Source organism: Vipera ursinii, assembly GCF_947247035.1.
Source record: "Vipera ursinii genome assembly, chromosome: 2".
Taxonomy (NCBI): domain Eukaryota; kingdom Metazoa; phylum Chordata; class Lepidosauria; order Squamata; family Viperidae; genus Vipera; species Vipera ursinii.
The window spans coordinates 33300114-33444292 of NC_139513.1; the positions used below are offsets into that span (position 1 = coordinate 33300114).

The 144179-nt window shown below is 40.0% G+C and overlaps 2 protein-coding genes and 2 long non-coding RNA genes across 5 annotated transcripts; 1 reads left to right on the forward strand and 3 right to left on the reverse strand.

Annotated features, from left to right (window-relative positions):
* Positions 1-19021: 19021 nt before the first annotated feature.
* On the forward strand, positions 19022-94135 carry ATXN7 (ataxin 7). 2 transcript variants are annotated; one of them, XM_083355979.1, is made up of 12 exons: positions 19022-19541; positions 19752-20054; positions 24390-24458; positions 52625-52729; positions 77687-77945; positions 79129-79388; positions 80890-80972; positions 83037-83302; positions 84996-85194; positions 85762-85883; positions 87261-88230; positions 89195-94135. In XM_083355979.1, the coding sequence occupies exons 2-12, from the start codon at positions 19763-19765 to the stop codon at positions 89210-89212; spliced, it is 2643 nt and encodes an 880-aa protein (XP_083212105.1). In that variant the 5' UTR covers positions 19022-19541; positions 19752-19762; the 3' UTR covers positions 89213-94135. The 2 variants fall into 2 exon arrangements, with proteins under 2 accessions (XP_083212105.1, XP_083212104.1); XM_083355978.1 differs by having other exon boundaries at positions 19022-20054.
* Positions 73093-79613, reverse strand: LOC310636365. The gene is made up of 3 exons (XR_014491697.1): positions 79589-79613; positions 74572-74658; positions 73093-73195 (listed from the first exon to the last, which is right to left on the reverse strand). It is a non-coding gene; the product is annotated as an uncharacterized lncRNA (long non-coding RNA).
* LOC310636367 lies at positions 83556-87367 on the reverse strand. Its single transcript, XR_014491699.1, has 3 exons — positions 87072-87367; positions 84967-85141; positions 83556-83654 (listed from the first exon to the last, which is right to left on the reverse strand). It is a non-coding gene; the product is annotated as an uncharacterized lncRNA (long non-coding RNA).
* Positions 94136-97196: 3061 nt separating the features above from the next.
* Positions 97197-110341, reverse strand: PSMD6 (proteasome 26S subunit, non-ATPase 6). The gene is made up of 8 exons (XM_083352041.1): positions 110086-110341; positions 107229-107434; positions 105331-105476; positions 103235-103454; positions 103021-103129; positions 101051-101219; positions 97882-97959; positions 97197-97518 (listed from the first exon to the last, which is right to left on the reverse strand). The coding sequence occupies exons 1-8, from the start codon at positions 110228-110230 to the stop codon at positions 97422-97424; spliced, it is 1170 nt and encodes a 389-aa protein (XP_083208167.1). The 5' UTR covers positions 110231-110341; the 3' UTR covers positions 97197-97421.
* Positions 110342-144179: the final 33838 nt, after the last annotated feature.

Below are 144179 nucleotides of genomic sequence, written 5' to 3' on the forward strand. Positions count from 1 at the left end.
GTTTTCTCTCCATATTCCATATCTTATCTGTTAATATGCCTTAAAGCCTCATTGTTCAGTTCTGGTCAACAAAATTCATTAAGAGTTACCAGAGATAACAATATACCTATTTTAACCTGGATCGAATAAATCAACTTTATATTCCTTTCTTTTATTTTTAATAATCTTAACTTTTAAACCCTTCAAATAATGTCCTAGTATTTTTTCCCCCTTCCTTTTGTCCCTTCATACAATTTTCTTCAAATCTTTAACAAATCTCTTCTGTAACCCCAAAATAGGTAAGTTATCTAGGTCATTTTTGTTAATATGAAAAAGATTGCTATTTGTGCATCTCTTTTAATTATGAAGACAGTTGGTTTCATTTGTACATTCAGTGTAGCATTATTTCCATATCATTCTTGTAGCCTGTCATTTTTAAAACCACTTTCAAATCAGTCTCAACATTGTCCAGTAAAATTTGTTACTTTTTTGTTAGATTCATTTCTCTGGAGTCAGTCTACAACATACAATGTTGTATGCTCGAAAGAGGCAACTTTTGTTTTCCGAAGAAGGAAACAAAAAAACTAAGACACATCCCCTTCAGCAGTCAACAGTCAAGTAGGATTAACACCAGACAAACAATTAAACATAAAACAATACTCTAATCAAGGAGAGTGAAACCCATACTAAGTAGCACTGATGATGTTATCTAGTTGGGTAATGAAACATCTACAAGCAACCAATTAAGCTCAGAGAGCACCAAAACCTCTACAGTTCAACTCTGAGCCATATATATTCTCTTCTGTTAGGTTCATTTCTTAATAGACACAATGGAGAGTGGACATAAAGATATGGAAGCTATTAGGAAAAGAGTGAAAAAATGTATGGAATGTATGCTAGAGGAATGTATGAAAAATTATGTTGGGTGGAATGATGAAGTGAACAGTTCTAGGATAGGAAATCAGTTCTTAGTGTACTGGTGCTAGAAGAGTGAGAAAGATACAGCATAGAATGGATAATGAGAAATAGATAATTGCAAAGAATATAGTGAAGGAAGCAAGGAATTGTTAATATGAAAAGAGGCAAAGAAAATGCAGAGCTGTTGGAATGTATTGGTAAATGAGGATAGAAAGATATGAAGAGATGCAATGAATGAAATAGCTTTAGTTATATTTTCTTTTTCTTAATTCATCTTGATTTCTTTCTTACTGTTTCTTATTCCTTTTTTGCTCTTTATATAATATGTTGAGTGTGATGAGTACAGTATTTGTGTATGTGTGAAGAAAAATATATTTAGAAACTGTGACTCAGAAGACTATCCTCCTGTTTTTGTTTTATAATAAAGTTATGATAATTTCCCAAGCGTTAAGCAGAAACTGTATAATAAATTAAAAATCTAGTATTAGGTGTACATTTACATACAAAGTAAATTTTACCACTCTTGCATTTTAGTGAACACATTATTTTATTGATTCCATATTGTTTCTCTAGGAAGGGAGTTCATTAGTAGATTTTGTATTATTCAACCGCAGTGCATAATTAGTATTTTAAAATAATGAAGGTTTTTATAATGACTCAACTACATCTTTAGTTGGGCAGTTGACTAGGCAAATGGGAGAAAAATGAACATCTCTGTCCACTAACAGAAATGGGTTAGGTCTTTCATAGGTCTCCGTTTATTCCATTGTAGCTAACGCTCTTTCATATTTGCACCATTACATCACATGCAGATGTTTAGCGATGAGAGTTTGTAGTGTCATACAAAATTTGTCACTGTCCCTCCTTATTCCCTACCTTCCAGACACCTATCCTTTACAGTACAGTGTTGAAAATGATAGCACCAATTATTCACATGTAATTAACACAGCACAGCAAGTAATTATTCTTGGGCCTGAATACAAGGGGAAGCAAAAATATGGGCCTCTATTTGTACTTGGGATGGAAGATTTTCAAGGGCAAAAAATATGCCTTAAGCCTTGCAGATGCATAATTTATCTCAGTCTTGTCTACTGTTAAGAGTGCAGTCCTTAGCATTTATTATAAGCCTTAGGGGTGATCTTTCAGCCAAGATAGATTTTAAATTCCTGATTTAACAGATAAATACCAGTAGTATGGATATTATTTTTATATTTTCAGGAACATTTAAAATAAGAGAAGGTAATTTAAATATAGTTTTATATGACAGCTGAAATTAAATCCTTGACATAATGAAATGACATGTTTTCTGTAACGATTAAATATTTTTTATTTTATTCTGGAGGGTAAATTACTTATTATGTTTCAGGTATGCAAAAAATGGTTAAATTGGATAAAGGGTGAAATAAATAAATAGTGAACATTTCAGCAAATCTCTTACTACAGAGTGCACCTTGACTGTAGCTGTTAAAAGTCAGGTTAGATAAGATCAAATAAATCTTTCTGGAATCTGCTCAAGTAGATTTTCAGTAATAAAGATTCTTAAGTAATTGTGTGGGAAAGGAAATAGTGGTTTTCTCTCTTTTTCTCTCTCTGTGTGTGTGTGAGAGTGTGTACTTCTTTATTTTACTATTGTTTATTTTTCTATCAACTATGAAGTGAAATGTAGATTTAAAGTTAAGATTGAATATGCATGCTGTTCTGGCCAGCTAAAGATGGACTACGTTTAGAAACAGAAGTACATCAGGCACTGTTTTGGTCTATATGTTGGGAATGATGAAAATATATTTAAAATATATTTATACAAGAAAGATAGAATTAAGTGGGGTTTTTTCATCATGCCTCTGTGATTCACATTTATGGGTTTTGTATTGATTGTGTTCCACAATCTTTCAGAGCTTTGGGAAGCTTTGGCAGGAATTGTGTGCAATATGTAAAGGTAGGGCTCCAGCAAATTCCTCTCTTTTTTTTTATCTCACTTAGCAGCTTATTAGAGTTTTCTTTTCTGTAAGTGTATCAATATTTGTTTTTGTAAATTATTCAATTACTATCCAGCTCTTAAGAATGATCTATGACCATTCATTCAGTGATTGTTTTAAGTTACAAAAGCATTGAATGAATGGCGGTTCTAATTGTTCCTCGGAGTTCTGGCCATCCCAGCACTCTCACTGACCCACATTGTGCCTCTTGTGCCTCCCCTCACACACTTGTGCACCCTCCCTGACTCTTGCCACACTCTCATACAACCTCCCCAACTTGCCCTGCACCCTTGTACACCCTCCCCAATCCTTTTGGTGCCGCCTCCTGCACATTCGTGCTCTCCCCGATCAGTAGCAGCCACTTACCTGCCTACCAGCCTGGAACTGACTTTGGTTATGGGAAGTTGTCAGGAAGTTGCCTCGACCTTATGATAGTAAGATTAGGTTAATGATTGCACCCAGCACTACAGGGATTGCTGTTGCTAATCAGTGCAGCCATACCACTTAATTATGGAAAATCTGGTCCCAATTACATTGTAAGTCAAAGACTACCGCTATGGTTAGTGTAGACCCATTGCTACTGCATAATCTGGGAAAGTTTTGTCCATTTTATCAAGGCTCTCCACTTTTATCAGCTCTGAGAAGATTTTGTTCTTTATTAAGCTTTCACTCTTAAAGCAGACCTAACACATCAATTCTTGGGTGCCACACCACATGCACAGATAAAATGTTCTCTATTTCTGAAGGCCAGAAACCAACACCCCCCCAGAGAGAGAGAGAGAGAGAGAGAGAGAGAGAGAGAGAAGAAACTGAAGACAGGACTTCTAGTTCCATCTCTCTGGTATTAGTTCCAGTGCATCTGCAGCTACTTTAATTACTGGTAACTCTCTCCCATTTACCTGTTCCATCCCTGTGACAGCAAAGCACCAATAACACAAAGTTACGTTGCGTTGACTCCATTTTAAAGGTTTTGGGACCATTGGCCACTTGACCAGTGTTCTTATCCAGGATCTCCTTCCTGACTTCAGCTGAGCTGTAGTAGGTCTTCACCAAATGAATTTATTTGTTAGATTTTTATTTTTTTTAACCTGCCGCCATTCCATGTCTTTCTGCATGTCCTGGGCAAAGTGCTATTATGGAGTGCAGTGATCTTATAAAAGTATAGATACCGCTGTCCCTGACACAACGTCTCAACTACAGTATCACAACAAACATACAGTTGCAAGAAAAAGTATGTGAACCCTTTGGGATTATGTTTTTTTTTTTGCATGAATTGGCCATAAAATGCGCTCTAAACGTCATGTAAGTCACAACAATAGAAAAACACAGTCTGCTTAAAATAATACTACATAAACATTAGCTGTTGTCATGTTTTAATTGAAGATAAGATGGAACCATTCACAGTTCAGGGTGGAAAAAGTATGTGAACCTTTGGACTTAATACTGGTTGACCCTCCTTTGGCAGCAATAACCTCAACCAAACGTTTCCTGTAGTTGCAGATCAGACCTCCACAACAATCTGGAGTAATTTTGGACCACTCCTCTGCACAAAACTGTTTCAATGTAGCAATATTCCTGGGATGTCTGGTGTGAATCGCTCTCTTAAGGTCATGCCACAGCATTTCAATCGGGTTGAGGTCAGAACTCTGATTGGGCCACTCCAGAAGGCGTATTCTGTTCTGTTGAAGCCATTGTTTTGTTGAATTACTTGTATGCTTTGGGTCATTTTTGGTTTCATCTGTCCACGTTTGAAGTTTGCAAAAGAGCACCTGGATGTTCCACAGCACTATTGGCAAAATATACTGTGGACAGATGAAACCAAAATTGAGTTGTTTGGGAAAAACACACAACACTATGTATGGAGGAAAAAAAGGCACAGCACACCAACATCAAAACCTCATCCCCACTGTAAAACATGGCGGAGGGAGCATCATGGTTTCGGGCTGCTTTGCTGCCTCAGGGCCTGGACGGATTGTTGTCATTGATGGGAAAATGAATTCCAGAGTTTATCAGGACATTTTGCAGGAAAACGTACGACCATCTGTCCGCCAACTGAAGCTCCGCAGAGGATGGGTGATGCAACAGGACAATGACCCAAAGCATACAATTAATTCAACAAAACAATGGCTTCAACAGAACAGAATACGCCTTCTGGAGTGGCCCAGTCAGAGTCCTGACCTCAACCCGATTGAAATGCTGTGGCATGACCTTAAGAGAGCGATTCACACCAGACATCCCAAGAATATTGCTACAGTGAAACAGTTTTGTGCAGAGGAGTGATCCAAAATTACTCCAGATCGTTGTGCAGGTCTGATCTGCAACTACAGGAAACGTTTGGTTGAGGTTATTGCTGCCAAAGGAGGGTCAACCAGTTATTAAGTCCAAAGGTTCACATACTTTTTCCACCCTGCACTGTGAATGTTTCCATCTTATCTTCAATTAAAACATGACAACAGCTATTGTTTGTGTAGTATTATTTTAAGCAGACTGTGTTTTTCTATTGTTGTGACTTACATGACGTTTAGAGTGCATTTTATGGCCAATTCATGCAAAAAACCACATAATCCCAAAGGGTTCACATACTTTTTCTTGTAACTGTAACTAGCATCCCCATCAAGTGTCTGCAGTGAATTCTTGTCTATCTGATATTCCATTTGATTTGCAGGAAGCTACTACAGATTACTCAGATAAGTCTGTGGCCTCAGTTATGTTTCATGTTGGTTTGTCTGGCTGTTACAAGTATCGTTGCCTGAAGTTCCCTAGTTGCCTTAGAGATAGCTGTGGTTCTATTGAGGAGCAACCATTTTTAGGATATATATGATTATGAGTTGACCTTCTTGTTGTTGCTGTTTCCTTTCTATCTGTCATCCAGATGCCAAGGTTGGGAAAGATTCTAATAATATTTGGGCATACATGGAGCAAATTATGACCTGGTTCTTTGGGCTTGTATCTTTGCATACAGCACCTAACTAATACCGGATTCGGCAGCTATTACTGTTCCTGCCTTACTTAAAATGGTCAAAGAGTTACAATTTCTCTAATGCTTAATATGTTAATTTTAATCTGTTGCAAAGCATGTTTTAATGATTATACAGATAATGAAATCACTTTAAAATTTGAGTGACTCATGGGCATAGTGAGTTGATGCTCTGCAATTTTAACCACTGATGGTATTCCAATCTGCTGGGATACCGATTGATTCATGAAATGTAGAAGAGTACTGTAGTCATGGCCAGCCTAATGTAAAATGTAAATTGGCAGGGGATAAAAACTAACAGGTATTAAGTTTTTAAAATCATTTTGATTTAACAGTCCCCCTCCCCCATCATCTAATTGAAGAGAGAGATATTTTTGTAGAATGTGGAATTTTGGACAGTTTTAATTGGTTAAAAAAAGGATTGAACATAATACATATAAATTGAAAAGAAGGAAGTGACAGAGGAATCACGCTATATGAACATGTTGTTATATTCCTATCAAATAGCTATTTAAGTTTTGTGAGCCTTTATATAAGCTGCCCAATACTATTTAATGTACTGTATAGTTCTATAGATGCATATGGTACTTAAAACTAAATGTCATTGGATTTAGTGGGACCTTCTCCTTATTGAGGAGATAAGAAGGAACCAGAAATTTGAAAGTATTTGAGTAGTTTCTTCTGTTAAATACAGCTGTGATTAAATAGATGTCAGATATGTTTTTCAGTTGGCGTATTTAAATAGGACCTTGGCTGATTTACTCTGAACTTTTTAATTGCTATGCTTTTGATTATATGTTTTAATTTCCTATAACATAACATTTTATTATAGATCAAAAAGTGTGCTTTTCTTTTTAAAAATACACTGATGTGATCAAGCATAAGTTATTTTCATTTCATATTGTGATAATTAATGCAGTTTTTTTTCTTTCCTTTGCTCTCTTGATGCTTGTTTTCTCTTGTATTATGCATACTCTGCTTTCTCAGTAGAGGACATGATCTTATTATGGCTCAAGAGGGCTTGAAAAATCCTTCTTAGGAAATATTCATTGACAAACACTGTTAAGCACTAACACTACATCAAAACTCAATTTCTCACATTTGCTTTCCACTAAAATGCACAATGATCATTTAGTTGCATTTCTACAAGCCCCACATAAAGACAAGTTGTTACTAATGACTGTATAATAATAATAATAAAAGAGAGAGCAGGCTATTTACATTCTAATAATAAAGAGTTAACATAGCATTTCCTCAAGAATGAGCCTGTGACTGATTGACAGATTCTAAAAACGTGTCCTTCTGTATCTGATACTATCGTTGAGAATTTTTTTTCTTCTGTTCACTGATGTCCAATTCTTAGAGACTGCCAGGACAAGTCCCTGCAGTAATTGATGAGATGCATTTATTACATGCCTATTCTAAGAGCAGGGCAAAGAGGATCTGCCCTCAGCCTTTCTGCTATCTTGATTGATTTTATTTTTCTTAATGTTCATAGTCTATTCCATTCCAAAGACTCAAAATGTGTACTTTAGTTTTAAAATTTTCACTGCAGGACTTCCTTCCTAATTAAAGTTGCAAATTTCGGGTTGAAGTTGTAGCTAGCTACACTGGTTTGATACAATCCACCCACAAGACTTATCCTGGATATCTGCCATATTGTACTCTGCCTTGATGTAGAGAGAGAATCACCAAAGCCTTGTGAAAAATAAGACTGATTTCATGTATGAATGACCCTGTAAAATAATTTAAAGAAGGTAAAAAGTCTGGCTTGAGGAGGAGGAGGAGGAGGAGGAGGAGGAGGAGGAGGAGACCTTGTCCTCCTACAAGGAGAAGACCTTGTAGGGGATGACCAGGCTGAACCCAAGGGAGTCATCAGTCATGAGTCCCTGCATGCCCACAAGAGATTTAAGTCCAGCCCATCTTCAATTTCTTCTATTCTTTACTCCCGTTAATTTCCCTTGACTGTTAGTAGTTCAGATTCTTTTAGAGAGCTTAAGCTTGCTCTCTTTATACTCATTTGGACTGCCTGAATCTCCTGATTCCTCGGCACTTGACAAACTTTTCACCCAGTTCAGGTTTTTTGTAATGTGAGAAGCTTAGAAGCATTCTCTCATCTTACATTAGACACTGGCAGTTGGTCCCCACAAATTTATTGTTTCCACTGTCAAGTGGTGACCATTTTTATGGATCATTTAATATAGATCTATAAGATAACTTTTTCCCTTCTTTTCAAACACACACATTCTTGCACAATACAACTTTTAATAAAAGGTTTAGCTTAATTTAGTCCAAAGGTTCCTAGGCCAACATAAAATCTGGACTTTTAATATCTACTTTTTATTTGCATATGTATTTGGGGGCAAGAAGCTAAAATAACTCACTCAGCAACAGATATAGCTATGTGTTGGTTTAATTTAATTTAATTTAATAATTTGATTTCTATACCGCCCTTCTCCCGAAGGACTCAGGGCGGTGAACAGGGCAATACACAATAAAAATCAAATACAAAAATTAAAAAACCATTAAAAAACCATTAAACATCATGCCCATAAAATCAATACATATTAAGTTAAAAACTAATTTTAAAAACCCAACCCCATCCCGTCAGACCAGGCCAGCTTGTTCGAAAAAGAATGTTTTAAGATCGCGCCGGAAGGAGCGAAGGTCGGGGGCCGTCCGGAGCTCAATCGGTAAGCGGTTCCAGAGGTCTGGCGCGCCCACAGAGAACGCTCTCCCCCTGGGGGTCACCAATCGGCATTCTTTGATCGGCGGCACCCTGAGGAGGCCCTCTCTGTGGGAGCGCACTGGACGGAGGGAAGTTGACGCCGGTCGCAGGTGTTGCCGTAGGTAATCCGGACCCATGCCATGAAGGGCTTTGTACGTCATAACTAACACCTTGAACCTCACCCGGAGAGCAACCGGTAGCCAATGCAGCTCGCGGAGCAGAGGTGTAAAATGGGAGTATCGGGAAACTCCCAAGACGACTCGCGTGGCTGCATTCTGCACCAGCTGGAGTCTCCGGGTGGACCTCAAGGGCAGCCCCATGTAGAGGGCATTACAGTAGTCTAGACGAGAGGTCACGAGCGCATGAGTGACTGTGCGCAAGGCATCCCGGTCTAGATAGGGCCGCAACTGGCGCACCAGGCGAACCTGGGCAAAGGCCCCCCTAGTCACAGCTCCAATATGCTCTTCCAAAGAGAGCTGTGAGTCTAGAAGGACCCCCAAGTTGCGGGCCCTATCTACGGGGGGTAATAGCTCACCCCCCATGGCCAATGATGGAATAATCGGAATTTCCCGGGATGCCGGCACGAACAGCCACTCAGTCTTGTCAGGGTTGAGTCGAAGCCTGTTCCTCCCCATCCAGACCCGGACCGCCTCCAGGCAACGGGACATCACATCGAGGGCATCACTGGGGTGGTTTGGGGTCGAAATAAAAAGCTGGGTATCATCAGCATATTGGTGATACCCAACTCCAAAACCACGAATGATCTCACCCAGCGGCTTCATATAGATGTTGAAGAGGAGAGGCGAGAGAACCGATCCCTGAGGAACTCCACAAATGAGAGGTCTCAGGGTCGATCTCTGCCCCCCTGCTAACACCGACTGCGAATGTCCCAGGAGGTAAGAGGAGAACCACTGGAGAACTGTGCCTCCCACTCCTAACCCCCTGAGACGTCGCAGCAGGATACCATGGTCGATGGTATCAAAAGCCGCTGAGAGGTCTAAAAGGACTAGGACAGAGGAACAACCCCTGTCCCGAGCCCGCCAGAGATCATTCACCAGCGCGACCAATGCCGTCTCCGTGCTGTACCCGGGCCTGAAACCCGATTGGTACGGGTCTAGGTAGTCAGCTTCCTCCAAGAACAAAGGGAGCTGATGCGCCACCACGCTCTCAACAACCTTCGCCAAAAAGCCAAGGTTGGAGACCGGACGATAGTTGTTTAAAATTGCTGGGTCCAAGGCAGGCTTCTTGAGGAGGGGTCTCACCACCGCCTCCTTCAAGGCGGCGGGAAAACTACCCTGACTCAAAGAAGCAGTAATCACTGCCTGGAGCCAGCCTCGTGTCCCATCCCGGGCTGCATAAGTCAGCCAGGAGGGGCACGGGTCCAACAAACACGTGGTGGAGCTCAGCTTCCCCATGATCTTGTTCACTTCTTCAGGGGTCACAGGATCGAACTCTTCCCAGATTAAATCGACAAGACCGCCCGTATCCTCTTCGTCAGACTCTGCCCAGTCGGAGTCCAAACCGGTCCGGATCCGAGCGATTTTGTCCGACAGAAATCGACTAAACTCCTCGGCTCGGTTTAGAAGCATTAATGCTTTTTTCTCATTGTTGCAGGATACAACAACTTCTCTTGATTAAAGTTAATTAATGTATTATGTATTTCAGAATTGGAATTGGCCTCATGGAACAATGTAAGGCATGTATCTAGTATTGCACATATGCACAGGTATATATAATAAAGCACAAAACATGTTTTTCTTACTTAGAGAAACTTTATAATGAAAGAATTTGAAAATTTGGCTTCAGTGCATTGAAGCTGTAATAAATTTGTATTCTAATTAACATCAGCCTTATGTAGTCCTTGATTTACAACCATAACTGTTCCCTTAGTTATGCCTGTAAATCATGGTATTTGTTAAGTAGATCATCATGTGGCTGAGCCTTTTCTTGTGGCAGTCTTTAAGTGAACACAGTCATCAAATGATCCCATTGTTCACTAGAGGACTATTTTTTGCCAGGAACCAGAAATAAACACCAGTTGTAAACACAGGTTGTTTGTTGAGTGCCCAAAATGTGGTCACATGACCCACAGGGGTCAAGGCCATCGGAACTTCAAAACCAGAACATAAGTAGCTTTTTTTGTGGTTTCTTGTAACTTTGGACTGTCTCTAAATGGAGACTAGCTATACTTAGTAGCTGTTTTTATTAGACGATGTCTAAATAATTTTATTTTATTTATTTATTTATTTTAATTCCATTTATATCCCGCCCTTCTCCGAAGACTCAGGGCGGCTTACAAGCTTAGCAGTAGCCTTCATTCTATGTATATGCCTGCTTATTAGGGCTTTCACACACACACCCAGCGATCATTATTACAAAGTCAGCTTATTGCCCCCAACAATCTGGGTCCTCATTTTACCTACCTCGGAAGGATGGAAAAATAACTTTATTTAACAACTTAAATAAAGGTAAAAGGTAAAGGTTCCCCTGCACATGCGTGCTAGTCGTTTCCAACTCTAGGGGTCGGTGCTCATCTCCGTTTCAAAGCCAAAGAGGCAGCGCTTTGCCGAGGACGTCTCCGTGGTCATGTGGCCGGCATGACTAGATGCCAAAGGCGCACGGAACGCTGTTACCTTCCCAACGTAGTGGTCCCTATTTTTCTACTTGCATTTTTACGTGCTTTCGAACTGCTAGGTTGGCAGAAGCTGGGACGAGTAACAGGTGCTCACTCTGCTACGCGGGACTCGGGATTCGACCCGCCAAACTGCCGACCTTCTGATCGACAAGCTCAGCGTCCTAACCCACTGAGCCACCGCGTCCCTTATAACAACTTAAATAGTATGCTACTATTTACTATTTTGCTATTAATTTCCCCTGAGGAAATTAATCTGTTTTTCATAGAAGAGCCATGGTGCCGCAGTAGTTAGAATGCAGTGTTGCAGGCTAATTCTGCCAACTGCCAGCAGTTCGATCGTGACTGACTCAAGGTTGACTCAGCCTTCCATCGTTCTGAGGTCAGTAAAATGAGGACCCAAAAGGTTGGGGCGATATGCTGACTCTGTAAATTGTTTGGAGAGGGCTGTAAAGCACTGTGAAGCAGTATATAAAAAGTGCTATTGCTATTGCTAAGTGCTATCTCCTTTTACCAATTTCCCATCCTTATATATTTTACTAGATAAACTATGACCCCCCGTTGGGTCATCTTTTCAGAGAAGTTTCATTACTTAAACAGAGAAACAGAATGATTGCTATTGTTAATTTTAAAATTAAGGATGAAAACATCATTTTATTAAAGAAGTAAGATACCGGTACATATAGAGACAAATATAGATGCTTTTCATTTAACAAAGGATGCTTTTGATGACATTTGTGGTTAATCAGCCTCTTACCTATAGTCTTAGCAGTCATATCAACCACATATTGTTGGACTATATCTTCTCCTCTTAGAAAATTATTAAACTCATTCTCATTTTTTTCTTATTTTTTTCCTGGAATCTCTATTTTTCTTCTCAAGTTATATAGTATACTTTCAAAAATATACTTTTAAATCATATAGCAGAATTAATATGATGTTTTAATGAATCTATCATCTTGTAACTTCAGAATTTACAGATATATGATGAGATTCCCCCATAGCCAAATTACCTTAGTGAAAACATGTTTCAAATAAAACATGACATGTATTTTATATAACAAATAATTTTCTAACCCCCTGTGATAAGAAAGGTAAATAATAATATGCATGAAATTTAAAATGATTGCAAAAGAATTTGTGAGACCACAGATTCTCTATACAATGTAAAATATATTTTTCCTCCTTTCTGGGAATAATAATAATAATAATAATAATAATAATAATAATAATAATAATAATATAGAGAAAGTCATAGAAAATGATAAAGTTAAACTGCTCTGGGACTTCAGAATTCAAACAGACAAACACCTACAACATAACACCCCGGACTTAACAATTGTCGATAAGAAAGACAAAAAAGTATGGATAGTGGATGTGGCAGTGCCTGGAGACAGCAGAATAGACAAGAAAGAACTGGAGAAGATAACAAAATACAAAGACCTACAAATAGAAATAGAATGAATGTGGCAAAGGCAAGCAAGGGTAGTACCAATAGTAATAGGTGCCTTGAGTGCAATTCCAAAACAACTGGAGCACCACTTGAACACCATTGACATTGACAAATTTGCCATTAGTCAATTGCAAAAGGCGGCCTTACTAGAAACTGCTTCCATCCTGCGACAATATCTATAATACCATCAAACATCCACATCTGCCTATCCCAGGTCCTTAGTAAGGACTTGATAGGTAGACAAAAACCCCAAATCCAGTCTGAACATCTGGCTGACTGTGCAATGATCAATAAAATAACAACAACAACAACAACAACAACAATAATAATAATAATAATAATAATAATAATAATAATAATAATAATAATAATTGGAAGCAACCTTGGACGTCATTTAGTCCAACCTCCTGTCCAGTCTCTTCTTAAAAACTTCTACTGTTGGAGCATTCACAACTTCTGGAGGCAGATTGCTCCACTGATTAATTGTTCTAACTGTCCGAAAATTTCTCCTTAGTTCTAGGTTGCTTCTCTCTTTGATTAGTTTCCATCTGTTGCTTCTTGTCCTGCCTTCAGGTGCTTTGGAGAATAGCTTGACTCCCTCTTCTTTGTGGCAGCCTCTGAGATATTGGAGCACTGCTATCATGTCACCCCTCGTCCTTCTCTTCATTAAACTAGACATACCCAGTTGCAGCAACCGTTCCTTATATGTTTTAGCCTTCAGTCCCCCAATCATCTTTGTTGCTCTTCTCTGTGCTCCTTCTAGAGTCTCAACATCTTTTTTACATTTTGGTGACCAAAACTGGATGCAGTATTCCAAGTGTGGCCTTAACAAGGCATTGTAAAGTAGTATTAACACTTCATGTGATTATGATTCTATCCCTCTGTTAATGAACCCTAGCACTGTGTTGGCTTTTTGGCAGCTGCAGCACACTGCTGGCTCATATTTAAGTGATTGTCCAGTAGGACTCCAAGATCACTCTCACAATTGCTACTATTGAGCAAGGTACCACCTATACTATACCTGTTGTTGTTGTTGTTGTTAGCTGCGAAGTCGTGTCCGACCCATCGCGACCCCATGGACAATGTTCCTCCAGGCCTTCCTGTCCTCTACCATCTTCTGGAGTCCATCTAAGCTCACGCCTACTGCTTCAGTGACTCCATCCAGCCACCTCATTCTCTGTCGTCCCCTTCTTCTATTGCCCTCAATCTTTCCCAGCATTAGGCTCTTCTCCAGTGAGTCCTTCCTTTTCATTAGGTGGCCAAAGTATTTGAATACTATACCTGTACATTTGGTTTTTCTTGCCTAAATGTAGAACATTACTTTTTTCATCATTGAATTTCATTTTGTTAGATAGTGCCCAATGTTCAAGTCTGTCAAGATCCTTCTGTATCTCAAGCCTATCTTCTGGCGTGTTGGCTATTCCTGCCAGCTTGGTGTCGTCTGCAAATTTGATGAGTTCCCCATCTATCCCCTCATCCAAATCATTGATGAAGATGGTGGAGCACTGGGCCCAGAACAGAGCCCCGGGGCACCCCACTACACACTTCTCTCCATGTAGATGCAATTCCATTGAGGACCACACGCTGAGTACAGCCGGTCAGCCAGCTACGAATCCATCTGGTGGTGATACTGTCTAACCCACATTTTTCTATCTTATCAAGTAGTAGTTTGTGATCTACTTTATCAAATGCCTTACTGAAGTCCAAGTAAATTATATCCACAGCATTCCTCTGATCCACTAATTTTGTCCCTTGGTCAAAGAATGCAATAAAATTTGTCTGGCATGATCAGTTTTTGAAAAACCCATGTAGGCTTTTGGTAATGACTTTGTTTGCCTCTAGGTGTTTGCTGATTTGTTGCTTGATTATCCTTTCCAAGATCTTCCCAGGTATTGAGGTTAGGCCGACAGGTCTGTAGTTTCCTGGATCCATTTTTTTTCCTTTTTTGAAGGATGTTAGATGTTAAAGAATTTCATCTTGCCACTTTGTTTTGGCACAAGATAATATATAAATATTGGGCAGAGGGGAGGGCAAAGTTATTGTGGAATCTTTAGCCACAGTTACTTAATCATTTCTTTTATCTGGTACCCAAAGTATTGATGTAATGTTATGCCAGAATGTTTTAAGTGATTATAATTTTCAATAGATATAAGAACTATTAGCAAAAAAATATTTTGTCAAATTAGCTCTGCAAGTATTTGAAGTTCTTTTATCAGGCGTGGTAAAACAGACAAGGAACCATATTAAATATTTCAATCTTGAGTAAGCTAACTAATCAGAAAGAGTAAGATAGAAAAAAAGAAAGACACAATCGATATCAAGGAAGCAAATATTTAACACCAATAGTTTATTACTATTTCAATTATTTCCATGAAACTTACAAATAGGAGAAAAATCTTTTTCATAAAGCTTGACATTAGCTTTTTAGTAAACAGCTTCATGTATTAATTAATCAGTAATTGTAAGATATACTCCTTGTGTATTTCTTTTTGCGCTCACTTTTAGTGGCAGATTCTGTGAGTTCTGGAAACTACTGCTATAATAATAGTAAGGCAAATGATGTAGCAATTCCAATGATCAGGAAATTAATTCTTATTTTAATTTCTAGTTCAACTGTTTTGAAAGTCATTAACCAGCAACAGTGTTGGTCAGGTTGTTAATTAGCACACAATCATGACAATTCCTCAAGATTCACAAACTGATTACAAACAGATATTCCTATATTTGTCAAACAGTAATCATACTCCATTTCTTCTTTACTAAGTATTTCAGTAAAATCTAAAAAGAATCAATATGGTTGTATAATATTATATGACAACATTATATAGGATGCAAAATATTTCTTGTAAGACATTTTAGAATATTTAATTAGGTTAAATGGTACAATAAAATAAGATTATGTATACATTATATATAGGTTAAAGAAATACTTTATTAAAAAGTAGATAAAGAACAAAGCTAAAAGTGGAATGTTTGGAATGGAAATAAAACCTTTTTAATGGATGGAAAAAACTTTTTTAAAATAAGTAATAACGTATAATCAGATGTTATACTTGTGGTAGAAATAACTGTAAATGCAAAGGACTTATACCACAAACCGAACTCATTTGAATAAAATGAATATTTTCAGAAGAACTATGCTGCTTACTTCCAGAAACAATTTCCCTAAAATGAGGGGGGGGGGAAATCAGTGTGAATTGCTGTGTCACCTGCATTAGTGTCAGAAATTCCTCTTGATCATTCATAGGCAACTCCTGGTGACTTTATAGAAAAATCTGTAAAATTTAGAATAAATAATACAGTCACTATGTATTTTGAATTAGAAAAAAAATGTTTCTTGAGCCTACCTATACCTCTGGCTTTGAAAATGGATGGCTGTATTTACATTCATTCTAACCCATGGCTTATTTAAACGGTACTTGGATTATCATGATGTGTGAAAGTAGCTGTTAGGTTTGTAAACTGTGATTTATAGTCTAATTCAATACACCTGATTAAAAGTGAGTTGAAATAGAGTCCTGTATATTGTAGTATATGCTGTTCATTTAAATGGTGTGACTAGTAGCTGGCAGAAATGGCATGCTTCAATAGCTTTTGATTCTATTTTTTCATACTGATTCCTTTTCTCATTCTCTTCAGCTGCTCTGCTGGCAGAATAGTGCTATCTAACTATAGCTGGCATCTCACTGCTAATGTATCCCATAAGACTTTAGAGTTTGGTAATGGACCTTGGCATTCAATATTTGTTAAGTTTAAGCCATTACATAATTGCCTGTATGCCATGAGATTTGAATGACATCTTAATAGTTTTAACTCACTGTATAAAAGACAGTGAATTATCTGAAAGGATAATTCTTGTATGCAATAACTTAACTCCAAACGTTTGAATCCACATAAGTGGCAAATTACTGTAAGTTAAATTGGACATGAATATGTTGTGGTCTACATTTTGTAATATGTGAATGCTGCTTTACAGGGTGGCTGGTCACACATCGGTTTTATTGTGTAGAATTGTTTGCCATGTGGATTGTGTCTTATCAGCTAGAATTTCTGAACCTGTGATAGTACATAGAGATTCATAATGTTGTGCAGGGAACATGTAATAAGCTGTCTTATGCAAATGTCATATGAACAATAGTTTATATGCTTACTGCATAAAATCTATTTCAACCTTTATTTGCTGGTTATAATGTATAAATTAGAATTAAACTTTTCTAATTGAGGTAATCTATTTTTAATAATATCTCAATTTTTGCATTTAGGACCTTAGGGTAGCCCTCAAACCTGCTTAAAAGTTTGGATAATGTAAGATCCTTCCTTTGAATTATATTTGAAAACATCAGTTTATTTAAATTGAATCTTATAATGATTGAAATCTCATGATATTTTGATGTATTTTAAGCATATTTTAAACATTTAGGCAAAAATCCCTGTATGTCTATCTCACAATACTTAGGTAGTAACTGTCTGGGTTTCTCTTCAGATTGTATAATCGTTTTTGTTGTTGTAATTGTTCCTTAAACTTTATTTTTAAATTGTTGGACCATTCAATTATACTTCAATGCTTTCAATTTGATTGCTTTGAGTATCATTTAAATGGCAATTTGCTATTTTTCCAGTCTGCCCATTTTATCATCTAATCACTGTTATTAGAAACTACTAACAATTTTTGAGACAAAATTAGATGGAAATATTCCATTTTGATTTTTTCATTTAAAATGCATTCCTGGTACATTTGTTTAACAGTTAAATGCCACAGAAGCTATTTGTCTCTCAGTAACTAATCATGGAAATAAATGATATCTTTCATTGGATTCAATGGATTTATTTTTGAGTAAGTCTGAAATCAGGATCAGCCTGAGCAGCAGATTAGCAACAGGATATTAACATCTGGAAATAGAAATACATTTTAGGGCAGTCCTGTCTGACGTTTTCTGTCAGTTTTTTGGTACAGTATTCCTGATATAAGGAATATCAGGAATAATTAGAGTAAACTAATTATTGAATAATAAACAAGCAGTTGAGTCCCATTCCACTTCTAGAAGGAATATTTGTAGAAACACCAATCAAACTTGTTCTTTGTGGTGCACCATGGATTTCTTATAGCTCCACAGAAGATGTTGAAATTAATTTCTCATAATCTGTCAAGTGAGGGAAATTAATATGCCTTGACTTCTTTTGCAAGCTGCTTAAGGAAAACTTCGTTTAATCTACCGAAACGAAATACAGTTTAAAAAAAGATCAGCGCAGGTATTGTGAAATCTGCCAGTTTAATAAACTGCCATCTTTTAAAAGTATAGAATGTATTTACAAAATTAGTCTAGCCTGAAGCATAAAAACAGCAAAACTTCTTAAATATGACGTATCTGACAAATTATACCAAAAAAACAAGTCACCAGATTTCATTTTCATATTAATAAGAATTTCCCACAGTGAGGGGCAATGAAAGAGTTAAGTGGGTAATAATTCTTCTTAGTCATCTTTAAAGCTTTTATAGGGGGGAGGGATTATATATATATATATATATATATATATATATATATATATATATATATATATATATATATATATATATATGTGTGTGTGTGTGTGTGTGTGTGTGTGTGTGTGTGTGTGTGTGTGTGTATGTATGTATGATGTATGTGTGTGTGTGTGTATATATATATATATATACATACACATACATATGTATATGTATATGTATATGTGTGTGTGTGTGTATCTTTGGTCATTCGGGTTTTTTCCCCACGTAGAATTGGAGGTATCAGGGCAACGTTTCGACGAAATCTCATCCGTCATCCTCAGGCTTCAGCTTCGTTCTTCTGGGAGAAGTGTGTGTATATATATATAAATTTTGCGTTGCTTTTGCCTGCTGCTGCCTTATTAACCAGGCAGCCGGATTTGTCAAGCCTGTTCTTCTTCGCTCCTGGTTTTGACAGATGTAAAAAAAAAACCAAAAAAAAAACCAACAACACCTCGGCGACTTTTGCAAGCAAGCAAGGAGCCTGCTTTTTCTTATTGGCGGATTGAGGCGAAGCGATTTAAATATTAAATGAGACCTTTTAAGGCAAGATCGTAGATGACATTAGTGGAAGGAAGGTGTCCGCGAGAGCGGAGGGGGGCGGGGGGGGGCGGGAGAGGAGTTGCCTAGATGAGGTTAGTTTCCTGCTTGTTTCCTATTCAGCCTCCCGTTCCTGCGCTTGACGTGAAAACTTTTAAGGTGGGAGGGAGGCGTCTCGTCTTAAGGTAGCCCCGAAATAAAGCCGAGACTTAACGCCGCGCGGCGAAGGGCGTGGGTTCAGCCGGAGCGCGACGTGTGTCAAGAGTAGAATTTTATTTATTTATTTATTTATTTGGAGAGCCGCCTTCTTCGAAAAACGAAACCATCGGCCGTCGAGGAGGGGCGACCGGCCGCCCGGACTTCCTGGCTGCGGGGGAAGAAGCGGCGCTTTTTTGCTCCTCTCGTCCCTTTAAGACCCTGCCGAGGCGAAAGGAAAGGAAAGGAAAGAGGAGGCGGGCGCAGTCGGTGTGATGCGCCCGGACTTTGCCAGACGCCTCAAATAAACAACTTCCTTCGGCTGTGGACTTTCGCGACTTCGGGGCTGCGCGAAAGTGCGACGCGGGAGAGGGCGAGAAGAGACGCTTGAGTTGCCGGGGAGGGGGGGGGGAGAAGCCGTTTGCTTGGATGGCAATCTGGGGACGACTTCGCCTGGGATCCGGACCGCGGGCTCCCGAGAAGCGCTCTTACCGGCTGGCTGCCGCGTCGGGATCCCCGATGACTCCGGCCGCGTTGGTGTCGACCGCCTCGCCTCCCTCGCTTTAGCGGCCGGCGGGAAAAGCAAGGCTGGCGCCCTTCCCCGAGCCGAGACAAGCCGAAGGTTGGCGCCGAGAAGCTCATCCGGCTTCGTCCGAGAGATTAATGGGAAACAAAGGCGATGCCAGGCCTGGCGTTGTTCTCCCCTGCGCGGCGCCCGTAGCGGCAGCCCCGATTCAGCTCGGCCGGCGGCGGGGGATTCTCGGGGAACTTCCTTAAGCGGCGGGGCCACCTTAAAAAAAAGAGCCTGATGACTTTTCTCGTTACATTGTAGCAGCGGAAAGAATGTCGGCGCGGGCCGTGGCTGACGTCAGAGGGGAGCAACGCAGAGCGGTGGCGGCGGCGGCGGCGGCCAGCAGGCAGCAGCAGCAGCAGCAGCAGCGGCGGCCCCGGCACGGAGGAGGCAGCGGCGAGAGCGGCCTCGGCCCCGCCACCGCGATCCCCGCCACTACGGCCACCGCCACCAGCGCAGCAATGGCGACCGTCGGGGAGCGCAGGTCCTTGCCTAGCCCGGAGGCAATGCTGGGGCAGCCCTGGAGCCATTGGGTCGATGCCGCTAAACTTCACGGGAACGATGGTGAGCGAGCGAGCGGGAGTCCCCCTTCTCCCTGGGGGGAGGGGGATGGGGGGGGTCCGGCCGGCAGCGAAAGGGTTAACCCAGCTGGTCGCCTAACGCTCCCCTGCCGGAATTGTCTGATGAATCTGTCCCAGAGTAAGACCGGGGGGGGGGGGGGAGGGGGCAGGGAGGGAGAGTTGGCCCAAAAGGTCCTGTTTATGTCTCTTCTCCGCCTCGCACACACCCCTGTCTGTATGGCAGGTTTTATAGATAGGTAGGTCAACTCTCGGTAAATCTCGCTCAGGCAGGTGGCAGCGCCTAACTGACCTTGGGTTGATTCTAAAAAAAAAAACCGTTCAAGTGTGCTTGACTGATCAGCGCTTGGATGGGAGACCACCAGGAAATGCCAGAGCTATAACTGGAGTAGTTTGGGATTGATTGATTGATTTTTTTTAAAAAATGGTGGGTGGGTGGCTGGGGGGAAAGTCCTAGAAGAAGACAATGGTCATTCATCTCCACAGTCCTGCCAGGGAAACGGCACGGAGCTTTTGTAGGAAAGCAACAGGAGTTCAGCTTCAGTCGAAGATTTTATGTTTTAAATATAAGGGCCTTTCTCTGTTCTCGAGGTGTTCACTTTAAAAAGTAAAAAGAAAAAGAAAAAAAAGCTAGATCTCAGGTAAGTCCTGCAACTTATTTATCAGGACAAACAGGAGAGCAAGTGCCTACTTCTTGGTGTGTTTATTTCTATTATGATGACATCCCATAGTGCAAGTGGTTTCCAATGGATTTTTGAAGTCTACTGTACTCTTCCTTCAGATCACACAACTATTTATAACTATTCTTTGCTCTGTTTAGAAATCAGTGTTATGAGACTCCAGGAGTATTTAATGTAACATTAGCGGACGTGATTTTATTTAATCGTAACATTTACAGCCCATTACCATTCCGCAGGACTCCCAGTGGTTTTATAGAAATATACAAACAAAGACTTCCATGGTCAGTATTAATAACATCTTTAAAACAAAATATCTGAATAACAGACATTTGCAACTGCTTCTGATGGAGTTAAAAGTTGGAGCTGAGCTAAACTAAACTCTAGTGCAGGGGTGTCAAACTGGCAGCCCGCAGGCCGAATATGTCATGCCAAAAGAGCACCCACCCCATTGCCAGCAATGGGGAAAAAGTCGCGATACGTCATAACACGTCACGTGACGTTGCGAGTTTGACACTCCACTGCTCTAGTGGGAGGCCGTTCCAGACCCCTGAGCTTCCCCTCCCCCTACACCTTCTGAAAGTGGGAAACCATTAGTTCCTTCTGGGTGAGATAAAATTGGTCAGCCTGATCCTAATGAATGTAACACATTCCTGAAGATTAGGTGGTATATAATATAAAGAGCTTTATAGGATACCACACCATCCCTTTAAATTTTGTTATTTTTATTTATTCAAATTTGTTATAGCCATTCAACGCCAGAAGACTCTGGGCGGCATACAAAACCCAAAATATCCATAAAAACAGAAATGACATAAAACCACACACAGACAACCCAGACTAAAAGGATCTTCAAAGTAACACAAATCAAGCAGGGCTCCCCAAAATACAGCAATATATTAAACCAAGGCCAGGTTTCAAGTGATTTCCAGACATTTTTAAGAAGAGACTGGACAGCCAGTTTCCTGCCTGAGCAGGGTGTTGGACTAGATGACCTCCAAGGTCCCTTCCAACTTTTTTATTATTATTAACCCTGGGAGAGAGGACACTGCCCTTCTTTCTAGGGAAATACTGCTCCAGAGGGTAAAGATCATGACAGAGAGGGCACATATTGATCCCACAATATGACAACACTTAATATTAGTTTAAGGCAACCTAATGTCACTAGGAAGCCAGGACAGGATCCAAAGCTGTTTGTACTTCTACCAGAGAGTGCCAAATAGTACTCAAGCTGCTACATTTTGGAGAAAATGAAATACCTGAGTGGTCTTTAAAGGCAGTCCAAGTAGAGTGCTTTGTGGTAATTTAAGTACAGGCGGTCCCAAATAGAATGTTTTGTAGTAATCTAAGTAAGTGATAATGAGGCCTTATGTCACTGTAGCAGGGTGTCTTGCCTCAGGTAGGGTCCAATTGCCACACAAGTCAAAGCTGAGCAAAAACTGCCTCAGACATGGCCTCCAGCTGCGTTCAACTTGGAGTCTTGAGTCCAGGAGGACCCCAAAATCACAGACCTTCTCTTCCAGGATAGTGCTTCCATATCTAGAAAGACATCACTGGAGTAGCCAGAGAACCACAACGGACAAATAGAAACTTTATTTAGATAGGGTTCAATTTTAGGCCATCCGGATCCAGAGCACCAAAATAAGGCATCAAGAGCAGAGCATGGCCCAGGATGAGTTTCATTAACACGCTGATGGCACTAAGAGCACCAGATGATTCTCCCACTTTCTTGTTATATTTGCTGTCCTTAACATAATGCTAACTGTGGGTTAGTTGGTATCAGCATGCTCCGTCCTTTGGGTTTTGAACAGTCCTCCTGTTTTTAACTTTAATTAACTGCAGTTTGCCATGTTTAGCGAAGCAACAAATTGTTGCTTCACTGTTAAATTTAAAATAAATCAAAGTGATTTCTAGCTAAGCTTATTAATGTTAACTATAGTTCCTGGTTCAGAACTGCAACTGCAGCTAAAGGTTTTGAAGGAACTGCAACTAAAAGTGGAAGCAAAAGTGTCCTACTTGTTCCTTAGCTACAAGGGAGAAGGATATGAGACAAGATAACGTAAATATAACAGGAAGGTTGTTCTGCTCCAATAAATCATTCTTATGATAGAAACGATCATCTGGATATGTTTTATGGCATGCTTGTGAATAAAAGTTAAAATATGGAAAGTATTAATACATCCAAATACTAAATGAGTTATTTTTTTCAAAAATATCAGAGCACCAGGAATAAAGAAAGTTGTGGTGTAATACATAATGTCTATCGCATGCATCTTTGAGCAGCCAAAATAAGAGGCAGAATTATAGTAATTTAAAAATAGGTTACATAAAATTATTATGGAATTCCCGGTAGCTTATACAAAATATACTACCAAGAAGAAATATAAGGCAGTTTGCCATACAACAAAAATGCAACTACTACCTGCAAAACTTTATTTGGAAGAGAAGAGTAGAAACTAAAAGGCCTCTTGCTAGATTCAAAGCACTGCTAAAATAAACTTTATATTTAGGGACTTTTCTTTATGCCTCACATCCCGTGTACGCTACCTGAAGGCATTACCTGAAACATCCAATACCACAATTGCTCTGCAGACCTGTTGGTAAGACAGTAAGCATGTGGGACAACTGATCAAATGCCTATTTTTATTGAAAGCTGGTGAACTTTCAGGAGCCTTATAGAGCTGGTCCTTCCATCTTTAGTTTTTTCCACCCAATAGATTCTAACATCTTCCAGTATTGGCAGTTTTGGAGACAAGCACTCATTGTTCTTGGCTTCGATGAAGAGTAGATTTAGTTTAACCTAGAGAAGTTGGAGAATGCACCTTATAAACCTTTTCCCCCCCTCAAATGTATGTGGCTTATAGGATTTGAGCAACAGTTTGTGATAGAATGTTTGACAGTAGGAATTCTAACTGTCCTTTTCAGGATAAAAACAATGGAGCTATGAGGTGAATCTGGCACTTGTTAAATAAATGGTGGCTGTTAATTTGATTTCATGGTTGTATCAAAGTCCAGAGTCAGCTTTTGAAAGAGATCTTCTCTCCAGACGATGATTATTACCTACTAACATTTTGGGGGCGTTTATGGCCATTCACCAATTCAGTGTATAGAATAGAAGAGCATATAACACTAGATCAGTTTTAAAATACCTGAATGAACGTGTTTGAACCTAGTGATGGAATAGCTAGGGATGTCACTCTAATAATTCATATTCAGAGGAAAGCATTTCAGAGCTAAGGAGACATTGCAGAGAAGTTTCTTTTTTTTGTTCCAAAGCAAAGTTATATGCAGAAAGTTGATTTTTAATTGTTATAAAATAAAATTCTTTTTGTAACATACGTTTCTTTAGTATTTGACTTCTAGGCCATATTAAATCCTTTATATTATCTTAGTACTCACTTGCTTTTAAAGAAGGAAGGAAAGCATCTACTACATGCTTTTTGTATTTTAAGATTTTTTTCCCTATCAAATGAATTTAAACCATTTTACGTAAGATGGGGAGAGAGATATAAGACAAACTCATTTTATAGCATTGTTGCACTGTATGCTTTGGATTTAATCAAAATATAATTGGCCATGTAGCTGACACACTAAAAAGAACACTACAAACTAACATTTTTCTTTTGTTTGTTACTTCCTCAAAGGAGCAGCCTTGGAAGAAAATTTCAAGGAGTATGGTAAAAACCGAGAAGCGATGCGACTTTGTAGGGAAGGTGAGTTTGATGTAGACGGATTTCCTACTTCATAGAACAGTCAGTGAAACATATACATATGCAGAATTTTATATGGTCCTGAATTTGCAACCGTACATTATTACAAATTTGCATTTCCAGAGATTATTGGAAACTTGTATTTGTCTGAAATAACTAACATACATATTTATATTAGTTATTTCAGACAAATTCCATACATTTACATTTTTCAAAATTTCTAAACATTATTGTTATTATTATTTTATTTATGCGTTATTTAATGTAATTTTCTATTACATTAAATACATACAAAAGCTAATAGAATTAATAGAACTCACTGGTGATACTTTTTGACTTTTATATGCTAATTTGGTGGGGGGGTTGTTTGTTCATCTTATAATAGATTTGGCTCTATGTAATTCTTAAAAGGTCATGCCGAATGCTGAAGCTACTTTTCATAGGACAGTTGATTGTTTGCCTAGCTACGTGGTATGCAAGGAACAGATCAAAAAATAACGCAAGAAAAATTTTGCATTTTGATGAAATGATATTTTTTCCAGGATCTAGTTTGTAATTGATAGACCTGTTCACTATAAAAATTGACAAGCAGAAAACCACTGTAACAACTGTCTTGTAGTATAGCTATCTATGGGAAGTATTTAGAGGCATAGTTTTCATGTTTAATAGATATTGACAGCATTGGCTTCTAGGAACTTGTTTAGTTCGTCTTTAAGCAACTTAAAACGACAATCATTACTTCATATTTCAGTTACAGGTTCCACATCTAAGTTTGGTTTATGTACAAATGTTAGATGAATCAGTGCACTAAGAAGGATTACATTTATTCTTAATGCATTGATTCATCTTAATTCATAAAAAGTTAAGAGTGGGGAAATATCTATCAACTTCCGTAAGTCTCTTGTCATTTTCCATTTATCTTTTTCAGCTTTAAAAAGCTCCATGTGTTTCAATCTTTTACTCCATCCTTCTGATCACATTAGTTTCCTTTTTTACACATTTTTGAGCTCTGTATTATTCCTTTTTATATATAAAAATCAAAATGATCAATAGGCTCCAATTGTAATCATAATGTAGCCTTATATAAGGGGATTATGATATATATACTTGTGGTTTCTGAATCATGTAATTTTTACAATTTATCTGAAGTTTTCATTAATCTATAAATTGATGTCTTGATGAAGATGTTTGAGCTCTTCATTCCTATTTGGGGCTTTATCTCTGTATTAGCATTGTATCCCATGTTACGAGCTTAAGATAAACATAGCGCTCCTCTTCCCATTTTCTCCACACAACAACCCTCTGAGGTAGATTGGGTGAGAGTGAAGGTCCCAGAGAGTTACAGTGGTTAAAGGTAGATTTAAATCTGGATCCCTCCAGTGCCACTCACTTTCACCACTATCTAGTCTTTTACTTATGCTTATGTTTTTTTGGGCTGGTTATATGTTGGGAGATACTTTATGGCCAGGTTTAATAAATAGAATTGAGTGGCACTGCGATAGCTAAATTATTTTTATTTCTCTTACAATCTCATCTCATTTACATCAAAAAATGGTCTTGCAATGCTTTGGGATATATCTTTTGCAGTGGTCAGTACTTCTTGAGTCTTACATCTACAATATGCATGCCAGCTTAGCTTAAATTTATGCAGTCATACAAAGTTTTTTTTCGTATGGAATGTTTGTTTATTTTTTAATCTTCGTTTATGATTCCAAGAAATTATGAAATGATTAAAGAATATCTATCTGCCCTGTAAATTCATGAAAATGTTGTTGACCTTAACACCTCTTGAAATATTACCTAAAACCCTTGTTCTATGCTAGAGAGAAATGGAAAGACATTACAAAAAAGATAGATGTGTGATCTGCATAGTAGCTCAGATTTTGAACAGGTAGACATATTTTCCCCTCTTAATTAAGGGCAGGTTGAGACTAGGTACACAGTGGAGATATGAGCCATATGTTCAGTTGTACAGAATGTAGATTACTTGCCCTTTTTAAAGCTTTATACATAACATTTGTTTATATTTTCAGCCTCTTCAAGGGATATAATTATAATTAGATGGTCTCTTGGTATTTTTGATCTGTAACAGTACACTTGTTGCCTTCTTGATATTTGATATTTCTTCTTCATCTTCTGAAAAGCTAAGATGCAAAATAGATCATGGACAAGCCTATTAGCTATCGCATGGTTGCCTTATTATTATCTATCACTTTGGCAATTTGTTACATACTAAAACATTTACATTCTGCATTATGTAGAATAGTTCAACAATAACTATTTTGCTATTATCTGGGCTAAGAATAAAAGCATTTAAATTCTTCCAACTAAAGAGTTCTCTGCAAAACAGTAGTTGTATCTTCCTTTCCCAACAAAAAAATCTTTCCCTTTGCTGTTTTGTGTCTGAAACATGCTGTTCGGTATTTACCAGTATTTAAAGGGAAGGGGTTTTCTTTACAAATCATATATTTTACCCTTACAGAATATTCTAGTTATCACAAATACTATTTTGCTGTCATTTCACAAATGAGTTTCAGAAGTAAGATTAAACTGGCTTTTCAGACAGACAGACTATCAAGCAATGATTTCCATTTAATTGCATTGTTCCTTTTCAGTTTGACAGCAGACAAAATTACTACTTCCAGCTCATTGGACCTGTAAGTGAGGGTCGATTCTGAAGGTTCTTATATAAGACTTCCATGGAAATGTGTGTCTTGCATTCAGTAAAATATTAGAAATGCAGCCTTGTCTATGAGTGGTTAGAGGTCCAAAACAGAGACATCAGTTGCCATCAAGACATGTTTTGAACATAAACCTGAGCTTCACTGTATAAGAGTAACAATTTAATCTGAAGTTCACCAGCTGGATACATTTTCAAACCCATGCTCCTTATCGTAATTCTTAATAACTGCCTTGGATTTCTTTAATATCTAAATAAGTTAAGTAATCCTCTGTGTTCTAAGATCTTCTTCATCCTGTACTTTCCAAATGTATTAGAAAACTATCATAATGCCTGTCTAGTTGTAGATAGCTGCGTCATAAAGATAAGTGGCAATTATGTAAACACAAAACAGTTGTTAGGCCATATCAAATCAAATCTTTATTATAGTCATAAGGAGGGTGGTAAGAGTCTAGAAATACACATTATGAATGAAACTTTAAAAATTAATACATACACATGCATATGTGTATACAGAAAATGCACATGTGTATTCATACAAAAATTTAATATTCACACACATAATACACACATTAAAAGTATCTACAAAAATGAGAATCTAAAAGAAGGGGAAGGAGCATTAGATGGGTGTAAGGGAACATTAAAAACTGCCATTTTTATGGAAGACTATAAAGTTACAAACCACGAATCTAATTTATAAAGTTGAAACTTGCGCACTTATCATCACTGGACAAATTTTGAGTACTGCTGCACAGAACCTGGCAACATTGTATGTTGTGGTAGGGCTGATATCTGAAATCAACAGGACTATATAAAATTGTTTTATGCACCTTGGATACTTATGTATTTAGTGGTGAGATGAGGTATATGAATATTTCTCTAGTGCAGGCACTGGAGAAGTACGTGCTCCGTAGTTTTTGTGTGTACAGAGTCGCAAAGGCGGCGTCTCTCTGAGTAAGGAACTTCCTCTATTGCCCTTCAAAGACAGCTGTGGGGAGGGCATGACACACGTGGAGTAAAGGGCTTTTTGTCTTTTGGTACTTTTGAGTTTATTTAGATATGCCACGTGGGCAGCAGAGGTATCATTAAGCCATATAATTTTCCAGATGATAAAGTTGAAAAAAAATATATGTTTATTTGGGCATATTATATGCTACAGAACTAAAAAAAAATCTTTCTGAACAAAATGTAATTTCATTCTTTCAGAATTCTCTAACTTCGTCAATGCTCTGATTTTGATACTGCAGGGTTTTTTTTAATCTACTGAAGAGAATGGCCATTAGCACTTGATGCTGTGCATGTCAAAGCAGCATCTCTTCTCTCTCCAGTTAGAAGAAACAGGTGTGTATCAGTTTACAAGTCAAGTAGTAGTAGTAGATCATTTGCAGAAGTTTTTGCTCTAAACTACAGGATTCTGAATGACTTTTTTTAAAAAAAACAACAACAATGAGGTGATTTTGATTTTTATTCTGTGCTTTTCATATACCATGACCATTCCTAACTCCAAAAAGTTACTATACGGTAAATATGCATTTATTTATTTATTATTAAACTTTTATGCTGCTTATCTCGCTGAGGCGATTCTAGGTGGCTTACAGTCATACAAAAATCATATTTAGCAGGATGCTGCGTTGTATGTGATATTCCAGCTGTTGGCTATCATGTTTCCCTCTAGCTAAAAACCACTAGTAGCATATTTAAAAACAAAAGGAAAACCATTCTGGCTTTCAGTGGTTAATTGGATGCTAATAAGAAACCCACAAACAGACATGAGAAACATTTTTCTTCCCATTCATGTTTTTCATAATTGATATTAAAAGACTTACTAGAAATAATATATTAGGGTGGTTGAATATAGGGCAAAACTATTATGAGGTACTGCATTATTTCGTGTGTACTAAGGATTCCCATAAGACACATTAAAAATAGTGGTAAGGGAAAAATTAAATGAAGTTATTAGACACATACTCTTTTTTATATACCTTCTTTTGTTGTAGGCCATCTGAATTCAGAATATGCTTTAGAACTACAAGCATATAGTTAAGGGACACTCTCAAAGGATTGTTAAGACTATTTTTAGTTCACATATTGCTGCACAGCGTGGATCAGATATTGTAGAAACTGTCTTAAATAATAACCTAATTTTGACCCAATTAATTTCCCCTTTTTTGTTTTGAAATAATTATATGTACGCCAGCAACAGTATCCTTAATGGATAAAAGGCTTGATGGTGTTTAACGCTTCACACATTAAAGCTACAGTTCAGTGAAAAAATAATTATTACTATACTATATCGCCTGTTGGATTATTTTCTTTATTAAATAAATGAAGCAAACATTAAAGTCAAACTATTTTGTACATCATGGTGGCCCACATGAAGGTCTGATAACCTTCAGTGGCAAAACTTCAAAAAAATTGAAAGAGAGCAGATATTCTTTCACAACCAGTATCTACACATAGATATATTGCTTATGTATTTATACAGACTTTAGAGTTGTGTGTTTAGTTGAACCTTAGCAATATTTTGGTGTTTTGCAGAGTCTAAAACTTTGCTTTAATTTGGTAAATAAATTCATAAAATTACTCCACCCTTCATCTCCAATGATTGAAACAAACAATTACATTGAGGTTAAGTCTAGCAAAAGATAAATATACCACTGATTTTAATACAGGTTGTCTCGACTTACAGCTGTTAATTTAGTGACTAAAGTTATAACAGCACCGAAAAAAGTGATTTATGACCTTTGTACTTACGACCAGTACAGCATTCCCATGGTCACATGATCAAAATTCAGACACTTCGCAACTGATGGTTGCCACGTCATTCTGGGGTCATGGGATCACCTTTTGCAACCTTTTATTTTTCAGACTTCCACTTATTTTTCATTTCATATTTGGAATCTTTATGCTGTAGCTATAAATTCTGAATTTGTCATTAGATTCTCGGTGCAGAGCAGGAGTAAATTCTGACAGTGTTCCAGATCCTGAGTATATATGCCATGAGATTTGTTCACCCAAAGGTGGAGCTCTGTCATTACTCTCTACAAACTTAGCCTTAGCAAGACACATTCTGACTGTTATCCAGCATTGCACAAGCTAACTAGGAAGTTTGAACATTCAAAGCTGGGGCCTTTTAAGGCTGCATTCCAACCCTTCAAATCAATCTGTCTGTGTAGCTATCTAGCTATCATATTTGAGGGAACACCTGCTGCCAGCATCAAGTTCCCTTTGTCCAGTGCGCTTGCAGAGGGAGGGTCTTCTCAGGGTGCCGCCAGTAAAAGATTGCCGGCGGATAACTCCCAGGGAGAGGGCCTTTTCTGTGGGTGCGCCTACCATCTGGAACCAGCTTCCTGTGGAGCTCAGGACTGCCCCTGACCTACGCTCATTCCGCCGGGACCTGAAGACTTGGCTCTTTGAGCTCTCTGACCCAGGCTGAGAATTTTAACTGAGGTTTTATTTTCAGGGATAATTTAATCTTTTAATTCTCTTTTAATTTTGTATTTTATATTGATATGATTTTAAAATGCCCTGTAAACCGCCCTGAGTCCTTCGGGAAAGGGCGGTATATAAATCTAATAAAATCTAATCTAAATCTAAATTTGCATAGCCACCCATCTCACCCATCTGGGTGGCACACAGCACAGAGACCTGCAGACAACTAATTTGTCAAGGCAGAATGGGACTTAGAAAATTATTCCAGCTTCTAAGTTCAAAACATGACACTTGTGAACACAAAGATAGAATACTGGCAGAAGGTGCTGTGAACTTTATTTGGATAAGTTTGCTTTTGGCTTGCTCCAGGTAGGAAATTCTGGTATCCATTCTACTTTGCAGATGCAACCTGTCTCCAGATTGTGCCCCTCCCCCCCAAAAAAAACTTGTTCATCTTTCCCAGTACATCATGATCCACACTTTGAGAAGTTCTGGCTTTTAACATGTTTAAATTGCTTTATAAGTATCAGGTTGCAAGGTAGCGTAATTATACAAGACAGTAAAAAGATCTTTGGACTTGCTTTTGAAGATGGTTTTCACCCATACTTTTTGTAGAATTGATGTGGTTGTAGATCCTTCATGACACTGTAGTGGCTTCCTATAATATGTATGATATACCACTGCTGTGCTTTGCACTTGAAATCTTTAGAAAATAATCTAGTCTAGACACCAACTTCCGGTATTGGAGCAGCCATAACTTCTGGAGGCAGGCTATTCCACTGATTAATTGTTCTGCCAGGAAATTTCCCCTTAGTTCTAGGTTGGTTCTCTCTTTGATTAGTTTCCATCCGTTCCTTCTTGTCTTACCTTCAGATGCTTTGAAGAATAGGTTGACCCCCTCTTTGTGGCATCCCCTTAGATATTGGAACACAATTTAGGGGGTTGCCATCCTATTTTAAAACCCAAACCACAGATAATCAGGCTACATTAAAAAAATCACTTCTTTCCATAAATGTTCATTATATAAGATCTTTTGCATATGTTGTATTTCAGGTCTACAATGAAGTGAGGTGATTAACTAGTTTGAGGAATGCCTTTTTAGAAATGACATCTTGCTTAATGTTGGGCTGGTGATTCCTTTCTTCACTATTTATGCCTTTTAACATCTGAGCCCTCACTTTTAAAATGGCATATTAATTCTGAGATTGCTATAAGTAGACTTTTTAAAATTTTATTTGAGTTCATAAAGGAACTTTATGCATGACAAGGACGTCTCGTTTGTGATCATTGCAGGCAGTCTTGAGGGACCTTTGGTTAGTGCACTATATATGGCCTGTGCAAATTCCTCATCCATTGTTCCAGTTACTTCTTTCACTTTCCAGATCACTCTCTGTTTGCACTAAAGGAAATGTCCCTCTATAACGTTTAGAAACTTTGTGAGCATCCAGTTTTAGATTTTCCTCTTCTACCTGGACAAAGGTGTCTTGTCTGTATTCTGCAAGCAAGGATTCCTGAGAGCTAAGCTGCTGATTGACTCAGCACTTGAAAAAAATGCTTAGTTTTTTTTTAGTTAGATATAAATGTAAAGGTAAAGGTTTCCCCGCACATGAGTGCTAGTCGTTTCTGACTCTAGGGGTCGGTGCTCATCTCCGTTTCAAAGCCGAAGAGCCAGCGTTTGTCCAAGGACGTCTCCGTGGTCATGTGGCCGGCATGACTAGACGCCATAGGTGCACGGAACGCTGTTACCCTCCCACCGTAGTGGTCCCTATTTTTCTACTTGCATTTTTACATGCTTTCGAACTGCTAGGTTGGCAGAAGCTGGGACGAGTAACAGGAGCTCACGCGGCACTCAGGATTCGACCCGCCAAACTGCCGACCTTCTGATCGACAAGCTCAGCATCCTAACCCACTGAGCTAATTCCCTTTCTCTAGTCAAAGAAAACACTGGTGGCATAGAGAAAGACATCCTAGGAATCAGAGAGTGGCTCAAAATCATAAAGCTTTGGACAGAAGAATAGTATGTTCTCATTGTACCCATTCTAAAGGTTCTGCTGGGGACATGGGGGAGCAGGAGAGCTATCCAGATTTAAGCCAGATGTCCTGTTCTTGTTCTGGTGATGCTTCTAAATTGATAATGCTGATAAGCACCTTTGTTAAATAAAGGTAAATTCTTGACTTACAATTCACTTAGCGCAGTGATGGCGAACCTTTTAGAGACCGAGTACCCAGACTGCAACCCAAAACCCACTTATTTATCGCTGGGTGCCAGGTGGGCGTGGTCTACTGGGTGGGTGTGGCCAAGGTGGGTGTGGTCACTTCAATGTCGCTCATGGGGAGGAACACCTGTGGCTGGTTGAAGAGGGACAGTTGCCACCTCTGAGGCATGGCATGGGTGCCCACAGGTAGGGCTCTGAGTGCTGCCTCTGGCACCCGTGCCATAAGTTCGCCACCACTGACTTAGGGTTCTGAAAAAAGTGACTTATGTCCATTTTTTACACTTACTGCAGCATCCCCATGGTCATGTGATTTACATTCAGATGCTTGACAACTTTTGCAATCGTTTGACAAGCAAAGTCAATGGGGAAACCAGATTCATTTAACAACCATGTTGATAATTTAACAACTGCAGTAATTCACTTAACAAATGTGGCAAGAAAAGTCAAAAAATGAGGCAAAACTCACAACAAATTTCTCTTAGCAACATAAATTTTGGACTCAATTGCCGCAAGTTAAGGACCACCTGTTTGCTTCCACACTGATATACTACATTGGCATATTTGTTGGAAGCAAAGTCATAAAAACAGTGCTGATTAAAACAGCACAAAATAGAAGCAATATAATAATACTAAGAAATTGTAAAAAAAAAAAGGGGGGGGAGAGTGTTAGAGCAAAAGAAAATTCTCAATTGTGAAGAAAAATATATGATCTCCTGTGGCTGAAACAAGCATGATATTGACTCCAAGTCAATCTTCCACTCCATAAATGAGGTTTGGTTTAATCTGTTATAAACTGGAATAAACGTTATTACCCTGTATAATGTAATTATAGCAACTTTAAACTTAATAAGCTTCCATGGGAGGCTATAGAGGGTTTATAAGGATCATAACTTATGCTTTCTTGGATTTCTGCTGCCTAAGGTGAACAGTTCTATGAGACTAACAGTCTATGGCAGGGGTGTCAAACTCAATTTCATTGAGGGCAGCATCAGCATTGCGGTTGCCCTCAGGGGGCTGGGTGGGTGTGGCCTGGGTGGGCGTGGCCTACTGGGTGGGCATGGCTAAAGTGCGTATGGCCTACTGGGTGGGCGTGGCCAGCTCTACATGGTTCGCATCAAGGGTGCCTATGGGGGCCTGGGCAGCAGTGGGACAGATCTGGGGGTCTCTGGCAGGAGGAGGGTCTCTGGGCCAGGGCCAAGGCAGTGGGGGCCATTCCCTCACTGTTTCCAGGATGGCTTCGGGGGCCACATGAAACCACTTCGCGGGCCGGATCTGGCCCCCGGGCCTTGTGTTTGACATGTCTGGTCTATGGACTTGGAAGTGTGAGATACCTAAAATGCTTCTTTATGGAACAAAGTCTGACAGGGCCAGCCAAACTGGCAGACATGAATTGAATTATTATTTTAAACAGCATAGCTAATATTTAAAGCTAATATGTACAAGCTTTAAATTCAATGCAAGACTGTTTGCAAATATTATAGTTCAAAGTGCTTGGCATGTGTAGATTGTTAGCCCTCTAAAATAGATTAAGCCTAGTATAACCTTTAAAAAAGCACTTTTAACAGTATTAAAAATTAGATAACTGCTTTAAAATGATGCTGCAGCTACTGAATGGATTACAGTGGTTTAATTAATTTAGAAAATATACTTACGCAGATATGGAGAAGTTCTAAAACTGGGCTCAATTTTTATGTGATACCACGAGTTAATTTAAATTAGGATGTTAAGGTGACAGGCTCTGTACCTATAGATGATAAAGGAATTTATAAAAACAAATCTCTCAGAAAGAGAAAATCTCAGCATATTTGAGAATTAAGAGAGATGGTAGCTGTTTGCTTAGAAGAAGGTAACTACTTGTTAGACGGGTATTTTAAGAAGCCCTCAAACTTTCTTATAGTGTCAAGGATACCCATGATACTGGGAGAGAGAGTTCTTGATATCTGTAACACACATTAAAATATTGGGCATAGTCTAGAAATAGCTGATGCTTAGGTTTAATCAACTGATTTAGAGGATGGGCTCTACAGAAAGCATTTTACTGACAGCAAAAGTAATTGAGTTGAAATCTTTTATTTCAGGCTTCTCTCCTACCCTCAATGTATTTTTTTTATTATTTAAAACTACTTGGTTATTAATCAGATGCAGGATTTCCAGAAAACTGTTTAAATGTTCCTGTTGTTCCATCTAAAAGTGACCCCCCCCCAAAAAAAAATAAAAAATACCAGGAAGAAAGCTAAATGTGGTTGAGGGCTAACTGATGGTGAAAATAATTACATCATTTGGCTCTAGTGCTTTCAGATTTTTTTAAAATCTCAAAAATGCTCTAACCCAGGGGTGTCAAACTCAATTTCATTGAGGGCCGTATCAGCATTGCGGTTGCCCTCAGGGGGCCGGGTGGGTATGGCCAGGGTGGGCGTGGCCTACTGGGTGGGTGTGGCTAGAGTGCGTATGGCCTACTGGGTGGGCGTGGCCAGCTCTACATTGTTTGCATCAAGGGTGCCTATGGGGGCCTGGGCAGGAGTGGGACAGATCTGAGGGTCTCTGGCAGAAGGAGGGTCTCTGGGCCAGGGCCAAGGCAGTGGGGGCCGTTCCCTCACTGTTTCCAGGATGGCTTCGCGGGCCACATGAAACCACTTCGCGGGCCGGATCTGGCCCCCGGGCCTTGTGTTTGACATGTCTGCTCTAACCAGACTTGCTTAAATGTTGTATTTCATTCTGCTGTCATCAGTGCTTTCTTAGCGGACTTGGTTCATTAATTATTTGTAAATACTACACCGCTTCTAAATTAGTTTTTGGAAATAAATCCTGCATAATAACCAACAACAGCTAAGAAAATCTTCTGAAAGATTTGATCCAGGATGAAAAAAAAAATGAGCAAGCTGGGATATGGAAGTCTTGTTCTGGTGTCTGGAAGCTATAGTAAGAGGGCTGAATTTGACTAAACAAGAAAGAGTTAATTGTTAACTCCGTGGGAATCAAGATTGTTTCTCAATGGGGTGCCGCTGCCCCAGAGACAGCAGAGGCCAGGACTGATTAGGCAGGTGGAGGCAGTGGCCAAGCAGGCTTTTGACCAGTTTTAATTGGTGTGCCAGTTGCATTCCTACCTGGAAGACAAAGTTCACACAACAGTGGCTCATGCCCTCATCTAAGTGGGAATACTGCAACACGTTCTACATTCTGTCTTTGAAAACCCACCTGGGTAAGTGTAAAAATGCCAACAGACCAGTTACTGGCTGGTATTAGCCTTCTATGATCACATTGCACCTTATTTTCTTAGGCCCTTATTATCCATGGGTTTCTGGATGCAATTCAAAGTGCTGAAAATAGACTGCCTTAATTCATCTTGTGAAGAGAAATAGTAGCTAGGAAGTACCTTTTCTCGTTGCTGCTCTGACATTGTGGAATTCTTTCTATGGGGGTTTGTTCCATCCCTTCTAACGCTCCATATGCTAACTAAAGATAGACCTTTTCCAAAAAGTTTAGTGTTGAACATTTCCTACCATCATTAATTGATTTTACTTTGAATTCCTAATCATTGATTTATTTGTTGATGATTTTTGCTATGCTCTTTGCTTTATTTCTCATCGTCATCCTTTATTTTTGTGTTGTTTGATTAATTATTGATTGCCTTTATTATTATTATTATTATTATTATTATTATTATTATTATTATTATTATTATTATTATTATTATTATTTATTAAATTTGTATACCGCCCTTCTCCCGAAGGACTCAGGGCGGTTTATGCTGCATTTAACTCACCAATACTTTCTTCAATTGTTTAATAAACCATTGTGAATTGGTATAGAACTAGAATAAATAAAACACTGGGCAATAGCTTTCTTCATGAGATGGAAAGTAAATATCCATTTCAACTTAATTGTTTATTGGTTTTTATCATTGTGCTTCTATTTGACTTCTCACTTAATAGTTCTTTCTGTCCCTCATGAATGATAACATGGACTCTATCCCAGGGCTTTTCAACCTTTTCACCCATTGTACCACTTTTAGGATATGGCAACATCCGAGTACCACCAGTCACCTAGCAAGGTGTCAAAAACATGATGCCCCCCCCAAAAAAGGAAAAAAAGTGATGAAGTACAGGTAGTCCTCCATTTATAACAGTTCGCTTAGTGACTGTTCGAAGTTACAATGGCACTGAAAAAAGTGCCCCCCAAGCCACAGCCGAGCAAGACGCCTGCCTGCCCGCACGCCCAGCAGCGCTCCTCCTGCTGTCCGAGGTTTTCATTGTTGTGAGCATTTCTGTTGAGGATTGGGAGTGGGGGTGGGTTGGTTTTTATTCTCCCCCCCCCCGTCTGCTGGGTGATTGCAGCAGGTTTTGGTCACTTCACATGACCCTGGGACACTGTAACTGTCATAAATATGAATCAGTTGCCAAGCATCTGAATGTAAATCACAAGACCCTGGAGATGCTGCAACATTCCAGCTGATTGGCACTTCTTCTGGGCTCAGAAGCACCAGGATCAGCGCCGAGCTCCAGCTGGAGCCTGGCGCTGATCCTGGCACTCCCGCTGAGCCCTGACAGCCCTGCAACTCCAGCCGTCTCTCCCTCAGGCTTGTGCGGTGCTGCCACCAGTTCAGCTGCCCCTCCCCCGCTACCACTTTTCTAGGATGATCGTGTACCACCTGCCAGGTGCCAATGTACTACAGGTGGTACCTGTACCACTGGTTGAAAAGCCCTGCTCTATCCCATGAAAGCTTATGTCATAAGTAATTTTTATTGCTTTAAATCAGAATACTCTTAACGGACACTTAACTTTAGCTGAAATTTAATTAAAAATATTCTTAATTCACCTCTTTTCTCTCTCTCTCTCTCTTTCTTTTTCTCTATCTACTTCCTCCCTCCATCACAAAAAAAGGAATTCAATATACATGCCAGAGGAGTCAGGGTGAGCATCTTTCAACTGCATCCATGAAATGTACATATTCGTAGGCAATTATATAATTGTCATAATTATACTTGGAACAGTAAGGAAGAAAGTTCTTACAAACCCCTTGCTGCAGCTTTTTAATACTTCTCATTGTCTCCTTTCCTATTATTATATTACTGCTATTTTTCGTTCTGGTTTGCAACTGTGTGTATGTATTTACAAATAAAATTGAGTTGCGTTCAGTGGGGCTTGCTTTTTGGTATATGTGGGTAGGATTACAGACTTAGGTATCTAGGAAATTCAGCTGTATCTATCATCTTAACCTCGTTTAGTAAATCTCATAAGTAGATTATTATTCCATTTCTTAATATTTGAACACACAAGGAGACATCTGTGTTCAAGCTTCCTTCAACTTAGTTGAATACTAGCTTAGAAGGAAAAGTTAAAATTATTTTCAAAATTCATGTGTAAATATTTACCTAATTGAAACTCTTTATTCAGGGCAGAATTCCATCCATGTGAAAACCCTGTTTTGAATCCTAAACCCATTCAAATCAGCCATTTATCATAGGACTCTGTTTACTTATTTCCCACAACAAACCCTATTTCTATATATTTTGGTAGTCAGTGTCTCTTTTAAATGTTGGCCGTACTGCTGCAAATGTCTGTCAAAATAGAGCTGAATAGATATTTCTTGTAATCTTTTTTTTTAAAAAAAAATACAACAGCAGTAGCATTTATGCTTATATATCACTTCACAGTGCTTTACAACTCTCTCTAATGGGTTTACAGACTCAGCCTATTGCCCCCAACAATCTGGATCCTCATTTTACTGACCTCAGAAAGATGGAAGGCTGAGTCAACCTTGACCCAGTGAGAATCGAACTGCTGAACTACTAGCAGTTGGCACTCAAGAGAATTAGCCTGTAGTAGTGCATTCTAACCACTGCGCCACCACGGCTCTAAATACAGCCTGTGCTTTAGTTCATTTTTTATTTGCAACTGCCTTACTTTTATATTATTTGTTTTTAGAACATTTTTTTCAGTGCGGTTTACAACACTAAGAACATTGATTAATTTAAAATAATTAATCAGGGTTTTATTAAAAATAAAGTATATAAACAGAACTTAAAACGGTAGGCATTTATTTAAAAAGCTGTAGCAGCATACAGATTTGGAATATTTTCATATTACTTTCCTAAAAACTTATAGGAGACTAAAGACATCTATACCTAGTGTCAGAAAGATAACAAAGTAAACACTTGATGTGCCTTGTTATAAGGCTTGTGTGGAAGAGCCAGTGAGGATTAAAATATGGCATTTGGATGAATTTACGGAAAGAGCCTTTCTTTCAGATACAGGGAGATTCTTCCTTCATGTTCAGCCAATGAACATAATTCCTAAACTCTTCTCACATTTTATGTCGCCAAATCAGGTCACTTCAAACCTATATTTATGCCTATTTGTTTACAAAAAATCTTAGTGTCTTCTCCTTTATTGATTACACATCTAATTTTATCTTGTTTGGTTTTAGTCCATTGTTCTAACCTTTCCAGATGGTTTTAAATCATTTTTTGTTACGACTCTTGTCTGCACATCACTTGTATATTTAATAAATATACTCTATATACCTTCATCCAGGTTTTTTATTAAGTGATCATTGAAATTTGGCTATTAAATATTAAAAACAATATTCACCAAATATATGGTGTAAGACATTGGTAAGAAGCAGATTCTCTGTTGCTACATAATAGCATAATACCTTTTTTTAATTGACTAAGTGGGGACAGGGTTTGTATTAATCATAAGTATACACCAAATTGGAGAGTGCTCATGGTGATTTGTGTAATTTGTGTAATGATCTTCTTACCTGACTATCACAAATTAAGGTACTTGTGTCCATTTATATAATTTGTGTAATTATATCATTAATTATATCACTTGAATCAGGTAATGATATTCCCATAATGAAGTTGCTACTATTCATATATGTCATTTAGTGAGGTAATGTTCTTTTTATAATGATACTATAGAAATGATACTAATTGCGGTGGAAAATTGATCTGTTCCATATCTAATCTGTTGCATCGGGATCTGGTGAACTGAGGTTTCATTGTAATAATTTTGCAACCACAAAAAATAATTTTAAATATTTGTTAGGGAAAAATATAAAGTAGGTAGTGAACTTTTTTAAAGTGTTGATTTACCTGTAAACATTATTTAAAACCATGATCACTCAATAGCAGTTACTTTAGATTACATTTTTTAAATGTTTAGGGTGACCCGCTCCCTCCTTAATCAAGAGGTGAGGGAGGAACCCTTGCAGGGTCGTGCCAAGGAGTTTAGTCAACATCTGTCGGACAAAATCGCTCGGATTCGGACCGGTCTGGACTCCAACTGGGCAGAGTCTGACGATCAGGACACGGGCGGTCTTGTCGATGTTATCTGGGAAGAGTTTGATTCTGTGACCCCTGAGGAAGTGGACAGGATTATGGGGAGGTTGAGCTCCACCACATGTTTATTGGACCCGTGCCCTTCCTGGCTGGTTTATGCAGCTTGGGAGGGGACACGAGGCTGGTTCCAGGCGCTTATATCTGCCTCTTTGAGTGAGGGTAGTTTCCCCGCCGTCTTGAAGGAGGCGGTGGTGAGACCTCTCCTCAAGAAGCCTGCCTTGGACCCAGCTGTGTTAAATAACTTTCGTCCGGTCTCCAACCTTCGCTTTCTTGCGAAGGTTGTTGAGAGTGTGGTGGCGCATCAGCTCCCTCTGGTCCTGGATGAAGCGGATTATCTAGACCCGTGCCAATCGGGTTTCAGGCCCGGGTACAGCACGGAGACGGCATTGGTCGCTCTGGTGAATGATCTCTGGAGGGCCCGGGACAGGGGATATTCCTCTGTCCTAGTCCTATTAGACCTCTCAGCGGCTTTCAATACCATCGACCATGGTATCCTGCTGCGGCGTCTCAGGGGATTGGGAGTGGGAGGCACAGTTCTTCAGTGGTTCTCCTCCTATCTCCTGGGACGTTCGCAGTCGGTGTTGGCAGGGGGGCGGAGGTCGACCCCGAGGTCTCTAGTTTGTGGAGTTCCTCAGGGGTCGGTCCTCTCGCCTCTCCTGTTCAACATCTACATGAAACCGCTAGGTGAGATCATTCGTGGTTTTGGAGTTGGGTATCATCAGTATGCTGATGATACCCAGCTTTTCATTTCGACCCCAAACCACCCCAGTGATGCCCTCGACGTGATGTCCCGTTGCCTGGAGGCGGTTCGGGTCTGGATGGGGAGGAACAGACTTCAACTCAACCCCGACAAGACTGAGTGGCTGTGCATACCGGCATCCCGGGACATTCAAAATGTTCCATCTCTTTCTATGGGGGGTGAGCTCTTACCCCCCATGGATAGGGCTCGCAACTTGGGAGTCCTCCTAGATTCACGGCTTACTCTGGAAGATCATATAGTGGCCGTGACTAGGGGGGCTTTCGCCCAGGTTCGCCTGGTGCGCCAGTTGTGGCCCTATCTGGACCAGGATGCCCTGTGTACGGTCACTCATGCGCTCGTGACCTCTCGCCTTGACTACTGTAATGCTCTCTACATGGGGCTTCCCTTGAAGACCAGTTGGAGGCCCCAACTGGTACAGAATGCAGCCGCGAGAGTTGTCTTGGGAGTTTCCCGATACTCCCATGTTACACCTTTGCTCCGCGAGCTGCATTGGCTACCAGTTGTCTTCCGGGTGAGATTCAAGGTTTTGGTAATGGTTTTTAAGGCCCTACATGGCATGGGTCCGGAGTACCTTGGGGATCACCTGCTGCTGGCGTCAACTTCCCTCCGCCCCGTGCGTTGCTACAGAGTGGGCCTCCTCAGGGTGCCACCGGTCAGAGAATGTCGGCTGGTGGCCCCCAGGGGGAGGGCCTTCTCTGTGGACGCCCCGGCCTTATGGAATCAGCTGCCGGTTGAGCTCCGGATGGCGCCTGACCTTCACTCCTTCCGACGCGGTCTGAAGACCTATCTATTTGAACATGCCAGCCTGGCCTGATGGGGGATGTGTTGGGGTTTTTATTGCGGATTTTTATACTATTATTTATTGTTTTAGCTTGGGCTCTTATTTAATTCTCTTTTAATTTTTGTACTCTGTATTTTTATATGTGCCCTGTTCACCGCCCTGAGTCCTTCGGGAGAAGGGCAGTATACAAATATAATAAAAATAAATAAATAAATAAAGAAGATACTGAGAAATTCAGATTTGTTCAACATTTTTTCTAAAAACCTGAAGCATAAATACATAGGGGTTTCATAGTAATAGTTATTGGAAGAAAAAACAACCCTCTGATCTAGAGTCATCTTACAATTGTATCTGCTTGTTATCAGTATTTATTTTTTCACTTTATTATAAAATTATTTAAAGCAATTGGTTCATTGTTACTAGCTAGAATTACAAATAGTTCTGAGTTTTAATACTGACTAGAGCAGGGGTGGCAACTCATAACATCACGTGACATGTCACAACGTATTGTGACTTTTTTGCCATTGCTGGCAATAGGGTGGGCGCAGTTTTGCTATGATTCAAACTGCGGGCCAGCAGTTTGACACCCCTAGACTAGAGAATCCATAACCCCCTGGCTCATCCTTTCACAGCATATTTCCTTACCAGATTCCTGAATCCTTCAACAATTATAGAATTTCTAATACATTGCCTTCACTGAAGAAATTGGGATGCATTCAAAGATGTATCTTACTTGAAAATAGCCCATGTTATTAAATATACAAAAAAGTGATCAGTAATTCTGGTGCATAATATAAACAAGCTGTGTTCTGCCAGCAGCTCATGAAATGTGCTATACATATGCTATATAATTGTAGGGACGCGGTGGCTCAGTGGGTTAGGATGCTGAGCTTGTCGATCAGAAGGTCAGCAGTTTGGCAGGTCGAATCCTGAGTGCCGCGTAACAGAGTGAGCGCCTGTTACTCATCCCAGCTTCTGCAAACCTAGCAGTTCGAAAGCACGTAAAAATGCAAGTGGAAAAATAGGGACCACTACGATGGGAAGGTAACAGCGTTCTGTCTACCTTTGGCGTCTAGTCATGCCGGCCACATGACCACGGAGACGTCCTCGGACAAGCGCTGGCTCTTCGGCTTTGAAACGGAGATGAGCACCGGCCCCTAGAGTTGGAAACGATTAGCACGCATGTGCGGGGGAACCTTTACCTTTACCTATGCTATAAATATTTAAAGCAATTGTACATGTAGCTATATTGGCTGTTGGAAAGCTCCTTATAAGCTCTTTTAACCAATTGAGCAAATTTTAGAAATTGCTTGTTGGAGTTCTGGAAATAGATAACCAAATCTAAGGAAAAATTTTAAAGCATCAATTCCAGTTTGCACCTCAGCAGTTTCAGTTTATTTTTCAAAATATCATTAAATCATCTGTTGTAAAAGAACAGATGTTTATATAAAACCAAGCTACACATGGCTGTCATTATTCACAGTACTGTAGTTCCCTTCCAATGTTCAACTTAACCAACTAATGAGATTGTGAATATGTGAATTAGTCTGTTAGATGTGGTGCTTATGTTTGTCTTCTTCCCACCACGAAGACTGTTCTCATTTTCTTCCTTTTCATCTCCTTCTCACTTGGTCCTGATAGACCTTGCTGGGTCAACCTAGTCAAGAGTCACCTGCCTCTTTCGTGAGTCAGGTGAAGCATGTAGTGGCATGATCCAGAGACATCTGCATCATAGAACCAAGAAGTCAGTGTGAATCATGATTCTATCTGTCATGAACAGATAGCAAGGTACTTTGAAAAAGGCAAACTACCACAAGGAAGCCATATGGAGCCTTTCAACAAAGCTAAACTAGTAAGAACTGCTGTGACTAAACAGGAAGGGAGATCAAATAAGTGCTTATCCCAGCCTTAAAAGTTGTACTTTAATGCATGCATAGCGGGTCATCCATCATTTTCTGTAGGTGTGAGAATAAAAATGTGACTGTGCAAAAACCTTTATACATATATATATAAAATTATTCTCTAAATTGCAGATACATGAAATCAGAGATAAAAAGTGAGGATAATAAGAGCCACATGTACTGCATAATCAGAGTGGCGGTTTTTTTTACTTGAAGAGCCTTTTGTAAATAGTGTTACAATGTGAGAAGCAGAGACAAGAATCTTAAGAGTTTGATGTAATATGGAATTGTAAAATAAGATGAGGGTTTTCTTTTTGAGATAATGCGTAGCTTTGTACTCTTCATAAATTGTATAATTATGCAATCTTGTCTAAAGCAGATCAAACTGGTATCACCAAAACACTGGATAATGGAGTCACTTTTGAATGGTGGCAAAACATGTCTCATATTTTCTTTCAGAGTAGTAAAGCTCAGCTGGTAGTTTTACCATTGCATTGCAACACTGAGGCACACCCAAAACTTACTTTTTGACTTTGTAGCAATAAGATGGGGCTGGCCATATGGTCAACTGGTAAAACACGGATTTTGGCACTCCTATTTTCTCCAATTCTGTTTTCACAGTTTGAACTAAATGTAGTTCTCAATTTAACAACTATTCATTTAGTGAATAGTTACAGAGATGCTGAAAAAAGTGACTTATAACTTGTCCTTGTGCTTATCACTGTTGTAGCATTCCTATGGTATTTTGGGTGCTTTGGCAACTGGCATATATTTAAAACAGTTGCAGCATCCCAGGGTCACATCAGATTATTAATATCCCTTGGGATGATGCTGAAGATGCTGTGAATGATCAAAACTGCTAGAAAACACTTAATGCCCCATGTGCTTTGCACAGGACCTAATTATCATGATGAGGGTAACATCACCATTTGTGACCAGCACAGATGGCTTCTGACAAGCAAAGTCAATGGGGGAAGCCAGATTCACTTAACAGCCATGTTATTATTTATTTAACTGCAGTGAATCATGGAAGGACTAGGCAAAAAAGGTAATTAAATTGGGCATTGCTTAGTGAAGTTCCAGTCCAAATTGTAATCGTAAATTGATATCTACTTGCATAGGACAGTGGTTGATGTTATAACTCTAAAATAGTTTGGGGACAGAAAAGGGCATCCTTAGTTTTGCACAAAAGCATAGCACAGAGTCGTGATTTAATAGAAGAATTAATATCTGGGAATTTGTTTTAATTATTTATATTGAACTCTTTGGCCAAAACTTTTCCTTTTCACACTCATATTTATAATCCCCCCCAAAATGCCACAGAAATAAAAGGAAAAAAGGAAGAAGAAAACAGACAAGGCAATTATTTCTAATGTTCCCATTTTCTTATAATGACCAGCTGAAATTATTAGAATCTCACATGTTTCTTGTTGTTCCTTCCAATTGTCAGTTGCCTATGCCTTTTCAAGAAAAACTTGTAGGATCCAGATTATATCCTTATCAGCAAAAAGAAAGAATGGTGTTGCTGTTCTTTGCAATTCAGTTGAAATGGGCAATATCTATGAAGGTGGGGAGAATTAAGCTGATAAAAGCAGTTGTGAGGTGAAAATCAAGTTTTTATCTTGTTACTTAACACTTATGAATGCCTGTGGCTGCCAACAAATACGATCACTTACTTTCTCTATATTGGAAAGTTACTCCTTTTCTCCAGTCCAAATTACCAGTCTTGTGCCAGGAAGCTACAAATGCCTAATTTTAATTGCATCTAATTCTATATGGAACTTTTGATCCTTCTCTTCAAATAAGTGATCCTGCAGACTCTGTTAGCATATGTCCAGAGGGCTAAACAAAAGTTCAGGGATTTCTCAGTTGCTCTGCTCATCAGCAAGATTTTGGATTCGGTGCACAGTAGTAAAATATGTTTGTCAATTACCCAGAATTATAGAATAGGAAGTAATGTAAACACTTTTGGCAAAATCTTAGGGTTGGGAGAGATCTTGGAGGTCTTCTAGTCCTACCTCATTCCCAGTGAAGAAGTCCTTATACCAGGGGTAGGCAACCTTGGCTCTTTTATGACTCGTGGACTTCAACTCCCAGAATGGCTGGCTCAGGAATTCTGGGAGTTGAAGTCCACGAGACATAAAAGAGCCAAGGTTGCCTAACCCTCCCTTATACCATTCTGGACAAACGGCTACCCAGTCTTCCCTTGAACATATACAGCTATAGAATACCCACAGCTTTAGGAGGCAGGCTGTTCCATTGCTTAATAGCTCTGATAGTCAGGAAATTCTTCTTTAATTCAAGTTTGGATCTCTCACTGAACAGCTTCCATCCATTGGTTCTTGTCTTAGTGTCTTTTATGTTTTGGAGTAAGCAGTCATGAAGATAATCAAGCTCCAAGCCATGAAGGATCATCAGGATCTTGAATTGTACCAGGAAACATACAACAACCAGTAATGATATTATATGACAACATTGGATTGTCCTGGTTAATGTGGGCATTTTGTACTAGTTGCAGTTTCCAGGGTTAGGGCTATGCATTCTCAGTAAATTTAGTTTTAGCAGACTTTATTAATATTGTAAAACATATTACTTCTTACAGGAAACTCAGTAATCTATTCTGAGACTTCCACAACGGAAGTCGCAGAAAGAAATGTGGTTTTCATTCATTCAGTTTCCTTTGATTACATATGTTATCAAAGTAAAAAATGATCCCGAGAACAAAAAGTATTAGTATAAATATCTAGGTTGGCATATTAAAATAAATACACATTGAAGAATTTCCTTCAGTAAATTGTCAATCATAGTGGAAGGATTAAAGTTAAAATTCTAAGGAAATATGAAGACATGCAGTATTTTATTTTCCTTACCAACTAAATAAATTGTTTCCAAAGTACTTTACCAGCATTCCCTAGATTTCTTAAAATAACCAAGCATTTAGTAGCTTATTCACTGTGTCATGTTTGTGAAACAAACTAAAATGGTAATCCCTATCCATGTGGGAAATGTTTCAAACTTGAAGTGCTTTTTTTTCTAGCATGAAGAATTTCATACATTCCTGGTTGTAATCTGAACTAAATTTAATGGCGTGTGCTGTATTCATTATTCTTATAATTACAGCTGAGTAAGAAAATACCTGCTAAACAAATAAGTAAAGTACATCTTTCACAACACACCTCTGTGTTCTGGTTGCTTTTGTCTCAACCACAGTGATGTTAGATTCTATGCTATGCCCATGCTAAATTAGTTCCAAACCTACGAATGTTATGTAGGCCGTTTTGTTGAGTAAAGAATTGAAATTATGTAGCTCTTAATTGTGAACAATTTTTAAACTATTTTAATTAATATAGTGTGTTCAGTACATAATAAAAAATTGATCAGCATGATAATGCCGGTGCAGTTATATCTGAAGCATGTAAATTTGGAATAGATGTGGATAGTGAGATAGATGGCAAATTTAATTAATAAATATGGTGGACTGCAAGTACATAAATGAGCTGTCCCAAGTGCATCCATCTCATGTCTCCTTTAATGCACTGGTTAAGAAATTCAAAGTACTGTATTCACTTCCAAACTCATAAATTAAAGTAAACTGAAATTTAGAGAACTGTAAATTCCAAATTACGATTTGTTTAGTTTTGGAACAAACCAGCACTAAATGTTATTTCAGATACTGACTTGTTTATTAATTAATGTTCAAATAATCCTCAAAGCTTTTGGGCAAAGTACATGTGTGTGTGATTGAAACTCAGAAGTGGGCATTTGTTTACATATCAGGATAACATAGTTTCATTGCATCTGAACCAGGTCTTAGAATGTGATTGTCTACAATATCTACAATATTGTCTGCAATATCATAAGAGATAAGCCTCATTGAATTTCTTCAGTACCTGGCTGTTTTGAAAATGAGCCAGGTGTCTACTATAAATTACTGACAAAGCCATCTTGAGTGTGTCTGGCTATAAAGTTGAGGTATAAATTAAACAATAATACTAATAGAACTTAACTATTGAAAATATTTTTGTAGTAATTATTATTTTCTCAGTATTTTAGATGCCAAGAGATACTGTTCCCTCTTTCTGATTATCTAGTTTGACATTATGTATTCACATGGAATATCTATCTATCTGCGATGGAAGCGGCAAAGCATGTTGACTTTTCCGCTCTCATTGCGTCCGCAGATAACCACCCAGCCGCCCTGTTTAGAGTGACCCGCTCACTGCTTAATCAGCGACCGAGGGATGACCCCTTGCAGGGTAGGGCTGAGGAATTTGTACAGTATCTGCAGGACAAAATCACTCAGATCCGAACTGGTTTGGATTCCGACTGGGTGGAATCCGGCGGAGTGGAGAGGACAGGTCTTGGTTATACCATTTGGGGTGAGTTTGACCCTGTTTCCTTGGATGATGTGGACAGGATTATGCGTAGACTGAGTGCTACAACTTGTCTATTGGACCCATGTCCCTCCTGGCTGGTTTCGGCCGCTGGGGAGGTGACATGGCTGGCTCCAGGCAGTTGTCAAGACTTCATTGATGGAGGGTGTCTTCCCCTCTGCCTTAAAAGAGGCGGTGGTGAGGCCCCTTCTCAAGAAGCCTGCCCTGGACCCAGCCTCCTTGAATAACTATCGTCCTGTCTCCAACCTTCGCTTTGTAGGGTGTTGAGAGTGTTGTGGTGTGTCAGCTCCCGCAATTCCTGGATGAAGCGGACTATCTGGACCCGCACCAGTCTGGTTTCAGGCCCGGTTACAGCACGGAAACGGCATTGGTCTTTTTAACTTTTGTATTGTTAGCCACCCTGAGTCCTTCGGGAGATAGGGCGGCATATAAGTCCCAATAATAAATAAATAAATAAATTGGTCACACTGGTAGATGATCTCTGGCGGGCCCAGGACAGGGGTTGTTCCTCTGTCCTGGTCCTACTTAACCTCTCAGCAGCTTTTGATACCATCGACCATGGTATCCTGCTGTGACGGCTCGGGAGGTTAGGAGTGGGAGGCACTGTTCTACGGTGGTTCTCCTACCTCTCGGGCTGCTCGCAGTTTGTATTGGCAGGGGGGCAGAGATCTACCCTGAGGCCCCTCACTTGTGGGGTGCCTCAGGGGTCGGTTCTCTCCCCTGTCCTGTTTAACATCTATATGAAGCCGCTGGGTGAGATCATCTGTGGCTTTGGGGTGAGGTATCACCAATATGCGGATGATACCCAGTTGTTCATCTCCACCCCGAGCCAACCCAGTGATGCCCTTGACGTGATGTCCCGTTGCCTGAAGGCGGTGCGGGTCTGGATGGGAAAGAACAGGCTCAGGCTGGACCCCTCCAAGACTGAGTGGCTGTGGATACCGTCATCTCATATTGTCCAACATGTTCTATCTCTTCTGATGGGGGGGAGGTATTGCCCCCCTCAGAAAGGGCCCGCAACTTGGGTGTCCTCCTGGATTCACGGCTTAACTTGGAGGATCATCTAACTGCTGTGACCAGGGGGGCCTTCGCACAGGTTCACCTGGTGTGCCAGTTGCGCCCCTTTTTGGACCGAGATGCCCTATGCACGGTCACCCACTCCCTTGTCACTTCTCGCCTGGATTACTGCAGTGCTCTCTACATGGGGCTGCCCTTGAAGAGCACCCAGAGGCTTCAGCTGGTGCAGAATGTGGCCGTGCGGGTGCTTATGGGAGTTTCTCGATACTCCCATGTTACACCACTCCTGTGCGAGCTGCATTGGCTTCCGGTTGCCCTCCAGGTGCGATTCAAGGTGCTGGTAATTACCTTTAAAGCCCTACATGGCTTAGGCCCGGGGTACTTCCGAGACCACCTGCTGCCATTGTCAACCTCCCATCACCCAGTTCGTTCCCACAGAGTCGGCCTCCTTAGGGTTCCGTCAGCTAAGCAATGCCGGCTGGCGACCCCCAGGGGGAGAGCCTTCTCTGTGGGCGTGCCAACCCTCTGGAATGAGTTGCCTCCGGAGCTGCGGACGGCCCCTGACCTTTGGTCCTTCTGCCGTGACCTAAAGACATGGCTGTTCCAACAATCGAGCCTGGACTGACTATAGTTTTAAATTAGATTTTATTGGGTTAATTGTTATGTATTTATTACATTTATGATTTAATTCTTTTTTAAATTTTGTATTTTATGTTTTTTAACTTTTTATTGTTGTGAGCCGCCCTGAGTCCTTAGGGAGAAGGGCAGTATATAAATTTAATAAATTCTAATTCTATCTATCTATCTATCTGTCTGTCTGTCTGTCTATCTATCTGTCTATCTATCTATCTATCTATCTATCTATCTATCTATCTATCTATCGTATCTACACACACACACACACACACACACACACACAAACACACACCCCCCAAAAAAAAAACATATTTCAGAAGATGTTCTACTACATTGGTAACAGGAAACCTGTGCTCACTGTATTCCAAAACTTGCTAACATTGAAGTTTAGGCAAAAATGTAAAATTATATTATTTTAGAATATTTGGAGAGAGTATAATGAATTACACTATAGGGTCTAGTAGGGAAAAGTCCCTACATATTATTCTATATGTGAGATTTAAGATTCAGAGGTTTTGAAAAACCTCAAGAAATACTTTGGCTTTACAGTCTGCCAGTTAGGATTATATTCCTGTATAACTGCTTGCTTCTTCTATATAGTAACATGCAACAATATTCCAAATATTTGACTCTTTGCTGAACCACAACGCATATAAAGATATAAAGATACTCTCAGGTTGAACTAATCTGCTGCTGACTGCATCTAGATATTTTTCTTGGCTACAAAATTTAGTAACAAAAATAGCTTGTCATTGCATTCTTCCAAGATTTTTTTTTAATTGACTTCCCAGTCTAGCCTCCAATTGTAGCTTCCGTGGCAGGCCTGCATCCAAATACTAACTGAGGCCGAAGCCATGACAACTTGTTATCACTTATCAACTTGTATTAGTTCTAAGCTTTTTAGGTAGGGGATCTTAACCTCGGTCCATAGACCTCGGCGAGGGGGGGGGAGTGTGGATCAGCAGATAGATGATTGAGTTCATAGACATCTAACTGTAATGTATCTTATCTTGTTAATGAATTATTAAATTAATAAATCATATTTATTACTGTATTACATATTTGTAATTTCTACATATTGTGGTAATTATTTGAGCATAATTGGTTTCCTTTGTAATATTACATTATATGTGTGTGTGTGTGTGTGTGTGTGTGTGTGTGTGTATGTATATATATATATATTTGTGTAAATTACTAACAAAGAATTTAGGGAGGCTGATATGCATTTCGGACTCATTAGTCTTCATCAGTCAGTCATACCCTTCTGAGATTCGAACCTGGGCTGCTTGCACGTTAGGCAGTGTTTTTACTTCTTGAGCCACAGGTTCTCTCTCGCTTTGCCCCATGTTTGGGGCCTAGCAAGGTAATCTAAGAGTTAACATATGACATATATATATATATATATATATATATATATATATATATATATATATATATATATATATATATATATATATATATATATATACTAAAGGTGTAGGGGCGACGTTTCGACGGGATCCCATCCGTCATCATCAGGCTGGTGGCTTCTGCTTTCTTCTTCTGGGAGATATATATATATATATATATATATATATATATATATATATATATATATATATATATATATATATATATATATATATATATATATATATATATATATATATATAATGTATTTTATAAGTATAGTTACATTTCTCTGAGAAGGGGGTCCCTGAGTTTTGCTAAACTCTCAAAGGGTCTGTCTCATGAGAAACCCCTTTCGTAAAATGTAGCTTGGAATCTCTATCCCAAAGATTTTAGATAGCATATTACCTTAGTCATGTGACAAATAAGAAAATCTCTTAAAACACTAAATAGTATTTAATGTTAATAATAATAATAATAATAATAATAATAATAATAATAATAATAATAATAACAACAACAACAATAACAACAACAACAAAAATGCTAAATAGGATGTTAATGAAGTATGGAATTTTTTTATTTTGTTTTTGTTTACATGCATTTTCTTATTCACTTTCTCTCACTTTGTCTAACAAGAAATATACTTCTGAGACATTAGATGGTTTAGTTATAATATGCTGTTCAATCATACTAAAAGCTAATTCCTCTGCTTGTGCTCGGAAGCAAGCCCAGAATATCCATTGTTACAAACAGGTGTTTTATAGATTCATAAATGGATAGTGAAGTGGGCGGCATATAATTTTAATAAATATTCTAATTAATTTCCTACATATCTGCAAGCTGAATCACAAACTAACTGGTCAACCTTCAGTATAGCTTCAGTATGCTATTTTTGTACTAGTTATTAATTACTCTGCCCAGGCTTAACAGAGTTTGGTTTAACATAGTATAAATTTGTTCCTTGTTCAGTTATGTGTGAATTATGGCAAAGTAATAATAAATATCTTATTTATGGTGAAGAAGAAAACATAATACATTTGGTAAAAATATGAGAAAGTCTTATATGAAGCTCATTTGGCTGATAATCGTCTTTGGAGGTCATTCTATATTTCTCACCATTCAGAATACGGGAGTAAAGAGACTTAGGACAGAAACTTTCTGGATCCAACTGGGAGAAAAAACTATGTTATAGTAAATATGTTAATTTGACATATTCATGTTTAGTTCTAGGAAATCGTTTAATGTGTTTTGTGTGGTTCTGCTGAATAATTTTCAAAATATTTTAAACATTTTATCTCCAGTCTTGGTTTTTAAATATTTTTCCCTATTCTTAACTCTCCTGTATGCAGTATCTTATCTTGTTAAAGTATTGTGTTTTAAATTGGAAATCACAGGGAGTTTTTCTGAGGCGCAAGATGACTTAGAAATGCTTCTATAAATATAAATAGTTGAATAACTCCATGCTCACTTTCTCCCTTTGGGCCTTTGCCCCTCTGCTGCCTTTGAAATACGATATCAGGGTTTCAATTATGATAACATCAAATATTACTTTTACATAAATTGTATGCTGATTCTGATTAGCAGTGAGATATATTTTTGTCCTTTTTATTTTAGATATGCCAATATTTGGTCTTTGCCCAGCTCATGATGATTTCTATTTGGTTATGTGTAACCACTGTAATCAGGTCGTAAAACCACAGGCATTTCAATCACATTATGGTAAGTACTGAACCGTTTTTTTAATTGTCAGGGTTTGAAGATTAAGCTTCACAACTTTTAATTATCCTTGTTTATTATCTTAAAAGCTGATGGTGCATTTGCATTATGTAAATATATAAAAATATGAATAATTCATTATATATTAAATTATAAGAACTAACTGGACATTTTTAATGTTTAGGAAAATAATGTTAGCACAATAAGTATAACACTATATTATCCAGCCTTTGCATATTTAAACTAGGAATGTTAATTCTTTTTTATTATTATTATTATAAATCAGGCTTGGATTTTGACCTTATAACTACTATTATGTGCTATCAGGATGGAGGCTGTTTTTGGTAATTTAAACCAGTTGTGCAAATACTACTTGGTTAAAATGTACGTTTGAATGCCTTTTCCACTATACAGTATGTTCAAACCTTGTCTTGGGGGGATTCTATAGAGAACATCCTTGTCTGCAAGGAATTAACACTAAAAAATCCTATATATAGGATTGATATGCACTCAGTTATCAAAAGTAATCATATCTGGATAAGAGGAATACTCAGTTGTCATTTCAACTTTATCTTTTGATTTGTGGTTTATGTTCTGCTGTTTAAAAATGACCTAGTGAGGCTCAGCTAGATGGCAGCACTTAACTGTTCTGGTTGAGCTGAAAAAGTTGAGTGGAATCATTTGGGCTGAAGAAATTCTAAGGCTGTAGGCTGCACTAACCACAGAAATGTTTCTCAAAAAGACAAAAAGAAAACAATAAGAATTGAGTTTTCCTTAAAATATAGTGTATAAAAGCTCTAAACAAAATTCTCAAAATGTGTGTCAGAGTTGTTTACTGCTGCTTAGATTTTGTAATCAGATTGTGAAAACTTCTCATTAGAAAATTGAGAATATGGGAAGAAATTGACATCTACTTTAAAATTCCTTATTTTTTATTAGAATGGGAGTTCCCAACGTTGTGCCATTTAATATGTTTTGAGCACATTGTGAGCTTCTTTATAGAATTGCTGCACTTGAAAAGATTAAACCAGAAAGGTATTTATCAGAAGTAAAAGCTGTGAAGATTTTCCCTGTTAATGGTTTTCAGCCTTCCTTCTACCAACCATGTTTTCTTCTTTCTTTTTCTAGCCTTTCCATTTAAAGTTCCAGTTCCCTTATTTGGTCATCCTTTTTTTCCTCCTCTCCATTGTTTCCCCATTTTTCTTCCTATTTTTTATATCATATCAAATCTAATGCCCCAAGATATTAATTTAGCGTATAATGGGATTTCATGTATGTATGTGTCTTTCTGGCTATTTATATCATTCATTTTCTTTGTTCAAGTATTTATACAAACAGTTCTCCTGTTGTAAGAATTATTCCCAGTAGCAGAATAAATTTTATTGCCCTTCTGCAAACATTATGATTTAATAGTGACACATGACCACGGAGACGTCCTCGGACAAGCGCTGGCTTTTCGGCTTTGAAACGGAGATGAGCACCGGCCCCTAGAGTCGGAAACGACTAGCACGCATGTGCAGGGGAACCTTTACCTTTACCTTTTTAGTCATATCCACTTTGGAGACCCTTCTTTAGGAGCATCTTTAACATTCTTTCAATTTCTAGATCAGGGGTGGGGAACCATGGCCCTTTTATGACCTGTGGACTTCAACTCCCACTAATCATAAAGGGGCCATAATTCCTCCCCCCCCTTCTAGATGAAGCCACTGAAAGATTCAAGTAAAATTTGAGTCCCAGAAACCAGTGTTAAAAGCAAGAAGATAATAAGATGTACCAGCACAAACAGTTGTTCAGCAATACTGTTAATTACAGATTATACAATAAAACCCAATAACCACAGCATTTTATCAGCCACTGCTAAATACTAGTTTATGCACACCAGGAGAAAGATCATGCAGAGGCACCAGTACTTTAAAGGAAGCATTGCTTTTATAATAACCTGTCACAAAAGCAACTCTTTGTAATATATGTTTTACAAACATACATAACTTGACAGCAGGTGAAACCTGAACCAGCCTTACAAATACGGCCTAAGAATTTTTCACTTTGTTTAATATGTAATGGACACAGAGTTCCAGGCCTTGTTTACTTATTTTATTGGAATGGCTACCCAATTGGCAAAACGTCATTAAACGATGTACTATTTCAGTAGCAAAGTAATTGGTTAAAGTGACTTACTGAAACACTTCCTACACTGAAGCTGAAGTGCAAAATGCTCCTGGGGAAATGCCAGGGTACTTTGTGTAGCGGTGATACAATTTCATACAGCTCTGCCAAGAAGAAATTAAATCAGCCATTGCTAGAACTAGAGATTAAATCCCATTGCTGGAATCTGGAGTTGGTGAACTGCTGTTTGAGGGCTGGATAAGCATTTATATGGAACCGACTCAAGTTTTAATGGTAATTTGTTAAACTATACACAGTAATTAACTCAGGCCTTTTGTTAGTAGTCAGCCACAACTTGTGCCTGCCTGGCACAAGACAGATAGGCTGAGATTCCTTGCTGTGAAGAAAAGGAGGAACAACCAATATTATTTTGGCAATTAAATCACAGCTGATGGGGAATCTAGTATTTCAGATACTACTTAAAGCACAAGTTTTAGAAACTATTTTTATACTAATTTCAATATAACTGTATCAAATAAAATTGACTTCTGCTTGACTATATGTTGTCAGTAAGACTTTTAGTGGATACTATTGCACTGTGATATTATGTAGATTAAAATTGCAACTGTGAAACGAATGTAAATGCACCTGCAGTTTTACAGAACCTTGTATTGTTCAAATGTAAAGCAGAAAAGGTCAAAATTTTGTCTCTAGTGAAATGACCAGGACCTCATATTTTCTTCTATATTTTGTCCTTCTTTATTGAAGATGACCCTATCCATCATCACCTATTAATGCCAAGGATTTTTTCTCAGCATTAGTACATCTCATCTCATGAATTCTGTTTCTCCCCAATATTTGTTTCTCGCCATTCAGCAGATAGCTTATATAACACAGTAATTTATAGAATATTTAAATCATGAAGAAATCTAATGTGGGATCAAACCCCATTGAAAGGGAAAAGATACACTTTCTTCAGTATAAGATTGAGACACATGTCTGCATTAAAGAAAAGATATGAATACTCATCTATCTGCACTTTAGCACAAGATCAGAATAAGTATTGTGAAGTTGGGCTGCAGCCCAAATTCACAATATAATCCCCCTTGATCCCTCCATGGCCTTTGATCCCATTTATTACTGCATCTTTTGGGGCCAATTTAGGGGATTAGGAGTGGGGGGAGAATGATATTAAGTTGGTTCTCCTCCTTCCTCTGGGTCTGGTTGACGAGGGGAGATTGAACTGGAGGCCCTGCCTTGTAAGATGCCACCAGATTCTATTCTCCCTGCTGTCATTTAATATCCACATTAAGCTGCTGGGTGAGATTATCTTTTGGCATGGTGTATGCTGATGATATTCAGTTATACATCTCTGCCTGGACCAACAGTTGATGCCATTGAGGTTCTTTCCCCATATCTGGAGGCTGGGGAAGTGGAGGAGGTTAGATGGGAGAGAAGCTTCAGCTCAATCCTATTTTTGGTGTTTCTTGGTAGTCCATATAATACCACTGCTGCGAGCTGCACTGGCTCCCAGTGGGCTTCTAAGCACAATTCAAAGTGCTGGTTGTTACCTTTAAAGCTCTACATCAGGTGTGTCAAACTGCCAGCCTGTGGGCCGGATGCGTCATCAGGAAACCACACCTACTCATTGCCGGCAGTGGAGAAAAAGCTCCGATACGTCGCACGACGTCACATGACGTCGCAAATTTGACATATCTGCTCTACATGGCTTGGGGCCAGGCTATTTGTGAGACCACTTATTTTCTCTGCTCATCCCATCAGATCTAGCAAGTAAGGTATACTCTGGGTTCATTCTATTAAACCAGGGGTCCCCAACCTGTGGACCACGGCCCACTAGTGGGCCATGAGGGGTTTGCAACCGCGCCGTGGAAGCAGCTGGCGAGCATGTACGCACACTCCATTTAAGTGTGCGACAGGTGTGTGTGCACACCACTCAAACAAATGGAGCTGCACACACACTTGCCTTCTCGCGCAAAACCATCTCTGCCCACCACCACCACCAGTCTGCAAAGCTGGAAACGTTGAGGACCTAATATGGGATCAAAAATGTCATTTTGTTGGATTCTCAAATCATGTCTTATCTGTGGCAGCCACCTTCCCTATGCAACAGCATCCTCTGATGTTTATTTTGAACCTCTTAGCCTTCTGTAAGGCATTAAAGAACTTATTGCCCCAAATATTTGGACTGGGTAATTAGGAGAGCTTTGCTGTTGAATATGGTTATATATTCTTTATGAGTTAGATTGTTTTTGTTTTGTCTGGGATTTGGTTTTTCTTAACTGTTATGGTGGTGATTTTAACCCTTATACGTTTCCCACTTTTGGTAGATGGGAAGCCTTATAAATTGTTTAAATAAAGAAATAAGCCTTTCTCTAATTCAAAATTTATTCCTTTTCCAATTAACTAATATTAAAGTCTGTTTAACATATTCTACCAAATAAATCTGGGTAGCACTGTCTCAAAAAGACTATCAGAGTTTTATCACATAGGACTTAACTACATCATATAAAGACTAATGTAAAAGGTTAAACAAAATTCCTTTTTTAAGCGAAAACTGCATTTCCTTTTGAAGTGTTTCTTAATAATCATAAAAATCATTTGAGAAAGACTTAGTATTGTATCAATAATTAAATAACATTCTCCTCTCTATGCCATGCTCCTCATATTCTTTTGAGAATAATGGAAGAGAACATTTAATATTGAAAGGACTATGGGTATGCTTAAGATAAAGGTATAATTTACCATCAAATGTTGCAGAAGGGGAAGAAATATAGCATGTAGCAGTTGAAGTACCGTATTTTTCGGACCATAAGACGCACTTTTTTCCCCCAAAAGTGGGGGGGGGAAACGAGGGTGCGTCTTATGGTCCGAAGGTGATCCGTATGGCCAGCCCCAACCTCTGCAAGTGGAGCACGGATCGGCACGTGCTGAGAAATGCCGATCTCACGCTCCTGCACTCTCCCTCGCTCGGTTTCAGCTTCCCTTGCTACAAGAGAAAGCAGGCTGAAACGGAGTGAGGGAGATTGCCAGGAATGCGAATCGGCTGATCTCGCGCTGCTGCAATCTGCCTTGTTTCAGCCTGCTTTCTCTTGTAGCAAGGGAAGCTGAAACCAAGCGAGGGAGTTTGCAGGAGCGCGAGATCGGCCGATTCGCATTTCTGGCAATCTCCCTCACTCCATTTCAGCTTGCTTTCTGCAAGAGAAAGCCGGGCTGCAGGGCCGCCTCCGCGGGTACTGCTCTAATGCAGAGAGGGAAGGACAAAGAGGGAGGGAGGGAAGGAAGGAAGGAAGGAAGGAAGGAAGGAAGGAAGGAAGGAAGGAAGGAAGGAAGGGACAATGGGAGAGGGAGGGAGAGAGAGAGAGAGAGAGAAAGAGAGGGAGGGAGAGAGAAGGAGAAAGAATTTTTTTTTCTTGTTTTCCTGCTCTAAAAACTGGGTGCGTCTTATGGTCCGAAAAATACGGTAGTTCTCTAATGAGAAAAGATAGAAATATATAAAATTATATTGGTTTGATGGGAATTGATGGGGGAAAATACACTGTCGCCTTGTTTGAAATTTTCATTTCAGGAGTAGGTTATACTGTAATGTCATGAGAGGACTGACATAACGAATTGGCCTCAAGCCCAGAGTTACTAATATGCATAGGATAATGAGTGATTTCTGAATGGATGGAAGGCAAGGGGGAAACATCTTTGAGTTTCCAAAGGTTCAGTTTCAGCAAGGGTTGTTAACCTGTTGCTTGCCTAAAGCTTTACTTTAAGACCACTTTAGGTATCATCTCTTAAAGCAGGGGTGGGGAACAATGGCCCCTTTATGATTTGTGAACTTCAACTCCCAGAATTCCTGAGCCAGCATGGAATTCTGGGAGTTGAAGTCCACAAGTCATAAAGGGGCCATCGTTCCCCACCCCTGTCTTAAAGGTCATAGCAGCTAATCTGCTGCAGTATCTGATAATAGAATTTATACTCTCCTTTTAAGATTACATTGCAGAGTTGCTGGAAAGGGGGCTTGTTTTACTGAATGAGTCTGCTGAAGTTGAGCCTTCTAGTCTAGCCTTTTTCAACCTTTTTAGCCTAGGGAAGCCTTTGAAATAATTTTCAGGACTCAGGAAACACTTGCATAAAAATTGCAATAAATACAAAAACTTCAGTATATAATTCACCTCTAACCCACACACTCCATATTTTAACTGGAAAATTAATAATGGTAGTGGTATTGTTATCACTCGTACTCTCTCAAATTATATTAATTGTCAAAGGAAATTTGCAGAAAGAACAAATAACTTTTTGTACCTCTTAGAATTCTCTTTGTTGCACTGTTGAATGTCAGAAAATTGCTAAAAATCAGCAGCATAGTTTCCACAGTCTCCATAATTTTGACAGAAAAAAATAAAAACTATTATACAAGCTCTGAAATAGGCACAGTTTTAAAATGAGTAATCTTCCAATTCCTTTATAAAATTGAGAACACCTAACAATTTTAGCCCTGACCACTTTTTACAGTATGATTGTATGCTTATTGGCTTGTTTGTTAAAAATTGTATGTTTGATTATTTAAAAAGAACACTCCCAAAGAATTTACAATAACATCAGTATATAAAAATGGTTGTTTGTAAATGCATGCAGTATTGAATGGGTTTTTTTAAAAAAAAACAACTTTATTCTAGTGTATGATCTGTTGAATTATTCTTGTTAACAAACCCAATTTATTTCACATACTTCTTTTCTATAAAGTTTTTCACAAGGCTGTATACACAGTAAATGAAACAAAGCTGCTTCCAAAATAATTACAGTATTTTAATAGAATAGTTGGGGTTAGGATAAAAAAAATATGAGGCACATCATAAAAGGTTCATTTTATGTTATAACACAGATTGTTTTTGCTAACTCCTACATCTAAGTCATCTTTCTTCAAAACTCCACTGGTCTTTATCCATTGCCTGAAGAAGTATCTGTTATTGATATTTGCTCTTGATGCCTACTGGCCCTCTGATCACATGACTGAGATTTGCAATATTTTTTGCCTGTTTCCAGCAAAAAATCTTCACTTTCTGAAAGGAAAAAAGTGATGAAGTACAGGTTGTCCTCCATTTACAACAGTTCGCTTAGTGACTGTTCAAAGTTACAATGGCACTGAAAAAAAGTGCCCCCCAAGCCACAGCCGAGCAAGACACCTGCCTGCCCGCCCGGCAGCGCTCTTCCTCCTGTCCAAGGTTTTCATTGTTGTGAGCATTTCTGTTGAGGATTGGGAGTAGGGTTGGGTTGGTTTTTATTCCCCCCCCCTGTCTGCTGGGTGATTGCAGCAAGTTTTGGTCAGTTCACATGACCCTGGGATACTGTGACCGTCATAAATATGAATCAGTTGCCAAGCATCTGAATGTAAATCACAAGACCCTGGGGATGCTGCAACATTCCAGCTGATCGGCACTTCTTCTGGGCTCAGAAGCGCCAGGATCAGCGCCGAGCTCCAGCTGGAGCCTGGCGCTGATCCTGACACTTCCGCTGAGCCCTGACAGCCCTGCAAGTCCAGCCATCTCTCGCTCAGGCTTGTGCGGTGCTGCCACCGGTTCAGCTCATTCCCCTCCCCCGCTACCACTTTTTGAAGATGGTTGTGTACCACCTACCAGGTGCCAATGTACCACAGGTGGTACCCGTACCACTGGTTGAAAAGCCCTGGTCTATGACAATCACAGAGGTAGTTGGGGGAAAAACATGTCCTTCCATGAAATGAAGTGACTACACAGCCAAACCTAGAAGCTATTTCCCAAATAGCAGGACAAGTCTTTCAAACAATGCAGCCGCCCTAACCATTCAACAAAAGTTGATTTGGGTGATCACCCTAAAATGGATTGCACAGCCCTGCGCAGAACACATTTCTATATTGTTTTATTGTCTCTGCAGCCTCCAGGACTTCATCACCTATTATTTAAGATCTCATCAACAGTACTATATTTCAAAGAAAAGATGCAGCATACATGTTTTGTAGAACAATTAAAAGACATATAATGGATCTAAATTAATTTGTTAATGGTGTCATGATAGGTGTTGTAATATACCGCAAGAAGCTACTCTGTAATATCTCTGTAGCGAAGACATAAAGGAGTTCCCTGAGGATGGGCTCCAGCACGAATCCAAAAGTTTGGAAGACAAAAAAACAACAACCCTGGTCCCAGTGACCGACCCAGATAGGATGCTGCAACTTTATCCTCGGACACAAATATTCGCCTTCATTCGTGACATAATATTTTATACGTAGTAGACCGGTTGCTACCTATTTACGTCTATTAGCAGCTCTAGCTCTTTTTCCAGTTATGGGCAATGTCATCACTGTCGTCCAGGTTTTCACAGTATGATGATATTTGACTGTCAGTTCATTTACAGTGTGCTCATGTGAAGTAGCGTGAAGAATAATGTATGTGATTTGTGTAAGTGCACCTTAGGAAAAGCTGGAAGTATTTAGACTTCACAGTTCCCCCTTCTCAGCATGACAGCTTAAAGTAGGTTGCTGCTAGCATTATTCAGGCAGAGTGATCTTGGAACGGGAACCAGCCTTCTCTTCAGTCATGCGCTTTGAGCTTTCTCTCTTCTCTGCCCTTTGTATCATTTTGGACGTGGTGAGATGGTTGACATGGAAAGAACACAATTGCTGTTATTTGAGCATATTATTTTCTCTAGAACTGAACAGACATGCGGACCACCACGTGCACCTACACACATTGTTAGCCATTTCTTTCATTTCAGTCTTTCCAAACCAGAAATGGTTCGTTCCACTTATTGTCAGTTAAAATTTAGTTCAAATAATATTCAGATTTAAATGTCTTCCATAAGCTGCTAATTGGAAAAGCAAGCAGAATAAAAGAGAAATCTGCACTTCCCAAACTGAGTTTATATACTTACTTTATATTTATACTATCACACATTGAACAGATATCTAGCTGTCTCCCATGAAACGAGTAATAAACAGTAAAAAAAAATGAAAACCCTATTGTAATTTACATAAATTGGGCTCCCCAATTATAATAGTGTAAAATTTTGAAATGTTAAATTTTCACAGTTTTCCTAAATATTAGAGAGGGAGGGTGCCATACAGATCTCCAGAGGCTGTTCCAGTGAGTAGAAGTTTCTTCCCCAAATGTCTTAGAATTTTATGTTCATTTTTGAATTTACCAGTTTTATATGTCAATTGCTTGTTTTAAAGATAGATTATTAATAGGAACATTATAATTCACATGAATTTACTGGGTTCATTTCTTCCAATAATATCTCATGTAGGTAGTCCACAGTTTCCAACTGGTCACTTAACAACCAGTTAAGTCCAATTACTATGAAATTCAAAAATGCTATTTATGACCCATCCTCAATGTTACGACTTGCACACGCACACAAAAACTGTGGTCAAGTGATCACATTTTGAACACCTGGCAGCCGGTATGCATTTACAATCTGTTGCAGCATCCCATGGTCATATGACTGCAGTTTGCAGGATTTTTTGCCATTTTCCAGCATAAAAGTGCAAAAAACACCCATTGGAAATGCTAGAATCATTTAATGACCACTTGATTCCCTTAGTGACCATGGTGATCCCTTTAAATGACCATTATAAAAATAGTTGTAACATCGTGTCCAGTAACATAGTGCACTGATCTACAACCTCAACAACTTAACGACCAAAATTTCTGGGTCCATTGCCATCGTAAGTCAAAAATGTATTTAAAAAAATTAACTGTATAATTTTGAGTGATCCTATATTTATAAAAAAATTGATTTGTCAAAGAAAGTAAAAAACTTATTTGATAAATGTAATCCCAAATATTGGAAACTTATAGATCATATATAAGATAATGTAATTAATTTTAATAAAAAAAAGATCTGTGCAGTCAATTAGATTAGATTTATGGTTTGGTAAAGTCATTGTACCATGGATATTGCTTTTAGAATGTAGTCACAGAACAAATTTATAGTACAGTGCAATTTTAGTTTTTGAATGCAATGCACAAAATTCCATTGTATTTACTTTAAATAATAGATGTAATGACATTATTATACAATTATGTAAATGCCATTTTGTAATGAAATCATCACAGATGAGGTATTTCTCAATTTAATGGAGAATTGGGAAACCTGGACACAACTTCCTTTTTACTGAGCCATTGAAGCAAAGTTTCACTATAACAGAAAGCATAAATACCGGTATCATAAAGATTGACAGTGGGTAAAATGTTTATTATAACTATGTCTTCATCTAATTCTCTTTAGCTATTTATTTTCCTGAAGTATACTCTTCTCCCTATTTTTCTATCCTGCTTTCTATTAATACCAGGACCTCCCTAGTTTAGGTCCTTCTCTTGTACTTTTTTCAAGCTTTTTCCTTATCCCATTATTCTGTCCTCCCATTGTAACCTCTCCTACCAGTAGTAACTAACAATAGATATCCCTGATAGGAAACTCCTGATACGAAGCAGTCAAGAGTTTTGTCATCAGCATATCCAGGTTATTGATGTTTCTTCTTCCAGTTAAAACCACATGAAATTATGGAAAAGTGAACATCTGTCTCCAGCAGATTTCTGCGTTTCCCAGTATGGGTGCCAGCTGGCAGCTAGAATGACTGTCATGCCATGGGGTGACCTTGCTGGGATTTTGTATTCTTGGCATGCACTTCTGCTGTCCTTCATGCATCCCTCCTAAGAACAAACACGCCTGCCACAGTAAGACAGCGTAACAGAATTGGTGGTAGTGATGGTGGAATTATACCTGAGAGCTAATATCAAATCTGATTTATTTTCAGACTGAATATATTATGTACACATACTGAAAAGGAAACTGTGGCTCTCATGTCCCTTTCAGGATTCAGCAGATGTCTTTTATTTTTATGATTTCTTGTTTATCTGAGTCCTGCTTCCTCCATGCCACACTGCCTACATTTGGTTATTGAGTAGTATACCCTTTTCAGAATAAACTAGAATCCTATTTCGAGATTATTCTGTAATTAAGCTTTTTCAATTCTAGTTGTATAAAGATCAGGGCCACACCGTTCAGTTAAGCTGATTTTTTGTTCATGCCCATGCACGGGAATCTAGTGAACTAAGGACCCAAATGTGATTTTCAGAAGGCAACTGGACTTCCTTGGTTTTTCCTTGAAAACGTTTTGCTTCTCATCCAAGAAGCTTCTTTTGGATGATTGAGAATCTCCATAGACACTAGTCAACTAGGAGTTAGCGCTATTTTGGCACTTGATAAGGGTTAACAAAATTCAAGAGAGGTTGAATGTAGAGACTTTAGGCTGATTCCTCTTTTGACTCCAATCCCAGGCTTTGCCACCTCTTCTGCAATAATTTTATTTATTTTATTTTAATTCCATTTATATCCCGCCCTTCTCCGAAGACTCAGGGCGGCTTACAAGCTTAGCAGTATAATGTTCTTAGGCAAGAGATTATCTTGAGCAAAACCAGCCTTAGCTTCAAAATGAGTACATGACGCTGACGTTTGAGCTATTTCAATTGTTTGACAACTGTTGATTCATCTAGTTTGTCAGTTCTATTATTTATTTATTTTATTTATTTATTTTATTTATTTAATTTATATACCGCCCTTCTCTCAAGAGACTCAGGGCGGTTAACAGGGCAATACATAAAAAACAGCTACAAAAGTTAAAATTAATTAAAACGTGATTAAACAATGGCCATAGTACAGATTTAAAATTAACGTCATAATAACAAAACCCACCCCGTCCCATCAGGCCAGGCCCGCTTCCTTAAAAAGATGGGTTTTAAGGTCGCGCCGGAAGGAGCGGAGGTCGGGCGCCATCCGGAGCTCTACCGGAAGATGATTCCATAAGTCCGGTGCGCCCACAGAGAACGCTCTCCCCCTGGGGGCCACCAGTCGGCATTCTTTGACCGGCGGCACCCTGAGGAGGCCCTCTCTGTGGGAGCGTACTGGGCGGAGGGAAGTTGACGCCGGCTGCAGGTGCTCCCCAAGGTATTCTGGACCCATGCCATGGAGGGCTTTGTAGGTCATTACCAACACCTTGAACCTCACCCGGAAGACAACTGGCAACCAATGCAGCTCGCGGAGCAAAGGTGTAACACGGGAGTATCGGGAGACCCCCGACACAACTCTCGCGGCTGCATTCTGTGCCAGCTGGAGCCTCCGAGTGGTCTTCAAGGGTAGCCCCATGTAGAGAGCGTTGCAGTAATCAAGACGAGAGGTCACGAGCGCATGAGTGACCGTGCGCAAGGCATCGCGGTCTAGATAGGGCCGCAACTGGCGCACCAGGCGAACCTGGGCGAACGCCCCCCTAGTTACAGCTACAATATGGTCTTCTAAAGACAGCTGTGAATCTAGGAGGACTCCCAAGTTGCGAGCCCTATCTACAGGAGGTAATGACTCACCCCCCATAATGAGGGGTGGAATATCCTGAATATCCCGGGATGCCGGTACGCACAGCCACTCCGTCTTGTCGGGGTTGAGACGAAGCCTGTTCCTCCCCATCCAGACCCGGACCGCCTCCAGGCACCGGGACATCACGTCGAGGGCATCACTGGGGTGGTTTGGGGTCGAAATGAAAAGTTGGGTATCATCAGCATACTGATGATACCCAACTCCAAAACCACGAATGATCTCACCCAGCGGTTTCATATAGATGTTGAACAGAAGGGGCGAGAGGACCGACCCCTGAGGGACTCCACAAGCGAGAGGCCTCGCGGTCGACCTCTGCCCCCCCGTCAACACCGACTGCGAGCGTCCCAGGAGATAGGAGGAGAACCACTGAAAAACCGTGCCTCCCACTCCCAATCCCCTGAGACGCCGCAGCAAGATACCATGGTCGATGGTATCGAAAGCCGCTGAGAGGTCTAATAGGACTAGAACAGAGGAGTATCCTCTGTCCCGAGCCCTCCAGAGATCATTCACCAGCGCGACCAATGCCGTCTCCGTGCTGTACCCAGGCCTGAAGCCCGATTGGTACGGGTCTAGATAATCCGCTTCATCCAGGACCAGAGGGAGCTGATGCGCCACCACACTCTCGACAACCTTCGCAAGGAAGCGAAGGTTGGAGACCGGATGAAAGTTATTCAAAACAGCCGGATCCAAGGTAGGCTTCTTGAGGAGAGGTCTCACCACCGCCTCCTTCAAGGCGGCGGGAAAACTGCCCTCACTCAAAGAAGCAGCTATAACCGCCTGGAACCAGCCTCGTGTCCCCTCCCGGGCTGCATAAACCAGCCAGGAAGGGCACGGGTCCAATAAACATGTGGTGGAGCTCAGCCTCCCCATGATCCTGTCCACTTCCTCCGGAGTCACAGGATCGAACTCCTCCCAGATGACATCGACAAGATCACTCGTGTCCTGATCGTCCGATACTGCCCAGTCGGAGTCCAAACCGGTCCGAATCCGAGCGATTTTGTCCGACAGATGTTGACTAAATTCCTCGGCACGCCCCTGCAAGGGATCCCCACTGACCTCCTGGTTGAGGAGGGAGCGGGTCACCCTAAACAGGGCGGCCGGGCGATTATCTGCGGACGCGATGAGGGCAGCGAAATAGTTAGATCTCGCTACCCTCATCGCAGCGAGATAAGACCTAATATGGGTTCTTAGTCGCAATCGGTCGGATTCAGATCGGGTGGACCTCCAGACGCTCTCTAGGCCCCGTCTCCGACGCTTCATCTCCCGGGGATTGGCAATCCCACGACCCGCTCCAGAGCTCCAGAGATGACCGACCCCAGCTCCCCCTCAACGCGGTCTATCCTAGGCCTGGTCAGAACAGCAGTTGGCGGATTACCCCCCCTCTCCAACCAACCACAACCCTCCCCCCTCCCTAACCCTACAAAAAATTTAGCTAAAAAAATAATCAGGGGCCTCTTGTTAAATTTATGTCTTAGGCCCCTGTTTCTGCCCGGCCATCTCTCAGGGTCCCAACAATCGGACCCGTCATCAAGAGGCAGATTAAAAAGTAAGGCAGGTCGCTCCCAGGATGGGGGGGAACCCCTGAGAGCAAGTAAGACCGTGCTGGAGTACCTCAAGACCATGGTAAATTGGGTAATACAGCAAAACAGACCCAGGTCGAATAAATAAATGGGAGGATCTTAAAAATGGAAGGAGAGTATCCAGACTGCAAAACCAGCTCTTCTGCCACTAGAGCTGGGTAACCCCGGGACAATCCCCGTTCTCTCACAGCGGTCAGAACCGGGGGGCAGCCTGAGATATACAGCCGGGGAAAGGGGTACGGGGGAATTATGGAATTGACATAGTTGGAGTTTGTGTGTGTGTGTGTGTTTTGGGCTATTGGGTTATTTTGGGTTATTACTGGTGAAATATCTAGTCTTTGTCACTGAAGTGTTCTATGGTTTTGTACATATCAAAACATCTAGGGAGGATTTATAAGTTACAGTGGGACAAAAAAGTATTTAGTCAGCCACCAATTGTGCAAGTTCTCCCACTTAAAAAGATGAGAGAGGCCTGTAATTTTCATCATAGGTATACCTCAACTATGAGAGACAAAATGGGGGAAAAGAATCCAGAAAATCACATTGTAGGATTTCTAATGAATTAATTTGTACATTCCTCGGTAAAATAAGTATTTGGTCACCTACAAACAAGATTTCTGGCTCTCACAGACCTGTAACTTCTTCTTTAAGAGGCTCCTCTGTCCTCCACTCGTTACCTGTATGAATGGCACCTGGTTGAACTTGTTATCAGTATAAAAGACACCAGTCCACAACCTCAAACAGTCACACTCCAAACTCCACTATGGCCAAGACCAAAGAGCTGTCGAAGGACACCAGAAACAAAACTGTAGACCTGCACCATGCTGGGGAGACTGAATTTGCAATAGGCAAGCAGCTTGGTGTGAAGAAATCAACTGTGGGAGCAATTATTAGAAAATGGAAGACATACAAGACCACTGATAATCTCCCTTGTTCTGGGGCTCCACGCAAGATCTCACCCCGTGGGGTCAAAATGATCACAAGAACGGTGAGCAAAAATCCCAGAACCACACGGGGGGACCTAGTGAATGACCTGCAGAGAGCTGGGACCAAAGTAACAAAGGCTACCCTCAGTAACACACTACGCCGCCAGGGACTCAAATCCTGCAGTGCCAGACGTGTCCCCCTGCTTAAGCCAGTACATGTCCAGGCCCAGGCTCTAGAAGTTTGCTAGAGAGCATTTGGATGATCCAGAACAGGATTGGGAGAATGTCATATGGTCAGATGAAACCAAAGTAGAACTTTTTGGTAAAAACTCAACTCGTCATGTTTGGAGGAGAAAGAATGCTGAGTTGCATCCAAAGAACACCATACCTATTGTGAAGCATGGGGGTGGAAACATCATGCTTTGGGGCTGTTTTTCTGCAAAGGGACCAGGATGACTGATCCGTGTAAAGGAAAGAATGAATGGGGCCATGTTTTGTGAGATTTTGAGTGAAAACCTCCTTCCATCAGCAAGGGCATTGAAGATGAAACGTGGCTGGGTCTTTCAGCATGACAATGATCCCAAACACACCGCCCGGGCAACAAAGGAGTGGCTTTGTAAGAAGCATTTCAAGGTCCTGGAGTGGCCTAGTCAGTCTCCAGATCTCAACCCCATAGAAAACCTTTGGAGGGAGTTGAAAGTCCGTGTTGCCCAGCGACAGCCCCAAAACATCACTGCTCTAGAGGAGATCTGCATGGAGGAATGGGCCAAAATACCAGCAACAGTGTGTGCAAACCTTGTGAAGACCTACAGAAAACGTTTGACCTCTGTCATTGTGCCAGCAAAGGGTATATAACAAAGTATTGAGATGAACTTTTGTTATTGACCAAATATTTATTTTCCACCATAATTTGCAAATAAATTCGTTAGAAATCCTACAATGTGATTTCCTGGATTCTTTCCCCCCATTTTGTCTCTCATAGTTGAGGTATACCTATGATGAAAATTACAGGCCTCTCTCATCTTTTTAAGTGGGAGAACGTGCACAATTGGTGGCTGACTAAATACTTTTTTGTCCCACTGTATTTACATACAGCTGCAACAAACACAGAATGCCATTTTTGTTCCTCTGATTTTTCTGATCTGCAGAAAAATCCATGGAGCTGAAGTTCAGCCAAATGTGGATAGATGGTATTGCTTTCAGAGAATCACGTAGAATGTAATTATAAATAAATGTTACTGCAGCAACATTTAAACACCCAACATACTTGCACCTTTCTGACAAGTATGGTATCCTACCTTTGGCTAGATATTTTGGTTTCTAACCGCATTAAAACAGCATCCAGTCCATTTTTAACTTTAGGCAAACGTTTTATGCTTATGGTGCAAATTAATTCTCAGAGTTTCAGTCATTTTAAATAAAATTGATGCGGTTTGTATGTACTATATCAGAGGTCCCCAACCTTTTGGGCACCAGACACCAGTTCTATGGAGAGAGGTTTGTCCGTGGACTGGAAAGTGCGTGGTTTTGTCTGCTGTCTGCATCTCGTGGATGGGGCTTTGCTTGTTTGTGCACACCGGTTGCTGGCATGCCGCGGTCCAGTACCAGTCCATGGACTGGGCGTTGGGGACCCCTGTACTGTGTGATATATAGCTCCTGAGATGAGCACTAAGAATATTTAATACTATTAAAATTTTCAAATCTCAAAAAGTTAATTCTTTAGAACTGTGACCTTTTGTGAGTAAAGTATATTTGCAACATTTATTTCAGTCAGACTCAGGAAATTTTTCTGGAGCAAGGGATATAGCCTACAGTAAGTGCACACAGAATTTTGCAATGATTTCACTAGACAGTATCTAGCTTAACCCTACTTTTACAAAGAAAGAAGTCTTTTAGCAAGAGCAGATAATATCCAATTCTCTCTCTCTCTCTCTCTCTCTCTCTCTCTCTCTCTCTCTCTCTCTCTCTCTCTCTCTCTCTCTCTCTCTCTCTCTCTCTAACACACTTACATAAATAGGCAAACACTATTCTGGAAGAGCCTTGAGTTAATCAAATTGTAGTTTGGCAGGGGTGCTAGAAAATGTTCTAGGGGACTAAAACTGCTTAAACATGATGCTGTGGAACTGTGAAACTATCCACAAAATTAAAGCAACTATTACATGAGATACAAAAGTTGGAAAAGAAAATGTATCTTCTGCTACACTGTAGAGAAATGCATATTTTCCTGCTGTTATTTCAGAAATCCTTTGAGATACACTGGAAATCCAGTGAAAGGGGCCTATTCGTTTCACCTGATTTCTTCCATATGTAAACCCCATTTAATTTAACCCCACATTTATTTAATCTAAATATTCTTAAATATCATTGTCAGATTGTATATTGTATGTTTCTTCTGCTAATCTTTAGTGTTACTCTAATATGCAGTACAAGCTGCGAGATGTTATTAAAGCCAACTAGGCTTTATCTGGAGAATAGTTGGGAGGATATATATGTTCTTATATATTCTGCATCTTACGAGGAAGGGCTTATTGGTTGCTCTAGTACAAAAATTAATCCTTTTGTGAGTAAAGTACTGTATATTTGCACACTCTGAACTAATAGGAGTGCAGAATTGTTGAGGGGCAGCATACACTTTAATAAATAACTAGACAACTGTGACCCATTGGGTCTTATATTTCTTGGAATGACCACAAGAGTCAAAAAAATCAGTGGGGTGAAAGTGACTGCCAACTTCTTGTCAGCTTCCCCATTGAATTTCCGTGTGGGAAGCCGGCTGTAAGCATTAGACTTCCTGCCTGCCTGCCTTCTTCCCTCCCTCCCTCCCTCAATAATGGTACTAATGTACTTGAAAAATTCTTTAAAATTCAAGGAGATATTTAGAGATGCAAGTAGCCCATATTAAACTGTATAGCACAAACACCAGGAGTTGATCACAGGAAATGTTTTATGATGTCTTGAATGATGTCATAAAATGCTTCAGGATAATTTCACAGCATAAAATATTTTTAAAAAATTGCTAAATTTCAGTTTCTCACTTAAAAACAGACATTTTGGACTCAGTTGTGGCCCTAGGTTGAGGGCTACCTGTATTCCCTTGAATCTGTGTGCAGATTTCTGAGCAGCTTGGTATATAGTAATGAATTCTACATAAGCTACTGATGAATACTGTGTGCACTTTTCAAAAACGATTTGGACTAAATGCTTTGGACTTTGTGTGGGCACATTATCTCTCTGTTATTCATTACAGCACTCATGACTTTTTCTCTCCCAGGTTTCAAATAAGCCCGTTAAAAATGCCAATGGTTTTAAGGGGTGGACTCATTAAAATTAATGCAGTTCTTGTAGCAACCACAACATGTTTCAGGCTTGAGTAGAGATAAGCTGGAAAAAGATAAGCTTTTTTAATGAATTGCTGAAGGTGCTGTACTTGTGTGAGGTCCTAAGCAGTTCTTCCTAATTGTTTCTGAAGTGCACACAGCCCTAGTAATCATTTGTGGCAAAATGATTAGAGCTATGGCATAGGAGTGCTAGTATGAAAGAACAGGTATTCATATAAGATAAGAAGGTACCAATAAGATAAATAGTCTGGTAAAAAGAAATATTAGAATTTACTATCAGAAGTTAAAGTAATTTTATAGGACCATTATGAATTCCTTGTTATGAGGAATTACTGTTATTATAAAACATTGTATTAAATAGGTTTGATAATTTAGTGTTGCATGAAATTTTTATTACGCTTTTTATGGCAAGATATTTTAATAATACGTGAACAATTTTAAAGAAACATAAAATTTGAACAGTAAGTAATTATCGTGGTAGATTTATTGAAGTACAGCCTTCTCAAACTGGCAGGTTTTTCTAACAGAGGAATTTACTCACACATTCCCATTTAGATAAAATTAGATTCCACATCCCTGTTTTAATAGTTATCTGCCAGGACCTTTGTGACTCAAATGCACATTACTACTGTATTAGCAAATGTTACATAAAACTAAATAGGGGAGTCTGTTTGAAGCTTGTAAGCAAACCTCTTTTATTAAGCAAAAGTTTGGAAGCAATTGTGCAGCAAATCATGTGATTTATCAATGAGAAAACAAAACACAGTTGCTTTCCAGAACAGCCTTTTTCTGTCGCATTAGGCTTAGAAAAACTCTGCTTAACTTTTTGAGTGAGTGCAGTTTTTTTGAAAGACATTTGGCAGGAAGCCCAGTCCTGAATGGAGTTTGCAGAAGGTTAGTATAGTTCTGTACTAAGGTGACGTGTAGCAAAGAGAATTTACACTTGATACGTTTTTCTGGCATTTGCTTGTTCTGCCACATGTGGAAGGCTGAATAGTGGTGAAGTTAGACAGCCATTGCAGAATTAGTTGATCAGAGTAGATAATCTCAAATAAGGGATTAACTGCCGCAAGCAGCCCACATTAGCCATTTTGAAATGTAATTTGGCCAAAGTTCAAAGCAGACGGGAGCTGAGTTTCCTATTAACTCAGACAAAATGCTGATGTTTGCATTGCAGTTATTGGAACATAGTAGGTTTTTTGTTTTCATACCATATAGTAAAAATGTGTGTTTATAAATCTGATGCTAACCATTCCAAGATTAAGGTTTTCAGTGCTTTAAAATTTTGAATTTATTTTGTTCGTATTTGTGATTAAAGTGTACTCGTAATCAAAGTTCAGATTTTGAACAGATTTTGCTTTTTTAAAACCTACTTTTGTAGAAGCTTGAAATATGTCCTTGTATAAAAGCGGATGTTGTTGCAAAACAAACAACAAAAGATACAAATAAAATTACTTTGCATTTAGTAAATCTTTTTTGCCCTGAAATCTGAGTGCTACTTAATCAGTGTATTAATAAACATAAAATTTAGCAGTTAAGATCACATATAACTTTTTCAGTGCAATGGACTGATATAAATATACATCAAAATACAGTAAATTCGGGTCTTTTTATTTACAACAGAAACAATACTTTTCTTGCAATGAAATGTCAGTTATAATTAGTTGGTCAGGCTGAACATGACTAATTATATTTTTAAACCTTCATGGCATTGCTATCTGTCTTTAATACAGAATAAATCCAATTGCGCTTTACTGCTTCAAAGTAAGGTTTACATGCTAAAATTATTACACATTTATTACAGTGACTTTCTTCCATAATAAAAAAAAGATTTCTCCATTCCCTCCCTCCCCAGGTAAGAGTGTAAGATTTAGGTATAAATCTGAAGTTAAGACATACATGCTGTGAGTCTCTAATTCTTGCTGTTAAGGTTTACTCTGAATCATTGTTCAATTATACCAGTGACTTAGAAAGTGTCATTCGTGAAAGCGATGAGTCATCCCAAGTTGATATCAGAAATATGTAAGTTTTCTGCCAAGAAGGATTCAGGTAGTCCTTGACTTCCAGCAGTTCATTTAGTGACCATTCAGAGTTGCAATGGCACTGAAAAAAAAATGACTTGTGACAGTTTTTCACATTTACAACCATTGCAGCATTCCCCATGGTTATGTGATCAAAGTTGAGACGCTTGACAACTGACTCATACAGTAGTGGCCAAAACTGTGGAAATCTTTTGGGAAAAAGTGTACAGTACAAATGTCACCTTTGGTTAAGTTTCCACCAATTTTTCTTCTAATTTCTTTATAACTGTAGCCTTGTTCACTTAATAATACTATTTTACATTGCTTTCTGGGCAACCATCAACTCTTTGCGCCATTACTTTAATTTTCTTACGTTTTACAAGCTCACTAAATGAAAGAACACAAAAAAACCCCAACCAACTTGACAGCGATCACATAACACACTGACAAATGTCCTCCTCTCAGCTTCAATACGTGACATCAATAACTGAATCCTACTGTGATCTGATTGGCTCATTGCCAAGACAAGATGACACCTGATTCTCTCTCTAAACACTCATGCTCATTGGCTACAGTCAGATGAAGAAAGCTACCTGATATCAAGTTGTGCTTCCTTTTTCTGGTTATTTGGCTATAACTTTTCATAGGATACTGTATAGATTATTGAACAAACTATGTTGCATTGCATTCCTGATTAAATTATCTTTCCATTGATATATAATTTTATGGTACTACTCCAAAAAAAGTGATGTTAAAAGGTTTCCACAATTTTGGCCACTACTGTATTTATGATGGTTGCAGTGCCCCGGGATCTTGTGATCACATTTTGTAACCTTCTGACCAGCAGTCAATGGAGAAGCGAGATTCACTTAGCAATTTTGTTACTAACTTATCAACTGCAGTGATTCACTTAACAACTGTGGCAAGAAAGGGCATAAAATGGGGCAAAATCACTTAACAAATGTCTCACTTAGCAACAGAAAGTTTGGGCTCAATCGTGGTCATAAGTCAAGGACTATCGGTAGTTGCAGAAATAAAATCTAAGCCTATGTTTTGAAGATTGAAATAGGACATTTGATGATACTATGGGGTGAACTAGATTATACTGTTAAAAGGGCTTTGTTTATGTGTTGTTGTTGTTTTTATAATTATTTAACAATTAGGATGTTATCCAGTAATAAGTAGAGTTGTGCAGTGATCTGGAAGGAACAAGAGTGTGCACATAGCTGCCATTAACTCAAATCTGGCTTTAAGGGGTTGGCTGATGCTACACGGGTGCCTATTTACACTCCAAATAACTTTTTCCTTTCCAATGACTTGATACAGAATGTGTTTTATATTTACTTGGTTTAATTCATAGCTCCTGAAAAAGACGTCGAAGCAATATATATTTATCTTTTTGGATTAAATCAATAAAATATATCCACATGTCTTCCATTTCTTGTGCCCCTTCCTCACCTTTTCCCCATGTCGTTTATCGTTCTGGAGAGCAGTAGCCATAGAATCAGTGGTCCTCCAATTTGTTTTGGCTATGGGTAAAGTTACCTACAGATGTGACAATCAAAAGGTTATTTTTCATAAGAATTATTTGCAATGAAAATGTTGGCTTTAGTAATATCTTAATCAACACTTCATTTATGTAGAGTCATATATAAGAAGGACAAAATACAAAACAATAGTAACTTCCCAGTGAATCAGGCACTATTTTCAACTTTCATGTATTAGGATTTAGGATTTGCCAAGTATACAGTGGTTAAGAAGGTGAAAATTACAAGCATTTTTTTCTGTTTTATATAAAGGATTTGTCATTAGCATTAGCTACATCAAGTAGCACAGAATTTTTAAGAGCCTCCAATTATATCTTAACAAACCCCATTATTATAAAAGGACATTTTATACCTTAGTTTGTTATCCTTTGTAGAAGGAATAGTTTAGAATATAAAGCCCACATATATTGCATAGCTTATACTTTTGTAAATGCAGTAATTATCTTACTGGATACTTACTTAAGAAGGGAGCTCTTTATAAGTTATTTAAAAAGTTGGAATATCAATGGGTATAGTATACCCCAACCCTGGAATTTATCACATATTATTTCCTTTCCGAGAGATAATGTTACACAGTTTGCAGAAAAGGAATAAGAAATAGTAAATGGAAGAAATTAGCGGGGAGGAAGAATGAATCATAAAACTTAATCCAGTTCATACCAACACCATTCATTAAACCCCCTCCATATCTTTTTATCCTTGTAAAAATATTCTTGACTTCATGCTCCTTACTATTTATTCTTCTTATATTTGAAGGCTGTGCACAGTGGTGTTACAATATGTTTTAATAGGGATTGACCTTAACTGCCCATCCTAGCTTTGTCAGTCAAGGCTATTTTTAATAACCAGTGATAGTTTAATTAAGGCAACTTACTTTAAAAAAGGACTAGGGTTGACATGAGAGCAGTTTTCCAGTATTTGGGGGCTTTCACAAAGAAGAGGCAGTCAACTTATTTTCCAAAGCACGAGAGAAGGCAAGACAAGAAACGATGGGTAGAAACTAATCAAGGAGAGAAGCAACCTGGAATTAAGGAGAAACTTCCTAACAGTGAGAACAATTAATCAGTGGAACAGCTTGCCATCAGAAGTTGTAGTTATTTCAACACTGGAGGTTTTTAAGAAAAGATTGGACAGCCACCTATCTGAAATGGTATAGGGTCTTCTGCTCGAGCAGGCAGTTGGGCTAGAAGACCTACAAGGTCCCTTCCAGCTCTAATCTGATTGACTAACTTGAAATATTCTCTACTCATAGAATGGGATGGGGAATGATGGCCTTTTATGACTTGTGGACTTCAACTCCCAGAATTCCTGAGCCAAGCATGCTGGCTCAGGAATTCTGGGAGCTGAAGTCCACAAGTCATAAAAAGGTCATCATTCTCAACTTCTATCATAGGAAACTAATACATTTGGGCCACTATGCCACCTTTGCTTTTGCTACTCTATGTAGACTTGGATTGCTAATCTGTAAACTGTCCTGTAAATCAGCATTCTGTCACCTACATGCCACCATCTAGGAGTAATGGTATACCAAATAGCTGTTATTCATATTGGAAATTTATAGTCAAATCCCAAAGGACAATAAATATTTAAATCCTATTAGGAGAAAAATTGGGAGCAGTTATTTAGAAAGTAAGATTATATTCAAAAAGCATGGTTTGTTTGTCTAAACTGAAATATCTTTTAATATCTCAAGTTATTAAAACTGTGAAGTTGTGTGAATGAACTTTGTTAGCTGTCAGTTTAACAATAGTGGTAGTAATTATGGTTTGTTTTACAGTCAGCCTGATGTCCGGGCTGGATTTGGCATTTTAGTCACCTATTGAGTCCTTCCAAGGACCTGGGATAGGCAGATATTAATTGTAATGTATTATAGATATCACTGCAGGATGCTTGTCTGTCTGAATTCTAAACTCCCAGAGCACTTTAGTTCTTTATTTTCTATTATTTTCTCTATTTTATGGTCCCTCCAGTTCTTGCTTGTAGACAAATGGTATGTCTTGCAGATCTTCCAATGCACCATTGTTGCTACTTTCTCATGCTGTTGTTTGTAGTCAGTCTGTGCAGCTATCCAGGTGATCCATTGTTTCTTCAGCTTCTTTGCAGAGGTCGCATTTGCTGTCTGTTGCTGTTATTATTATTTTGGTTCATCATGCAGTCAGCCAGACTTGGCATATTAAATGCACTTATTGAGTCCTTCCCAACAGCAACAGATAGATATTGTACTTGATTAGCCCAAAAACTCAGGGATTATGATAGCTGTAGTCCAAAATAATGTGAAACTGGCTGCTCGTACTACGGTGGGAAGGTAACAGTGTTCCGTGCACCTTTGGTGTCTAGTCATGCCGGCCACATGACCACGGAGACGTCCTCGGACAAGCGCTGGCTCTTCGGCTTTGAAACGGAGATGAGCACCGGCCCCTAGAGTCGGAAACGACTAGCACGCATGTGCGGGGGAACCTTTACTTTTTTACCCACTATTAATTTCATTATGATAAATATTTCTTAGCAGTATAACTATTGGAAGTTATAACCTACCTGGGTACCTCTTCAATCCAGTAACCTATGGATACAGTTGTAGGCTCAAGTAGTTGCAGACTCAATTTAAAATAATTATCCAGCGTAGAAACTTTCTGATATAAAAATTAACATGCATTTTATACCCAGATGCTCTAATTTGTATAACCTCCCAGTTTATTGTTATAGCCAAAATTCCCTTTTAAAGTATCCCGTTACGAAAAATATTTTAAAGCCAGGACCCCCCACAGAAAGTGGCGGATTATATAGTCTGGGTGTAAGAAGGCCCTTGCAATAAGGACTCGTGTAATTGGAATGCGTAAAACGAAGCAGACACGACAGCACACTGTAACTGTTTAATAGGAGTTGATCCTGGAGACCTCTCGTAAGGCGAGGTTTCAACCCAAGTACGTTGAAATAGGAAGTAATGTGGAGGGCGTTATCACAGTGTGTCGTGTGATCATTAACATGTCTTTTGTTGTTGTTGTTTTTTTGGGGGTTTTTTGTCCCAGAAAGAAGACACAGCTCCTCCAGCAAACCACCTCTGACACCGCCTTCCTCTTCAGTATTCTCCTTGTATTCATCTCTGTCTTCAAAAAGCAAAGGTAGCAGCGGAGGAGGAGGGAGCAATCGCTCGTCCAGTGGTGGAGGGGCCGGTGCATCGTCCTCATCCAGTTCAAAGTTATTGAAATCACCCAAAGACAAGCTGCCAATTGGTGGAAACAATAGGCCAATGCATCTAATACATAGCAAAGGTCTCCATGACAAAATGTGAGTTATTGGTTGGTTTCTACCTGCCTTTGTTCTGAAAAATCGAAAAGTTGAGCCCTGAGACAAGCACTCTGTTTCTAACTGTGTTGCGTCCATTTTTAAACACAATATTTTATTTTGGGTCTTTGGTTACTTTTCAACTATAAACTAGGATTTGGGAGAAATGCCCTTCTATATGACACTTCCCCCCCTCTCTCTCTCTGTTTTTTTTCCTGATCAGTAACATTGTAGGGCTGTACACATGCATTAAGAATTAATAGGAACTATTAAACCAAGGCAGACACTGGATTTGCAAGTCATTATTAAATGAAGTAGTGGCTGACCCTAAAATTGGTGCAGACAGGACACAACAGTTCAATTAATGCTGAGAAAGAACGGAAAGGAAAAATCACATAGGAGGAGGAAGAAAAAGAGGGATTTGTTCCTCAAATAATAGGTCTGCACCATTGGTCTGTCATCTAGAACACAGTGGCCAAAAATCAGAAAACTAAGATCAGGTAACAAGTTGTAGACCTGGATTAAGGGTGGAATTGTTTATAAGGTTGAAAATGACACAATTAACCAGAGCTGTGCAAAGATCACACCAGCTTGTTTTTTGACTCAGATCCAGTGCTCCAGAAATAATCTTGTCAGTTCGGAGATGGTTTGTCATGATACATTCCCACTTCTAGAAAATGGCCAATGAAATGACAGTGTTCCTGAAAGGTTTTTCCATTGTAATGAAGGCCTCTTCACAAACATAACGTGTGTTTCTGTCTTCTGCTCGGAGCCTAGCCAATGCCATAGGGCAAGGTTTCACTTTACACACAGCGCACTCTTTCTCAGACAGTCAATTACCCAGAATTTCTCTAGAAGAAGAAGAAGGATATTAACCTCGAATAATGTCAGATTGCTCTGACTTGCCCTGGGTTGCGTAGGAAGATAAGCATTAAGAAATTGTGTTATTTATGTGCTCATTTTGAACAGAAGATAGCAGAATCTTTTGAAGCGACCGTTCCCTGTTTTATTTCTTAAAATCCCTCCATATCCCAGACCCACGTTGCTTCTGCAGTGAGGTCTTGTGTTCAAATGAGAAGGACAGTTAAATTGGGGTTTACTGAATATATTAAATCATGTCTAAATAAATGAGGCTTTACTTTGCAACAATTACATATGGCCTTGCTTTATATTTCCTCTTTACTAGCATGACTCCATCTGTCAAAATGGAAAAAATACATCCAAAGTTAGATGGTGCATTACTGAAGCCTGCTGTTGGTCCAACCTGTTCTACTACTGTGAGCTCCTCAATAAAGACTGGCCTTAATCCCTCAATACCAAAGCCACCCTTGCCTTCCCCTGGACAGATACTGAATGGTAAAAGTCTTCTCTCTGTGCCTCCATATTCAGAAAAGAAACAAGACGAGAGTACAAATAATAGGAAATTTTTACACAAAAGATTGTCAGGTAATTCTTACAATGTATGTCAATGTGGAATATTAAACTAAAAAAAAGGCACATGCATTTTTATAAGAAATGTAAAAGTAAAATGTACATGTTTGAAGGTATCCTGAAATGGTGTAGAAAAGTTAATCATTGCCATCTTTGATTCACCAGAAATCCAGAGTGTCGCGTGAATTGATCTGCATATGTGCTATTCATCTCACCTTTTCTGATAGCTGCTCCTTCCCCATTGTGAATCCTTCTGATAGCTTTTTTTTTACACACTTTTGAAAAGAAAAATCAGCCAGACGTATTCTGTGGTCACACTTAAAGGATCCTAGCCAGTAGTACAGCAGGGGTGTCAAACTGCCAGCCCACGGGCCGGATGCACCACGCCAAAACCGCACCCCCACCCCATTGTCAGCAATGGGAAAAAAGTGACGTCGCGAGTTTGACACCCATGGTATAAAGCACAGGTCTGCAACCCGCGGCTCCGGAGCCGTATGCGGCTCTTTCAGCCATCTCCTGCGGCTCCCTCTGCTATGTGTAGTCCAAAAACAAAAAAAGGTGGGACTAAAAAAGTTCAACCAATCAATTCAAATATGCAGGGTAGGTGCATATCTCGCCTTGGCTCCACTCTTCAGTCAAACCCTGTTCTGCGCATGCACGCATGTATGCGCATACGCACACATTTTTTGCGGCTTCCAGTTTTTCCTTTTGTGAGGGAACCGGTTCCGAGTGGCTCTTTCGCTGTTTCAGGTTGCTGATCCCTGGTATAAAGCATGTATTTAATCATAATAACGATGCAAATGTAGAGCATTACTATTGGTAGTTAAGATAAAAAGAAGCACACATGGATTCTTTGCATTTTATGATATAAGCTTTGAGTTGATTTTATGTTTCAAGGGGCTGTGCTGTTGAAAATTTCAACAAATTTGTAATCTGTCCATGAATTCTGCAATGCTGTTTAGTCTTCTATATAATAGGGGAATAGTATATATAATAGCAAATAGTACAACTGCACGGAAAGGCACAGCCTATTTTCAGATATTGTCCTTCTGAATGAATCTTCAGTATTTTTAGAATTAGAATGATTAATTCTCATCTTATCAATAACATTTGGTAGATGCACCTGTACAAAGATATATTAACTCATACGTACTCTGTGCAGTACTAGAATCATTAAAGACATTACCTGCTTAGCTGAACATAGAATATTTTTGTGGCAACAGTAGAAACTGTTGCAATATGGTGCAACTTTTACAAATGCTAACTCTCAGTTAATTGCTATTTTTTTACTCTTTTTTCCTAAGAAGAGTATCTTCTAATTGAGAGTCTTCGTGTGAATTTTACCTTCTTAAATTCTGTTACAGATTTAATCAGGTTTTCTAAAAACCAAAAACTCCAATGTTATTGATAGCTACATGGTAACATATATGAAAGCTGGAAAAAAAATTGGGTTTAATTATACATTAGCACAAACCAATATGGTCCAAATATGACATTTTTACCTTGCCTTTAATAGAGAGAGAATTTGATCCTGATATCTACTGCGGAGTCATTGACACAGAAACCAAGAAACCCTGTACCAGGTCGTTAACATGCAAGGTAAGATGACCATATTAGACATCCAAAGTAATTTGGCGTATTTGAACAACCTGCAAAAAAAAAAAAACCTGAGATACTTCAGCATAGGCTGACTGAGTACTTTTTAAAAAATTTAACAGCCTTGTGAAAATATATTTGAATCGTGCAGATGCATCCATAAGATTGCTTAGCATATTGTAAAAAGTTATGTCCAGTGACACAAGATTCAGTTCTTGGCAATCTGATTTTTTAAAGCTGAAACCAAACATTTAGCAACAGCAACAAAAAGAACTTCTATGTGGCATGTATACATTGAATTCTCATAAAAAATAAATTCGTAAAATAACGTAAAACAGAAAAAAAGGTGTTTTCAGTAATACCAGTGAAAAATACATGTGAGAATTGGTCTGGGGGGTTCATTCATACTTCTCCCATCCATTGCTAGAGCAGTATTTCATTCTTTATATTGAATTTGTTTACTTTTCTGAGTTTGAATTTGTAAGTAGAACTAGGTATTCCACATGTACTACCTCGTAATTATTATGTGTGCTAAAAGTAATTCTTAAATCATAACACCCATTAATTATATGATCAACTGTTCAATCGTCAACAGTGGAAACAATTTAAATAGTTTAGAACAGTGTTTTTCAACCTTGGCAAATTTAAGACAGATGGACTTCAATTCCCAGAATTCCCTAGCCAGTCACAAATAATTTCTGTTTCTTAGACAGTATTAATTATGTTCAACACATACCATTTGAGAGCCAGTTTGATATAGTGGGTTAAAGCAGCAGGCTAGAAACCTGGAGACTGAGAGTTCTAGTCATGCCTTAAGGCACAAAGCCAGCTAGGTGACCTTCAGCCAAACTGGGAAGGAAGCAATGCCAAACTATTTCTGATAAGTGAGAAAACTGCAGGGACTTGTCCATGCAGTTGCCAGGCATTAACACTGACTCAAAGGCACAACAGAGAAAAAAAATGCATGCCATTACAATATTTCTGCTTGATCAGGTTCTAAATTTAGCGATTGTGTAGTCACTGCAGATATATGGGGACATGAGCAGATGTGAGCTTTTTGAACACTTTTATACTGTATATAAACGCCACATGTAATGAATTTGATTTATCATGAGATAAGAAACACGGTATGGATATAGTTTTATTAATTTAATGCTATTTTTAAATGCCATAATATGTTCATAAGAAAACTGGGCAAGACAGACTTAGATCTATTACAGCAGGCCAGAGGTCTGCTATATAAAATAGTTATTTCCCTCTCTTTTTATTGCATAACTTTTTTTTTCCTTTAGCACTCACCCCAAACTCAAGGTTAATCTAGAAGACTTTTTAAGAATTACATGATGTATAAAGATACATGCTTGGTCCTGAATAGTACTATAATATAGTTACTTGTTTGTTTGTTTTTGGTTAGTCAGAGCTAATGTGAAATAGTGATTAAGACATTGAACTAAACAGGAGGACCCAAAATCAAGTCCACTCAGTTTTAAAAATACATTGACTTTGGGCCAATCGTGATCTTGCAATATTGCTACAGTGGAGACAAATGAAAGACATTCCTTAGGATCCCCTGATATCCTGTGGGTTTTAGTTTCCTAAAGGTACATAGAATCCATCCATTTTGAGAGAGCCAGTTTGGCCTAGTGCAGGGGTCTGCAACCTTGACAACTTTTAAGACTTGTGGACTTCAGCTCCCAGAATTCCTCAGCCAGCTATGCATAACTGACTGAGGAATTCTGGGAGCTGAAGTCCACAAGTCTTAAAGTTGTCAAGGTTGCAGACCCCTGGCCTAGTGGTTAAGAAACCAGGAGACCATGAATTCTAGTCCTACAAAAGCTGGCTGAGGGACTTTGAGGCAGTCATTTTCTCTCAGCCCAATTCACCTCACAGGGTTGTTGTTGCAGGATAAGGAGGAGGAAGGTGTGTTGGATATGTGGGATACAAATTGTGGGCCTTGGTGCTTCATTAGTGGATTGCTGAAGAATCTAATCCTTTTTGCACACTCAAAAGGACAATTTCTACGATCCTTTTACAGCCTAAACTAACTTAATATTTCGTACTTTGTAGACACATTCCCTAACTCAGCGAAGAGCTGTACAGGGTCGGAGGAAACGATTTGATTTATTACTAGCTGAGCACAAAAGCAAAACCAGGGAAAAAGAATTACTCCGCCATTTGGATCATCATCAGCAGATGCCCCTTCTCAGGGAACCACATCCCTCACCTTCAAGAACTTCCCAGGAGCTGCACCAAAATTCTCATGGAGTTATTCCTACAGAATCAAAGCTTTTAGTACCTAATAAACCCAAACCTCACACCCCCAGTCTTCCAAGGTAAGTGTCCTGAACGTGTTGTGATGAGTGTCTTGTGATCTTTCAAAATATATATATATATATATCATCACAGTGGTGTGTTGATGATACCTCGTGAAGATGGGTGTCTTTTCCTGAACAAATTCTAGAAATTAGTGGTGTGCTGAATTATTTTCATCCAAATCGTTTGCCACTTTTACCATTGCTTCTCTTTACTACATGCTTTTATGTGGTGCTAGCCCAAACACTTGGCATTAGCTCCACTTCTGAAATTAGCACAATAATAAATTAACAAAAAAATAAATGATAATATGTTTTCAGTGGTACAGGCCAATCAACTGTAACCCAGGGCTGCATATCCCATCTAGAGCTTCTGAAAGAAAGAGGAAAAAAATATAGTGAGGGATGTAAAAACAAAATCATTTCTCTTATCTTCCTGGTTCTTTCTTTTTGCTGTGTCTGTAATAATTGATCCTTTTAATTTGTCTGTGATACGGAGAAGTAATTTCACAGTTGGCTTGAATATGCTCGTGAGAAGGGAGATTGGAAATAGACTCCCATTACTTTTACTCCATAAAGAATTGGCTCTGCGTAAAAATAAATTACTGGAAAAACCATTGAGCCACAATAACTATCCCTGACCTTTATTGTTCAGAGGAAGTTGTTATTCTGCCATGATTTTTCATCACTGCTATTTTATTCTTACTATGCTATTGGTAGTCAGTCTCAAAGTGACTGTAATGGCCTCACTCTCACATTAAGTTCACGACCAAGACCATAGTCTAGGAATCCTAGAATTTTGCAGTTGGAAAGGACCACAAGGATCATCTAGTTCAGCCCTTTGGATAATCAATTAAAGCATCCCTGAGAGATAGCGCTTATCTTCCCTAAAACCCCCAGAGATTGATGGGAAAACCCACAGGTAGACTGCTGTATTGTTGCTCAGGTCTTACCATTAGCCTTACCAGATCTATATTGCCTTAAAGACAGTTTTTTTAAAAAAAAACAAAACTCCCTGACAACTCCCTGCAGCTTGGCATGATTTTAGAAGTAGCTTGTCATTGTCTGCTTTGTAGAGTTGAGAAAGAGTGATTGGTCCAAGGTCACTCAGCTGATTTATTCCTGAGGCAGGACTAGAACTTACTTTCCCAGTTTCTAGCCTGGTTCCATTACACCAAACTGATTCTCAGCAGGCAATTTTCCAAAGCACCAGAAGGCAAGACAAGAAACAGTAGGTGGAAACTAATCTAGGAGAGAAGCAACCTAGAACTGAGGAGAAACTTCCTGACAGTGAGAACAATTAACCAGTGGAACAGTTTGCCTTCAGAAGTTGTGAATGCTCCATCACTGGAGGCTTTTAAGACAAGTCTGGACAAGTCTGCTTGTCTGGAATGCTATAGGGTCTCCTGCTTGAGCAGGGGGCTGGACTAGAAGACCATCCAAGGTCTCTTCCACTCTGTTATTCTGTTAATGCCTTTATCTCTTTTTTCCCCCTGACACTTAACATTGGATTAGTGAATCAGTTCAGTGGGCCCTTAAATTTCATTTTGTATTACTAAAAATTCAGTCTGACAATTATTTTATGTAAAGGTTTACAAAGGAGATAAAAATATTTGCTGTGATGGAATCTATGGCTCCTAACGCTGATGTTAATGCAAGCGTGCAAATCATTTTTCTAACATTACCTTTATTCAACGATTCCTCTTGTATGAAGGCCTCCAGGCTGTCCTGGCCAGCACAGTGGGAATGCCCCTAGTGAGTCTCCATCACTCCATGAATCTCCACATGCTCCCTTGCCTGCAGCTGAGCCAACATCTCGGTTATCCAGTGATGAGGGAGAATGCGATGAAAAAGAAGAGCCTGTTGAAAAACTGGATTGTCTTTACTCGGATCATCATCCTCAAGCAGCTGCTGTATGTTTCAGTCAGTCCTTTCCTGTGTTGTGTTTAAAAGCTATATATTAGCAGCTGCTTTACTTGCCTTGTTAGAGAAGATGGAAATGCATGTAAGGATTTGCTGCAGATGACGGATACCGGAGTTGGTCATGATTGGTGTAATACAGATTAGATTATTCTGGGGTTTGATAAAATTGTTATGATCGCAGAATAGAAGAAGCTCTTCATTGGAGATCTAGTATTCTAGAGCAGTGTTTCTCAATCTTGGCCATTTAAAGATGTGTGGACTTCCAGTCTCAGAATTCCTCAGCCTGCAATGCTATCGGGAATTCTGGGAGTTAAAGTCCACACACCCTCAAGTGGCCACAGTTGGGAAAGAAGACTTACATAAGAAATTCTACGAGGTGTGAGTTGAAATGGCTTACATCTAAGATCCCTTAGGTGGATGTTTCTTGTAACTTAATTGCAGAAATTAAGGCTTTTATGTGTCGTTTTGATGACTTTATTTGCTAAAACACTGTCTGTTTGGTTAAATACATCTTGCAGTTAGTAAAATTAAAATGATATTCTTGTTCTCCTTCCCAGTTTTGCACATTTGGTAGTCGACAAATCGGAAGAGGTTACTACGTGTTTGATAAGCGGTGGAACCATATCCGATGTGCACTTAATGTCATGGTGGACAAGCATCTTAATTCACAGATGTGGAAGTGAGTTGACATTGAAGAGCCTCTAATGTATTTCACTGTTAATGTTTTTTTTTATTTGCATGTAAAGACCAAAGAAGTGAAAAAGTTCTCTCAACCTTATTGGCAATTTCTAAATAAGTAGAAATTATTTTTCTGGAACCGGGATGAATATTACGATAATTTTAAGAACATCAAATGTTAAATGTATAGAATATTGGATGGGAAACAGCAAGAAATTTCTTTTAAAATATTGCTACAGACTTTGATCATTTCTTGGAAATGAAACTGGTTTTGGAGGGGAGAGAAAAAAGATTATGGAGACAAAACAATCAAGTCCTCTTTGATTAAAATTCTGTTTAGATTTTTTTTTTGTTGCAACATAAAAGTTATCTTACTCATCTTTACAGATACTGGGTAGCAAGAAGCATACTATAGTATTTGTCAGATGGTGGATCTAACACAGAGGTCCCCAAACTTTTGGGCACCAGGGACCGGTTCCGTGGAGAGAGGTTTTTCTGCGGACTGGGGGGGGCATGCTGTCATGTACTGCCTGCATCCCGCGGATCAGGATTCACTTGTTTGCGCGGCCCAGGTTCTGGCATGCCGCAGCCCAGTGCTGGTCCTCAGACTGGGGGTTGGGGACCCCCGATCTAACATGTAGCCCCCTAACATAGAAATTCTACAGCCCAAGGGCCTAGAATTGTTTCTTTCCCTCCTCTTTTTATTTACACGTATATACACTTTTCCTAAGGGACGCGGTGGCTCAGTGGGTTAGGACGCTGAGCTTGTCGATCAGAAGGTCGGCAGTTTGGCGGGCCGAATCCCGAGTGCCGCGTAACAGAGTGAGCGCCTGTTACTCGTCCCAGCTTCTGCCAACCTAGCAGTTCGAAAGCACGTAAAAATGCAAGTAGAAAAATAGGGACCACTACGGTGGGAAGGTAACAGCGTTCCGTGCGCCTTTGGCGTCTAGTCATGCCGGCCACATGACCACGGAGATGTCCTCGGACAAGCGCTGGCTCTTCGGCTTTGAAACGGAGATGAGCACCGGCCCCTAGAGTTGGAAACGACTAGCACGCATGTGCGGGGGAACCTAGCAGCTCTTTTCCAGCGTCCACCATATTTAAAAGAAGAAAAAAATTGAACCTTTCTTTATTCAGAATTCAGCCCTTGTTTATTTTAAAGCAAGGATCTATCCTAAGAAGAACAAACCTCAATGAATGTAGGTTCAAAGCGTTTTTTCCCCAGAGTTCTATTTTACACCCACATGTAGCCTGCAGAAGGAGCTTGGATTATGCAAGTGCCTTCACTGTATCCTCTGAGTCACGTTCAGCTGACCTTGGAAAACAGGAAAAATAATATAGTCTTTGAAGCATATCCTTTGCTTTTTCTGCTTTCCAGGAAGATCCCTCCCGCCACAAGCAACTCAGCATCCATCCGCGCTCCCCACCGGACAAGTGCCATGGCTGCGTCACAGCACGGTGTCAGCACGACAAGTTCCACGTTACCCACAACCACTGTGTCCCCTCCAGTGCTTGTATCTCCCTCTTGTTTATCTCTTAGTGGCAAATCAGTACCATCCCATGGGACTACGCTCAACGCCAACCCTGCTAGTTTTGGTGCAGCAGAACCTGCCTGCAGTATGCAATCAAGACAAGGGTCTACATCCCTTTCAACACCTCCAGTGCTTTCCTCAATACCTTCACCTCTGTCCAGCAAACCTCAGAAATTTAAATCCAGCAAGTCTTTTAAGCCTAAGGAAATTTCTGCTAGTAGCGCCAACTGTAACAGTAACAGTAGCAGTAGCAACAGCGGTAGCGGCAGCTCAGGAAAGAAGCGCAAAAACAGTTCCGTGCTGCCGGCGGCTTCGTCTCATTCCACAGAGTCCTTTAGGAAAAACTGTGTCGTTAACTCTGGAAACTCGGGGGCTTCTTTTCACTCGCCTGTGATGTCTTCATCCCACAGTGTTGGCCTCAACTGTATGACTAGTAAAGTGAACTCGCTTAGCCTCAAGCATGACCAATCAGGGAGGGGGCCTCCCACCGGGAGCCCTGCAGAATCGATAAAACGGATGAGCGTGATGGTGAATAGCGGCGATTCTACCCTCTCGCTGGGACCGTTCATTCACCAGTCTAGCGAACTGACTGTAAACTCGCACGGCGGGTTTTCACACTCACACCCTTCCCTAGATAAACTCATAGGAAAAAAAAGAAAGTGCGCGCCTGGTTCAAGTAGCCTAAGCAGCAGCAGCAGCAGCAGCAGCAAAGCAAGCAAGATTGCCAAATTGCCACCAGTGAACAACATTCACACAAAACACACTGGTGCAATCCCAGGGACACAAGGATTGATGAACAATTCTATTCTTCATCAGGTATGAAATCTTAACTTGGGTCAGACTTAATTGCAGATCGTGGTGACATTCTAAACTTTGCTTATATTTGAAAGCAGGAAGCATAATTGCAGGGGGTTGGACTAGAAGACCTCCAAGGTCCCTTCCAACTCGGGTTACTCTGTTAAAGACTTGTAATAAAATTAAATTTCAGATATCTTCGCTGTACTCTTTAGCCTAAGTTGGATGTAATGCATTCCGTATTTTCAGATTGGTTGAATCTTTCAAGTGCAGCATAGATGTCTTGAGAAATGACCTAATTTGCCGGGGCCCCTTTTTTATGTTTGGCTTTTTGTGCATTTCTGGATTTTTCCTTCTCATGGCCATCAGTAGATTCTATGTCTGAGAAACTGCTGAAAAATTAAAATCACTGTGATAACTATTATTATATTAATCCCATGAACATTATATAACTCCATAGATCAGTAATTTCTCAACCGGTACTAACTCTGCAACCAGTATGACTATGGCCTGGTAATGGGGGAAGTGGTGGTGGGGGAACTTTTGTTGATATGAGAAGTGACAGTAGCAAATCACAATAAATTAAGAGAAAGAGATTAGAGGACTATATTGAATTATGTTTTTTAAAAGTCTTCATGCTGTTGATCAGCAAACGTATTACTATTTTACAAATCTTTCTGTTATTTTTGACCCTTTTGAAAGATGGCTGTATTATCTTTGGGTTTACAAGAAAGGGTCAAGTAAATGCTTTCTGGACTTAATAAATAGTATCTGTAACAAATAACCCTATATAAAAGCATTTCATGATGATCAGTGGAAATAAGCAAAACAAAGCTTGTTCTTCCACATTTTTTACTGTTACCTTCATTCCAAGATTCTGCCAAAGTATGATCCTTGCATCCCAAATTGTGTAACTAGGTATGGTCTGAGACATTATACTTTATCTTTTGTTTTTCTTTCTCTCCATCTCCCATTTGTGTAAAAGCCAAAGGCACGTCCCTAGCAGTTGACAGTACCATGACAGAACTGGATTATTTTCACTACAAGCAGAAAAAAAACTCTCCATCTGGAAATTCTGGACTCCCTGATGCCTTTTGAGTTCTCCCAGCTTCCCACAGTTCTCAGGTGTGGAAATCTACTAGTCTGTCACACAATCAAGGAGATTCCCTGAAGCCATGTCTGTAGCAACAGAGATTGGAAATGGACACTGGGTTGCCGTTCAGCCACAGGATTATTCCTATCAGTGTTACCAGTGGTCTGGACTGCTTGCTACACATCCCTGTGAGGTTTTTTATTTACAGGAGTACATCATTTTTGCCACTAATTTAAACAAGATTGGTTGGGCAAAGCAGTGTTTGGGAAAGGATATTACTTACTATGGACTTGTGTTTTCTTTTCTTTACCGATAGTGTCATAAGCCTAATTAACCGCTCTTTTTGGCACTGTCCTAGTGAAAACCCTTCCAGAAGGGGGCACAAATGTGTTAGGCACAATAAAACAGACAGAAAAGCCCTCCAGAAGGGAATATGGCTTTAGTGTTTTATAGCAATGTTCCTTGATTGGAATACAAAAAAAATAATTAAAAAATAGCACAATTTAGAAATGAAAGTCTACATTTTGCCCAGCCTTTTATAAGTAATTTGGGATAAGAAGCTGACAGGAGTTCTTAAAACAACAGACAAGTTTGGGGGTCATCACTCAAAAACTACAAAGCATATTTAAATTGTGAAACCACATGGTACAGAACAATTTTTAATGGGAGTTGCCCACCAAGCAGAGCTGCCTCCCCTCCCTCCCTCCCTCCCTCCCTCCCTCCCTCCCTCCCTTCCTTCCTTCCTTCCTTCCTTCCTTCCTTCCTTCCTTCCTTCCTTCCTTCCTTCCTTCCTTCATTGTGTAGGGCTTTCTGTATGCGACCCACTGAAATGAATGAAGGTTGCTCAGTGGCGTTCTTTGGAGGAGGATGGCACCTGCTTGATTCTGAAATAAAATTGCTTTGATTCTGATACACAGACCGATGCAAAACTCTTGAATCCAAAATGGTGAATGACCTCTAAAACTTATTCCCAAAGAATATATTCTTGACCTATACTGTATGCCATACGCCTTTGTTGTTTTGGGGAGATGTGGGTGGGGAAGGATGAAAAATGAAACCAAAAAGAAAAAAAATCCTTAAAAAAAAACTAAATTGCAATCATCTGTAACACTAAATTTTCTGTGCTATTTTTCTTGAAAGATTTTTTTCCAGCAAGTTGATAACTTTGTTCACACAACCAATTCACCTTTTCCTGAAGTCCACTTTCAGATTTTTTCTGACGGCTGCATTAAGTGCCAGTTCAGGTTCTGAGCTCAGTATTAAATTTACCCCTTGCATTACCAGTTTATAACGGGGGTGGGGAGGGGTAATGTGTCATTCAGTCTCCACTGGTATCTTTTTCTTTTAAGCAAAAAAAAAAAGGATTTCTTTTGGAAAGTTGGAAGGGCTTTTAAACGCTACTATGTGATCTGTTTGATTGTAAGGGTAGTGAACCTTGGAAAAACAACCTAGAATTTTATGCATTTTGTTTGAAAGGGAGAGGAAACGATCAATCCAAACCATAGGACATAATCCATGGGGAATTTTCCTTCTGCAGTTCTTTTTTTTTAAAAAAATGCACTTCCTGTCCTTTTGTAATAGTGTGTGTTTTGGAGCGTGTAGATTCAGACCGTCATTTCCTCCCCCGGTGAGAATACTTTTGCAATCATTCGGCGAGCCCAGATTTTTTAGCAAGTTGCATTTTGACAGCTTCTCTGGAGATGCCCCTGCAAATCTGTTGCACTTGTGGACTCACACCCAACCTTTCAGATTGTTCAGTTCCATCTCATGCCTGTCGCTTGAGAACTACAGAGTCAAAAAAAAGTTAATCCTTACTGAGGGAGGAAACAGATCATCTGAATCTTCCCACAACAGGGCTGGTGAAGATGTCCTCAATGAAATAACGCCTGTAGACTTCTGCCTTAAATGGGCACCAGATTTTGCTGAGATTAGACAATCTGAGCCTATCTAATTCACACAGCCCAGCCTCTCTCCCTACTACGGTGGTGCATTGCACATCAGGGATTCTAAAGCCACCACAAGCAGTAGATGCTTGCGGTCTCTCTTTTTTTGTTGTCATCGTCCTCGGTTGATTTTTAACCTGTTGAGATTTTCAAATCAACATGAAATTTGTTAGTGAATTATTTTAAAAAAATACACAGCGAAGAAACAAGACTCTATGCAGACAACTCTAAAGCCTTGAATTCACAAAAGATCAAGTTGTTTTTTTTTTTAAAAAGTAACAGAATAATACTATGGACACTGATGATTATGCAAATATTAAAAGTGACCGCATTCTGGAGAAAGGGGAATTTTAAAGAACCCTTCAGTAGATAGAGAATATTGTAAAATGTTAGGACCTCTTAAATTGGCTTATTTGGAAAGTGGGAAGGAACAACCAAAGTAATGTATCTGCCTGGCAGAGAAAGTTAGACATAGGTTCCATCCCATGTGTTAGGTATTTTCAATCACAAGTGCAATTTGGTTTTTTTACCTTTGAAGGCTGACCTTTTCCATGAGTTAAATCTTAGTGGCTTTAAGTACTCAAAAGTATACTTCTTTTTTAAATATTCTGTTACTTGGAGCATATCGAAGCAAGTCCCAAATTCCTTAAAACATGCAGATCTCTGTGGAAAGTTCAACAGTGTTTAATTTAAATAGGTTGCCCAGATATGGACCCAGTTCCCACTGTGGATGCCTCTGCTGCAAGCTACCTTGAAAGCACTGGGAATTTCACACAACACAGCCATGTTGTTGCACAGAGCTCACCCAGTACATTCGGTAGAGCTTGCATAAAAGGCACTCTAAGGTGGAATTATGTCTTGCATCTGGCTCTTAGTTTTATAATTTGCTATGAATAGAAGCAGAAGATGTTAATTTATGCCTGCCCTCAAAGTATAGACTTGCTTAACTATTAGGCAAACAATATTCCATTTTTGGGAGCTTAGTAATGAATGGAGTAATTTTGGGGGGGTTTTTTGAATCTTTTATTGTCTGACAACATTCTCATTGTAAATAATTAAGGAACTTTCAAATTTAATTTATCGTGCAAAATTTGCAGTGACTGGGTTGTTAGAATGATTTTAATTTAAGAGATACAATTTTTATAGACTTCCCTGCTTCTCATTATGACTCCTGCAGTTTTCTTAACCTAAAAAAAAATAATTAAAAAAAAAATGTTGCAATGGTGAACAAAGAAATATACAAAAATGAAACCCATAATTTTGTACCTTTATTTTGGAATTTCTTGTTCTATTATAAATATTGAAGTATCCCTATTTCAGAAGACATATTTTGTTAATTGATTGTACATATTTAAATATGTATTTTTGCACAGGTCGGTTTTTTTTTTCTTATATCCAATTTTGGTACAATTGAAAATCATCTAGTATTTATTAATTAAAAAAGGAAAAAAAGCAAATACCCTTTTTTTATAATTTGAAGTGGTTCACTGCCAAGCCAACAGCTAACATGCCTACTTTGCATGCCTCGGAGTGGGGAGGAGGGCATTTTGTCCCTTGTCTTGGGAGTTGCTACCTACAGATGAAAGTCCTGTGCCCCCCCCCCCAGCTTCCCCGATATTCTTAGCAGTGAAGCGAGGTCACTTCAGGTCACACGTTGTTGACCTACTCTGGTATATACAGCATAGCTTACAATTGCCTGATTTCCAGAAGACTACATTTAGTTGTGACACACTGCTTTTTTTTTCATGTAAGCATTTGTGTGTATGTGTATGTGCACACCTCCGTGCCCACATATGTGCACACAGGTATGAGTCTTTATATGGTTTAAAAACTAATGGAAAAAACTGAAAGTGCCTGATTTATATATCTAGATTTTAAGCTTGGACTGTTCTTTAGACAGCTTCTCCTTTAAAGACTTGAATGTTCTGTTTAAAAAATAAATTTAAAAAAAAAGTCGAGCTTGCTTTTCCCACCCCCATGTGACTTTCCATTAATGAGGAAGAGAGGATGCAGAGGAATCAGGTAGAATAAAACTTGCAAATGATCCAACTGAAACACATCCTCGGTTCATAAACTATGCCAAGGGTTTCTCACCTGGGTTCCAACAAGCGAATTCAGAGAACCGTAGTTCTGTTGTAGTCAGATAGAACTTTTTTTTAAGGATACAGATTGTTGACATTTTGTATTACTGGAAAAAAAAGTTACCTCTCAAAGCAATTTTACGAGCTACCAACACAAGCCACTACCACTGCCCTATATACACAATTCTCACTGAAATGAACAGGAGTTTGGCAGTTGTTCAAATCCCGGTTCATTTCAGTGAAGACTTCCTGGCCCCAGTGAGCTTCTGCTCATTGTGCGATTTTCAACCATTTTCCCGGTAAGTTGTCTTCCGGCAAGAGTTATTATTGCCAAGTATCCTTTTTGTCTGTATCTTTTGGGGATTGGTAATTGTCAAGTGAAGGGGATTGGACTTGAAGATTGTTCTGCTTTCCTTCAGCAGAAAAACCTATGTTAAATGCTTTGTGCAAAATACTCTACTTTTTATGAAAGGTGTTTATTATTATTATTTTTTAATGAGCACTACATAATGTCAATGAGAATGTAGGCCATGGAAGCTTCTTGCTTTGGAGTTGAGCCTAGCTCCATAGAGAGGGTGGGGGAAAAGCAATCTCCTGTGTAAAATGTGTGAATAGTTTGATAATTTGTATACATATTCAAGAGCATCTGCTCAGAGCTGAACTTTTGTGTTGGCTGCTGTATAGTACATGAACAAATGTCATGGGGTAGAAAAAATTACTTTGGATATTTAAAAGAAGAAAATATATAGTCTATTTGTTTTGTAACAGGTTTCTGTAAATAAAATAATTTATACTATTTATAAAAAAAAGTTGTGCTTTTGCTTCATAACCAGCAAAGTAAGCTTGCAGTATAAACAAAATGTGACTTAACCAGGATAATAAAAAAATAGGTTGTCTTTATGAGATGCACAATGTTTGTTTCACAATGAAATCAACAAAACCTGGACTGAGCTAAGGGATGTGTCATTTTTTGGTCTGTGAAGAATCCCAGCTGTGTTTCTAATCAGGTAGATGTGGGCGTATCTAGAAATTTAGATGCTAAACTTTTGTAAGGTCCTAATGCCTCCTTGACACTTGTAAAGGATTTATCAGTGTTAAGTAAGCAACAGGATAGAGGCTGAGTAGTCTCTTGTCTGCTCTAAACATCAGGATACATCAGTCACCTGTGCGGTATCTGCTAATTTGAAGCTGTTTGGAGAGTAGTAGAACGGGGAAAAAACAACTTCAAATGACAAATGACATCTATCATCTCAAATTATAAATTATCATGGAGAACAGGCAGCCTTGCCAAATCATTGGAAATGGAATGAGGAGAACTAATGTATGTCTTTACTTAACAGGTGTTGAAAATTGAAAATTTTAGTCAAGGTAATAATAGTAATAATAATGTTGGAAGGGACCATGGAGGTCTTCTAGTCCAACCCCCCTGCTCAGGCAGGAAACCCTAGACCATTTCAGACAAATGGCTGTCCAGTCTCTTCTTAAAAACTTCCAGTGTTGGAGCATTCACAAATTGCTTTTGTTCCAAGACCAGGATAATAAGTGAAATGTCCTCCAGAAAATAACAGAAAACAGGAATTCATTGTACCAACTTTTCTTCTGCTTTTTTTTCCTGGAGGTCATTTCATAATCCAATGAAAATGCAGTACAAACTGTTAAAAACTCATTATTTTATATAAAAGTTTTAGTTGACCTTCAAGGACAACTGTGAATGAAATATCGTTTCTTTCTTTCAATATCTAGCCTTTTCATGTAGTGTAGGCGCTGTTCCCAAGTACTTTGAAATGAAAATCCAGCAGCCAAATAATGTCCAGGTACCCTTCACCATATGTCTCTCCTATAAAAGCATTGCTCTTAAAAATCACTGTGGCAACCTTAGTGGATGCATTGTAGTTGTATGTTCACAATAATGCAGTACTTAAAACTACCTGGAGATTTTGTCCAATTTAAGGAAAAGTAACAGTGGGTTAGGACGCTGAGCTTGTCGATCAGAAGGTCGGCAGTTTGGCGGGTCGAATCCCGAGTGCCGCGTAACAGAGTGAGCGCCTGTTACTCGTCCCAGCTTCTGCCAACCTAGCAGTTCGAAAGCACGTAAAAATGCAAGTAGACAAATAGGGACCACTACGGTGGGAAGGTAACAGCGCTCCGTGCGCCTTTGGCGTCTAGTCATGCCGGCCACATGACCACGGAGACGTCCTCGGACAAGCGCTGGCTCTTTGGCTTTGAAACGGAGATGAGCACCGGCCCCTAGAGTCGGAAACGACTAGCACGCATGTGCGGGGGAACCTTTACCTTTACCTTTTTAAAGTGTATTAATGGTTAGTTGGTTGGAGGCTATTTCCTTCTAGATGTGTAGTTGAGGGCAAAACAAAATAACATTTTTTCCATTCAATTTTTTTAAAAAACATTTTTTAAATAATTTGATGGATCGTATGAAGTGTAAATCTGATATTTTCTTCCATCTTCTGAATGATCAAACTGATCAAATCCAAGGCTACAAGAGTCTCATCTGCTAATGCCTGTTAAAATTTTCTGGACAAAATTGCAGTGTTATCAAAAATGTTATCACACTGCCTTGTTAGGACACTTGTCACCACATGAAGCACTTCACTTAAGCATTTCTAGGTAGCAGAGAAGCCATGTTCTAGGTAGCGCAAAGAAGCCCATGAAACAGAAGCCAAATCAGTTCATCAAATGTTTACCTAGTGCTAAGTTGTTTTATTGGCCATGTTTTTGTTGGTTGATCCTATCGAAATACATCAGGACTGAGATCCAAAAGATCTCTGTGCCCTTCTTAGTGATGCATGGCTGTAAGATGAGCCAATGCATATTCATGTATACTTATGCAAATAGGGTATATGTATTGGTAAAGGGCAGTTTGGCCTAGTGGTGAAGGCACCAGGCTAGAAACCCGTAGACAGAATTCTAGTCCCGCCTTAGGCATGAAAAACCGGCCGGGTGACCTTCGGCCAGTCACATTCTCTCAACCCAACCTACCTCACAGGACTATTGTGGAGAAAACAGGAGGAGAAAGGAGTATTAAGTACACTTGCGACCTTGGGTTATTTATAAAAGTAACAGAGGTGGGTGTAAAAAAATCCAATAAATACAATTCTCTGACAATAACCCCAGTTCTGTTCTTGGTCTACTTCCTTGAATGCAAATAAAAGTGATACCAAAAGTCTCTGGCAGCTTCTTAGATTGAGAAGCAAGACTTGATTACATAATGTTAGAGGTTACTCAAGTCTTAAACACTTCTCCAAGACTCCTGAGCAATAAGGAAAGCCCTTACAAACCTGTAATTCCAGTCCCCCCAAAAAGGGGTTGTGGCATCACGAAGGATAGTTGTATTTTTTCATATATTCATAAACAATATGGAATTAGGAATATAATGATGGTTGTATTTAACACAAAAAGAAGCAAACGAAGTTTTCTCTTTATTGCAAAAAGGTATTATAATGAAAAATGGGGGTTCCAGATCATTAAAAAATGCAAAGACCTAAGATTACATATGGTATGAAATTGGCTAAGGGAAAAAAATGTTAGATTTTGGGCTTATCCAATAAAGCAAATATTTGAAAACAGATAAAATATCTTTTATCACCTAGCATAAGGTTGACTTGAATAAATGATTGTTGCTATAGGAGGCCTATGAATTTCAGTATCTTTATCTGAAAAATTAATGGAATATAACACAACAATCTACTAATCATGCTAATTTGCCAAAGAAGACAAGTGCCCTGCTGGGTCCTGCTTCCATTGTAAGAAAAGTTGTGAAAGATCAGACTTGCATTCTCAAAACACAAAGGCCAAAAGTAGCTCAGCCTCTGGTTAACGAAAATACTAAGCTTTAAATTAAAACTCCATAACTCGAGAACGAAACAGTCAACCGTACTGTACATTTAATGGTAATGATCAGAAAAACATGAATATTCATACAGTTCAGCTGTTTAGACAATGAAATAGACTGCAAAAGCCCTAACTACATCATGGTTTACATTTCCTTACCTACAGTACAAATTATATAATATACGGATAATTACTTCCAGAAAAGTTCGGACTGAATGGTGCAATCCTTTGTTTTACTTTTAAAAATCACATGTTAATTACTCGAGAAAGCTTCTGCACTCTGTTTAACAACAAATCTCCTCTTTTGATGGTTTCTTGGTACTGCCAGTTTTTGCTGTCAGGCCTACAGTAAGAAAACAGAAGAAAATTTATGGAGAGGTTTTTCAAACACCAACCGGCCTTCAAACTGTGATAAGAGAAATCTATGAATCAGACTCCCCTAAAGCATTTTCTTTACAGTTATCAGACTTTCCTTGCAAGATACACTAAGAAAGCGCAAGGGAATTTGCAGCTACATGCTTATTTGGAAATTTGTGCCCAGATGAGAAAGTAACTGAAGGCATGCCTTGGAACACAATTTGGCAGGACAGCAACTTACAGTCTGCAAAATCTTGTAATGCTACTGTTACAATTATTAATAATTACTGTTATTGTCCAAATAATTCCACTTCCTTAAACAATATTCAATAAGAAGCTTGACAGCTACCTGTTGGTTTCTACGATTTCATTGACTTTGTCTATTTTGCAATGTAGTCTCCCAGCAGCAATAAATCTTGAAAGTTCCCTGTTGGGGGGGAAAAAGATTCTTTTGTACAGTATATTATACTTAGATTATTTCAGGACACTATCTGAACAACCCCACTGCAAAGTCCCTTTGTAGCAGCACACAGCTGAAGTGTCTGATGACTTAGGACCCATCTAAAGCCCTACCTCTTCCTCCTAGAAAGACTAGGAGGAGAGGAAGCCTGCCATGTTGACCTAGTGCAGCTAATGTTAATGCCGAGCAGTCAACAGTCTCTTCCTCCTCAAAGACATGTCAGAATATGCTCAAAGCTGCAGCTAGGGCGTAATTAAATGCTGCTCTGCTGATTGTTTATAGCTTTGGAACATAAGACCTGCAATTAGCAAACCACATGGGAATGAAAATTGCTCAGTGGCAGCACACAATCCCTGTTCAGTTTTTGCGTGCTTAACCTGTGAATGTTCAGTAGTGATCTATACGCTTTTAAAAATCAAGGGCTCCATTGACCACTACTGGTTATGCATAGCACAGTGACAAATGTAACAGCATGTTATAACAACAGATTATCCACAATGGGTTTTAACCTCGATTTTGTTTTCCATAATCAAGGAACATACCAATAGGCCCCTTTCCTGGATAACCATAGGAGGATGGTAACCAATGAAAGCTTGAAAATATAAAACCGTACTCTGATCTGGGTCTAGTAGTTCAAAGGAAGCCAGAACAATTAACTTCAAAGTGGGCTGTACACATTCCTATAGCCTTTGATTGACCAAATAAACCAAATCAATCTCCTATGCAACATATTGTAAAAGCTATAATTTGAACAGATGGTCAGCTCTGCTTGTATCCGACAAAAGGTACTGCAAATATTTTAGAGGACATTTCTGATTGTCTAGGTAATCTCAGATCCCATATTCAGGTGGATTAGTCTCACACACATTCCTTTTTCCCACCAAGTATGTAAGTTTTCTCTACAGCTGGGGTCTTCAAACGTGGCCCTTTTATGACTTGTGGACTTCAACTCCCAGTATTCGTCAGCCAGCATGCCTGGCCAAGTTTGAAGACCCCTGCTCTAGAGCTACTAGATTTATCTAGTTATCTTCTGACTCGTGAGCTACAGCAGACCCCCTCATAGCTTTGGTTAACAATGAAACAATGGAATCCTGTTTTGTTAATCCCCTGCTATTTTTAGTATGCTGAAGATATCTAGATTATCACCCTTTGCAACCTCCTCTACATGGTAATAGAATTGGAGACAATTTTCATGACTATCTCTTCTCTTTCTGCAACACCTGTGAGTGCTATCAAATCCAAAACCTTTAAATCAATGAAGAATCAGCTTATATATCCTACCTAGTTAGCTTAAAAATTCTATGATTCTAATAGCACTTTTTATTCTGTACAACAATGAAACACCTCCCAGATCCATCACCACAGCCGCTATGTCTTTAGGACAGCCGTCTCAAACTCAAAAGTCAGTGGAAAACCATTCTTTTAAAAAAAACGGAGATGAGTTCCCATGACTCAAACTGAAACTCATCCTCTTACAAAGAGGTTATTGGCTTCTGCTTCAACTACGGCCTTTAGGAAATAGCAGATGAGAGCAATTAGGGCTCTTCTTTTTTGCAAAACCACCTTAGCTTTTGACTGGGATAGGGATTTTAGACATTTTTAATATCTCCTAGGGCTAGGCTATATATTTATTTCATTGTTTTATAATGTTAGCTTCTAATCTATTTAAAAACTAGTTATTGCAAGGATGTAAGATTTATGGCCAACTACCTGATTTTTTTTTTGGCCCCAAATTAAGAAAAGCAAGCCACTTCTATTTCCATTCATAAAGCATAACTCCCCACTGCCACCTCTATAAGCTTCCTGCAGTCTGAGTTGGTCTATCAAGAGCTGCTCACCACTGAGCGAAACAGAATTTTAAAGAATTTGCTGGCGATCTTAAAAATTTCCTCTTCTTAAATCTAACTGGCCACAATGAACTTAGATTAAACATGTAGCTACTAGCTTTCATAAAGATACTTTTCAAAATCTCCTAAGCCAGGGGTGTCAAACTGCTGGCCTGTGGGCCGGTTGCCTCATGCGGAGGCCACACCCACCCTAGCTCCAGCAATGCGAAAAAAGTCACGCCATTACATGACGCAGTGAGCTTGACACCCGTGTCCTAAACAGTTACATTCCTGGATTACCCTCTCCTTTAGCTAATGCCCAATCCTTACTACTTTTATTTTATTTTTTCATGGTTTATGTTCCACTGATGACACTATATTTACTTATCACATGTTGGAACTTCCTATTCCTGGCCTCCATGAAAATGTATGTCACATGAAAGCCACAGAGGAACTGGTCTTTCCTCTCTTCTATAACTTGTTAATGAACTGACATTTCAATCGGGTTTCTTTTGTAAATGATTCTACATTCTGACACCAGGCACTGACTGGCTCTATCAAGAAAAAGAACCACATGGTTCCACCATGGACAGAATCCAACCACTGAAAGTAACCTTGGCATCTTCATTATGAAGCTCTTCAACTAAATTACATTAATTCGTAACTATTTAGAACTTTAGTAAACAAAAACGAGGCACTTATTACCACCTTTGGTGGGCATGCTCTAAAGCCAAAAGATTCTGGTTAAGAATACATGCGTGGTTAGAGAAAATGATTAAAAGACATATAGATTTTAAGCCAGAATTATTTTTGTTAGGCATAATTGTAGGAAATTACGAGAAAGTGTATATATTTAATTTTACATATATTAACTGCAGCAAGAACTGTATTTCCTCAACATTGGGAAAATGAAGATTTACCAACGGAGGAACAGTTAATTTAAAAAAATCTTAAGAGTGTGCAGAAATGGATATAGACTGACACCGAAAATGAAAGAGAAAGAAGATTCAGTTTATTTTAGAACATGGGATACCTTTTATCGTTGGCTAGAAAAAACGAGGTAGAGAAAGGAACTTAATATGTATTAGCAAGTTAAATGTTGGAACCCAGACATGTTGCTGATAAAATATTAAGCACTTGTGATTATAAAAAATATATAAATCGATTGCCATCTTCCATTTCAACGTGGACCTATCACAAACATGCAGATGTGAATATTTTTAAATACTTACTGATCTATGAACTCTACACAGACTCCAAAAGCATCTGCCATGTAACCAAGTGTGAGTGACCGGTAAGATTCCAGAAGCTGACTGTAGGCGTGGATTCTCATTTCCCGAACATAGTAACGATAATGTGGTGCAAACAGCCAATCTTTCTTCATCTCTTGTTCTACACTGGCTGAAAGACACAGAAAGACAGCATACTAAGCTGGAAATACCTCATGGAAGTAGTTGCAGGCAAATATGATTTAACGTAACCACCCCCACCCCCCCGCAAGGATTATTTCGCCTAGGAGAAATGCATCCTTCTCTGTACGCTCAGACTGAAGGTTAGTAATACAACACCTGCAACATCACTGGTGCCTGTTGACCTTTCAACTTTTAGAAAATAATATTAAGTGATAAATAATAATAATAATAATAATAATAATAATAATAATAATGAACCTTTATTGTCAAAGTACAACCATGTATACATTGAGATTAGCTGAGCCTCCCTTCGTGCTCCCACCCCCCAACTCAGTGACAAAAAACCTCCATCTTATTACACCATGTGAGCTAATTGCACAACGCACCAGCCTCGCAAGTCAATTCTGCATAAAGTTTATAAAAATTATTTCCCATTCAAAAGCCTAACAGCCCACGGATAAAAGCTGTTTTTCAGCCTGTTGGTACGGCTGGCTATACTCCTATATCTCCTACCGGATGGTAGGAGAGTAAAGAGATACCGTCCAGGGAGTGAGTTGTCCCTGAGAATTTTCCTCACTCTTCCAAGGCAGCGGGCCCTGGCGATGTCATCCAGTGGTGTCAGGGGACAGCCCACAATGTCTTGTGCTGTGCTCACCACCCTCTGCAATACTTTCCTATCCTAAAGTGATTTCTCTACTATCGCATGAGATCTGGGATACTTTGCAGATGTTTGAATTTTCTGGATGAAACAATGCCAACTTCCTGAAAAGACTTGCTGTCCTCTGATCTTTCAAAAGTTTCAATAGGATACAGCTGCAAGTAGATATAAAAAAAGCTACACTCCTCTGTTAAAAGGCCAGGTTTTTGAGATGTAAAAAAATCAGACCAAGATAAATCGATTTTTCCCACTTTATAACATAACATATAAGATGTACCATTCAATTGAAAACCAAACTGATTTTTTTGGGGGAGAGGGGGGAAGAGAATAAAAAGACTTACAATAACGTGATTGCATATGTGTGCACACCCGCTTATAAGTAGGGATGTGGCTGTCCTCAGAATTAACCAATCACGTTCAAACCGATGTTAAATAGTAGTCAGTATACACCTGCCATCCGTTAAAGTGATTCTGATCAAGCCCACATAAAGTTTAGCCGGCTTTTCTGAAAAGAGCTTAGAAAGTATCAAATGGATCCAACTGTTGGAAGGTATCAGTCAGGAGAAGGGTTGGAATTATTTTCCAAGGCACTGGATATAACATGGAACACAGTGAAGACAGTCAGCAGGTAAGTGGGGAAAGTATGACGTAACTGACATTATCCGCAAAATGGATGAAAAACAGAAAACTGTCAATAAGCTCTGAGCACCATTAAAGGAGCTGGGAAGTACCGGTAGTGTACTAAATGTGTCAACAATCTCCCATATTCTTCATCGCTGGCTGAGGAATTCTGGGAGTTGAAGTCCACAAGTCATAAAGGGGGCCACGTTTGAAGACCCCTGCAATAGACTAAGTGCTCATGCCTATTTAGGAATTCACAGAAAATCAGGCTTCAGCACGGTCTGAAGACCCATTTATTTGAACAAGCTGGCCTGGCCTGATGGGGGGCGTCTGGGTTTTTATACTGCTACTGCTTTTATCTGGGCAATTGTTTAATTCTCTTTTAATTTTTGTATTTTCTATTTATATATACCCTGTTCACCGCCCTGAGTCCTCCGGGAGAAGGGCGGTATATAAATTTAATAAAATAAAAATAAATAAATAAATAAATAAAAGCTAAACTATTCCTTACCCAACGACTGGAAGAAAACCGAATACTGACATTCGTAGAGTGAAAAAAGATACTGCCGCACTTTGGGTAAACTGTGCAACACTTCCAGAATCTCAGCTCCTTTGATAACCTAAAGCAGGTCAAAGGAAAGAAAAAAAGGGAGCAGAAATCAGAGCAGAGCAACAAGGGAACACAAGCTCCGCGGCTTCTCCATGATACTAACAGTTTGCCCTACCTTCTCTCTTAGATCCGGCCTTTCTAACGCAATCATGCTGACATAAACTGTGTATGTTACAAAGGTTTTGTAATCCATAAGTTCGTAAGATGTAAATGTTGAAACGGTATCCAGGAAAAGTTCGGCTGCCTGCTTGAAGTCCCGAATGGCCACACAGTAAAGGCCTTGGTAGACTTTGAGCCGATTCCGCCGATCCCAGTCTCCTCCTTCTTCTATGAGACTTTCAAAGAAAAACAGAAATAGCCCTTTAATCTGCAACCCGCGTTACACCTGAAATACTGAGTAGATAAAATACAGGTAGTCCTCGACTTATGACACTTCATTTAGTGACCGTTCAAAGTTACAACGGCACTGGGGGGGGGGAAATGACTTATGACGTTTTTTCACACTTAGGACCGTTGCAGCGTCCCCGTCAGGCAATCCAAAATTCAGAAGCTTGGCAACCGACTCATATTTACGACGGTTGAACTGTCTTGGGGGGGGGGAGGGGGTCACGTGATCCCCTTTTGCGACCTTCTAACAAGCCAAAGTCAATGGGGAGGCCAGATTCACTTAACCAACCGTGTTACTAACATAAAAGCTGCGGTGATTCACTTGACATGGCGGTGATTCACTGGCAAGAAAGGTCGTAAAAACGGGGCAAAACTCAGCTAACCGATGTCTCCCTTAGCAACAGAAAATTGGGGCTCAGTTGTGGTCATAAAGGGAGAAAACACAAGTACAATTCTGCTGCAGGAAACATGACACGTGTCACATCCGTAATGGTCCCTGGCTTGGCAACATGTATATAATCTGCGCGTTCTGGCACATAACTCTTTTGCTTCTGCTCAGAGTGAAGGTTACTGTTATTCGTTCAGTAACAAGCTCCCAGTTCAGGGGTGGGGAACCTTGGCTCTTTTATGACTCGTGGACTTCAACTCCCAGAATTCCTGAGCCAGCATGGCTCAGCTTGGAAACCTCTCCCTTTCCCCTCAGCATGGCTGGCTCAGGAATTCTGGGAGTTGAAGTCCACGAGTCATAAAAGAGCCGAGGTTGCCTACCCCTGTCCCAGTTGAAGCACTTTCTTCTCACAGGCTGCAAACCTTTTAAGCAAGGGGAATAAAGCAACCTATTTCTGCTACGCCTGCCAACCAAAGGATGACCTGTCAGCTATAATGTTACACTACACAAGCAATTGGAGTTAAAAGTAGTTTTTCAAAACTGTTTCCAGAATACGAGTAATCCTCAATTTACAACCAGTCGCTTAGCAACTGAAATCACAACACACCTCCCCAAAAAAGGGACTTATAGCCCAGATTCAAAGTTCTGGAGTCTGCCCCCTACCCCACCCCTAGTAACACGATCACATTTTGGGCACTCAGAAACTAGTGTATATATTTATGGCCCTTTGCAGTGTCCAGTGACTCCCAATTTACATTTTTTTTCCAGAAACCGCTGTTTACTTCTGGTTTCCAGCAAAAAAAAAAAACTATAGTGAACAATGGGTTCACTTAATGCCTGCTGAGTTCACTTAACTTTTGCAAAAAAAGACATAAAATTGGACGAGATCTTGTGGTGATCTGCATTATCATTATCATCATCATCACAAATTATGACCAAAATTTTAGGCTCAGTTATGATCGTAAGTCAAGGATTACCTGTATGAAAAATGGGGTAGAGGCATTATTAATGAAAACATTAACAACTGTCCAAAAATATACTTTATGAATATTTTAAAATAACCTAATTACATATGAGCAGGATGTACATGTCTGCTAGCCGTTATGTTTAATTAAAAATGAACAAACCCTAATAAACCCATAAAATAACATTCTTCAGATACAAAGTGCATTTCAGTTTTAAAAAGTAAAGCTGCCCTTAACCATCCTATACTAGATTTCATTCCCCCCGCCAAAAAAATCTTAATTTTTAAATGATAAATTGCATTTTTCAGCATTTTTGACATTTTTTTCACTGATGTAGCATTTCTGAAGGTCAGCCTTTGTGTGCGACATAAAGGCCCATTCGCCTGCAATCAGACCACCTTACAATTAATTAGGTTGAGATGCCCTAGATAAGAGTTTCTCCAGATTCTCTCATTCTAAGAGAAAGGATACCTTTTGGCCTTTTCGGTGTTCCGTGTAATAAGGTCATTGTCCATATAAAACAAGCCGATTCGCAGCAAGTAGAAGACAATGTCCAGACGATGTCCTAAAGCAACAGTTTTGTCATATGTCTTCCGAAAGGCAGTTAGAGCAGCTTCCTAAAGAAAACACAGGAAGGACAGACAAGAGAGATGGGGCGTGACTACATACAGCAATAGCACTTAACACTTATATACCGCTTCGCAGAGCTTTTACAGCCCTCTCTAAGCGGTTTACAGAGCCAGCCTATTGTCCCCCAACAATCTGGGTCCTCGTTTTACCGACCTCGGAAGGATGGAAGGCTGAGTCAACCTTGAGCCGGTGAGAATCGAACTGCTGGCAGTTGGCAGAATTAGCCTGCGTTGGGTCCTCGTTTTACCAACCTCGGAAGGATGGAAGGCTGAGTCAACCTTGAGCTGGTGAGAATCGGAACTGCTGGTAGTTGGCAGAATTAGCCTGCAACACTGCATCCTAACCATTGTGCCACTAGGGCTCAGATACAACTTGCTCTAGGCCTAGGGACACCAAACATGTTTTATACTGCCACAGAGGTATCACTCACTGCTTGAATTGTAATTGATCGACACTATTCCCTCAAATTAAAAAGAACAATTTTCCAATTCAGTCTTTATGCTTATGTTTTGAGTAAAGGTCAAACTTCCAGTAGTTCATGTTACTAGAATTATCCCCTACCAATTTCAGAAAACCCAAAAGGAAGGTACAGAGTTACCCAACAAGAATTACTACCTGTGCCCTTAACTGTAAAGCAGACAAAAGTTTCCTTCTCTGGAGTGTACAGTAAGAGCAGAGTGGACTTGAAAGACAAGAAGGTTCAGTGGCTAGCACAAGAAAACAAGGGTTTTTTTGAGCCCAGTTGAAAGTTTAGGAGGCCAACTAGACTGTGATCCGGGAACTGCAGCAGGCATTTCTGCAACATCTCACAATCACAGAGTAGGATGGACTACTTAGGTTAAAGACCGCAATCCCTTCCTCAGTGCAGGAGTCCAACTTAAAGCATCCCCAGGCAGATCATTCTATTTCTGTTGCTTTCCCATTGAAATAGCATTAATGGTCTCTTTCTTCACCCACACAATGAGGTTAAAAAAACAGAAAAAAATCTATACATTAGCTATCATCAAAGCTTTACTTATTACTACATTTTCACTTTATTCAATACCAGAAGGTGTCCAAATTCCTCCAAACCTGACATTTAAAATAACAATCTAGTTAAAAGGAAGACAAAATATATGTATTTTGGGTCTAGTTACCTAAATTATGAGTATCAGGTTACCAGCCAATCCCCTCCACATAGTATAACAAGTATTTCCTCTGAAACAAAACTCTTAGCAAAGAGGTAGGGAGTCTGTAGCCTTTCAGAATAACTCAGTAGTCCAATGAGAATCTGGGAAGATACTACCTGACACATAGTCATTCTCACTGAACGTCCTAGTATATAACCCAGTCATTTTATTGTATTTTATAACATAGTTATCGCCTCCATATATAATAGCAGCTTCTGAAACCACTATAAACAAGTTGTTTGGTATTAGATATAGTGAGACAACCTTGAGTGGGATTCCCAGAAGCTAGTAAGCAATATTACTAAATTGTAATATTTTTTTAAATGTGGCTGAAGAAAATCATGAAATATTGGATTAGAGACTTAATCCTACTAACTTTAACTAAATGTAAAACAAAGTGTAGGTTTTGTTCTATTGGTGTTTGGACTGTGGCCCCAGCATAACATTCAAAAGCCATGCACGGCCCTCAGTTTCAACGCAGTTAATACTTATTTTCAATATGGATATCACTAAAGGAAAACCCGGGTTTAAATCATTAGGCAATTTGTGAAATCTGAACACCTCACTTACCTTGTCGCCAATCCGGCAGAGATACTCAGCTTTGGCCATCATGGCATCACGGATTTCACTTTCTCCCAGGTTCTTCTCTGCATCCTCCAATTCATCGTCCAGACGTTTCAGCTCTTCCTCATTTGCTTTCTTCATCTTATTCAACAAATCTGTATCTACCGGCCAGTCGAGGGATTTGCAGAGGCTTTCATAATATGGGGCCATATCTGAAAAGAAAATCACCAGAAAAGATATATGATTAAAAAAAAATCACATCCTCAATGAGAACGAGAGTAACAAAAATATAAAAGGAAATGAAATAAGCACTGTATCCAGCTGCATACGGTTGCCAGAAAGGGCCAGTGGAAAGCCCTGATTAGACTGAGATGTTTCAAATCTGTGGTTAGGTGATTGTGACTAGAGACTCCGTAAGCTTGCTTTTTCCAAGGGAAAAAAGTACTCCCTGGAGCAGGGGTAGGCAACCTCGGCTCTTTTATGACTCGTGGACTTCAACTCCCAGAATTCCTGAGCCAGCTTAGCTGGCTCAGGAATTCTGGGAGTTGAAGTCCACGAGTCATAAAAGAGCCGAGGTTGCCTACCCCTGCCCTGGAGGGACATCTAACAGCTTGAAGTTTTTCTATTACATCTTACTGCATGTGTAAAGCAGGGAGACACCCTCACAAAATTAAAAAAGATTTCTTCTGAATAAATATGCAAAGTTTGTGTCACCATGCATGATATCTCTCAGAATAGACTTTCTATATCCAACTGATCGCATGCACAAGAGGACAATTCATGGAGAAAGTTAGCTGAATAATAATAATACTTAAGAGCAAAGGAATATACAAACAATAGATTCCTCAAGATGACGGTGTGGAAGAACACATGACAAATGCCAAGGAACCAAAAGCAATAAACTCAAAAATAGAGGAGATAATTATATGAACTACATGCTGCGATACATAAATCTGAGCAATAGGCATTCAACAGCTGTAGGGCGAAGAAATTAATGTAATAAATAATGCTGATATTTATTGCCAAAAGGTAGTCAGAAGGGCAACTGGTATGTAAGTATTAATGCATCTTGTTATGAAGAAAAACAATGAAGAAAAACAATGAGGTAAGGAATAAAATTGGATCTAAAAACCAAAGACAAAAGTTAAAATGCTAGCAATGTGTTGAAAACAAAATAATGCACTTAAAAAATAAATGCAAAACCATGCGTGTAAGGGAGAAAAAAGTGCTCAAGAATAGGATGAGAACTCTATGTACATATATGTGTGTGTATACACACGCATATGTATGCATATATGTGCATATATGTATACACACCCATACACATACACATGCATATACATATATGTATGTATGAACTCTGGTCATAGTATCTGCACAAGCGTTCTGGGAATTACCTATCTGAATACAAGCTGAATAACCATCAGGAGTGTGACATGGCCGCTAAGACGATGACTGCCCTTAAGTATCTATAGCAGAAGTATATTTTCCCTATCCTGGAAAGCAGCCATTTTACTTTCCCCTGCTCAGACCCATCTCCAGTATCATATACATATACGTATATACCGGTATATAGTATACATATATACGTACGCATACATACATATATGCATATGCACGTGTATGGGTGTGTATACATATATGTATACATATGTGTGTGTATACACACATATATGTATACACATATACATGCATATATGTATGCACATGTACATGTGTATATATACACCTAAATGTGCATACGTATACATATGTATGTGTATATGTATATATGTATGTGTGTGTGTATATATATATATGTGTATGTATGTATGTATGTGTGTGTAGATAGATAGATAGATAGATAGATGGATGGATAGATATAGATGGATAGGGACACGGTGGCTCAGTGGGTTAGGACGCTGAGCTTGTCGATCAGATGGTCGGCAGTTTGGCGGCTCGAATCCCGAGTGCCGCGTAGCAGAGTGAGCGCCTGTTAGCCGTCCCAGCTTCTGCCAACCTAGCAGTTCGAAAGCACGTAAAAATGCAAGTAGAAAAATAGGGACCACTACGGTAGGAAGGTAACAGCGTTCCGTGCGCCTTTGGCGTCTAGTCATGCAGGCCACATGACCACGGAGACGTCTTCGGACAAGCGCTGGCTCTTCGGCTTTGAAACGGAGATGAGCACCGGCCCCTAGAGTTGGAAACGACTAGCACACATATGTATGTATGTATGTATGTACATACATAAACATATATACATACACACACACACGTACATCTTCTTTTGAGAACGGGCATCAGAATTTCATTTGTTAATGTGTGCCAGTGTGTTCACAGAAATAAATGACAATGAAGGTTGTCTCATCTTACATCCAGTTCTTGGCATTGCGTTTGCAGAAGGACTCAGAGAATCCAAGTACAGGAAAGGCAGTAAGGATGCTGCGGGGACTGGAAGCCTAGGTCTTAGCAGAAAAGACTGAGGCAACATTAAAAAAAAACAAGGGGGGGAGGGTTAGGTGGTTACATTTTTTTTCCAAGCACCCAAAGCGATGTTACACAGAATAAGGACGCATTTTGTCCCAGAGAGACCCAAACTAGCAGGTACAATTCTGAGACACAGAATGGCAGGTTTGAGGGCGGAGGAGGGCGCTCCATTTCCACTCGTCGGATAGATGGGTTCAAGCAGAGAGACTAGATCAGGGGTAGGCAACCTTGGCTCTTTTATGACTCGTGGACTTCAACTCCCAGAATTCCTCAGCCAGCGTGCCTGGCTGAGGAATTCTGGGAGTTGAAGTCCACGAGTCATAAAAGAGCCGAGTTTAGAGACCCCTGCCCTAAATGGAGGCGGGAAGCCAAAGCCGGTCTCCCCGCGTTTCCTTACCGTGCTGACGGATGGCGGCCATGAGCTCCTGGCGCACGGCGGGGTCCGGGCTTTGCGGCTGCAGGCTCAGCAGGAAGCGGAGCTGCGCGATCCGGAGGTCGGGGTTCTTAGGGAGGCCCTCCTCTTCCAGGTTTTCCAGCGGCATGCCGGCGAGGAAGGAAGGCGAGCGAGCGAGAGAAAGGCCGGCCGGTGACAGGCACGGAAGGGGAGCCAAATAGCCAGCGAGCAGCGAAGTAGAGACTACAGAGTGACTCAGCCCGCCACCCGGAAACGGAAGGAACGGTCCCGCAGGCCGCTTCCGACATCCGCCTGGGCGCGCCCCAAGAGTTACAGTCGCCGCGGCGTTATCCTCCTCTTCCGGTTATACATCCTCGCGTGCCCCATGTGCGTGGTTTGCGACGGCTGGAAGGGAGGGGAAAAAAAGGGTTAAAAGGGACGCGGCCCCTCCCATAAGGCTTGAAGCACGAGCAGACACGACACGCGAGAGAATGCGTGGCTTCGAGCACGAAGGGTTCATTTTCCAAGTGGCTTTAAAGCAGGGGGTCTTCAAACTCGGCCCTTTTATGACTTGTGGACTTCAACTCCCAGAATTCCTCAGCCAGACAAGCTGGCTGAGGAATTCTGGGAATTGAAGTCCACAAGTCATAAAAGGGCCAAGTTTGAAGACCCCCTGCTTTAAAGCGTCTCCCGCAAAAGGTTACTTGTTATCTGGGGGCTAATTGCAAAGCGCGAAGGGGGAAAGGAACTGCTCGCCGTCCTTTTGCTCCATCCAATTTAATATCTACCCTGGTGGTTCCCTGGGTGTAGGGATGGAGGAGGAGAAGGAAATGATCGCCCAGAACAAGGCTCCGATTTTGATCAAGATCTCTCGCTTTTCTGCGTTCCTTGATGAAAGTAACCAATAACGGCCACTTGCACGCCTCCCTTGCGCATCCCGACTGTGACCGATAGATGGCGCTGCCTTCGTATTTATCGGCGGCGTTTAGAGCCGGGATGGTGTTTTTTTTATTATTATTATTATTCTGCTGGTAGAAATAAAGGATTTAAGGAATTTGTTTTGCAGAAATGGCAAAATCACCAGCACGTGTGATGAAAAGGGTCACTGGAGAAGCTGCGTGCCTCTGCTTCTTTCCTTATTTTTTTTTGTCTTTTTTTTTTTAGAAAGAAGAACTCGAATGTTTCTTTTGTTTGTTTTCATGCTGGCTTTGCTGCAAGCTTGTTCCGTAGTCACACAGTTCATTTTGGTGAAGTATCCCCACCTGCGTGCGTTTATCTGCTCGAGATCTTTCCTGAGGGTAATTTTAATGCACTTTTATATAATCGTAACGATGGCCAAGAATCCCGTTCCGTGTCCCTGGGGAAAATAGAAACGTCTTCCACACAATGGGATTTTTCCTGCTTGACTCTGTAGACGCCCCTGTATATAGGTAGTCCTTGATTTACAACAGTTCGTTTAGTAACCATTTGCAATTACAGCAGCACTGGAAAAAAGTGACTTATGGCCATTTTTCACACTTATGACCCTGACAGCATCCACATTGTCATGTGATCAAAATTCAGCGGCTTGGCAACTGACTCATGATGGTTGCCATGTTCTGGAGTCATGCGATCACTTTTTGCTTTGTGACCCTTTGACGAGCAAAGTCAATGGGGAAGCCAGATTCACTTAACAACCGTGTTACTAAACAACTGCAGTGATTCACTGAACATCTGTGGCAAGAAAGATTGTAAAATGGGACAAAACTCACTTAACAAATGTCTCACTTAACAACAGAATTTTGGCACTCAAAAACTACCTGTAGTTTTTCTGGTAGCAGCATGGATGTGGTTTCCCATTGCCTTCTTTTGGAAGGTTTTTGGACTTTCCAGTCTATTCTGATTGATTATATGCTATTCAAGTTGGTGTTGGATCTTGGAACAATCTGTCTCCAACTTGATCCTTCAGATGTTCTAAAAGTGCACTCTTTGCTACTGGGACTGACCCCATATCTACCTTTTTCCTGGTTGTTCTCTCCCCCCCCCCACTTTTTTCAACATCAAAGCGATTTCCAGAGCTACATTTTTGCATAATGTGTCCAAAGTATAATAATTTGACAAATCTTGTGTATACACATGGAATGTTCTAGTGGTATTCTACCATAACTTGCTGTTGCTGTTGAGTCACTAAGTCATGTCCAACACTTCGCAACCCCCATACATCATAGCACAACAGACCACCTGCCCCCTGTCCTCCACTGTCTTTTGGAGTTTGCCCAAATTCATGTTCATTGCATCGATAACACTATCTCATCCTCTGCCATCCCCTTCACCTTTTGCCTTCAATTCCACCTCAGTTAGCACTAACTAAACCTAACCTTATTTGTGCAAGGTCAGGCAGGGTCAGGTCCTGTCATGTTAGAGGAACTCAATTACGATTCATTAAAATAGTGTAAATTTTCTCAATATGCCTATTTGATAGCTGGGTGCGTTATTATTCTAAGTTTGTTAGTTCTTACAAATTGCTCCTAACATTTTAGATGGTATATCTACTTTACTAAAAAGAAGAACTAGGGGTAACATGATAACAGTCTTCCAATATCTAAGGGACTGCCACAAAGAAGAGGGACTCAACCTATTCTCCAAAGCACCTTAAGCAGAAGAAGCAGCGAAGGATAGAAACTAATCAAGGAGAGAAGCAACCTAGAACTAAGGAGAAATTTCCTGACAGTTAGAACAATTAATCAGTGGAATGAGTTTCCTCCAGAAGCTGTGGATGCTCCAACGCTGGAAGTTTTTAAGAAAAGAATTGACAGCAACTTGTGTGAAATGGAATAAAGTTTCTTGCTTGAGCAGAGGGTTGGACCAGAATACCTCCGAGGTCCCTTCCAATCCTGTCTTACATCACAGAACTTCTGTTTTGTTCTCAAATGCAGTCCCTGCTAAATATTAATTCTTCTGAGCCTTTTAAACTGGTTAGAGAGGATATATTATAATTTGAGCATTAAGGCACATGCTCAGAATCCAATTTTGTATGCAATGGTCTATTGCCTATGTGTTGGTATCTTTTCAGCTTTATTACTTCTCTCACTAAGATTCTTTTTTCTTTATCCTTACATTGAGTCACTTCATTAGTGCAAAGCTAATGTAATTCTCCCACTGCTTTTCCTTTACATTTGCACATTCTTTTTTTCTCTTTGTCTCTAACTGTCTGTCTGTCTGTCTCTCTCTCTCTCTCTCTCTCTCACACACACACACACACGCACACACACACACACACACACAAACACACAGAAAAGAATGTCCCAAGCATCTCTGCAGGAGTCACATGAAATGGATCTTCATTTTAAGCTGGTTCTCCATTTCCTTTTCTTGTTTGGTGACCAAGATTAACTAGCTGAGGAATAAAGTGAGTGAACTACAAACATTAAAGGAGAAAGATTAATTTGCTGTTTAAAAAAAGGACCCAGAATCAGCAGTATAGTTTGAGATAGGCATCAGTACAGAAAGTTGTAGAGCTAATATTATCTGCCTTATTTGGGAGTGTGTCTTGAGGATGTAGTATAAATGCTTGGAGGGAGAGGAAAGTTGAGAGCAGAGATAAAAGAAACTACACAAAGTATTAGACTAGAGGAGGGATCTGTCTACTTCTATGCAGCCAAGAATTGCAATCCAAACAGAGACGTTACGCAGAATTTTTGCAGGAATTACATTGAACTAGGATTTGTGTGTTTTTTTTAAATATGATCACGGTGCAATCAGGGTAGCTTATAAAAAAGCATTGGAACATTAAAAAAAACAAAATTTACAGACTCAGAAAAATAAAATGCATATGACATGATGGCATAAAGGTTTAGGTTGCAGTCCTACATATTCTAAATTCTAAAAGATAAGAAAATCCTATTAAAGGCAGACTTGTTTGTACTGTGTGTTTTTTTCAAAACAAGGGGAATAAAAAGAGTTGGCCTTGGTGCAAAACAACAACAACAACAACCCACAAACGCTCGCATAAATTGGAAATGTCTATTACTACATGCCCACTCCTTATTGCTTAAAAACAGCAGTGTGTGACCTGTTAGGCATTGCTGGAAGTGTGGAAAACATGGATAAAACATACACTGATTAATAAAATAATAAACCTTTATTGTCAAAGTACAACATGTGTGCATTGAGATTAGCTGAGCCTCCCCCCCCCCGTGCTCTCTCCCCCCAACACACAGTGACAACAAACCCTCCATCCTACCACACCATGTGAACCAACTACACCACACACCGGCCTCCCAAGTCAATTCTGCATAAGTTCTCAGAGATTCCACAGATAAAAGCTATTTTTCAGCCTGTTGGTACGGCTGGCTATATTCCTATATCTCCTACCGGATGGTAGGAGAGTAAAGAGATACCGTCCAGGGTGTGAGTCATCCCTGAGAACCTTCCTCACTCTTCCAAGGCAACGAGCCCTGGCGATGTCATCCAGTGGTGTCAGGGAACAGCCAACAATGTCTTGTGCTGTGCTCACTACCCTCTGTAATACTTTCCTGTCCGCGGCTGTCAGACCAGCATACCAAACCACAATAACCATACGAGAGGACGCTCTCTATAGTAGACCGGTAAAAGAGGGTCATTAGCCGTTGTTCTATCCTGTTCTTCCGCAAGACCCTAAGAAAGTGAAGCCTCTGTTGGGCTTTCTAGCCACCTGGGTTGTGTTAACTTTCCAGGTCAGATCTTCACAGAGGTAGACTCCCAGAAATTTAAAGGAGGAAACTCTCTCTACACAGTCCTCCCCGATGTAAAGTGGGGCAGGTTCCTCCTTTTTTCTCTGGAAGTCTAACACCATCTCTTTCGTCTTGCCAATGTTTAGGTGCAAGTTGTTGTTACTACACCATATGGATAGTTTTTGTACATCCGCCCTATATGCCCTCTCTACATTCTAGAGAGAGATGCAGCCATCATAAGGGAAGCAAAGAATAAAGGACTTAAAAGGGTGAAGAGAGGCTGATGGACTAACACACGTCCAATGTTGTAGGTAGGTAACTTAGATTAGGTACTTACGTCCTCAAGTTATGACCACAATTGGGGGGGGCAGAATTTCAATTGCTAAGCAAAGCAATTAAGTGAATCCTGCCCAATTTTACCGTCTGTTTTCCATGGTTATTAAGCGAATCATTGCACTTAAGTGAATAGTGCAGTTAAACAAATCTGTTGCCCCCGCCCCCAATTGACTTTGTCATAACCGAGCTGGGAAGGTCACAAATGGTGATAATGTCATCACTGTAATCAAAGCAGCAAGACCATTGGACAAGGTTTAATCAATAAAGGAGAAATCCTTCTGAGGTTGCGTGGCTTTCCTATTTTGAAGTCACTGAGATTACAGCACTGCTAAGACTTCTGGAATAAAAGAGAGTCTGTTCCTGTTCTCCTTGTGCTAAACTCTACTTGGGAATAAGAAGGAAAATGAACAACGCTAAGGACAGTAGTACCTTGGTACTCAACTGCTTTGAAATTCATCAGATTTGGTACTCAACGCATTGTGACGTGAAAATTTGGTTCCAGTTCTCATTGTTTGGCACTCAACGCACAAGCTACAACTTGTTGGTGTTGGCTCCCTTGTGACTGATTATTCCTTGTGGGAAAAATTTGATACCCATTGTGCCTCCCAGAACCAAGGAGCACCAAGGTAATCACGGTATAGGTCAAACTAGCTAATCTCTGACTACAAAATGTTTTTAAAAGAATAAAAAAGACGTTGCATTGGGCAAAACATATCCTGATGACGCTCAGCATGTCCATTCCATCACTGAAGTATTTCTCACACTTTTTCAATATTTTAATACAGCTGCCATTATGGCATGGCCAAATAGACAAGTCAGTTGGGGCAAAGTGACTGACCGTGGAATGGATCCATTGGCACCACGCAGAGTAGTGTGGTGCTTTGAGTAGGATTTGGAGAAAGCCTCTCTTCCAAAAACTCTTGAGTAAAATCTAAGAAAATGTAGGGGGGGGGGAAGAAGGCAGAAAAGAAATTGCCAATTTAAAGAGAGCCCCAGCAGCACCCGTGAAAAAAATTAGTCATTTGGGAGCATCCCTGGCTATGGGCTCACAGATCCAATTAAGATCCTGGAATCTGATTCTAGCTGCACCATTGCTCATGTTCCCAGCCTAGAGGTCCTCCCAGATTAATTGCTGGGGCTGATTATTGTGTCTGTTGAGCAATGGAAGTGTCACCTGTGTTCCCCACATGTTTCTTTCTTTGTGCATTGACTAATGGGAACATTAGGGTAGTTCCAGATGCAAGAGAATTGCCATTGCCCAGGTGCTGCAGAGATCTTCACTTCCTCAGATATTTGTTTGTTTGTTTGTTTAGCAAATTCATATAGTCACCCAAGGTGCACACAGGCGACTCTGGGTGGCTTACAAAATGGCCTTCAGCCAGTATGGAAATGAGGGGTCCTTGGTGCTTTCTGAGCTTGGATACATTTTCTTGCAGATGTTTCATTACTCAAACTAGGTAACATCATCAGTTACTGATGAGGACTGATTGATGATGTTACCTAGTTTGGGTAATGAATCATCTGCAAGAAAACAATCAAGTTCAGAGAGCACCAAGGACCCCCTTATTTTAACCCTGAGCTACAAATATTCTCCTTTATTGGCAATGTAGAAGCCCCTGAATGTAGCTGGTGGCCAAAAGGTGTGGGAGACATCATGTGCCTCACGAAAGTGAATGCGAGCTGCTTGTGGAGGCAGTGGGCTACATGGTACCCCCTAACAAATCAGGTGCCCAAACAGCTACCAACCAAGTACAGTGACTTCGGCAATCTTCATTACCTAGAAAACGGACCTTATTCCTCCTCATTGGCTGTATGACTGTGCAGTCAGTCTGGTACCCGCAAGATGAGGAGCTGCAGAGCCTTCCACTTCTTCAGCGCATTGCCAGGCCTCTTCTCTGGCAGCACAGAAGCCTCCTCAACCAATTCAGATGCCAGGAGGTGTGGGTGTTTTCCCTGGCCACGGCTTGAAGACCTTGCACTTCCCCCCAAAGTTAACGCCTGACAATCAAGCGTCGTGCTCCTGAATGTTTAGGCCCGTGGTGGTGAACCTGTGGCACGCATGCCACAGGTGGCACACAGAGCCCTCTCTGTGGGCACGTGTGCCGTCGCCCCAGTCCTAGGCCTTCAGCTGGGTTTTATAAAATCTTTTCGCTTTAGGCCTCCGCTGCCGTGTGCAAAAAAAAAAGGGTTCGATCGATCAATCAATCAATTTCAACTTCTCGCAGGGAAAATAAAAGATCTTGTAAAGTTGGTATTGATTGATTGAACTTTTTAGTCCCGGCCAGTCTGCCATTACCACCACAGCCATGCCCACCCAATGGGCCACGCCCACCCAGCACCCGATGATACATAAGTGGGTTTTGGGTTGCAGTTTGGGCACTCGCTCTCTAAAAGGTTCACCATCACTGTAGGTCATTCAGCTGCCTCCTCATGAGAAGCTGTGTGAGAGGAGCCCGCAGTGGTGCACCCTCATAAGGAAGGGATTTAAATCATGCCACTACAATTACCTTGTTGAAGCCACATGGGTGTCTGGCCTTTTGTTTTGTACGTCCTGTTTTTTGTTCCTGATTCTACTTTCTTGTAAGGTTAAATTAACAGTATCTTGAAAATATGAAAGTACAATTCTCCCATCTCGTGAGAAAATAGGGAGATTCCCTCCTGATTCTCTTGCCCCACTGACTATACGGTTGCAGGCTATGCTGTCTCTTATCTGTTCCTTAGGCAGAGTATCTGGGCCCAGTCTCCCAAGAACTCTCACATAGACCATTACACAGACTTTTGCTACCCTGTATGGTGGAGTCCAGTATTTCTTTCACAATTTCAACATTCTAATTGGCCTTTCCCAGAGTTCATTTTGTTTCTCTGACTTTGGACAACTCAGCCTAGCTTTAGATCTCCACCTGGACTCCCAATAAACTTAGCATATACAGTAAGTGAACATTCTTACAGTCTTCTTCCTGGCAAGTCCTCATCTTGCACACTCTGCTTGCACCTGCATTCTCCTAATGCTTTCCCCTCACCTCCCGGCTGCTATTTCTCCAACCAGGTTCTGTCTCCATGTCCTGGTCTCTTAGCCCCTTGGTAAGCCCTGCATGCAGGTACATTCACCCAACCCATAAATACACACACGTGCACACACTTAGATACACACACACACACACACACACACACTTCCATCCATCCATCTCTATCATCTGTCTGTCTGTCTGTCTGTCTGTCTGTCTGTCTGTCTGTCTGTCTATCTATCTATCTATCTATCTATCTATCTATCTATCTATCTATCTATCTATCTATCTATCATCTATATCTTTCCATCCTCCATCTCTCTCATCTATCTATTTGTGAAACCACATATTTCACTCATAGAGGGACTCCCTCATTCTCACCACTGAAGCCAGAACACAGAAAAATGAAACTGCTCTCTATATCGTCCGTACTGTTGTGTAAAACCACAAAGAAAGAAGCAGCTAGGAAAACATAATGAAATGACAGTTATCCGTAATCCCCTCTCTCCCAGCTTGTAAATTTCTTTGAATGAGGCACAAAGCATAAACCTGCCTGAAAAATATCATTTCTACTACTAAGGAGAATTAAAAAGAATTTCCTCACCATTTCTTTTATCTCCATGAAAAGGAAGAAAGAGTGAACTGGAGACAGAAAGAAGAAAGAAGGACCAACTGTAGTGTGAGAAGCAAGCATTTTGTTTGTTCATTTACTTTGTCCTCTTTGTCAGAGGGCATTGAGTAGATTACAGCTGCCTATAAAGTATGCAATCTTCCTTCCTTCCTTCCTTCCTTCCTTCCTTCCTTCCTTCCTTCCTTCCTTCCTTCCTTCCTTCCTTCCTTCCTTCCTTCCTTGAAATATACAGTACATTCTCATTTCATTTAGAAGAATAACAGTATAGGAACGCCATCTTATTATTCATAAAAATTATCAAGAGTCCTGTTGGATCACCCCAGCTAGGTCAATATTCTGAGTCACACAATAGCCAGCTGAATGCCTAGAGAAAGCTCATGTGTGTGATTCCCCTCTACTGCATTTGTGTTAAGATTAATGTCTACATTTTGGGAAATCAAAGGTTGCGGCAGTGTTTGGGGGCTGAAGGCCAAAATGAGCTTTGGCTCATGTGGCTGGATTGATGTCGTGCCCATCTGCAACTCTTTATAGCATCCACATCCTTTCCTGAAATTGCGTGGTTGACTTCCACAGCTGCTACTTGAACCTGGAAAAGATTTGTAGGGTTTAAAGAATTAGGTTTGTACTCTCATGTATTAGCAAAGATCTTCTTACCTTCAACCCTAAATCCAATTTTAAAATTATTTTTACCTTATTCCTGCACCTGATGGCAAAGAATTTCATTGTTTAATTCTATTAATTGTACGTCCCAAAGGTGCCTTTTTTCAGGAGGTAACTGGACTTTCTTGTTTTTCTTTGAAGACGTTTCGCTTCTCATCCAAGAAGCTTCTTCGGCTCTGACTGGATGGTGGGGAATGGAAAGATTTATACTCCTTGCAGACAGCTGGTCATTTACATTCTTTTAGAGCAGACATGTTAAACTCACGATGTCACGTGACGTCGCGCGACGTATCGGAACTTTTTCCCCATTGCCGGCAATGGGGTGGGCGAGGTTTCTTCGTGACGCGTCTGGCCCGTGGGCTGGCAGTTTGACACCCCTGTTTTAGAGAGTCATTGAGGCCATTTGGAGGTTTACCTGTGTCCTCAGGGTCACCTGAGCAGTGCAAATGTGTGTAGAGCCTTCTGGGCTGCAGGATGTTGTCTGCCCTGTGTCCCTTCACTGTTGAAAGCAGGCACAGGGTTAGGGTTGGGGTAATGAGTCTGTGTTGTGTGCATCTCAAACTGAAGTGCAAATGGTTCCTGTAGTCTGCAATGTTTTCTGGAAATCCATTCATACTCCGACACCATTCAAGTAAAGAGAAACAAGGAAGTTCAGTTGCCTCCTAAAAAAGTACTTTTGGGACACCCATGACCTGGATGACTGAGAATCTCCATGGACATATGAATTGTACAGGATGCCTTTTGCCCTGAAGTGATATGCCTAAAATCACTGAATACCAATGAGTGGGTTATCCAACCAGGACATTTTGGACCTTTGGGTGACTGGTGGTGAGTTGTGAAAGAAGACTAAAAGTTTTTGTCCAATCTGTGTGGAAAATGAAGTCCAAAGGGCTAAGAAAGCAAAGCAACATAGCCTAGAATTGTTTGCTATGCATCTCCAATGTGTGAGATTCAAGGTACTAGTAATGGTGTTTGAAGCCCTACATGGCAGGGGTCCGGAGTACCTTAGGGAACACCTGCTGCCGGCATCAACTTCCCTTTGCCCTGTGCGTTCCCACAGAGAGGGCCTCCTCAGGGTGCCACCGATCAGAGAATGTCGATTGGTGGCCCCCAGGGGGAGATCCTTCTCTGTGGGCGCTCCGGAGCTGTGGTATCAGCTACTGGTAGAGCTCCGGATGGCGCCCGATCTCCGCTCCTTTCGCCGCGATCTCAAAACATACTTGTTCGAACAAGCCGGCCTGGCCTGATGGGGGATTGGTGGGGTTTTTTACTGTCATTTTATTGGGGTTTTAATATGTATTGATTGTTTTTTAGTGGGCATGTATTTAATCATTTTTTAACTTTTGTAATTCTGTATTTTTATTCTTGCCCTGTTCACCGCCCTGAGTCCTTCAGGAGAAGGGCGGTATAGAAATATTATTAAATTAAATTAAATTAAATCTATTCTAGACAATTGAACCCACGTATTTTTTTTACTACATGGGTCAACAAAGGTGTAGTAATCATATTGATCTTCTGAAGTTGCCCTGAAACTACCTCCAGTTCAGGGTGAAGGGAGCATGACCCAAATGATATTCAAGATCCATTTTTCATTCTTGTTTTCTTCTTTCACTTCATGCTTTTAAAGGCACTGAAAAATAATGCTATGCCCTGATTTATGTTTCAGGTCTAATAAATGTATATCTCTGCATTGTTTTTTTTAAACCCAAAGGATGTATTTCATGCTGAAATATTCTGAGAAAGACTTCTAGAAGATTACTGTCTGTTTAAATAACTAATTATTGTTGACATTTTACAATCCATGGAAATGTTCACATCCAAAAATAATACTGTTTAATTGTTATAAACTTAGATGTGCTGAGCAAAACACTCTGTTGGCATTTTAGCACTATTGATTTTGATGGAGTTAAGCCAAGAGAGTTTAACCACATTCTCTTAAATCCACAATTATATTCAATCTAATAATCTTCTTAAGGGGGGGGAATCGTTCCTTTGTAACAGTGCAATTTAACAGAGATGAAAGTTGGCAGGGATAAGAGCTGGAGGATATCTATCAGGACCTGTCATATGACTTGATTAAATCTTATTAGATCTTATTTTTATGAGATAGCTTCATAATTTTCATTCATTTGAGGCAGTCAAAGCTTTTTATTTAATTTTATGGCTGCAACTTTACTGATAAGATTTTCTTTTCAACTCTGGGTGATTTAAAAACATTGCATACGTTTGCTAAAACAGACCACCTTATTCTACAAGTCTTCTTCATTACTTTCAGAAGTCAATGGTGAAGGCCAGCAGGAATAACTCAGGCCCAGTAGCAGCTATTCAGATCTATCCTTAGTCCTTAATATCAGCAAGATGCTACAACTATAATCTCAGATTTTATAGGGGTGAATTGTTTGGAGAACAGGTCACCTGTCTGAAGGGGCAAAGTCCTTGCCATTCCCCTCTTGTGCAGTTTTCCTTCTCAGTTGCAGTAACCAATTTCTCATTTATTCATTCATTCATTTTCTTTAGCTGCCCTTCTCAGTCCAATTGTTTCTTGGTGGCAATCAGTATCACAACAATTAAAAACATTAAAACATAAAACCAGTTACAAAATATACACAAAGGCAACTGAGAAGTATCATGATAATTAAATTAAAATTAACAACACAACCAGGTCACAGGGCCCCTAACACTTTCAGGATCCTAGGTTCATGCATAGCCAGGTCTTTAGAGTCTCATGAAAGACTAGCAAGGTTGGGAACAACTTAAGCTCTAAAGCAGGGGTGTCAAACTCAAATTCATTGAGGGCCGCATCAGCATTGCAGTTGCCCTCAGGAGGCCGGGTGGGTATGGCCAGGGTGGGCGTGTCCTACTGGGTGGGCGTGGCTAGAGTGTGTATGGCCTACTGGGTGGGCGTGGCCAGCTCTACATTGTTCGCATCAAGGATGCCTATGGGGACCTGGGCAGGAGTGGGACAGATCTGAGGGTCTCTGGCAGAAGGAGGGTCTCTGGGCCAGGGCCCAGGCAGTGGGGGCCGTTCCCTCCCTGTTTCCAGGATGGCTTCACGGGCCGCATGAAACCACTTCGCGGGCCGGATCTGGCCCCCGGGCCTTGTGTTTGACAAGTCTGCTCTAAAGGAAGGACAATACAGAGGAAGGCGCTACTGTCAAGAAGACACACTTAGTCTCCACCAGCCGACATTTTTTTGACTGACGGGACCTGTAGCATCCCTAAAGTACTAGACTAAAAAAAAAAAAACAACCCTTGGAGACACTTTTCCCTTTATGTGGTTTTTTTTTTTCTTCATGTGATTGTGGCCGCCTAAAATTTCAGCTTATGGCAGATACAGAAATACGAAATTGTTTTTAGCACAGTAATCAGCATTCCTCAATAACTCATGATGAGACGGCATCCGCCTTTGTGTAAGTTTCTATAGATACCTAATGTGTATGATCAGCCACGATTATGTCATTTGGCTTCACATGTGATTGATGAGCCCCAAACCTTAACTTATGACCTTAAACTCCATCATCTTCATGTGATAAGCAAAGGGAGGGAGTAGTTGTTTTTGTGGGTCTCCCCCCCCCAATCTAACTCAGATGTGGGAGTTACCTATGCTTCCTCTGGAATTGGCCCAAAATGGCATTGTTGTGGGGAGTCATTGGTGTGTTTCCCCCCAAGATAAGGAGTTTCAGATTTTTTAAAATCTCATTTTCAAAATGATTTAGGGTTTATTTAAATGGTGTCTTGGAATTCCATTCTTGCTACAAAGTGGAAGGAATGTTGCTATTGTGTGCAGGCCTTTTTGGTAATAAATCTCTTGATTATGAATATGAAAAAAATGCAAGATAAGAGTTGCCTCCTTATGGGAAAATTGTGAAAAAGGCAGCACAACATCAAAGAAATTTCAGGGATGTAATGTATTGGGCCTGTTTATAGGAAATGTTCCACCTGTCTTTGAATGCTGCTTGAGATTGCTTAATCAGGGAGCCTGTAACGGTCGCAGGCTGCTTAGACATGCAGTCTCCAGGACAACCATTGGTTGGCTCTAGGGCGGCAATAGGTTCCTTCAAACCTATTGGCTGCTGCCTAGTGGCCAGCAGTATAAGTAGCTGCGTAGAAGCCTTGGTTACCAGTTCATTTCCTTGTTATTCAATAAAGCATGTTCCTGCCTGAACTCTCTTGCCTCGTCTCCTGCTTGCAAAGAACACTGTACACAACAAGTGGCATCCCCAGAGGCTCAAAAAATAGAGACTGCAACCAAATGATAGAGAGCCCAGCTAGTTGTTATATGAATTGAACAACACACATAAAAAGGCAGATGGGATTTTGATGACACAGTCATGGTGGCCATTTTGTCTTTTTTCATTCCCTCCCCACCAGACGGCCCTAGAGATATTCATTGAACCAAAGACTTATAACCATGAAAGTTATAAGTATTCATAACCCACTCATCATTTCACTGCTTCGAGGAAAAAATTCTTTCTCCACCTAATTGAGGCATGGCTAAGAAAAGGCAGAAGACATTTTCAGCAGAGTAACAAGGGAAACACTTCCTTGGAATTCATCCAGTAAATTTGTGAACACTCTCAGCAAAGGTATCTGGGGCTGCATCAAGGTGAAAGAGGCATGAAGGTATGATTTAAGTTTAGGATCACAGTTTCCCTCCCTTTTCTCTTGACACTAGTTTTGGAAATTTAGTTTTGCTGTGGAGAATTTGCTTCCTTTTTTCTCCTTTTTTTCCACCCCTGAGCACTTTAAATGATGACTGATTACAGTCACACCAGTTGCATTCACAGGTTAGTTCATTCTAAACCTTTTACTGTGTAATTAAGTAGAGAGGTTTTGCCACATTTACTTTTAATTGCACGCTTTTCATCAGGCTTGGATGTACTCTTTATACACTTATGATTGTGTATCATCTGACCCATCCACTGCGATAATCAAGTTCGCAGATGATACAACTGTGGTGGGTCTTATTACAGGTGGGGATGAGACAGCATATAGGGCGGAGGTACAAAAACTATCCATATGGTGTAATAACAACAACTTGCACCTAAACATCAGCAAGACGAAAGAGATGGTGTTAGACTTCCGGAGAAAAAAAGAGGAACCTGCCCCACTTTACATCGGGGAGGACTGTGTAGAGAGAGTTCCCTCCTTTAAATTTCTGGGAGTCTACCTCTGTGAAGATCTGACCTGGAAAGTTAACACAACCCAGGTGGCTAGAAAGGCCCAACAGAGGCTTCACTTTCTTAGGATCTTGCGGAAGAACAGGGTAGAACAACAGCTAATGACCCTCTTTTACCGATCTACCATAGAGAGCGTCCTCTCGTATGGTATTGTGGTTTGGTATGCCGGTCTGACAGCCGCGGATAGGAAAGTATTACAGAGGGTAGTGAGCACAGCACAAGACATTGTGGGCTGTTCCCTGACACCACTGGATGACATCGCCAGGGCTCGTTGCCTTGGAAGAGTGAGGAAGATTCTCAGGGATGACTCACACCCTGGACGGTATCTCTTTACTCTCCTACCATCCGGTAGGAGATATAGGAATATAGCCAGCCGTACCAACAGGCTGAAGAACAGCTTTTATCCATGGGCTTTTAGGCTTTTGAATGGGATGTAATCTTATGCAGAGTTGACTTGGGAGGCCGGTGTGTGGTGTAGTTGGTTCACATAGTGTGGTGGGATGGAGGGTATGTTGTCACTGTGTGTTGGGGGGAGAGAGCACAGGGGGAGGCTCAGCTAATCTCAATGTACACATGTTGTACTTTGACAATAAAGGTTTATTATTATTATTATTATTATTATTATTATTCCAAAGGTCTTCAGAAGTTCTCACTGATTGCACTTGCTTTTCAGTTGTCCAAAGGAAAGGGATTCTCCCACGTCTATCTTCACCCCCAATGCAGGATGGTCCAAGGTCCATCTTTTCTCCCCTTCCTTTGCAAGACCTAAACTATATTCTAGATACTGACTGTGTGGCCAGGAATACCACTGACATACATATATACACACCACATTTTAATTTTCAAAACATTATCTTGTGATTGTAATGTACAGTATTTTGTAAGATTCCTTGGAGGAGCTTGGTTTTGAAGAGTGCCATGGAAATTTTAAAGCAGGGGTCTTCAAACTTGGCCCTTTTATGATTTGTGGACTTCAACTCCCAGAATTCCTCAGCTAGCATTGCTGGCTGAGGAATTCTGGGAGTTGAAGTCCACAAGTCATAAAAGGGCCAGGTTTGAAGACCCCTGTTTTAAAGCAAGCATTAAAATGGAGAAAATGTCATGTAGTTCAAAACAACTTAATGACACATAATCAATGTCAATACTCTATGCTTTTATTGTTATGCCAATATGCAACTTGCAAGGGTTGGCAATACACAGAATGGTTGGGTCTAAATTCAATTAATAAATCCATTCCAGATTTCACAATTAGGACAGTCAGGGGTATCACTCTGAAAATTAAAGGAAACGTTTTTCTCCCATAAGCCACTATAAACAACATAAATCACACTTAATGGTGGGATCCCTCTGAAATATTCCTAATAAGCCATGAGCATGACTTCAATCTTTTCCCTAGGGGCGTTGGGGGCTCACGTAGTTAGAACTTTGGGTTGAAGTTTAGCAAACTATGTTCAAGACCAGAGTGCTGCTGTGTGGCAGGTTGAGCTCCCGTCATTTGCTCCAACTCCTTGACGGGGACATGGAAGGGCCCCCCACAGGCATCCTCTGAGCAACGATGATGACACCAGCTAATCCTTTCAACTCTGAAGTCTCTTAAATTGTGCCTCTGACACAAACAGGACAGGAATCTTTTCCCTGACATTTTCCTTGCCACTTGTGTTCTTCCTTCATCTCGTCAAACTTGATATTTATTTTCTTCTGATCACATGCGTGCTCTTGCCTGCTGTTGCTTTTAACTTGAAGTACTTCTTTCAGCCTAGAGCAGGGGTGCCCAACCTTCACAACTTTAAGACTTGTGGACTTCAGCTCCAGTATGGCTGGATTGAGGGCAAGAGAAGAAAGGGACGACAGAGAATGAGGTGGCTGGATGGAGTCACTGAAGCAGTAGGCGTGAGCTTAAATGGACTCCAGAAGATGGTAGAGGACAGGAAGGCCTGGAGGAACATTGTCCATAGGGTTGCGACGGGTCGGACACTAACAACAACAACATGGCTGACTGGGGAATTCTGGGAGTTGAAGTCCAGAAAGTTGCCAAGCTTGCCCAACTCTGACCTAGAGTCTGCTTCTTACTTATCAGATAGATGAAGACCAGTTCTTACCATCAGTTCTCCCTCCAGGTTAAAGAAGTGGAGTTTCCATTTTTTCTTCTTTCTTACAAAAATGAAACCAAACTGCTCCTTCACTCCGCGAAGAAGACATGAGCCCCTCCCCCCCTCCCCAGGAGAAGTGTTATATAAATTCTATTTAAGTTTGGTCTTTTATCACATTATCCAAATGTGTATGCTAATCTCAGGAGAACAGCTGTGGCTTGCAATTGTGTGATAACAATAATAGCGCAATCCTTTAAATTCAATCCAAACTATTGTATCAAAAAGGTACAACAATTGATTCACCTGAAACCATGATGAATTATTCTTATGGCTCAGCCAAGCTGGAATTATCCTTTACCTCCTGCAGTTTGAGAGGTCAAAAGGTAGTTTCTCCTTTCTTGATTTCTGGGTGAAAAGGAAGTCTTTTCTTACCTGGTAAAAAGTGGATTTCTTACCTTCAGGCATCTTTACAGGATTAATTGGCTCAGGGCACTGGAGAGTTTATTAAAGCTTTTGGGATGTGCTTTGTAGAGGATTCTACCAGAGCTATAGCCATGTCTGGACAATTTTCAGAGTGGCACTTTCCATTGTGCATCTGTGACATTCTGAACCTTCGAAATGCTGCAGACAAAGCACACACATATTTATTGGGAGCATTTATAGCCCACTCTTTGCCCAAAAAGGAGCCAAAAGGGCACAAAGATTAATTCTAAAAAAAAGGGTCTGTGCTGTCAGGCCTACAATCCAAAACTATAGGAAATAGCCGGGGGGGGGGAGAGAGAGAGAGAGAGAGAGAGATAGAGAGAGAGAGAGAGAGATGGGGAGATAAAAGAATTTTTTAGTTATTTAATTTTAGTTATATTTTTCTTTTTCTTTTTCTTTTCTCTTCTTTTCTTTTCTTTTCTTTTCTTTTCTTTTCTTTTCTTTAAATCCCCAAGCTTTCGGCTGGTATGGCTTGATGGTCAGCCATGTTAATGGCCAATCTTTTCTTTATTGGTCCAAAGGAGCTTCTCCAGATCAAACGGAGGGGCTGCTGCCCCTGCACGATCAGTCGGATGGCCTCCTCACAGTCATCACCCCTCCAGGACAACCTTTGACCGTTTTCAGGGTCTCCCAATGGAGGAAAACCGGGCGGCGAGGAGAAGAGCTCTCCACGCACATCCACCAGCACCATGAGCGCAGATCGGAAGCCAGGCCCACTTCTTCTGCAGCCAAAGGAAATGCCTCTGCAGTTGAAAATGGAGCTCTGGCCTGCATTTCACCCTCAGAGGCCTTTTGGAAAGCCTCTGCAGCTGAGAACCGAGCTACGGATCAAATCCATAGCTTTCCGGAAGGCCTCTGTTGGCAAAATGCAGGCTGGGGAGTGCCGCAGAAGAAGTGGGCCAGTGAGGCAAGGCAGGTGTTGATCCATGGGAGGCCTGGCTGCAACTGTAAGCTCTACCCCCCACCCCCGCCCTAGCTTGATTTTTGGGCATGTGTCTCACCCCAAAACTGGGATTATTTTTGGGTAGGGCTTATATTAGACTCACCCCCCCCCAAAAAAAATCAAGCTAGAGCTTATTTTCGGAGTAGGCCTTACATTCTCCTTTGTAGGCCATACATTTTCCTTTGTTCTTTAAACGGTTCACCTGTTTTTGAAGATTTCATCTTTGTTAGTCTTTCCCCTTGCTCTTGACACAATCACTCTTCCTTCATATATTTGTTATGCAATTCATTATCTGCATATGATAAGCCATCTTGACATCAATGACTTTTTGCCATCTCGCCTTTGTTTTCTGTGCTTTTGAGTTTTTAAAAACTTTTATTAGTATGCCAACTCTGTATTGGAGGTTTCAATCATCTTTGTCGTGCTTTTTTTTTTGCACTCTTTCCTGACACCCAACATCTTTCTGGTTAGTATATTATAAAAGAGAGAGAGAGAGTGCAGAAAAAAACAACAGAGATGATAAGGGACCTGGAGGCTAAAACATATGAAGAACAGCTGCAGGAATTGGATATGTCTAATCTAATGAAAAGAAGGATTAGGGGTGACCTGATAGCAGTGTTCCAATATTTGAGGGGCTGCCACAAAGAAGAGGGGGTCAGCCTATTTCCCAAAGCACCAAAAGGGAAGACAAGAAACAATGGATGTAAACTAATCAAGGAGAGAAGCAACCTAGAATGAAGATAAGATAAAATAATCTTTATTGTCATTTTTTACTGTGGGCAGAATGGCACACATAAAAAATGAAATTTAGTTGCCCGCTCTCAAAGTGAAACACATACATGACACACACCTAAAACATACTATATACAACATATGTATAGACCCACACCCCTACATATAAGTGACAATAAAATATTAAATACTGTCCACCTTGAATATATAACGGAAGGAGGAAGCCTGAGAGTTCACAAGGTTAATGCAATTAAGCTGACTTTGTAATAATGCCGCTTAGGGGGGGTGTAAAAGCCCTAACAAGCAGGCATATACATAGAATGAAGGCTACTGCTAAGCTTGTAAGCTGCCCTGAGTCTTTGGAGAAGGGCGGGATATAAATGGAATTAAAATAAAATAAAATAAATAAAATAATGCTGTATGGAATGACACTATGGCTGAATCTGGATGTTCTGCTACGGATACCACGAAGCCTCCTCCCAGAAGGTAACAAGGAAAACAGTTTGTGAAGAGGATGAGTAGTGTCCCAGATAATCTTACGGACCCTGTTCAGACAACGCTTCTGTGCTATGTCCTGGATGGGAGGGAGGGAACTGCCAATGATCTTTTCGGCCATCCTCACCACTCTCTGCATCGCCTTCCTGTCTGAAGCAGTGATGCTTCCAAACCAGACTGTGACACTGTATGGCAGGATGCTCTCAATCATCCCCCTGTAGAAAGTGGTCAGAACAGGGAGGAAGATGTGCTTTTCTCATGCGATGCAGAAAGTGCAGGCACTGCTGTGCCCAATTCACCAGTTTCTCACTGTTGAGCAACCAAGCCATCCTACTTGTTAGCTGCACACCCAGGAATTTGATGCTGGTAACCATCTCCACAGGTGAATCATTAATGCACACAGAAGTGTGGCTGTGCCTGCCTTTTCTGAAATTGACAATGATCTCTTTGTTTTTTCTGGTATTTAAAACTAGGCTGTTTTCCTTACACCAGTTCACTAACCCCTCAACCTCCTTGCGGTAAGCTTCCACCTTGTCATCATGAATAAGGCCCACTACTGTTGTATCATCTGCGAACTTCACAATATGGTTGGTGGCAAACCTAGCACAACATTCATGAGTCAACAGGGTGAACAGCAGCAGACTTAGGACGCAGCCCTAAGGAGAACCCGTGCTCAAAAAAATGGTATTAGAGATATTTGTTCCAGCTCGCACACATTTCCTGACAGTGAGAACAATTAACCAGTGGAATGTCTTGCCTTCAGAAGTTGTTGGTGCTTCATCACTGGAGGCTTTTAAGAAGAGAGTGGATGGTATGGTATGGGGTCTCCTGTCTGATCAGGGAGTTGGACTAGAAGACCTCCAATTTCCCTTCCAACTGTGTTCTGTTATTTTGTTATACGTCTTTTGAACTGTTCACGCTCTATTGTATTCAAACTACATCAATTCAGAATCTGTTCATCCTTGGCCCTAATTCCTCTTGTTTTACTACACAAGATACTCATTTTCAATGCATTCATTTTACTTTATTTCTCCTGATATATACAAACTCTCATTTCTATATAGTCAAATGGATAGAAGCATGCCATTATTCAGAGCTATTTTTTTTGCTTCTTTCAACAAACATTTGTTCATTTTATTCATCACAATAGACCATCTGAAATAATGTAGGCATGATAAAACAACAAGAAGGAAAGTCTTCCTCACAATGTCATTTTACATTATTTTCCATCTATTCGATAATTTTTTGTGGTTTATCAAATGTGTTTATGTACATCTTTAGTAGGGAAGCAAGTGAACATTTGAAATTAGATGCATGCTTGTGACAGCAATACTAGCTTTTTAAAAAGTCATTTTAAGCATGATTTTAAAAATGACTCTTTTGTATTTGTGTGTATTTAGGTGAGGCTCGTTGTTTTATATAAGGAATGGCAATTTCTACCTTGCTGTTTTGACAATGTAGTGGAAATCCATCTAATTAGTCCCTATGATCCATTTCAGTTATTAGTCCTTTTTGTACATATTCCTCGTGTCTTGTATTTGAATCAATAATTAGCCCAGAGTGCTTTGGTTTTTATCTTCTCTTTTGTCACACACCGAAGAATTGCCATCGATCATCTTATTTCTGCCTTGATCATTACCCAGAGCATATTCGGATGCACATATTGATTGCATCAAATTACATTCTGAAGTTTCTAGTACAACATTGATGTTATGAAACAGAAGAAGAGCTATGCTGGATTGGACCATAGGCCATCAAAGTTTCTCTCTTTGCAAAGAGATGCAACTGAGAAGCCCACCCACAGGGCCTAATTGCAGTTGATCACACCCATTCAGCTCAATACTCAGCTATTCATATTAGGACACATATTGGCTTTGAAGAATAAAGTCTTCACATATAGTGAAGACAATATGTACCCATTTGGATAGCTCTCAATAGGCTTATCCTCCAATAAGTTATTGATTCCTTTCTGCTGCAAATTGCATCTCCTTCCCATCTAACCTGTCTTCTGATAATGTGGACTCTACAGGTAGTCCTCAACTTACAACCATAACTTAGCCCAAAATTTCCATTGCTAAGTGAGACAGTTGTTCAGTGAGTTTTGCCTAATTTTACAACCTTTTGTTCCACAGTTGTTAAGTAAATCATTGCAATTGTCTTGTCAGAAGGTCACAGAGGTGATCCCATGGCCCGAGGTCACTGCATATAAGGCAGTTGCCAAGCTCCTGGATTTTGATCATGTGACCGTGGGGATTCTGCAACAGTCGTAAGTGTGAAAAATGGTCATAAGTGGTGCTTTTTTCAGTACCATTGTAACTTTGAACAGTCACTAAATGAATGGTTGTAAGCTGAGGACCACCTGTAGATAATCCAACTCTGTTGCCTGGCTATCATGATGTATCTGGTCCTATAGTGTTCCCAAGCAACTGGCTTTCAAAGGAATACTGGTTTGTCAAGGTTTAGCTTAAGCTTATCATCGGTTAGTTTGTTTTTTCTTCCATTTACATTCACCTAGTATAACAACAACAACAACAAAAACAACAGCAACAACAACAACAACAACAACAATAATAATAATAATAATAATAATATAATAATAATAATAATAATAATAATAATAATAATAATAATAATAATAATAATAATAGTGTTGGAAGGTACCTTGGAGGTCTTCTAGTCCAACCCCCTGCTCAGGCAGGAAACCTTATACCATTTCAGGCAAATGGCTGTCCAGTCTCTTCTTAAAAACCTCCAGTGTTGGAGCATTCACAACTTCTGGAGGCAGGCTGTTCCACTGATTAATTGTTCTAACTATCAGGAAATTTCTCCTTAGTTCTAGGTTGCTTCTCCCTTTGGTTAGTTTCCATCCATTGCTTCTTATCCTGCCTTCAGGTGCTTTGGAGGATAGCTTGGCTCCCTCTTCTTTGTGGCAGCCCCTGAGATATTGGAACACTGCTATCATGTCACCCCTCGTCCGTCTCTTCATTAAACTAGACATACCCAATTCCAGCAACTGGTCCTTATATGTTTTAGCCTCCAGTCCCCTAATAATCTTTGTTGCTGTTCTCTGTACTCTTTCTAGAGTCTCAACATCTTTTTTACATTGTGGTGACCAAAACTGGATGCAGTATTCCAAGTGTCGCCTTACCAAGGCATTATAAAATGGCATTAACACTTCACGTGATCTTGATTCTATGCCTCTGTTAATGCAGCCTAGCACTGTGTTGGCTTTTTTTGGCAGCTGCAGCACACTGCTGGCTCATATTTAAGTGATTGTCCACTAGGACTCCAAGATCCCTCTCACAGTTTTTACTACTGAGCAAGGTAGCACCTATATTGTAACTGTGCATTTGGCAAGGTAACCATCTTGTGAGAAGTTGTCATATTTCTTTCTGGTATGAGAAGTACACCTGCCACTTCATTTCATTGGAAGACCCTCCATGTTGAGTAAATGAACAGCAAAAGCTAATGAGAATTTTTGAATGGTGTTCAACAGGAAGATGAGACAAGGAAGAGAGGACAATGACCAGAATTATTGTGCACAAGCAAGAGCTGTATGCTGAGCTGTGAAGGATGAAGAGATAATCTCCTGAACAGCTGCTTATTGCAACAGTGTTATGCCGTGGGCATCCATGGGAAAACAAGGGAAGGCAATAATGATGTCACGACATCATTGTGCATGATGGGGATTGGTGGAAGAAAGGTGGCTTCTATCAGATGGTATGTCCTAACCACTTCTGACTGTCCATTCTGGGTGATTCTTGTTTGTTTTTAGGATTAAATCTAGCAGGACAGGTTTTTTTTAAATCAAATCTATACTACAACTGCAGATAAGTTATAATAACATCTAATCCTAGTGGTCATAAAGGACCATTTTTTAAAAGTATTAGTTTAAAGCCGTGTTTTCCATGCCTAGGCAAATTAACCCAGATTGAGTAAAAGTGGTTTATCTTTGGGTAATGTCACACAAACTCCTTACTCACCACAACAAAGACATTTAAATTGAATTAAAGATTGCTTTGTGTACTAAACTATATTCAAAAATCTCCCAAAGTATTCCTACTTAAGGCAAAAATACAATGAAAATAACCAATAGTAATTTGTTGCAATAGCATAAAGATAATTCAGTGTTATTGTTTCATAGTACAGGTAGTCCTCAAGTTACGGCGATTTATTAGTGATCATTCAAAGTTACAAAGTGCTAAAGGAAGGGACTTACAACTGGTTTTTAAAGTTCAGTTAGATTTTCTGATAAACACTCTTAGGTAATGAAAGAAAAATTTTTGGAAACACTTCTGATTCCAAATTGCTGCTATAGCCAACATTTCCCAACCTTTCAAATGTGTTGGAGCCCAGGAATGAGTGTGCCAGTGTGAAGGCCACCCATAAAATCAGAATGTCTTAATTTATTAAATATAATTTATATTTAAATATAATCTATATAATTATAAATTTAGGTATACATTATTCAGTAGCTGGGTTCTGCTTTACTTTGTCTTTCGTAAACTGATAAATTCATGGCTCGTAAACTGCACATTAGCCAAGATGTTATGATTAGGAGGTCTCCCAATTAAATTGCATCCTTCCCCTAAAGGCATTCATGTTATCAGCTCCCCAAACTTAGTACTCTACAGAAAATGCTGGTTCTGCACAATGCCTGTGTCAGTTTAATTCCCAATACTGATAAGAAATATTAATACACTTTTAAATGCAAAGTTAACCATATTTTGCTATCTCCAACCAATGCAGAAAATTGAACTAAGCAAATTTCAGTTACAGGTAGTCCTCGATTTTAGTTGCTGTTGCAAAGCGAGACAGTTGTTTAAGTGAGTTTTGCCCCATTTTACAACTTTCTTGCCACCGTTGTTAAGTGAATTATTGCAATTATTAAATTAGTAAAACGGTTGTTAAGTGAATCTGGCTTTCCCATGGACTTTTCTTGTCATTAGTTTGCAAAATATGATCACATGACCCAGGGACACTGCAAGCGTCATAAATATGAGTCGGTTGTGAAGCATCTGAATTTTGATCACATGACCATGGGGATGCTGCAACGGTCATAAGTGTGAAAAATGGTCATAAGTCACTTTTGTCGGTGCTGTTGTAACTCTGGTAACTAAATGAACAGTTGTAAGTTGAGGGCTACTTGTATCTGAATTTTGCAATGCTAACTCTGTTTATTTCTTAAAGCTTGTTAGGGGAAAAAATTGTACAAAAATGCCTGTGTTTAGGAAAACAATGTACAAAAATTTATGAGGAAAAAAGCTGTGTTAAAACCATGTACATAAGGCAAACAAGAAAGATCGTTTCAGAAAAATGCAAATCAAAATACGGACGAATTGTGTGGATTAGGGTTTCTTTCTTTAAAAAAAAAACTCAAATTCCCTGAAATAATGAGAACTTAAATCTGGGAAGTTCACCCATCTGTGATATCAAGTAGCTCTGGGAAAATAACTTATTTGGTTGATTGCATGGCTGTTCCACATTAGCCCCAGCATCAGGAAAAAACACTACAATCAGGAAATGAGCTCACAGCAGTTTTATATTCTATGCATGTTCTAGAAATCTTTGTCCAGGCTGCCAGATATCCAAAATTCACTCCCTTGTCCCAAAGACAGATGAGGGTAGGGTGACTCCGAAACCCACAAGGCCTTTTTTTGATGCCCAGCTAAGTAACAATAACAGTTAGAAAATAATTCCCACCCTGGACCTTTTAAACTGATGTCTTTCTGGAATGCTTTACAAATCACACTCTCCCATATGCATGTTAGCAATTTCATTATTTGTTTCCCTTGGCACCATTAGAAGCCTGAACCCAAATATAAAGCTGCCAGCAGAAATCCATCACCACTGTCTTTTTTCACTTCCTTGCTGCCAAATTTGTGATTAGGTTTAATAACCTTCAGCCTTATGTTCTGATAGCTTTGTGATATCAGCATCTTTGTGTTTTCTCAACCGTTCTTATAAACTTTTCTTCAGTTCTTTCCGTCTTCACTACAAAATATCCATAACCTGAAAGATCATTTTTTTGTTCATTCTGGTGCATGGAATTGAAGCTTTTTTAAAAAAAAATTGTAGGAATCTTGTCTCTGCTTCTCCATGGCTCTTTTTGCTCTCAGTCTCTTCAAACGTGAGGGTTTTTCTTTAATTTAGTTCCGAAAACTTCTTTCCTTTCAGCTTTCTCTTTCAAATTGTCTAATGGGTAATAAGAAACATGTAACGTATTGGGTTTTGTCTTACTAAAGAGTATCACATGGGGTTAATTGCTGGAAGGTTGTTTAAGCAGGGAAGCTGGCTAACGGCTCCCAGCTCCTCAGAAAACCTGTCTCCAGCGCCGCCATTGGCTGCTTCTATGGCGGCAATAGGTTGCTTTAAATCTATTGGCCACCACCTAGAGGCCAGGTTATAAATAGCTGCGTGCAGCCCTGTTTCTCAGTTCAGTTCCTGTAAGCAAATAAAGAATGATTCTTGCTGAACTCACTCGCCTCATCTCGTCAATCAAGCAAAGAACCCAGTATATAACAAAACATACTGGATGTAGGTGGAAGCCCAAAGAAATATTTGCTCTGGCTCTTAAAACCACCAAGTTGTGCCAATTAAAAGAAAAGAGAAAGGTGGGGGGAGAGAAAAGAAAATGGAGTCTCAGCTTTGTAATAAAATGAACTTTTTCTGTAAAATTTCAAAACTGGGGTCTTTTCTGCAAATAACACAAACAACCGTCTGCTTCAAAGAGCGCAATTTCATGAAATTAAAAGGCAGGCATTCATAGCAGTTTTTGAGACTGAGTCACGATGAAGCACAATAACTTCTATAAAATTGGGGTTCCAAGTATATTCTGAACTATTGAGCAGCTGTAGGAAAAGCAGATAGCTGATCACATGGCGTGAACTTGGTGCATCTAAGATTTAGGGTAATTAGAAAGCTGAATTTATAACACTGGGTCTATTGAAAGAGATCCACAGATTTTAAAAACAGGAAACAAAGATTATTCTGCTTCTTGAAATGCAGCATCCATTAACTGGCAGCTCTGGTTATTGTGACTATCTTAAAATATAAGAAGCTGCCTTATTTATTTGATTTCTATACCCTCCCATCTCAACCAGTGATTCTGGGTGGCATACTTCATGAAACATAAAATCACCTCAGTGTAGCTGTCTTCCAGTATTTGAGGGGCTGCCACAGTAAAGAGGAGATTGACTTACTCTCCAAAGTACCAGTGGGCAGGTCAAGAAGCAATGGGTAGAAATTTATCAAGAGAAGATCTTGAAGTAAGGAAAAATGTTCTGACAATGCAAACAATTAATCAATGGAATAGCTTGCCTCCCAGGGTTGTGGGTGCTCCATCACTGCAGGATTTCAAGAAAGGATGACAACCATTTGCCCAGGATGGTATAAGGCGCTCCTGCCTTGGGCAAGGGTTAGAGTAGCCTCCAAGGTCCCTCCCAGCTCTTTGATTTTTGTGGTTCTCTGACAGGAGAGTGGATTGGATCGTGTGAAGTATTAGTACCTCTTTATAAAGACTTAGTAAGCCCAGACCTGGAATACTGCATCCAGTTTCGGTCACCACATTACAAAAAAGATGTTGAGACTTTGGAAAAAGCGCAAAGAAGAGCAACTAAGATGATTAAAGGCCTGGAAACTAAAACGTACGAAGTACAGTTGCAGGATTTGGGTTTGGGTTTGGGTAGTCTAGAGAAAAGAAGGACTAGTGAGGACATTATAGCAGTATTCCAGTATGTGAGAGATTGCCACAAAGACGAGTGGGTCAGTTCATTTTCCAAAGCACCTGAAAGCAGGACAAGAAACAATGGATGGAAACTAATCAAGGAGAGAAGCAACCTGAAATTAAGGAAAAACTTCCTAACAGTGAGGACAATTAACCAGTGAAACAGCTTGCATTCAGAAATCATGGATGCTCCATCACTGGAGGTTTTTAAAAAGAGACTGGACAGCTGTTTGTCTAAATTGGTATGGACCAGGGTGTCAAACTTGCAATGCACGTGATGTGTCATGACATATCGTGACTTTTTTTCCATTACCAGCAATGGGGTGGGTGTGGTTTCAGCATGATGCATCCAGCCCGCGGGCCGGCAGTTTGACCCCCCTGGTATAGGGTCTCCTGCTTGAGCAGGGGGTTGGACTAGAAGACCTCCAAAGTCCCTTCCAGGTCTATTCTGATTGATTGATTCATCCATTCATTCAATTTTCTTCCTCTCTGATGAAGGGAACAGGGAAATAAAGTCTGTGCTTAAAGCCAAAGCAATTTGCGCTTGAGAAGAAGGCACATAGCTGGCTTTGTCTCCATGCATATTCTCTGGCACTCTTGGGTTCCCATGGAAATCTAACTTCATTGGAACAGGAAAGCTTATTTTACACCACGTCTGTACATTTGCAAATGGAAGTGTGTGTGTATGAATAAGGCATCTCAGCACAACAGCCGCGATCTGCAGACCTCCCCTTTCAGAGTCCCCTAAGCAAACTCTAGCTTCCTGAAGTGTTCAGAAGTGTTCAGAAGTGGTTCGTCTCCTTTGTAACAGCATGATCTCAGTGTTGTAACCCCACTTACAAATACCGCTCGCTCATTTATTTCCTTAACTGAAATCAACAAAAATAATTTGGGCTTAAAAAGAGATACCTTTTTGGAAATTAAGGGAGTGCTCCTCTGCTTCTCCTTGTCTCATTCATCTCCCGCCCAGCCAAAAAAGCACAGACTGAAGAACCATAGGGATCTCATCCAATTTCCAAAGGGTCAATTAATTAGCTTGGCCAGGATGGATTTCTGGTGTCTTGCTGCCACTAATGACAGGACTCCAAGAAATCCGGTTCCTATTAGCCAACTTCAGTTGACTAGCAGTTGATTTCCTCCTTATAATTTATACTATGACATTAGGAGGGAATCAGTACAAGATGCATGTGTGAAAGAGTACAAGTATGCCTGAAAGCTAGAATAATTATATTAGTGAAATGATTTGCCTCCAGAAGTTGTGGGTGCTCCAACAACTGGAGGTTTTTAAGAAGAGATTGATTGAACAACCATTGGTCTGAAATGGTTTCCTGTTTGAGCAGGGGGTTGGGCTAGAAGACCTCCAAGGTCCCTTCCAACTCTGTTATTCTATTTGTTACAGGTAGTCCTTGACTTACAACACTTCATTTAGTGACCATTCAAAGCTACAACAGCACTGAAAAAAATGACTGATGACCGCTTCTCACAGCTATGACCTCTTAAGCATTCCATGGTTACATGATCAAAATTTGGATGCTTGGCAACTGGTTTATATATAAGACCATTGCTGTTTCCCAAAATAATGTGATCACCTTTTGCGATCTATTGACAAGCAAATAAATGGGGAAGCCAGGTTTACTTAACTGCAGTGATTCACTGAACAACCATGGCAAGGAAAGTTGTTAAAATGGGGCAGAACTCACTTAACAAATGCTCCACTTAACAACAGAAATGTTGGGCTCAATTATGGTCATAAGCTGAGGACTACCTGTGTACCTGAAAGCGTAGAGAGAGGAGTGCAGGTTGGGCACCTCACTCACCATCTGGGAAACTTGGGTTTGGAACTTGTTTACAAGAACAACCATAAACATCATTCCCAGCTTTGTCATGTATGACTTTGGGAGAAAGGAGACATTCCAGGTTATTTGTATTCATACTAATTTCTCATTTTGAAAACTGATACAGATACTGCCGTCCTTGTTTAGCAACTGACTTGTTTAGTGACAGTTTGCATTGACGATGCTGATGAAAAAGTAATTTTGCAACCAGTCCTTGAATTTGGAGCCTGTAAAGCAAAGGAAAGCTGTAGTAAGATTGTAAGCAAGATCTCACGTCACAACCGCTTTGTTCAGTGACTGAGTTGCTGGTCCCAGTTGTGGTTGCTAAAGGAGAGGCACCTATATATAATATCTAAGCCTTAGTAACCATTTCAAACTCTCACTTTTCCAATTTTGCAGAGTTTTAAAAAACTATATTAGAGAAAATCTGCTCAGTGGTACAGTGCATTAGGAAAACTGCCAAACAAGGGAGAGCACATGCTTGGAGAAAGGCAGTTGTGAAGTGACTCACAACCAGTTTTATGATGTTTGTTTTTGCTATGGTTGTTAAGCAAACCACCGCAGGTGTTAAGTGACACCTTTGCTTTACAGTAGTTCAGTGAATCCAGCCTCCCCCTGTCACTTTGTTGGTCAGAAATCAGTTGGGAAGGATGCAAAGGGCAATCATATGACCTTGGGATGTGGCAACCATCACAAATACATGCCAGTCACCAAGTACCTGAATTTTGATCGCCTAATTCTGGGGATGTTACAACAGGCTTAAGTGTGAGGATTGGTCATAAGTCACATTTTTCAGTTCAGCACAGTTGTAACCTCAAGTAGTCATGAAACGAATGGCTGTCAGTTGAGGACTACCTGTGTTTGGTGTGGATGAGCCCTCTAGGCTCATGAAGTCTCTTTGACCAAGGCGGCCTTGAGTCTCTAGAAATGTGTGTGCATGTTGAGATGGAAATAGAATCCCTCTCAAATCACTGTCATCTGTCCCTACCCTTAGACAGGTCCTAATATCCTGAAACTAAGATTAGAAAGAGACCAGCTGCGTGAAACAATACAAACATCTCTGAGAACCAAGGAGGGAATGTTTAATTTGGCATAGTGATCGTCCAGTACGTGCCTGCTCGCACAACTTTAATGTTTTCAGTATTCACTAACAGGGAAAAATAAATCCTTTCTTCCATTTGAAGAAGAGAAAAAAACACATCCTCAAGATAGAGATGCAGATGTTTGTTTGTTGGGTTGACCTCCTAAATAATAACATGCTGGGCCAGGCTTCATTCCAATCTTTTGCAAAATAAACTACCCAGGATTTTCAAAAGGAAAAGCTGAGAATGTAAGACTGAAAATAATCCAGGCAAAAATGTTTGTCCTCTCTCTCTCTCTCTGTCTCTCTCTCTCTCTGTGTGTTTGTGTGTCCTGCCTTGTCTGAAACCCAGCAACAGATAATAATCATCTGTACTAAAAGACATCCTTGGTTGGGGCCAAGAAGGGGCCAGAAAACCAACCTCACTGTCTCCCTAGAGCTGAAAGAAATTGCAAGGATTTTGTCTGTGAAGCAGCTGTGGAAGCCTTATAGATGAATCTGATTAACTGTATTTTTGCCATAAGCACCCTCTTTCTGTGATTCTAAATATTTTCCCAGCTAGAGAGGCTTGATGTCATCCACCCTTAGATATGTGATGGCAAAGCTTTTCCTCCCCCACAACAACATTAACTTTCTGCCTCAAATCTTAGCCATGATGTTGATGATGATATTATTCATTCAGTTATCTCTGAGTCTTGGTGATTCTATCTTATCTTATCTTATCTTATCTTATCTTATCTTATCTTATCTTATCTTATCTTATCTTATCTTATCTTATCATCTTATCACCTCACCTCACCTCACCTCACCTCACCTCACCTCACCTCACCTCACCTCATCTTATCTTATCTTATCTTATCTTATCTTATCTTATCTTATCATCTTATCTTATCTTATCTTATCTTATCTTATCTTATCACCTCACCTTATCTTATCACCTCATCTAATCTTATCACCTCTCCTCACCTCACCTCACCTCACCTCACCAGAATACAGCACAGAATACAGAGACAACTGCAAGAGGGATCAAAACAGACTGCTGTGACATCACAGCCAAGGCACCATCCCCAATCTTAGCTATGATGTTGATGATGATATTATCCACTCAGTTATCTCCAAGTCTTGGTGATTCTATGGGGCATGTCTTTCCACATCTTCCAAACTTTCACTGCTTCTTTGAATTTTTCTAGGCCTTGGCTGGTGTTAGCTTTGATGGTGTCCAGCTACCGTGTTCTTTGGAGGCCTAGTTTCCTTTTACAATCTTAGCCAAGTGAACAGTATTGACTGATTGCATTACCTTGAGGGAACAAGCGATGAAATAATGATGGGTGGATTTAATTTGCTAGCTCTAGGGGGGGAAAAAACAAAAACAGCCAAAGATCATGAGAAGTGATATTGCCCACTTTATACTGCACTAGTGAGACCACACTCAGGACAGTGCATCCAGTTCTGGTCACCACAATACAAAAAAGTTGTTGAGGCTGCAGAAAGTGTGCAGAGAAGATTAACAAAGATGATAACGGGTCTGGAGGATAAACCATATAATGAACTACTGTAGATATGTCTACTATAATGAGAAAGACTAGGGGTGATATGATACCAGTCTTCCAGTACTTGACGGGCTGTCACAGTGAAGAGGGGGTCCCTCTGTTCTCCAAAGCACCTGAGGGCAGGACAAGAAGTAACAAGTGGAAGATCATTAAAGAAAGATCTAAGCTAGAACTAAGGAGAAATTTCCTGACTGTGAAAACTATCAGTGGAATGGTTTATATCCAGAAGTTGTGGTGCCCCATCATTGGAAGTTTTCAGTAAAAGATTAGACAACCATTTATCTGGAATGGCATAGAGTCTAGTGCTTGAACAGGGGGTTGGACTAGAAGACCTCCAAGGTCCCTTCCAACATTTTTATTCTATGTTATTCCAAACTTTCTTCTGCCATTTCAATATAAAACCAATATCATAATCCAGTGTATTGTTACTTAAAGGATAATACCAATACATAGTTGTTCGTTCTGAAAGAGAACATTGATGCAGTAGGCATATCTGATGGAAAATGAAGGATATAAATACCTCAGGTTATAAAGCCTATAAAAAGTATCAAGTTGTATAGATTAAGTATGTGTGTGTTTGTATACTTTGTATACCAGAGTTGATGTGGAGTCCAGTAAACCTGAAAAAGTAGAATGGAAACAAAAAGGAGCATTGAAGGATCACCAAAAATCTGTACCGGTACCACACTTTTTAATTTGACCAAAAATGTGAGCAGTAAGGTGACACATTTCCCTGTAGTTAGTTCCTAATTGTTCAAGTTGTGAATCCCAAAGAGGTAGCAAATATCTCTGATAAGGGTATTTAAAATTAACGAATGCTCTACTATATAATAAAGTGGCAAAATCTGCTTAGCATTTACAACTAGCAAGTAAGTCACACTGGGAGAAACATTTTTTTTTATTAAAGAGTTTTACAAAAACAAAATTTTACAATATATCGGACTTCCGGTGGCGACGCGACGCCAAAGACAGCCGTTTTCGGGCTGCCCGCTCAGCAGCTGTGTTTTTCCATCGTAAACAGCGCCGATCAGCTGTTTAGATGGATTTGAAGCCCCCTCCTCGGGAGAAGAGGAGGGGGTGAGGCCCCAGGTAGGGGTTGAGCTCTCCGGGGCCGCCTGAGCTGAGAGTTTGGGCGGCTGAAGGATTGAGCCCCCCCGAAGCCTGGGTTGCTCCGAGCTGCGCAGCGCCCCTGCTCTGGGATTTATGGAGCAGAGCCAGGCGTTAGCAACCACCCCTGCCAAAAGGAAATACTTTTGATTATCAAGATGCAGGCAGAGCGGTACAGGAGGTCAAGGTGATGTGGACTCTTATCTTTACTCTCTAGCTCAATGGATTTTATAGCTTTAAAGTGAAAGTGCACAATAAGTGAAAGTGGGGGAAGATGGCAGCTAAAACTTCTAAAGCTCTTCGGAGTGCGGGGTCTTCCCTGGTGCAACAGACCTCATTGCAAGCTTTGCTTCCTCCTGCACCTCCTCCGGCATTGACGCTTAAGGATTTACAAGATGCTCTTGGAAAGCATTCACAATTGATGTCTGACATGATGGATGAAAAGCTGAAAAAGTTGGAGGAGAAACTGGAGAAGAAGATGGAAGAGAAGTTTAGAGCAATGAGGGTGGACATGTTGTCTATGATTGAATCTGTAGCTGAATGTGTGCAACAGCTGGATGAAAAAGTGAAGGATCTCAGTCAAAAGAACTCTATATTAGAAGCAAAGGTATCAGAAAATGAAAATATAAGGGATAAAATGGACGGAGAATTGAGCCTTGCTCAGTATCATCAGATGCAGTATGCTATTAGAATTAGGGGTTTAAAGGAGAACTGTAAAGAAGATTTAAAGCAGCTGATTTCTGAGGCTCTGGAAGGGGTATTGGGCCAGCCAGCATCTGAAATTGAGGGAAATATGGACAAAATTTTTCGTGTAAATTCATGGATTGCAAGACAAAGGAAGTTACCCAGAGATGTGGTGGTCTATTTTACAAAGAGAGTAATTAGAGATGAAGTTATTCAAGCTGCTTATGATACTAAACTGGTAGTGGCTGAGCAAGAAGTCTTGGTTTTAAAAGAGATTCCTCCGAAGATTTTAAGGAGAAGGAAAGATTTTGCATTTTTAGTACAGGAACTTAAGAAATGTGATATTAAGTTTAGATGGGAGATTCCAGTTGGACTGGTGGTGACGCATGAAGGTAAAAGACATCTTCTGGTTACTGTGGCCCAGGCACGTGATTTTTATAGCAATGTGTTAAAAGCAACCCCCCTATCATTTTTGGAAGCTGTTAAGGGATATGGCGAGGGAAAGCTTCAAGATGTTGCAGACAGACAGAGGACAATGGTGTTGGAGGGGATCAAGATACAGTTTCATTGGATGTTGCAGGAGGCCAGAGGAAGACGCGTGCCGCCCTAAGAAGAGCGAGACGAGAGCAAGAGCAAGACCAGCAGATAGTTATGGAATCTCCAAAGTGTATTTACAGTGAAGATGTGGGAGGGGCGCGGTCCAAAGAAGTTTTGGGGGTCATGACAGACGTGCTCCAAAAGTTTTGGGGCGTTAAGATTGCTGATTAAATTTTTAAATTAGTATCTTAATGGATTAAATTTATCATAGAGGAGAAAGAAAGTTTTTTTTTAATATTTAACACAATTTAAGATGGATGTTATTTGCTTG

What these genes read in the sequence shown, in the direction of transcription:
- ATXN7 (XM_083355978.1), top strand. Translation starts at nt 19,763, where the DNA reads ATGTCGGCGCGGGCCGTGGCTGACGTCAGAGGGGAGCAACGCAGAGCG. An exon ending in AAAGGTCTCCATGACAAAAT is followed by an intron (nt 77,946 to 79,128) that starts GTGAGTTATTGG and finishes CCTCTTTACTAG; the next exon opens with CATGACTCCATCTGTCAAAA. An exon ending in TTTACACAAAAGATTGTCAG is followed by an intron (nt 79,389 to 80,889) that starts GTAATTCTTACA and finishes TGCCTTTAATAG; the next exon opens with AGAGAGAATTTGATCCTGAT.
- PSMD6 (XM_083352041.1), bottom strand. Translation starts at nt 110,230, where the DNA reads ATGCCGCTGGAAAACCTGGAAGAGGAGGGCCTCCCTAAGAACCCCGAC. An exon ending in GGCCGCCATCCGTCAGCACG is followed by an intron (nt 107,435 to 110,085) that starts GTAAGGAAACGC and finishes TTTTCTTTTCAG; the next exon opens with ATATGGCCCCATATTATGAA. An exon ending in GGCCGGATCTAAGAGAGAAG is followed by an intron (nt 103,130 to 103,234) that starts GTAGGGCAAACT and finishes GACCTGCTTTAG; the next exon opens with GTTATCAAAGGAGCTGAGAT.